Consider the following 121,265-nt stretch of genomic DNA (forward strand, 5'->3'; position numbering starts at 1 on the left):
AAGGGGTACTTTTCAATAGTGCTGCAAGCTCTGGTGGATCACAAGGGATGTTTCACCAACATCGACGTGGGATGGCCGGGAAAGGTACACGACACTTTCATCTTCAGGAACTCTGGTCTGTTTCAAAAGCTGCAGGAAGGGACTTTATTCCCAGACCAGAAAATAACTGTTGGGGATGTTGAAATGCCCATAGTTATCCTTGGGGACCCAGCCTACCCCTTAATGCCATGGCTCATGAAGCCGTACACAGGCAGCCTGGACAGTGGTCAGGAGCTGTTCAACTACAGGCTGAGCAAGTGCAGAATGGTGGTAGAATGTGCATTTGGATGTTTAAAGGCGCGCTGGCGCAGTTTACTGACTCGCTTAGACCTCAGCGAAACCAATATTCCCACTGTTATTACTGCTTGCTGTGTGCTCCACAATATCTGTGAGAGTAAGGGGGAGACGTTTATGGCGGGGTGGGAGGTTGAGGCAAATCGTCTGGCTGCTGGTTACGCGCAGCCAGACACCAGGGCAGTTAGAAGAGCACAGGAGGGTGCAGTACGCATCAGAGAAGCTTTGAAAACCAGTTTCATGACTGGCCAGGCTACGGTGTGAAAGTTCTGTTTGTTTCTCCTTGATGAAACCCCCCACCCCTTGGTTCACTCTACTTCCCTGTAAGCTAACCACCCTCCCCTCCTCCCTTTGATCACCGCTTGCAGAGGCAATAAAGTCATTGTTGCTTCACATTCATGCATTCTTTATTCATTCATCACACAAATAGGGGATGACTACCAAGGTAGCCCAGGAGGGGTGGTGGAGGAGGGAAGGAAAATGCCACACAGCACTTTAAAAGTTTACAACTTTAAAATTTATTGAATGTCAGCCTTCTGTTTTTTGGGCAATCCTCTGTGGTGGAATGGCTGGTTGGCCGGAGGCCCCCCCCCACCACCACGTTCTTGGGCGTCTGGGTGTGGAGGCTATGGAATTTGGGGAGGAGGGAAGTTGGTTACACAGGGGCTGTAGTGGCAGTCTGTGCTCCAGCTGCCTTTGCTGCAGCTCAACCATACACTGGAGCATTCTGGTTTGGTCCTGCAGCAGTCTCAGCATTGAATCCTGCCTCCTCTCATCACGCTGCTGCCACATTAGAGCTTCAGCCCTGTCTTCAGCCCGCCACTTACTCTCTTCAGCCCGCCACTTACTCTCTTCAGCCCGCCACCTCTCCTCCCGGTCATTTTGTGCTTTCCTGCACTCTGACATTGTCTGCCTCCACGCATTCGTCTGTGCTCTGTCAGTGTGGGAGGACAGCATGAGCTCGGAGAACATTTCATCTCGAGTGCGTTTTTTTTTCTTTCTAATCTTCACTAGCCTCTGGGAAGGAGAAGATCCTGTGATCATTGAAACACATGCAGCTGGTGGAGAAAAAAAAAAGGGACAGCGGTATTTAAAAAGACACATTTTATAAAACAGTGGCTACACTCTTTCAGGATAAACCTTGCTGTTAACATTACATACATAGCACATGTGCTTTCATTACAAGGTCGCATTTTGCCTCCCCCCACCGCGTGACTACCCCCTCAACCTTCCCCGCTCCCTGTGGCTAACAGCGGGGAACATTTCTGTTCAGCCACAGGCAAACAGTCCAGCAGGAACGGGCACCTCTGAGTGTCCCCTGAAGAAAAGCACCCTATTTCAACCAGGTGACCATGAATTATATCTCACTCTCCTGAGGATAACACAGAGAGATAAAGAACGGATGTTGTCTGAACGCCAGCAAACATACACTGCAATGCTTTGTTGTACAATGATTCCTGAGTACGTGTTACTGGCCTGGAGTGGTAAAGTGTCCTACCATGGAGGACGCAATAAGGCTGCCCTCCCCAGAAACCTTTTGCAAAAGCTTTGGGAGTCCATCCAGGAGAGCCGCGAATGCCAGGGCAAAGTAATCCTTTCACATGCTTGCTTTTAAACCATGTGTAGTATCTTAAAAGGTACACTCACCGGAGGTCCCTTCTCCGCCTGCTGGGTCCAGGAGGCAGCCTTGGGTGGGTTCGGGGGGTACTGGCTCCAGGTCCAGGGTGAGAAACAGATCCTGGCTGTCGGGAAAACCGGTTTCTCCGCTTGCTTGCTGTGAGCTATCTACAACCTCATCATCATCATCATCTTCTTCGTCCCCAAAACCTGCTTCCGTATTGCCTCCATCTCCATTGAAGGAGTCAAACAACACGGCTGGGGTAGTGGTGGCTGAACCCCCTAACATGGCATGCAGCTCATCATAGAAGCGGCATGTTTGGGGCTCTGACCCGGAGCGGCCGTTCGCCCCTCTGGTTTTCTGGTAGGCTTGCCTCAGCTCTTTAAGTTTCAGGCAGCACTGCTTCGGGTCCCTGTTATGGCCTCTGTCCTTCATGCCCTGGGAGATTTTGACAAAGGTTTTGGCATTTCGAAAACTGGAACGGAGTTCTGATAGCACGGATTCCTCTCCCCAAACAGCGATCAGATCCTGTACCTCCCGTTCGGTCCGTGCTGGAGCTCTTTTGCGAGTCTGCGACTCCATCATGGTCACCTGTGCTGATGAGCTCTGCACGGTCACCTGCAGCTTGCCACGCTGGCCAAACAGGAAATGAGATTCAAAAGTTTGCGGTTCTTTTCCTGTCTACCTGGACAGTGCATCTGAGTTGAGAGCGCTGTCCAGAGCGATCACAATGGAGCACTCTGGGATAGCTCCCGGAGGCCAATACCGTCGAATTGTGTCCACAGTATCCCAAATTCGACCCGGCAAGGCTGATTTAAGCGCTAATCCCCTTGTCGGGGTGGAGTAAGAAAATTGATTTTAAGAGCCATTTAAGTCAAAATAAAGGGCTTCATTGTGTGGACGGGTGCAGGTTTACATCGATTTAACGCTGCTAAATTCGACCTAAAGTCCTAGTGTAGACCAGGGCTAACTCAGCCTCTCCACATTTCGCCCACTGCCACTCGCTGCATCACTAGGAAACAGCCCAAGATAGGACAGAGAAACGGGGAGAGGCCCCTGAGACAGAGCTAACGCACTAACCTGCCGGTGCTGGAGATCGGCCTTCCAGGAAGCAATGAAGTTGGCTGGGTCTGCGGCCTGTACCGATCACCAGCTCTTCAGCCAACTGGGTGTCGCGGCCCGCAGAGCATCGCTTCTCAGGAAACTCCCAGGAGCCGGAGGAGCGTGTGTGGGTGTGCCAAGGGGCTGAGACACCTCCGCAGAGCCTGCCAGAGATGGGAAGCTCCTGCCCAGACTGTGCCACATTCATGCGGGCGCCACCATCACTCCCCAGCTCGCACGATGCTCAACCGGGGAGTTGGTTAGCCAGTGAATTCCCACGCAGTCAGCACCGCCCAGGGGCCAGCCCATTGCTCTCACTGCAGGGTCCCAGCACAGCGCAAAGGCGGACCAGCCCCTGCCCGAAGAAATCCTGCCTGGGCTCTTACAATACCCGGCTGGAGCAGGCAATTGTCGGGACTCCTGGGTTCTATTACCAGCAGGAGAGGGGAGCATGGTCTAGTGCTGAGAGCAGGAGACACCTCGGCCTCGCCAGGCTGGTTCAGACCTAGGGTCCATCCAGCCCTGTCTTGGACAGTGGCCAACATGCCCATCCCACACCTCACCCTGCCAGCTGGAGGAAGTCCACCCAGCACTATCCCACAATGCTCCTGCTCACCCTCAGAGAGCTCCAAGCACTGACTGTCACCGGTCAGGGCAGAGCGTCGTTGGGAAGGTCTTTAGCTGATCTTGGCTCTGGCTGGCCCCCAGCCCAATCCAGGGAGCCCGAGAGCAGTGTGGGCAGGACAACATGCCCTCTTCTGGCTGCGTTTCTGCCTTGGCACAATGGTACCAAGCGACAGGGTGATGGGCCAGGGGGAGGTGTAATCACAGCCGCAGTGGCCATGCCTGTGTGTGCAGGAGACATGCATCGCACGGGCACCAGGGTGGGTCCAGGAGCTGCTGAGAAAGTTCCCATTCCAAGCCACTAGGACACAATCTGTCCATATCCGATCACCACCCTGAGAGACCCAAATCGGGGACGGGGGTGGGATAGTTGGAACATCTGCTTTGAAATCAGATATAGCACCCCAGGAAATGCCCAGGGTCACATTTTCCACCCTTGGGGTGAACTCCTGGCCCTACTGAGGTCAGCAGCAGTTTGCCATTGACTTCTATGGGGCCAGGATCTCCTCCCCACTACCTACTTCATGCCCACAACATGTAAACCCGGACGTGCAAACTGGCATTTGCATGTGTAAAACACCCCCAACACGGTTTCAGGGGGTTGCACTCGGGATGAAGTGGGCCTGCTCTTGCTGGAGGCAGCATTGTCTAGTGGACGCAGCCTGGGGGCTATGACTCAGGAGACCTGGGTCCCTTTCCTGGTCCCGCCCCTGCTTTGCTGGGTGACCTGGGGCAAGTCCCTTCCCCTCTCCATGCCTCAGTTTCCCCTCCCACCCTTTGACTCTTGTCCAATGGCTCCTGGTATGTTAGCCAGGGTGAATACACTGCATCCCCAATGCCCTCTCCTCCCGCAGTGAGCCAGGAATGGACCAGGTTCTGCAGCATCGCCAGCTCTCCAGGATACCCTCTTGGGCCCACAGCCTAACACTCCCACCTTCCAGAGCCTCTGTGAGTAGCTACCCAACCAGCCACGGCTAGCCCACGCTGCGGGTCTCTGCCAGCAAGAAGGGCTGCGCCCCACCCTGGATCCATGAGCGGGGGTCACGGCCCTGCTGCAGACCCCGTAGCAAGGCCCCTGAGCGGGGGGGGGGATGGATCAGCCCGAGGAGAGAAGGGCTGGGGCTTCCCTCCCTGCCACAGAGGGCAGAGCAATTCAGCCAGCGGCAGCCAGTTCTCTTCTCAGGCCACGCGCTGGGGGCCAGAGGGTAAACCCCCTCCTGGACGTGTCAGAGGCTCTGGAGCGACCGTGTCAGGCACCCACGCCCTGAGGCTGATGGGCGACCGTGCTCCGGGCCCCTCTGCAGCGCCTGGTGTCTAGCCTCAGATAGAAGAGACACCAGGACCCAGCTCCGTGAAGGACCCGGCTCTCCCCAGACCAGGGCTGGCTGGGCACCCCGGAGTCCTCTGGCCAAGCTGGCCAACGCACCCTGTCTGGAGCTGGGGGCACCATGCCAGGGACCAGGCGGGGAGGCCAGCCGCCATCCAGTCCTCCGCCTCTGCTCATACAGCCAGGGGGCCGGGGGACCAGCTGAGAGCAGCTTGGGCTCTCCACCGCCCTCAGCTGGGAGCAACTTTCACCCGCTTTCCCCTGGGACAGAACCAAGCCCCCAGCTCCTCCCTGTCCTGTTGCTGGCTGTTAGATGCCACGGTGGGAGCTGAACAGATAATGAGAAAATGCGGGAGGGGGATCCCCTGGCTGGGGGCGTCTCTATCCTCCCCCTTTACCTGGTAAGATGCTGGCTCCATCTGCACCATCCAGCTCTGCTCTGAGGCGTGTCCATGGCCCCTGCACCCCTCATCCTGGCACCAGCCTGCCCGCCCTCTAGGCTCCTGGGGTGCAGGGTACCGGCGCCCCTCCTCCAGGGCTGACCCACACTCCCCCTCTGCTCCAGCCGGCCCACCCCTTCAGTGCTCATGGCAGAGCCCCCAAGAACAGCCGGGGAACGATTCCTCCTGGGGCGTATCGCTGGGCGACCGATTGATGTAAGGACGTGGTAACTGTTGTCCAAGCTCTGCTCCCAGGACTGCAGGCTGGGAACTGGCTGCTGCCTTGTTTCACTGAATGGGGGGGGGGGCCTTCCATTGGCCAACCAACCCTCCACCCCATAGCCCACTGGGGCACCTGGTTAACCCTCGCAGGACCACTTCACTCCAGTAATGAGCTGTGGGGCGTGAGCCTCTGCACCACTGCCCCCTGGTGGAGAGAACGGGACCTGCTGCTCTGTGTGTCAGAGGCTCCAGACTGCTGGGAACCTGAACCTCAAAACTCAGGGGAAGCTGTTTCGGAGGAAGCAAAGGAGAACCAGGGTCCCCAGCCCCACTATCCCCAAAGGGGTAGGGGGAAGGCGGGGAAGGGTGAACTTGCCCCTCCCCCACTCACACCCCCCCTAAATGGGCCCTGGGTTCCCCGCCCCACCTCTGGTATCTTCAGAGGGGTCTCAGCTGGTGTCTCTGGGCTCTTTGGGGGAGCACTGAGGCCACGGCCCCCCCGGCAGCAAACATCAGCGCGGTCTGGCTGGCTGCCCACAAATGGTCCAGCAGCAGGGGGCTGTAACTGTTCATCCCAGGTCCCCTGGGGCCAGCGTGCACCCCGGTCCCTGGGCCCCGCCCGGCCAGCACCCCGGGGAGCAGGGGCGAGCCGGCGCGGCCTGGAACCCAGACGCTGGCTAAAGACGAGCAAGGGAGGAATTCAGGCAAGGGGAAGGGCCATGGAAGCCATGCGGGAAGGGATTTTATTGAGACGCACCCATTTTATTGAGACACACAGACAGTCTATTCGGCCACGAACCCCCCATCCCCATCCTGCGTCAGCACGGAGCTCGCAGGGCAGGAAACCCCCCCACACCCAGCCATCGCCGCTGGGCTCCTGCCCCGGTGGGAGTTCACACAAGCGACGCGACACAACTGGGTCTCAGCCCAGCCCGACATGGGGCTTGCGGGTTCAAGGCAGGTCAGGGTGGGCCCGGTGTGGTGGATCAGGGCGCAGGGTGGTAGTGGGGCGAGCTGGTGCGGAACGGGGCAGCCCCAGCCTGCCTGGCTCCTGGCAGGTGTTTGGGTCGCTCCATCCGGCCAGGGACCGTACCCAGCCGGCCAGTAGGGCGGAAAGGGGAATGCCGGCAGATAGTTCAGTCTCAGGTTGCTCCTCGGCCCAGCGAGGCCTCCACTTTTCAGATCTGTCCCTGGCCACGTCCCCTCCAGAGGCCAAATCCCGCTGGGCACTGGCTGAGGGTCCCCTGGGGGATACCGGGAGGGCAGCACCGCACCACCCCGGGCCTTCTTCGCAGCGGCCGGGAGATGCTCTGCTCCTGGCGGGCTGCCCTCGGCCACGGGCCGGAGCCTCGGCCCCAGCAGGGAGCGCCCCGCTGCGCTGTCTGCCCCCCTGGGGCTCGCCGTCTCCCCCAGGTCCGGCTGCTGACGCTGGCCCTTGCGGAACTTGGCCCGGCGGTTTTTGAACCACACCTGGCAGGGGAGGGGCCAAAGGGATGATTAATGACTCAGCCGGTGTCGGCCAGCGGCCTGCACCGTGCACGTGGGACCCACCCGCGCTTGCTGGGGCGTTCTTCCCCCTCAAGGGGGGCACAGACCTGCCCAAAGGCATGACAGCACCATGGTTCCCTGCCCCACACAGTCTAGATGGAGGGGGAGATACAGGCCAGTCCCATGGGGTGGGGGAGGCAGAGGGACCCGAAAGGGTAAGTTCCTGAAAGAGCCAGACCCCCCCCCCCAGCCCAGCTCCCAAGGGAGCCACTGGCAGCCCAGATCCAGCCCGGTCTGCAGCTCCCCAGGGCGTGGGTGCGGGGCGCCCGTTGGGGTTACCTGGACCCTGGCCTCGGGCAGGTTGATGAGCACAGCCAGCCGCTCCCTGGTCACTGCGTCGGGGTAGTGGGTTTTCTCAAAGGCTGTCTCCAGTGCCTCCAGCTGGGGGCCGGTGAATGCCGTGCGGCTCCGGCGCTGCTTCCGGGGGATCCCGTAGCGTGCTTCCAGCAGGAGCTCTGGGGAGCAAGGAGAGGGACTGGAATGAAAGAACTCAAATCCTCAGGGTGGAGTCAACTCCTGGGGCCTGCCCTGCCACAGAAAAACAATCCTCAGAAAGCACCTCAACATGCTTCACTTGAGGTCATCCACCCACCACTGAAATGCAGCCACCTCTGGGGTAGGGCATGGCAGCTGTTTCACAGCCCACAGCAATGCTGCACAACCAGTTGGAAGAGAAGCTGAAGAAGACTTCTCGGGGCAGATCTGGGCAGGGCCAATGGCATCGCCCATGCTGGAATTTGGCCAGGACACCTGAGTTCAAATTCCTGATCTTGTGAAAATTAAAGTACCACAGGGACCTTTAAGGACCTGATGCCCCTTCCCGCCGCAGCGCAGTGCCCCACACACCACGATGCAGCTGGCTCAGACCCCTGTGGCCAGCAGCATGTCTTACCCTAGCGGCTTTCCTTGGAGGCTTCCCAGCTACCGAACCCGCCTGAGGCCCGACCATTTATTCCTACTGGGGAGCAGAGCGGGACCCCGTCGTCCCCGCTCAGGGAGAGATCTCCAGTACTGGACACTACCCACACGGAGAGGTGGGGGCAAGGCCCAGCTCAGGGGTCCCCATCTGGTACATTTCCTATAAGGAACGTGACTGCAATAGGCCAGGTGTGTCCGTGGGTCCTGGCCCTGCGTCCTTAGATCACAGCATCACGGGGCTTAGGCTGCTGCTCCGGCCCCCAGCACTGTCCGGGCAGCTCCCAATCTTTGCTGCAGTTTTCCGCACAACCCCGGTAAATTGGCAATGCCTCGCGCCACGCCCTGCTCCCCCCAAGCCAGACCCCCGCTCCTCGCCCACCCTACCTGCTAGCCGATCCACCACGCTCACTGCACGCAGGGAGGAGGGTTGTGGGGCCGGGGCGGGCAGCAGCTGGTTCAGGCTGTAGTTCAGGGAGAGGGGGTTCATGCTGCCGAGGGTCTGAGCACCCTCGCCGAGGTAGTACATGGAGGGGCCCAGCTGGCAGCCGGGGGTCTCACACCAAGGCCCTGGAAACAAAAGGCAGCTTTAAAATATAGTCACCGTAAAGAGAGCAAGTCAGCTGCACCCCAGCGGCCGTGTAGGGAGAGGGGGGAGCATCCGGGGTTCTGCCTGGGAGGGTTGGGGCAGCAGGGCAGTGCCTGGCAGAGAGAGGGAGGACAGAGCATGCCAGTGATCTCCTAACGCAGAGATTTGGGCCTCAAATATGTGGCCTGAATTATTGTTTATTCTTTGTATTCCAGGAACATCTAGAGGCCTTGGCCAAAGCTCGGGGTCTGGCGCGCAGGGTGCTGTACACCCAGGGAGAGGGAGACCCTGCCCTCAGGGAACTGACAGTCTAAATGGATCAGACAGGCAATGGGTGGGAAGGGAAACTGAGGCACGGAGCACGGCTGTGACTTACCCCAGGTCACCCAGCAGGTCACAGGTCACGCTTCGAGCCCTCAGCTATACACACGTCTATCCACCCTGGTGGTGGGTGTCTGTACTTACCACTTCCACAGACCCCCTTCATATGGCCCTGTACACACAAACGGACCCTCGCCGTGCCCCTCAGGGTGGGACAGAGCCCCAGATCCCCCAGGCCGGCAGCTGTGACGCCAGCCCTTGGCATAAACGGCTTCTTCCGTCACCGAGCTCCCCTTTATTTCTGATGCCAACCGTTCTGAACCAATCAGAGCAAGGGGGGCGGTCGGTGTGGAACAAGGCCAGCTAAGAGCAATGCCCCTCACCCACATCCCGTGTTTCTTCCCCTCCCCAAGCACCCCACATGCTCAGGGCATACATGGGGGTGAGGGTATGTGCACATGCCTATGGCTGGGGAGCGCTTTGTACCCAGGATTCCTAGTAATATGCCTGCGGGCTCCCCAAAACCATCCCCCCCCCATGGCATTCATACACGCAATCCCCCCTTGTCTCAGAACTGCCCTTGGGCAGCATTGATCCAGATGATGCTTTAGCCCTGCCTGATAAACCAACGATCCATCCACCAGCTCTGCTGCACTTCTCTGATCTCCAGCCAGTTCACCAATAACTTCCTGTAGGCAGGGCACCTCTGGGCAGGGGAAGTCTAGCCCAGTGGTTAGGGAATGGCACTGGGTAGGTGCCCATGTGACCCTAGGATATGTGAGCTCTGCACACCCAGTCCAGGTGCTGACTTCAGGTTTGAGCCCAAGCCCTGCTTCTGTCCACACACAAATCAGCCTGAGTCAAGTCAGCCAGGACCAGGTCCTAGAGCTCTGTTAGTGGAGTGGGTCAGAGCCCAAGGCTCCCAGAGATTTGGTCCGAGCCCTGTCATTTCGCCGTGTGGATGCAGCTTAAGCTGCAGAGCCGAGTCCAGTCTGGGTAGCGCAATATGGACGTATGTGAGACCCGGGTCCAGCAACTGAGAGCCCAGGTTCACAAAGCAGTGTGGATGCTCAAGCACAGGCTTGGAATCCCCGACACCACAGACCTGGGTTTACAGTGCAGTGCAGGGTACATCCACACTGCAGAAAACCACGGCAGCGAGTCTCAGAGGCTGGGTCAACTGATTCAGGCTTGCAGCACGGGGCTAGGAACAGCCATGTGGACGCTCACACTCGGGCTGGAGCCTGAGCTCTGGGCCCTATTTTTAGCCCCATTGCGCAAGCCCAGATCAGTTGACCCGGGCTCTGAGACGTGGCGCCGCGGGGATTTATGGCAGTGTAGACGGACCCTCAGTGTCTGAGCTCCTCTTTTGTGAAGTGGGGAGAGCAGCACGTCTGGAAATGAACCGTTTCATCCCCGTCTTGTTCGATAAGGTACCGACGTTTCCTCTCGGCTTCCTTTGGGCTAAGCGCATTTCGGCGTTTCTGTTCGTAAGATGACACTGTCTTTACAGAGCCCCTGGTCAATGTTATTTTAATATTTCCCATTACGGGAAGAGGTCCAAATCAACTGGTTTTTGGAATTTCTGTTTTGCTGAAAATTTCGACGTTTCATCCCGATTCAGGACATCAATTCCATTTTCCAGCCCACTCTAGAGCTAACCTTTCCTACAACGTTCCCCCCACCCCTCCACTTAAAGGGCCAGCTTTCCACTTCTCAGAGTCGCGGCAGCTGTCACCTGCAGGCCTGAGCAGAGGCAGGTGGAAGAGCAAAGGGGGCTGGCTGGCCATGGGGCAGCCCTACTCCGGTGTAGAACCAAAGAGAGAGGAAAGGCGGGCGTGGTCTCCCGGGGTCCCATGGGGATAATGCTGTGATACCTTTTGCCTCTCGGTACCCGGGGCCTGAGCCTCCATTGCCCTGCAGCTAGTGCAGTCGTGCACGCTAGTGCAGTGCGCATGCAAAGCATCACCGTTCTGTCTGGAAGCATTCACGCCCACCTTGCACGGCTGTGACTGCACACGGCTGCGAGGAGCACCGGGGAGTCAGGTCCCCGGCCTCTCCGCGCCCAAGGGGCTCAGGCCGAAGGGCAGCCAGCAGAGCTGTGGGCGGGCATAGCAGGGGGCTGCAGATCAGGAGTGAGGGGCATCAGCAGAGCGGTGTGTATGGGGAGAGCCCAGGGCTGGCATAGCAGGAGGACGGTGGGCAGGATCGGAGGGCAAAGCTGGGGAAAGGGAGCCTGGCACTGCATCTCCCCACTCTGTGCCTGTCTCTCACCCGCCCGATCCATCCCCCGCTTTCGGGACCACCCAGCTGACCCATGCTGATGACAAAGGGTCGTTTTTCTTGAGGCACATGGGCTGCTCCCTGTCCCCCCTCCCTCCGGCAGAGGGGAGTCCAGGCCTGTGTGATCAGCACCCACCCTAGGCACTGGGCTGGCAGCTCTCCGATCTCCCTGGCGCATCCTGCTTCCTGGGGACTCTGCTGACAGTATCACCCTGAAACACCCCAAGGATCCCCCACATCCAACCCCCCCGCCCCCCGCAGGCTCTCTCACCTCTTCTGACCTGCCCAGGAAGGACACCAGCCTCCTCTTCTCCCCACGACAGAGGGCCCCAGGGCTATGGGGAACCACGGCCAAAATTTCTCCCAGCTTCTCTGCCCTGGGCTATTTAAAAGGGATCAGCCCATACCCCCCTCTGCCTGTTGCAGCTGCCAACCAATGGGGCTGGGGGAAGCCTCCAGCCAGATTAGGGATTTGGTTTTCGTCCTCTCCAAAGGGAATCGCAATGGTTTCTAAGCTGGGCTCAGCTCATGGGGGTCCCATTATTCCCCATTCAGGCTGTGGATTAGACGCGGGCAGGGGTGGAAGAATGCAGAGGGTTGGGCTGCGGACCCCCACCCCTCTCCACCATCCCCTCCCCCCGCACCCTCTTGCTGGTTCGGTTGTTCGACAGACGGCAGGTGGCATTGCCTAGTGAACAGGGCAGCTGAGGACTCCTGGGTTCTACTCCACTGGCCTCCTGTGTGACCTCGGGCAAATCATTTCCCCTCCCGACCCCACACACCTCCGTACCTCAGTTTACCCAGCTATGGAATGGGCATGGCGAGCCTGGGGCTGGGAGTTCCTGTCTGCCGAGTGCAGCCTGTAACTGCAGAGCATTGAGATCCTTCCCTGGCGGGCTGTGGGGAGAAGGAATTTAAAAGCTGCCCCCAGACTGCAGGGCCCACGGCAGTGGTGGGGCTGGAATGGTGTGAGTCCTACCAGGTTCGCACACACAAACATGGGGGGACACAGACACAAACACAGGCCATCGCAGCTAGTGAGGATTTTCGAGTCGGCGAATCAAACAACAGCCCTTCCCCTTCGCTGCCAGCTTTCCATGCAGCCCTCGAAGCGCTGAATCAGTCTGATGTTTTGCAGTCGCACGTAACAGCCCAGCCAAGACCAGGCGCTGCTCAGGCCCAGACTGAGACTCAGCCCCCACTCCGCCCGCCCCCCCCTCCCCCCCCGGATCTTCCAGTCCACACGGACAAGACAAAGGACTCACTAACTCACTCCTCTCCTTCCAGGCTGGCAGGGGCACCCCAGGTCCCACGGCGAGTTAGCAGACAGTTCGGGAACCCAACGCCCCTGCTTCTTAGTCCAGTGCAGTCCCCCCCACACATCGAGCTCACAAAGGTCCCATAAGCCAACTTTTGGCTCATGGAATTTCATACAGAACATTTTGCTGCTTCTTTTTGCATGGTTTTGCACCCCCTGAACAACCAACCCTACAATAACAAACCAGTGTACCCAACCTAGATCCCACAAGGCACCCTACAATAACAAACCAGTGTCTGGAGGCCACGTTCTTATGAGCAACCCTACAATAACAAACCAGTGTACCCAACCTAGATCCCACAAGGCACCCTACAATAACAAACCAGTGTCTGGAGGCCATGTTCTTATGAGCAACCCTACAATAACAAACCAGTGTACCCAACCTAGATCCCACAAGGTACCCTACAATAACAAACCAGTGTCTGGAGGCCACGGTCTTATGAGCAACCCTACAATAACAAACCAGTGTACCCAACCTAGATCCCACAAGGTACCCTACAATAACAAACCAGTGTCTGGAGGCCACGGTCTTATGAGCAACCCTACAATAACAAACCAGTGTACCCAACCTAGATCCCACAAGGTATCCTACAATAATAAACCAGTGTCTGGAGGCCACGGTCTTATGAGCAACCCTACAATAACAAACCAGTGTACCCAACCTAGATCCCACAAGCCACCCTACAATAAAAAACGGTTACTCACCTTTTGTCACTGTTGTTCTTCGAGATGTGTTGCTCACGTCCATTCCAATCATGTGTGTGCGTGCCGTGTGCATGGCCGTCGGAAAGTTTTTCCCCTAGCAGCACCCGCTGGGTCGGCTGTGGAACCCCCTGGAGTGGCACCTTCATGACGCTCAATATACGACCCTGCCGACCCGGCGTCCCTCCTTTCCTTCTTGCCGGCTACTCTGACAGAGGGGAAGGGGGTTTGGAATGAACGTGAGCAACGCATCTCGAAGAACAGCAGTTACGAGAGGTGAGTAACCGGTTTTTCCTCTTTGAGTGCTTGCTCGTATCAATTCTGGTTAGGTGACTCCCAAGCCTACCTGGGCAGTGGGGTCGGAGTGAAGGAAACGCAGATTGTAACCGCTCTACCGAAGGCCACGTTGTCCCTGGCGTGCCGGATGACGGCGTAATGCGAGGTGAAGGTGTGCTCCGAGGACCACGTCGCCGCCCTGCAAATTTCCTGGGTCGGCACCTGGGCCAGAACCACCACTGATGAGGCCTGGGCCCTAGTGGAGTGCACGGTGAGAGCTGGGGTCGGCAGCCCGGCCAGCTCATAGCAAGACGTGATCCAGGAGGATATTCTCTGCGAGCAGACCGGGAGGCCTTTCATCCAGTCCGCCATGTTACGAAGAGCTGGGTCGATCTTCTGAATGGCTTAGTGCGCTCGATGTAGAAAGCCAGGGCTCTGCGGACATCAAGGGAATGCAGCCACTGTTCTCGGGGACCAGCATGAGGTTTCGGGCAAAAGACGGGCAAGAAAATGTCCTGGCTGGTGCGGAAGTTTGACATCACCTTGGGGACGAAGGCCGGGTGCGGTCCGAGTTTCACCTTATCCCTGTGGAAGGCCATGTAAGGCAGTTCCAAGGTGAGGGCCTTCAGCTCAGAGACGTGCCTCGTGGATGTAATGGCAACCAGGAAAGCTGTCTTCCAGGAAAGATACAGGAAGGAGCACGTGGCCAGTGGTTCAAGCGGGGGCCCCATGAGCCTCGAAAGGACCAGGTTACGATCCCACGCAGGGATGGGCTGACGGACCTGAGGGTATAAACGGTTTAAGCCCTTGAGAAAGCAACCGACTATCGGGTTGGCGAAGACAGAGCAGCCAGATGCGCCCGGGGGGAAGGCCGAGATTGCAGCGAGGTGAACCCTTCCGGAGGACACCGCCAGGCCTGGCTGTTTCAGGTGCAGGAGGTACTCCAAAATGAGGGGCACCGGCACCTGGAGGGGGGGTGTCACACCAACACGAGAATCTCTTCCCTCGCCAGATCGAGGGACGTGATCGTCCCCCTCTATTCGACATTGGTGAGGCCTCATCTGGAGTTCTGTGTCCAGTTTTGGGCCCCACACTACAAGAAGGATGTGGATAAATTGGAGAGAGTCCAGCGAAGGGCAACAAAAATGATTAGGGGTCTGGAACACATGAGTTATGAGGAGAGGCTGAGGGAGCTGGGATTGTTTAGCCTGCAGAAGAGAAGAATGAGGGGGGATTTGATAGCTGCTTTCAACTACCTGAAAGGGGGTTCCAAAGAGGATGGCTCTAGACTGTTCTCAATGGTAGCAGATGACAGAACGAGGAGTAATGGTCTCAAGTTGCAGTGGGGGAGGTTTAGGTTGGATATTAGGAAAAACTTTTTCACTAAGAGGGTGGTGAAACACTGGAATGCGTTACCTAGGGAGGTGGTGGAATCTCCTTCCTTAGAGGTTTTTAAGGTCAGGCTTGACAAAGCCCTGGCTGGGATGATTTAACTGGGAATTGGTCCTGCTTCGAGCAGGGGGTTGGACTAGATGACCTTCAGGGGTCCCTTCCAACCCTGATATTCTATGATTCTATGATTCTATGATACGTGGCCCTAGTGGATGGCTTCCTGCTGCCTAGTAGGACCTGTCTTACTTGGTCTGAACACAGAAGCTCCATGGGGTTCAGCCCTGCAGCTTCCAGGCCGTGAGGTGGAGGGACCGTAGGTCGGGATGGCAGAGGTGACCGTGGTCCTGAGTGAGCAGGTCGGGGAGGAGAGGCAGCGTGACCGGTATGTCCACCGACAACTCCAGCAGCGTGGGGTACCGCAGGGAGCGGGCAAGGCCACTCCGGAGCTACCAGAATCACTCTCGCCCCCTCCCTGCGGATTTTGAGCAGGACCTTATGCCCGAGAGGGAACGGAGGAAGGGCGTAGAGCAGGTGACCTGTGCAGGGCAGCAGGAACGTGTCCATGAGGGATCCCGGGCTGCGGCCCTGGAAGGAGCAGAACGCTGGGCACTTCCTGTTGCGGTGGGTGGCAAACAGGTCGATCTGGGGAAACCCCCACCGTTGGAAGATGGGGTGGATGACCTCTGGCCGGAGAGACCACTCGTGGGTGTGGAAGGACCTGCTGAGGCGGTCCGCCAGTGTGTTCTGGATCCCTGGAAGAAAGGATGCTACCAGGTGAATGGAGCGGGCTATGCAGAACTCCCACAGTCGAATGGCTTCCTGGCAGAGGGGCGAGGAACATGCCCCTCCTTGCTTGGTGATGTAAAACATGGCTGTGGTGTTGTCCGTGAGAACTGTCACGTAGCGACCTTGCAGGTGGGCCTGGAAGGCTCGGCAAGCAAGGCGCACCGCCATCAACTCCCTGACGTTGATGTGGAGGGAGAGCTCGGTCTGTGACCGCAGGCCCTGAGTCTGAAGGTTCCCCAGATGTGCCCCCCACCCCATAGCCGACGCGTCCATAACTGGGGACAAGGAAGGCTCGGGGGCTGTGGAAGGGGAGCCTCCTGCACACCGCTTGGGGGTCGAGCCACCAGCGAAGGTAGGCGAGGACCTGTCCCGGCATTGTGACCACCGAATTCAAGCCAGATCTTCAGCCTTGCAGAGACTCAGGGGTTTAGTGATCGCTTTGCAGCAGGGGGGAAGGCTGAGCGCATGGGGCGACCCTCTGCTGGGACACAGAACCTGTGGGTTTGTTGCTCTGCCATGTGCCCCCCAGGTGACCTTGGTGCAGTGACGTGGGGCCAGTTCAACTCCCGGCATGCTGAGTTCTTGTGACATTCTAGCCCTGACTGTCTTGCCTCAGTTTCCCCTCCGTGGAATGGGGATAAATGCCCTGTCTCCTGCCATTCGTCTGTCTGGGCTATTTATGCTGGAAGCTCATTGTAGCAGGAGCTGCCTCTCACTCTGTGTCTGTCCAGCACCATGGGGGCCCGATCGGCGCGGGCCGCTAGGAGCTGCTGGTCTCATACAAAGTCCAGTGCACCTGGCAGTGCCACCGACGAAAATGAAATGATCTGACGGCAGCTTTGGTTTCCATTCTCCCGACCGGCAGCTCAACCGCACATCGTCGAACACCGGCACTTCCCCGTGGGAAAGGATATCAGCCAAACCTCATGTGCCAATGGGTACCTTGTCTGGGGGCAAATATCCCTGCCCCCTCCAGGCTGCTCCCTCGGAGGGTCTAATGCCAGAGCCTGGGGCTGGGGGGTGAATACAAAGGGCTGCCCTTGCCACCCAACCAGAACCTCTTGTGGCTGCCCACAAGAACCTTTGTGGCTTGAGTCCTTCCCCTCCCACTGCCCAGCCGTGGGGTCGCAAAGCAGGGAGAAGTTGGGATGAAATCCTGCCCCCCCAACCCCTGTTTTAAACAGCAAATCTGTGCTAATCCCCCAGGGTGGCTGGCAGACAAAGGTCCCTTGGCCCCTAATCCCACCTCTCACTGAGGGCCAGGGAATTGTCAAGAAGGGGATCAGCTAATTGATTATTTAGCTCGAAGCTAATTTGCTCTGACAGCCAAAGAGCGGCCGCCAGAATGGACCGTGCGATCGCTGGCAAAAGCGACTCACTGGACAGCCACCGTGAGCCAGGTGTAGGGCAGCGCGTGTGGGTAGGCATTGAGAACTGCCAAAGGGGTCATGGCCATGCCAGACATGTGGGCAGCTCCAAAGGGCAGTTGCGGGGGGGCGGAAAGAGGGGGCTGTCAAGGTATTTGGGGTTTGTGTCTCCCCCCGGCTCTGTTGTTATTGAAAAAAGAAATAACCGTGGAGCTCAGAAACTCAAATCTATTTCCTGAGTTCAGTCCCTGCCCCGTCCCCCTGCCCCCAGATGATCAGGTGTGCATTGGTGTGTTATTGTAGGGTCACTCGTGTGTGCTGGGCTGTGCAAGTTGGTTTGCTACCATAACGTTTTCAGGAGAATTAGGCTGTGTATATTGGGTTGTTATTGTAGGGTTGCCAACAAGAAGTAGGCACACATACTCTGGTTTGTTATTGCAAGGTGGCTTGTGGGAACAATATTGTGCACGCTGGTTTGTTATTGTAGGGTTGCTCGTAAGAACTAAGCCTGTGTACACTGCTTTGTTCTTCTTCGAGTGCTCGCTCATATCGATTCCAATTAGGTGTGTGCGCCATGTGCTCGGCCGTCGGAAAGTTTTTCCCCCAGCAGCTCCCGTCGGGTTGGCTGTGGAGTCCCCTGGAGTGGCGCCTCCATGGCGCTCAATATATGACCCTGCCGACCCAGCCCTCCCTCCATTCCTTCTGACTGCCCGCGACGGTCGCTGGAAGCGTGGCATCTTGCTTAGCAAGTTCTCCACGTTTCCCTAGCTTGAGTCTAATAGTAGCTGTTCTTTCTTGTAGCCTCTTTTTTGTTTTGTTGTAGTCAGGAGCAGTTGGGTTGGGGGCTTTCCCCTCCGCCCCAACTGCTCTCCCTTGGGAGGGCCCAAGCCCCCAGGATTCAAGCCCTGCAAGTCCTGCTCTAAGCCCAGTGCAGGTGCAGTCCCAACCCCACCTGGCCAGGCTGCGTCTCCTCCTCAACGTGGAGAAGTCAACCCTAGAACCAACCCAGAGGATGGAATTCCCTGGGGCGGTGCCCGCGTCCCGTTTCTGAGCTATCGCGGGCGTCAGTCCAGTTCGGCCTTGTCTACACTAGAAGGGATCGCCCGTTTAACTAGGCTGGGCCGAATTCAGGTCCTAGTTTTTACCATTGTGACCGAGATCAACGTTCTGTTTGAAGCTTTTTTTTTTTTTTTCTGATTTAAATGTTCACACTTGTGCAAAATTATGGGTTTTAAGCATCCCCCCTACCCCCCGATTTGTATTGATTTAAATTTTCACAGTTGTGGGAAATTATGAGGGGGGGTCGGGGGGGGACAGACAATAATGATTTAATAACAGCAGATGTTGAGATCCAAAAAGTTAACACTTTGTAACCGCTAAAACGCAAACTGTTATCACATGGCAAAATATACAAAGCAAATACCCTTCAATCAAACTCCGCTAAGTTCTGAAGCAGTATGTTTCTCACTTTGTCTAGCCGTAAATTTTGACTGTTATTGATGGAAATATTTTTGTGTGTGTTTGGTGAAATCAACATTTTATCTAATCCTGCCAAGCCTACGGAGAGCTAAACCGACAAGCTGTCCTGGTGGAGATGCAGCGTTTGCCAATGTAGTTTAAAACAGTTCCCCGAACAGACTCATCTGTACCCATAGAAGGACTCATTTTGCTGGTATCGCTGCGTCTCCACTGGGCCTTCTGCTGGCGTAGCTGTGTCGGGCAGGGACATGGAGTTTTTTCCTGTTCCTAACAGACATAGTCATGCCGGGAAAACTTTTAAGTGTAGACCAGGCCTTTCTGAAAATGTGGGCGTTTCTGAGGTCATGGAGTGTCAGAACCGGGATTAGAACTCAGGACGCCCTGGCTCATGTCCCAGTGTACCCCGACACAAAGCAATTACAGCTGGTACCCGCCTGACCGAGCCCTCTGTCAGCCAGGTCCTTTCCCACTGTGCTAGCACGTGGTGTATCAGACCTTAAAGCTCACTGCCCTACTTCTCTCTGGGTCATACAATGTCAGGGTTGGAAGGGACCTCAGGAGGTCACCTAGTCCAACCCCCTGCTCAAAGCAGGACCGATCCCCAATTTTTGCCTCAGATCCCTAAATGGCCCCCTCAAGAACTCACAACCCTGGGTTTAGCAGGCCAATGCTCCAACCACTGAGCTATCCCGCCCCCTTAGGGCATAGGGACATAGGGCTCCCAGACACTCCTAACACAGGCAGTGCATAAAGTCCTAGAGGACTTTTACTATAGGAATGCGACAACCACAAGGGATTCCCATTGGTACAGTGTCTGGCAGTGGCCAGACTGGGTCAGAGCAGGGTCCATCCAGCCCAGGGGCCTGTCTCCAACAGCAGCCAGAATCAGCTGCTGGAGAGGAAGGTGCCGCGATGGGGTAACCTGCCACCCACGGACTTTCCCCCATTCCCTGGTACTTAGAGGTCAGCTTAAAAGGGACCATAGGAGTGTAAGAGCCGGCCCTTGTGCTGTTCTATCTGGCACCCTCAGCATCACAGCATGCAAATACCGCCAGGCCCTAATTTAGGCTGAGCTGCGTAACCCCACCCTGGGAGGCACGGAAGTATTACCCCCACTTTACTGAGGGAAACTGAGGCACAGGGCAGCTTGAGTGACTTGCTCCTGGTCACACTAGGAGTCGGTGACAGAGCCAGGAGTAGAAAAATGACGACGGTAAATCGATCTCAGGCTTCAAGGCTTCAGCCAGGTGTCTGCAGGGGTCAGGAAGGAATGTTTTCCCCCAGATGCACATTTGGCAAGTCGTATCCTGAGTCTTTTTTCACCTTCCTCTGAAGCATCAGAGATTGGCCTCAGCTGGAGACGGGACACCTGCGGGGTGGACCCATGCTCTGAGGTGGGACACAGAATCCTCTTTCTAGAGACCTGGGTCTAGGCTGCTGGGTCTTGCTCACATGCTCTGGGTCATACTGATGTCCAGCTCTGGGGTGGGGAAGGAATTTCCCCCAGGGTCAGACTGGCAGGGAGCTTGGAAATGCTCTGGTCTGAGTAAAGGCTTCGGGATTAATACAGAGGCTCCGGGTGAAATGCAATGGCCTGCGTTATACAGGCTGCCAGACCAGATGGGCGGATGGTCCTTTCCGGCTTAAAACTCTATGAAATGATGAACCCCGGCTCTCCCAGGGCCCAGTCCACTAAACTCATCCTTCCTCCTCTGAACTAGAAAAAATGAAGCCAGACTTTGGGGGGAACCACTGAAAACGAAGGGCCGGAGCAAGAAGCCTGCCTGGGGGCAGGGGGTGTCGATGCAGCAGCTCGTCTGGCTGTGAGGAGGGACAGCAGATGTGTTTGGGGCTCCCACTCAATGGGAGAATGGGCCATGACACACTGGTGTCACTCGGTAAAGAGCTTACCCTCTCCGCCATGCAGGGCAGAGCAGATTTCTCACCAGCCCCCCCAATTTCTGATCAATACTTTCCCGTCTCCCCCTCCCCTTCTGTCACTTTCAAGCCATGGCGTTAGCGGGGCCCCTTCCAGCCGCTCACACTTCTTAAGGGACCGGACAAAACGAGTTGAAGGCTTTTTAAAGACGGGATCGATCATCCCCGCTCACCTCTGACCCTGGGAGCCGGTTGGCTCTATGGAAAGAGGTCAGCTGCACAGACGCCCTGTGAAAGCAGCGCGGCGGGGACCCGGCTTCATGCTGAGCCGGCATTTGCCAAGAGAGCCCCAGCCAAAGCCAGCTCTTTCTTTACCAAAGGAGAAACGACCCCCACCCCCAATTAACCAACCCAGAGAGGTGACTCCCAGGGCACTGCAGTGTCCGAGTGTAACAAGGGCCCGGGAAGTGCTCCATGCTCCCTGCCAGACGAAGGCACTTTGCAAACATTCTCGGATTTATAATCCACTCATTAATCCAATGCTGCCCCCATTTCACGGAGGGGACCAAGGCACCCCGAAAGGATGTGACTCACCTAGGCTCACCTGGCTAGTCACTGGTATAACCAAGCAGGGATCTCTGAGCTCGCTGGAGTCCCCTGCTTTAAAGGTAGAATCAGTGAATCCACAGTTGTGCACATGGTCTTCGTGAGGGAGCGCACGCCCAAGGTCCAGCCCCAAAGGGGCGAGCGGCTACTGCTTGAGCTAAAGCAGCATCTAGTGGGAGGCATCCCTCTGTTAGCTGCTAGCGGTAAAGGGCCTGTGACACACGTGATCAGTTCCAATTCCAGGTAGGAGCGGGCCGTGTGTTTCTCTCTCTCACACCCACACCCAATATAGACATAAGCTTACACCCTGGGCTGCATTTGACCCCCAGCCGATGGTTGCTCTGGTGTGAACAACCACGCAAGGTGCAGGACGAAAGGAAACCAGACTCCATGTCCCGCTGGCTGGTTGCTAGACAGCATGTGCCCAGCTGTTGGGACTCGGGGGCAGCGTTCGCACTACAAAAGGGGAGCAGCACCAACCACACTGGGCACTTTAAACGAGGGGCAGAGTGGAAATCAAAAACCCTCTTCCCCTTTCCTGCGTCATTTGTATTGCACCAGTCACCACAGCATCCAGAGGCTGCAGCTGAGGAGAGCTCTGGCTGTCTGGCCACGTGTCCTCGGTGTCAGATTGTCTGTTTGTGGTATTGATCTCCCCCCGTCACTGTAATATCCAGCACCTTGGAGCCTTTGATGTGTTTATCCTCACAGCCTCCCCAGGAGGTAGACCAGGGATGTAACTGAGGCACCAAGAGGCAAAGTGACTTGGCCAAGGTTACCCAGAAATCTGTGGCAGAGCAGGGTCTCGAATCCAGCTCTCCCAAGTTCCTTGCTTTCCAGGGACACAAATAGCAGCTCGGCCACCACGGAAGTCAGTGGCCTGTGGGCTCCTGGCTTCATCCATGCTTTGGAAACTCTCCTCCCAGATGCATTTTAAAAAGATATTAATTCTCTATGCCCGGTGATTAACCAGGCAGTACATTGCAGTGAAAGCCCGGCAGACAGCACTCTGGCACCAGCGTTCCAAGGGAAAGGAGGGTTAATGACAACCCCAGATCAGATTTCCTTTGAGCAAGGGACATTGCCCCCTTGGATCATGTGCCAGCCCCCCCTCGCCCACCCGCACACACTTCACGCTGCAGAGACGAGCCCTGACAGCCCGATCAATCCCCCAGCAGGTCGCTGCATCCGTGACAACCCCGCAGACAGAGGGATCCCAGTGGCACGAATTGGCCAGTAAAGAGCTTACACTGAGAAATTAACTAAAGACAGGCTTTAAGACAGGCTCAGCCTCCCTGATCGATACTCTGCACACGGCGAGGCTCTGGGCCGCAGTGCCCCAGGGAGCACCAGCACGACAGGACAAAGGGGTGGGAGGTTAATGCCGGGGCTTCCTGATCGGCCAGATCGATCAGCTCCATCACCTCTGACCTCGAAGGGAGCCCGGATGCCACTATCAACGGGCACAGACACGGGACAAGTGGCATCGCCGCATCTAGGTTTGTTTCAGCACCTCTTGTCTGAAGAGGAGGACTTGTGGCACCTTAGAGACTAACCAATTTATTAGAGCATAAGCTTTCGTGGTCTACAGCTCACTTCATCGGATGCAGCTTATGCTCTAATAAATTGGTTAGTCTCTAAGGTGCCACAAGTCCTCCTTTTCTTTTTGCGGATACAGACTAACACGGCTGCTACTCTGAATCTTGTCTGAAGATGACACAAATTCTTTCTCCGAGACCCTGTGCTGTGTCTTCATCCTGGCAGGTGCTGTTTGGCCACGAGTTTAAAGCAAGGCAGGTTGCTCCTGTGGTTAAGCCGCAGAGCCAGGACTCAGGAGATGTGGGTCCAATTCCCAGCTCTGACACAAACTCACTGCGTGACCTTGGATACGTCTTTTAATCTCTGCAGCTCAGCTGCCCACCACCAAAATGGGAAGAAGAAGCCTTCCTTTCTCTATTCAGACAGCCAGTTCTTTGGGGCAGGGCCTAGCTGCTGCTGCAAGACACGTAATAAATTATTATAAAGGAGACTTGGGAAAGGGTGGGTAAAGAACTGCAGGGTTTAGGTGTTTTTGTCGGTGCCTTATGAAGAATACAGAACCCTGAATATTTCTGCTCCTGCTTTTTGAACTTAAGAACAGCAGGGAGGTCAGGCCTTCCCTTCCCTGGATCTGCTGGAGGACTCAGAGATATGCATCTTGGGAGCTGTCTCTGTCCTTTGCTGAGCGAGGGGGTTCTGGATGTGTAACAGAGACCCTTGCTCCCAACCCTTACTCAGGTGTTTGAGTTAGAGGGGTTCGGGTAAAAACAAACGAAAAATGACACAGGGTTTTCGACAGCGTGAGTGAGCTTCCCTCCCCTGCCCACTTAACTGGGTCTCGCTTTGCTAACAATCCAATGAGGTCTGCAGCTGATCCAGTGTTCAGTGCGAGACAGGGTGAACCAGGTGTGTGTTTCCAACCCATATCGAGAACAAGAGCCTACTGACCCTTTGTAAAGCAGGACGGGCTGTTTTTCTAGCAGATCCGCTCTAGGAGTTACGGTGGGGGCTGGGCAATGCAGGAGATCAAACTAGGTGATCCCAGGGGTCCCTTCTGGCCTTAGAATTTATCAACCTAGCAGCAAACGGAGCAACTCCAGAGGCCTGGGCAGAAGGTCCCAATCCCCGCTGATGAGCCCTGCTGACAGGACCTTCAGCATCTAAAGCACCAGCCTCTGCCTTTGAGCTAACAGCAATAGAAGGCTGTTATCCTCTATGTGGATCAGCCACAAGAGGGTGACCGGTCGCATTTGCCCAACGTCATATATAAAGCAGCTAAAAAGGGCAGAGACTGTAACCCTGACCTACCCACCCTCACCCCAGGGACACGTTTTCAGTCTCACACTTCCGTACAATCGGCTTCCTGAAGAGTCAGCCAAGAGCGACGTGCAGACCTGGCCTGGGGCTTGAAAAGCTTCTCCTTAGGGGCTAGGGGAGCTGGAGGGCTTAATGCCAGTCCATAAAGGCTGAGAAGAAGGGGTGAGATGCAGACACAGGGGAGGGCCGAGCTCGAGGTGAGCCATGGCTTTTATGGCCCCCTAAGTAACCAGTGGTATTACCAAAGCCTTAACAAGCGTGTTAAATAACCCGCATTGCCGTGAGGTCATCTAATGGCCTATCATTTTTAATTTGAACTTTTCGCCTTAACCTTTTCTCAGTGCTGAATCAGCCTCCCCCACCAGCACTTTAATTCCTCCCCCATTTGGGAGATTGATGGGGCAGGAGTAAGGGAGCGTGGTCGAGGGGCTGGAACAGGAGCAGGGGCTCTGGGGTGAAGACTCCTGGGCACTCAGCCCAGCTCTGGGGCTGGGTGGGAGCTCGTGGTGAGCACAGGGGAACTGGGAGGAGGGTGTGGACTGGCAGGCCGGACTCCTGGGTTCTATCCCCCGCACTGGGAAAGAGTGGGGCCCATAGTTTAGGGGAAGAGGCAGTGAGGCCGGACTCCTGGCTTCTGCCCCGAGATCCGGGAGAGAGACGCAGGGGGCTGGGAGGCAGAGCGCTGCATAGCGCCGCTGGCCTGGCAACCCACGCTGGTTTAATGGCCCAGCAAGTGCGTTGAGATCTTTGGCTGACAGAGGCAATTGCTTTGGCCTTGAAGCTGCAGGGCCTGGTGCGGGGCACACACTGGCTGTGTTACACAGGCACAGGTGCCTGGTGGGTGAGTCTCAAGGCCCTGGCACACCGGTCTCCCTATGGCCCAGAGTAAAATCAGGGCAGGGCCTAGGTGCAGGAACCTTAGGCTACGGCTGCACTGAGCTCCACTCTCCCTTTGTCCCTGCTGGAGGACAGCAGCACTCCCACTAATACCGGATTGGGGCCCCCAGCACAGCACCCCACCCCACACTGCCCAGGATGACGCCCTGGTGCACAGCCATGCCTTTCCTTAATGCTGGAGTGTGTCCTTAGGTTGTGGTCTCCCCTGAGGAAACAGGAGTTGGATGGTGAGGCCAAGGGCCCCCCACTGCCAAGCTCCACTGGGCCAATCACACCCTTGGTTTTCAGAGCATTGATCACCACCAATTGCAGCTCAGTCCCTCCTCTTCCCCCTTGCTCTCCTCCCCCCAACCCAAAAAATAGCAAATCCTTGCCCCTTACCGCAGAGCCAGGGCCCTTTCCAAACACTCATCTTCCTACCAGCCCTCTGTCATCACCACCTCCATTGTACAGAGCAATGGAGAGCGAAGGGGCTACCCACGGGCACACAGCCAGGTTGGGGCAGGGCTGGGAGTGGAACCCAGGAGTCCTGACTGCCAGGGCGAGGCTGGGACCAAAAGGCCCAGCGTCTCTGCAGGTGTAAGAAAGCCGCCACACTCTTCGTAACGCAGCCATGGCTGCGGCGCAGGGAAGGCAGAAGTTCCTGTTGAAACCAGCCCCCTTGCCCGTTAGGCTGGCGGCTCCCCAGAGCCTGCTGCCGCATTTCCCCTCTCGCAGTCCCACCAGCTCCAGCTGGGCTCAGAAGGTAGCAGGACCGGCCCCGAGTCAGACTTTGATGTGTGATGTAGCAGTAAAATCAAGCTGTTGGGAGAGTTAATGACTGAATGTAGCCCAGTGGCCTCAGTTACGAACTGACAGGGGTAGGGGGCGCTAGGCTGGATGGGACGAGACATGCTGACCATGCACCATGTTTAAACAGCCTACAGGGGGGTTAGGGCAATTGTCTGCTGTTCACTAAATGTCATGCCTGGAGTTTCGAATGGCCTTGGTGCTCTTCACTTCCTAGCCAAACCTGTTGTGTGCTGTGCTGAGAATGGAAGTTCCATCCCAGAGTTGGCTGCATTTCAGTCACGGGTGAAACAATCCTTCACTCCATACCATTTGCCTAGTGCATTGGGGGTGTTTGATGAAAGCGAATGTCACCTTTTATCCTCCAGGCAGTTTACGGGGTGGACAGTCTCTCTCAAAGGACCCTTGACAGCAAGTGCTCGGTACAGACACCGAGAGCCCTAGACGTACTTAGCCTCATGGTCTTGGTCAAAATTTACCCTCTTGTCCACAACAATGCATTCTGGTTACCTGCCCTCCACCCACTGCTTTGCATGGGGCTGAAAGGACACTGTTTGCAATGTACTTTGCAACCACTGTGAGATGACAGGTGCCGGGCGTGGTGTGTAAAATGCTGCACTGGTGCACTATTACAGATGCAGTGCACAGGGGTAGCAATAGGCGAGCCCTGGTCTAGCAGATAAAGCAGGGCACGGGTACAAGGAGCTCCTTGTTCTCATCCAGCTGGTGACCTGGGGCAAGTCTCTCTGTACTTCTGCTTTAGCTCTAAGCTCTTTGGGGCAGAGGAAGTTGATGACTTGGGGGGAGGGATAGCTCGGTGGCTTGAGCATTAGCTTCCTAAACCCATGGTTGTGAGTTCAATCCTTGAGGGGGCCATTTAGGGACCTGGGCCACAAATTGGGGATTGGTCCTGCTTTGAGCAGCGGGTTGGACTAGATGACCTCCTGAGGTCCCTTCCAACCCTGATATTCTATGAATATAGAGTGGTGCCAACCATCTGATCTGGATCGACTCCAGGGATGCTCCACAGGAAAAGCTCTGTGAGCAATGGGTTGGGCATCTCCCACCCATGGCACTGAACTGACACAAGAACACAGCAACGCCAGAGGAAGAGTTCCGTTTCGGGAGCACATACCATCCGTGAGCCCCAGAGCTAGCAGCCCACATGTTTATTCAACACCTTTTTATTAAAAATTATTACAAAAAAGGAACAGGTTACCATGTTTATATACAGTCCAAAAATCTACCCACTTTGCTGTTACAGTGTCTGATGGGCTTCAAAGAAAGCATTACTGAAAGGGGGCAGCCCCCCCCATGCCAGCTGGTTACCTGCAGCAGCATCTAGAGTATGCCACGTTTCCGGGCTGGGGGGGGAAGAGTAGAAAAAACAGGCGGTGAGGAGGAGACAGAATTAGTAAGAATACAGTTAACAAGAGGCCTGATTTTAATCAGCACAGTGATGACTGGCACCCCATAGCTGCTTCCTGAAATGGGACAGAGTGGGAGGAAGGAAAGAGGGACTGCAAAATATATAAAGCAACGTGGAATATTCCAAGCCCCTTTAACTAACACAGCCAGAAACCTCATTTTAGACTGTTGTCCAGTATGGGCTACTTTACAACTGAAGCCCATCATGGTGGATTGAAAATTGAAGGGGGAATGGAAGGACAGCCATCTTTTCCGCTGCTGGAAACCTGGCATTAAATGCCTCTTGCAACAGGCAAGAGGAATCCATCCTCTAGCCCTTAACGAGGGCAGCTCATCCAAGTAGATGTGCCTCCTACCCCTCCTCTCACCCCCCCACCCCACCCCCATTGCTACATAGGCCCACACAAACATTGTGCAGCAGGCCCGCTGGAGCAGAATAGCTGGGGAATCACTCCTTGTGCCATTCGCCCTCACGGGATGGCATCCACTGAGGGGTGGTGATATCCACTACCCAGGCCACTTCTGCTCTGGAACAACGGCACTTGGGCCTTTCTGGGGGAAAGCAGCCGGGGTGGGCGCGAACAAAAAGCAGAGGTGTGCCAGCCTAAAGGAAAAGCTGACTAGAAAGACGTCCTGAAGGCAAGAACCTGCCTTGAATACCGCACTGCTCTGAGCTTTATTGCTAAACAATGCGGTTCCTGGCAGTAACAGGGGGGCTGGGATGCTCGCCTCTTTCTATAGCCAGAGGAACAGAACCAGACTGGTAACAGTCCGCAGTGGCAATCCAGCAGAGAAGCTCATTAGCAGTAAAGATGGGGTAACCTCTAAGCTGTAGCTCCTACCTCCGGTGGGGAGAGGGGAGGAGCAGAGAAACCCATTTCTCCCCAGTAAACTTCCTCCACGTCCCCACCCACAGCGCAAAAGACAGTAAGAATGGGGGATTTTAATTGAGTTTTCTATTTTTATAGCCACTCATTTCCTGGAGCATTTCCTGCGCTGAGGGAGGGGCTGGGACACAGCGTGTTAGAGAGAGGGGAGATGGGCAAAGTGGACTGGCTGAGCCACTTGGGGATGGATCTTCAGAGAAAGTGGCTCAAGACCTGTTAACCCTGCTTCCAACCACAAACAGCCAGGAAGGGCAGGAAAGTGATGGAGCCTCTGGCTGATGGCTTTGCTCGTGATTGCAGGTTTCTAAGGGCAATGCTGCAAATGAAGAACCATCGTCCCCCCAACCAACCCCCAAATCCAAGCAAGCACATGGGGAAGATATGGTGAATATGGTGGTGGAGGCTGTAGTTGCAGGGAAGCAGCAAGGTTATATAGTCTGTAGTGAGGTTATAATCTATGAACGGTAACTGAAGCTAAAATAGAGAGAGAGAGACTTTACGTGGGGGGAAAATACATCTCCCAGTGGAACACAATGTATTGGTGGCAAGTTACTCCTTCAGACAGAGTTCATCTGTCGTATTCAGCCAGCCACTTTATAAAGGGAACAATGCAGCAGGATGTACTGTAGTAATGCCAGTCCCACACATCAGCCTGAGCACCCTCCCGGCCTACGCACAAGGTGCTACAGACTCCAGGGAGCAGACAATCTGCCAGGGAAGGGCCGGTATGGTCAGCACTAGGGGAAGGGGGTGTGAATTATTCACTTTAGAACATAGCGCCTGGCGCCGCAGAGGCCTGGAACAAATGGACAGCAGCTAGTGGAAGCAATTTTCAGTTCTGGTCGCTGTGTGTTTGCTGATGGAGGCGGCGTTAGCAAGGCAGCGTTCTGCCCTTCTAAAGGCCAGAGACGGCTGGGCTCAGCTGCTGCGCCGATCTCAGCTCAGACAAGATTCTGAGCCAATGACCATTTCTCTCTCTCTCTCTCTCCAAGCCCTGAATGCAAAGGGACTAGGAAAAGGGGTGCCATGAATATGGTACATTTAATGTCAAGTCATCAAAGCCCTTGCTATTCCTGTGCACTACTGGTTTAGAGTTACTATTCATAAATAGACATTTATACTGAGAGAGTATAGAAACAGATGGGGTGGGGGAGTTCTGTAAAGGAGGAGAGAGAGGAAGAGAGTGAACTGGGGGATTTTTTTTTTTAAAAAACCCCCAATTTCCATGAAAACCAGTTTAAAAAGTCCTATTTTCACCTATTGCTTTGATCTTGCTAAGTCAGCCCCCCACTAAAGGGATCAGTCTGCAGGGACCCCTGAACATTTTCCTGTCCAGTAACAGCCAGTGCTACCACCACCCAGCTCCTGTTGACAATCCTTGAGCCTTGCTTCTGACAAACACAATGGAGATGCTCTGGCAGCTGAAGGCATGACCCTAGAGAGAGCCAGCTCCTGCCACCCTGCTGTCACCCAGAGGATGCAATGAGGAGCACTTGCTGGATGCCACAACCTAGCCAGCCAGAGTGTAAATCAGGCCCTTTAACACCACCTGCCCCCTCAACAAGTTAGTAAATCTAAGTTCCTCCTGTCCTTGACAGCTGTAAGTTGCTCTATGGCTTCAGAGCCTTCCTCACAGTCCTGGCTACCTTCCTGCCCTATCACTGAAACTGACTGCAGCAGCAGGTGGTTATGGCTTCCTAGCTGTCCATGGAGCATAAGACACTTCTGGCTTCTTCACCTGTTGCCACCCAGGATCTACAGAGCCCTGCACTTGTTCAGAAGGATCTGGGCACAGCAACTGTGCGAGTCTGCTGAAAGTCATCATCATTCCTCCTCCTCCTCTTCTGCCCAGTGTGGCTGTTTCTATTCGCTGCCTTTCAGGGGCATGCCATACTCCCTTGCAGTGGGTTCTTGCTACAATCCCTTCTTGGTGACCCAATTCTCGACCCACCAGCCTTTCTGCAATTCACATGCCAGCTACCAAACGTTTCCCGTTTCACACCCTTCTTACCCAACTTTTCTGTCTGTTTCTCACTGTCCAGCCACTGGGGACAGCTGTTTGCTTCAGAAGACAGAGGCAGATGCTGTGCAACCCTTCAAATCTAAATCAGAAATAAAAAAGAGTTGTCTACCTTTAGCTTCACAGAAAAGATCATTTCAGATGTATCCAATGTGCCTCTGAACACTTCTCCTAGAGAATAAAGAGCCTCTCTCTGGCTTTACTACTCAAAGCAGCCTTGCCATGCCTACAAGGCAACTACTGCATCCCAGAGCATCTCTCTGGTGGAGCCGAGAGGATCTCAGAGCCACGTCCCGGCCACGTGACCATTGCCAGCTGAGAGCCTGTACCCTGTAGCTGCGCCAGCAGCAGACTCTACGTTCCATAGATACCAGCGAGTGCATAGGGGGATCTGGAATATGGCATGCTGCTGGGTACAGGTGAGCAGTGTTACTCGGAGTATTTATTACACTGCTTCAAAGAGGCGGAGGAGGAACAGGAGAGAGAACGAGCGCAAGTCATCGTTTCACTTTAGCATCTTCTTTGATCTTCCAGATCATCAGCTCCATGCAAGCGCTGGCGTCCTCGCTGGAGTCATGACCTTCCACTGGGGACAAGAGACACAAGTGCCACAGTTAGCCACAGCCTGACAGAAGGGACAGGCATCCTAGGCCCGGCTTCTGGGCACAGATTCTAGAGAACATGAGAGTTCCAGGTTCTGTTGGAAGGTGGGGGGACTAACTCAGACACTTAATTGGGAGCTAGTGGCCTCGAAAGCCCCTGCAGTAACATCAGGATCAGCGCTCTAGTTGCACAGGGGGTGGCCAGATTCCATGGTTCAAACAGAGAAACAATGTTGTCGAGTGACAGCTGTTCTGCACAGAGCGGAGAGGAGCAACTCTGCACTGCATGCCGTGCTGGGCACCTCATTTCAGAGGGAGACCTCAGAACGATCTCCTGGGGGAGTCTAGAGCAAAATGCAGCAGACAGTTACGCTCTTCAGGGGAAACTCTGAGCTGACAGATGCCAGCAGGAGTTTCACATACCCGAGAGCAGGGCAGAAGTACTGGGGTATGTTATGTGGCTCACGCAGCTGAATTCCCCTTACATCTCAGCACCACCATCAGCTCACTAGACCCCTCTGCACAAGGAGAAGGCAACCGCTGACACTTGCCTTACAGAAACAGACACCTCAGAGAAGGAGAGCGCCCTGGAGCCTGCGCCCTCCCCATCAGAATGACCTGACTTTGGCATCAGAACTAGGCTCAGATTAAGGCATTCTGAGCCTGACAAAAATGGAGGAGTGGGAAGGGTAGTTTAGGACCACATCTCACTCCTGGCTCCTCAATTCTCCCCTGCCTGAAAGATCAAAAGAGAACTCTGAAAAACTTCCTGCTGCTCCGCCCTGCAAGGTTATTTATGTAGAGCTGAAAATATACAGAGTGCTTAACAACAGCCAGGCCAGAGAGCAAGATCCCTGCCCAAAGGAATTTGCAGTCTAGAGGCCCAGGTGGTTCCCGTGCAGTTAGACAGAGACGCGTGAACACGACTCACTAGCAGGCTTGCAACGTGGGTTTTCAGAAGCGGTTTGGAGGAGAGGCGCTGCTGTGCTTTAGTCAGTAGGCTGTCTCAGTGTGAATGGGGACATGACTTGCAGCTTCGAGACACAGAGAACAAAGAGGAAGGGTGGCTCAGGAGACGTGGGATTGAGTCCCAGCCCTGCTATAGACTGCCACGGGCCGTGGGCAGGTCACTTACTCTCTCTCTGCCTTGGTTCCCATCTGTAATGAGGGGACAATAATGCTTCCTTTCTCCCACCCTTTATATTACCTTGTAAGAGTGAAAGGTGGCTGGGGCAAGGGCTGTCTGACTAGGAGTTTGCACAGCACCTAGTACAGTGAGGCCCCAATCTGAGCTATGCAGAGACAGCTTGGTGATGCACACGTGGTGGTAAGGGCAGACGGTGAGACAGGAGTGGAGGGACCTCACACTGTAGGTGGAATTAGATGGGAAAGCAGCGTTCCCGTTTTCCCCGTCTCTGAAGTCTCACCATTGTCCTGGATGATGCGCTTGAGGTAGTCGGCCATCAGCGTCCGGAGTGCTCGTTTGTAAGGCAAACCCAGCCGGTGGGGAAAAACGACTGCAGTATCCACCACTGTGCTATGGATAAGCTGCGGGGGGGGAGGGGGGGTGGAAAAAAAGAGGGTGGTTTCTTTTTCCCTCCTCAGAACAGTCAGTGCATTAACTGAGATTAACCACACACCCCAGGTAAGACCTTGATCACCCTCAGGTGCCACCTCCACAGCGCTCCCACCAAACCAGTTCCGTGGGCGGCTCTGGCTGAGCTGAACCGAAGCGTCCTGAGCAGCACCTTCTGCCAGCCAGAACGCCTGCCGGCCAACGCACCAACTCCCCTCCACAGGCAAAGCTGCTTATATCCACGTCTCAACTCCGCTATTAAAACTCCTCCAAGTCTTTTCACAGCTCATTACACAGTCAGAGCAGCTCCTTGAGATGGGTCCCTTTAAACAGAATGAGCTGTGCTTTGGAACATACTTGGATTTAAGCCATTACCCGCCACACCTCCGCACAAGCAGACTCTTGCCTCTTTTAGAGACAGGTCCATTGGTTTCTAAGCTCTGGCTGGGGCTTTGGAAGGGAATCACTTATGAGAGTTTCAAATTAGAGCAGGAACAGAACCATTCAAGCTATCTGCAGATGGATTTAAAGAGGGCTGGATAATCTGATCGCGTGTGTTGTTTGTAGTTAATGTAGGATGAGACAGGGCGAGCAGATCTTATGGGCAGGGCACAAGCAAATCACTGCAAAGGCCAGGAAGGAACTTCCTGCCAGTCATATACATAACAGGGGCAAAGAGTTCACTTGTCTCTAGTATCAAGCATTGATCAGAGCTGGAGTCAGGATAATGGCTAGACAGTGGGTGAGTGGTTCAATCCAGCATGACAGAGCCCATGTGCTTTTGAAACAGTACGTGCTCAAGTTTGCTCTGCACTAGAGAGCTCATACATTAATTCTCTGTGCTGGCCAGAGGAGTGTTTAACAGGGGCTATGAAGAAGCCAGGGTGAGAGAGAGGTTAAGTATCATAAGGACTGGATTTAAGAATGGGGTGCTTGAAGTACAGCCCTGAGACGGAGGTAAATTTGTACATCTGGCCAGCGAGGGCAATTCCGGGAGGGCTCTCTTCTTTAGGTTTATGATTCATGACACAGGATGACTTGAACAGCACTTTGACTCTTCAGCCGCCCATCTGCCCCTTACTTTGTCTAGGCACTTGCTAATGTTGCGTGACAACTTGCAACTTACTCGTTAATCGTTTCATAGCTGAGCTATGGAAATGCTTTAGAACAGCTGCAGTTTAATGGAAACAACCTGCCGCGCTCTTTGAAGTGTAAAACTGCCAAACATTATGGATAATCTCCTCTATAGCACAGTCAAGTTTGGCATCAGCCCAAGCAGAATAATTACTTATGTAGATCAGAGAGACTGAGGAAACGGGATAAGACAGCTTTAAATATAAAACTGAAATGCTATTGCTATTTGAAGCTTGCTGTGGCCATTATTGGGATGTCTTCTTTACTGCCAGAGCCTTTAGAGATTATGACTTTGCACTGCACTGCCTGTAAAGCTTTGCTAGATTGCTTTGGGGTTCATTCTCTTGGCAGTTTCTGTGATGCTAAGAGAAAATAATGACTTTAAGAAGCCAACACAGTCATCTTGTGCTGATGAGACTGTAAATGATTTTTTATTGTGATTACTGATACTTTGAGATCCTGGAAAGGAGGGTGCTATAGAAAGGCATGAGTGCAGGAAACTTCCCAACACCCCCATGAGTTAGTGACTGTTACCCCTTTATCAAATAGGGCTACATGGATAAAGGATGGTCTTGTGATTTGTGGGCTTGAACCAAGAGTCGATCTGCCAGACTTCCCTTGACCTTGGGGGAGTCACTTAGTTTCTCTGTGTTTCCATTTCTGTACAGTGGGGCAATGGCCCTGCCCTGCCCCACAAGAGAGTGGTGAGGATAAAAGACTGAGGAGCTCAGATGCTATGGTGATGAAGACCAGAGAAGCACCTTAGGGTTTGTCTATACACGAAATGCTACAGCAGCACTGCCTATCCGTCGGCATAGGTAACCCACCTCCCCGAGAGGCAGCAGCTCGGTCAACAGGAGAATTCTTCCGTCGACCTAGCCCTGTCTACACTGAGGGTTAGGGCAGTTTAACTACACTGCTCAGGATGTGGATTTTTCACACCCCTGAGCGACACAGTTAAGACGACTTAATTTGCTAGCACAGACCTGGCCCCAGATAGACAGAACGGTTAAAATGATTTGATCAAGGTTACACATCAAGTCAGTGGCAAACCTGGGGCTAGAATCCAGGAGTCCTAGTAGCCATCCTCTCCCTCCCACCCAAAACTCTTAAAAAATTCATGTGAACACAGTCTTGGTTTCAGGAGACAGTTTGACAGGCCAGCCCATCTCTGGGGTAGGGTCCTTTACAGGCCTCCAGGGGTAAGAGAGGGGTTCTCTTTCCACAGCTCACTCAATCCCTGACCGCACTGCTGAGCGCATCAACAAGGGAACCGTCTGGGCCGCTGGGGATGGTGTTTCTCCTAGGTACAGATCACTAGTGACTTGAAACATGGCTTGTGCCCCTGCGCAACCGATTGAGCGGCAGCCTCCAACGGCTCAGGGAAGGATCTACAATGATCTTTCGCTCTCATGAAGGTGAACTCTTACTGCATTACAAAAGGAACAGACCAGGCATGTAACAGGGACGCAGTAAACACAGATTAAAGAACAGGAAGGGAGGAGACAGGGTTTGTTACCTTTAGTGCAAATAAATCACTTTCCAAGCTGTGTCCTATCAAAATCGTGTCTGTGCTGAACATGTTTAATAGAACAGCTTGCACGTCTCGCAGGGTGATGCTCGCGTTCGCCAGGTCCTCCTCCGTCACACCTGAAAACCTGCAGTGCAACAGCAACAGGGGACTTCTTAGTGGGGCTGAACCATCCACGTCCTAGCAACCCCCACACATCTGGGGCAACAAAAACTTCCCAATCTCAAAGTTCTCAAGAATAAGCTTTCAGCCAAGTGATCCAGACCATTGAGACTTGGCGCACGACATGGTGACAGAGGCACGTTTTGGCACCCGCCCCCATTACTGTTTAAGGCTGCAGTTCTGGTGCGGAGGTCCTGGTCTTCGTGGTAATTGTGAATCACATCTGCGAAGCTCACAGTGGCAGCTCCTTTGCCCTCGGGGCCTTGCGACTTGGCCCACGTGATCACTGGGCCACTCGGGTTTGGTGTATCCGCCCCTCCATAAAAGGAGATGGGCAGGCGGATGCACCAAACCTGAGTGACGTTGCGACCTCATGGGCCAGGTGCTGCCCCGCAGGACAGCAGCCACTGCACAGGGTGAGCCCACTCTCCACACCCTTTCAGGACCCCTGCTCCTCCGCTTTCCATGACACACCCTTGGTTTTCCCACACCTCTGCCATGAAATGCAGTAAAAATTTTGTGGATAAAATCACAGCTTTACTCATGTTTTCTGGGCCATTTCAGCACAGCTGCTGGTCTGTTACAACAACGTGATCCACTGAAATCAGGGCTTCACCTGAGTGGCAGCCACAATACTCAGCATAGCAGGTAAGTGGCTGGGCTTGAGGGGAAGTCCCCATGCCCTCTGTACGAGAGGAAAAGCAGCCACAAATGAGCTTTGCAATTCCAAATTCTAATCATAAGCCACATGCTGCAGAGGCAGCGAACTCAGCTGCTGGGGAGGAACGGCTGGAGGGGACTTGAGAAATGCCTTGTCATCACTTCTCGAGCCAGCTAAAGAGTGGTGCTGCTGACAGGCTAAGGGAGGGGAGCTATGCCAAGATATCAGTGTTGGGCTGCTGAAGTCATTTATTATTAAAAACTCTCTTTCTCCAGAAAGCAGAGTTGGCTCTGGCCATACTCCAGCCAGGGGAGGGGCTGCTCTTACCTGGTGTTGTAGTCCACCACTTTGTTGTCAGGTTTGACAAAGGTGTCATAGACCACTTTCAGGTCAGAGTTGATCACCGTTACTCTTGTCAGCTCCAGTCCTTGCTTGGTGTAACACTGTCAATCGCAAACAAGCAAAGAGAGCTGGTCTTAGCATGGTGTTTGCAGTCCAGATCTCAGTATTTACGTGCCACCCCATTCACATTAGCACCAGCGTCTCCTGCATTACGACGCTGCGCGGCCGGCTAGCAGACATTGGCTAACACTGCTATTTTTCAAGAGAAATTTATCATCTTAAGTATGAACAGCAGCTGATCAATTAAAAAATACATCTCCCACTAACCCCCAGAATGTGCTATGACATCATATAGCCAGATAATCACGTGGTCTGCCAAAGGAAAAAAAGAAGGAGTCTTATTTGATGCTAAATATGGCAGGTGAAGGAGAAGAATCTAGGAGTTGTATATGTACACCACAGCATGGCCTATAGACAGGCAGGTCTACAGTACATGATCTCTGGAGCACAGCATGGGGGGGAGAATCAGTTATTCAGACAGCAAGGTAACCTTCTGGTATAAATATTAATAAGAGTTCCACAAAGAGGCTATCTACAATTTATAATCCACTTTTTAAAATAACTTGATACGCAGTGATCCTGAACAGGCTTGCTCTTAATAAACCGTATCAAAAGGATGCTCATAAGCACTGGATTAGATCGTCCTGATCAGTTACATCCTGAGCCCTGGCTCCTCTTGCAAATGGATGAGAATGTACCGTTCCCATTGCTGACGGATAAGACTCCCACTCAGAGAGTAACTGTTGAAGAGCATGCTGCATCTCAAGTGCGGCTTTTCTTCTTCTGGGAGACTGACAGGAGGAAAGAGATCTCTATAGGAGAGCGCTGCAGAAAGCTGCCCTGTTCCATCCCAAGCACTAGCCTTATTTCATGTGTATGTTCCCCTTTCAGTTAGGATTCTGCTCCCGGATACTCACCATTTCACAGTCTAAAGCATAGATTCCTGGATAGCCATCGGTAGTAGGCAGTTTCTCAAAAGTTTTCACAAAACCCTCAAGGTTCTCCTTCCGACCATCTTGGACATGTTGCTTTAAAAAGAAAACCACACAAACTTGTAAGAGAAGAGCAAGCCCCTGAAATCCCATCACAAGCCAGACAAGACTCGGAACTAACTTTCCAACAGATCAAATCTCAGACTGAAATAAGAAAATTTCTTTACGTTTCCAACAATTACAAATGAAGAATACGATTGGCTGGCAAAAGGTTCCAACCGAGCAGGTACCTTGTAGAAAGGCAACAATTACACTGCAGCCAGCGATTATATAAGCGTACAGGAAAACATTTTATAAAGCAACAATTAGTGCTGTTATACTACAATACACAAGGCTGAAGGCTTGTGGGCAGCAACAGATCGGAAAAATGCAGATATTCTGCAGTCTCACGCCACATGGTGATCCACTGCTTCCGATAACTTTACCATGGATAGCAAACCTGGCCACATACAACCAGAATCTCACCTCCACATGTTTCAGAGTAACAGCCATATTAGACTGTATTCGCAAAAAGAAAAGGAGTACTTGGGGCACCTTAGAGACTAACCAATTTATTTGAGCATGAGCTTTCGTGAGCTACAGCTCACTTCATCGGATGCATACTGTGGAAAGTGTAGAAGATCTTTTTATATACACACAAAGCATGAAAAAATACCTCCTCCCACCCCACTCTCCTGCTGGTAATAGCTTATCTAAAGTGACCACTCTCCTTACAATGTGTATGATAATCAAGGTGGGCCATTTCCAGCACAAATCCAGGGTTTAACAAGAACCTCTGGGGAGGGGGGGGAGTGTAGAAAAAAACAAGGAGAAATAGGTTACCTTGCATAATGACTTAGCCCAGTCTCTATTCAAGCCTAAGTTAATTGTATCCAATTTGCAAATGAATTCTAATTCAACAGTTTCTCGCTGGAGTCTGGATTTGAAGTTTTTTTGCTGTAATATAGCAACTTTCATGTCTGTAATCGTGTGACCAGAGAGATTGAAGTGTTCTCCGACTGGTTTATGAATGTTATAATTCTTGACATCTGATTTGTGTCCATTTATTCTTTTACGTAGAGACTGTCTAGTTTGACCAATGTACATGGCAGAGGGGCATTGCTGGCACATGATGGCATATATCACATTGGTGGATGTGCAGGTGAACGAGCCTCTGATAGTGTGGCTGATGTTATTAGGCCCTGTGATGGTGTCCCCTGAATAGATATGTGGGCACAGTTGGCAATGGGCTTTGTTGCAAGGATAGGTTCCTGGGTTAGTGGTTCTGTTGTGTGGTATGTGGTTGCTGGTGAGTATTTGCTTCAGGTTGGGGGGCTGTCTGTAGGCAAGGACTGGCCTGTCTCCCAAGATTTGTGAGAGTGTTGGGTCATCCTTCAGGATAGGTTGTAGGTCCTTAATAATGCATTGGAGGGGTTTTAGTTGGGGCTGAAGGTGACGGCTAGTGGCGTTCTGTTATTTTCTTTGTTAGATCTGTCCTGTAGTAGGTGACTTCTGGGAACTCTTCTGGCTCTATCAATCTGTTTCTTCACTTCCGCAGGTGGGTATTGTAGTTGTAAGAATGCTTGATAGAGATCTTGTAGGTGTTTGTCTCTGTCTGAGGGGTTGGAGCAAATGCGGTTGTATCGCAGAGCTTGGCGGTAGACGATGGATCGTGTGGTGTGGTCAGGGTGAAAGCTGGAGGCATGTAGGTAGGAATAGCGGTCAGTAGGTTTTCGGGGGTGGTGTTTATGTGACCATCGTTTATTAGCACTGTAGTGTCCAGGAAGTGGATCTCTTGTGTGGACTGGACCAGGCTGAGGTTGATGGTGGGATGGAAATTGTTGAAATCATGGTGGAATTCCTCAAGGGCTTCTTTTCCATGGGTGCAGATGATGAAGATGTCATCAATATAGCGCAAGTAGAGTAGGGGCGCTAGGGGACGAGAGCTGAGGAAGCGTTGTTCTAAGTCAGCAATAAAAATGTTGGCATACTGTGGGGCCATGCGGGTACCCATAGCAGTGCTGCTGATCTGAAGGTATACATTGTCCCCAAATGTAAAACAGTTATGAGTAAGGACAAAGTCACAAAGTTCAGCCACCAGGTTAGCCGTGACATTATCGGGGATAGTGTTCTTGACGGCCTGTAGTCCATCTTTGTGTGGAATGTTGGTGTAGAGGGCTTCTACATCCATAGTGGCCAGGATGGTGTTATCAGGAAGATCACCGATGGATTGTAGTTTCCTCAGGAAGTCAGTGGTGTCTCGAAGGTAGCTGGGAGTGCTGGTAGCGTAGGGCCTGAGGAGGGAGTCTACAAAGCCAGACAATCCTACGGTCAGGGTGCCAATGCCTGAGATGATGGGGCACCCAGGGTTTCCAGGTTTATGGATCTTGGGTAGTAGATAGAATATCCCAGGTCGGGGTTCCAGGGGTGTGTCTGTGCGGATTTGATCTTGTGCTTTTTCAGGAAGTTTCTTGAGCAAATGCTGTAGTTGCTTTTGGTAACTCTCAGTGGGATCAGAGGGTAATGGCTTGTAGAAAGTGGTGTTGGAGAACTGCCGAGCAGCCTCTTGTTCATATTCCGACCTATTCATGACGATAACAGCACCTCCTTTGTCAGCCTTTTCGATTATGATGTCAGAGTTGTTTCTGAGGCTGTGGATGGCATTGTGTTCCGCACAGCTGAGGTTATGGGGCAAGTGATGCTGCTTTTCCACAATTTCAGCCCGTGCATGTCGGCGGAAGCACTCTATGTAGAAGTCCAGTCTGCTGTTTCGACCTTCAGGAGGAGTCCAACTAGAATCCTTCTTTTTGTAGTGTTGGTAGGGAGGTCTTTGTGGATTAGTATGTTGTTCAGAGGCATGTTGGAAATATTCCTTGAGTCGGAGATGTCGAAAATAGGATTCTAGGTCACCACAGAACTGTATCATGTTCGTGGGGGTGGAGGGGCAGAAGGAGAGGCCCCGAGATAGGACAGCTGCTTCTGCTGGGCTGAGAGTATAGTTGGATAGGTTAACAATATTGCTGGGTGGGCTGAGGGAACCATTGCTGTGGCCCCTTGTGGCATGTAGTAGTGCCTTGCATAATGACAGGTTTCAGAGTAACAGCCGTGTTAGTCTGTATTCGCAAAAAGAAAAGGAGTACTTGGGGCACCTTAGAGACTAACCAATTTATTTGAGCATAAGCTTTCGTGAGCTACAGCTCACTTCATCGGATGCATACTGTGGAAAGCGTAGAAGATCTTTTTATATACACACAAAGCATGAAAAAATACTTCCTCCCACCCCACTCTCCGGCTGATAATAGCTTATCTAAAGTGATCACTCTCCTTACAGTGTGTATGATAATCAAGTTGGGCCACTTCCAGCACAAATCCAGGTTTTCTCACCCCCCCCCGACCCCCGACGTTCTTGTTAAACCCTGGATTTGTGTTGGAAATGGCCCACCTTGATTATCAAACACATTGTAAGGAGAGTGATCACTTTAGATAAGCTATTATCAGCCGGAGAGTGGGGTGGGAGGAGGTATTTTTTCATGCTTTGTGTGTATATAAAAAGATCTTCTACACTTTCCACAGTATGCATCCGACGAAGTGAGCTGTAGCTCACGAAAGCTTATGCTCAAATAAATTGGTTAGTCTCTAAGGTGCCACAAGTACTCCTTTTCTTTTCACCTCCACATGGATCCAGAAGTTCTGGCATCACATCCGTAGCTCATGTTTGAGAGACAACTTACACATTCTGGAACAGGTATTAAATGAGGAGGAAATGCTAATAAATAACATTCGCTCTTTCTACTTAAAGAAAAAACGTTATGCAGGGAAATTCCATAGTGAGCTTCTCATACTGAACCACTCCAGCTTCAGGCTCTTAGATCATCCCTAGAATCTGTTCTATGGCATCATATCCCTATCTTGTATGGCTACCTATTCTCTATCTTCTCGATTTAAAGCTATACATAACATATAAAGAGCCAATGAGAGCAGCATTCCAGGTATAAGGGAATGCAAAGAAATCAAGATACTGCACTCAGTCAGTGCAAAGAAGTTACCTTACTTCAAAACCAGGCCATTGCAGACAAACAGACAAAAACACTGACCACATGAAAAGCGAGGAGCTACTACCTTCCATTTATATTCTGGGCCTTATAAGTAAATTTCCAAAGTGTTAAATTATTGTCCCATTATGAAGCAACAACATTATTCTGAACTAAAGCTCTAAGATCAAGGAGTTTTAGCCCAGAATACAATTATTACTGAGCTAGCAGTAAACACCCTCAAATTATATTGACATGAACATAAGAACGGCCATACTGAGTCAGACCAACTGTCCATCTAGCCCAGTCCTGTTCTTTACTATAGTTTCAGCTAGTTTGCCTGGTACCGAAGTCAGGCTTACTGGCCTGTAATTGCCGAGATCACCTCTGGAGCCCTTTTTAAAAACTGGCGTCACATTAGCTATCCTCCAGTCATTTGGTACAGAAGAGGATTTAAATGACAGGTTACACAAAGTTACACGTTCTGCAATTTCACATTTGAGTTCCTTCAGAACTCTTGGGGGAATCCCATCTGGTCCTGGTGACTTCTTACTGTTTAGTTTATCAATTTGTTCCCAAACCTCCTCTCATCACACCTCAATCTGCAACAGTTCCTCTGATTTGTCACCTAAAAAGAATGACTCAGGTTTGGGAATCTCCCTCACATCCTCAGCCGTGAAGACCAATGCAAAGAATTCATTTAGTTTCTCCGCAACGCCCTTATCGTCCTTGAGCGCTCCTTTAGCATCTCGACCATCCAATGACCCCGCGGGTTGTTTAGCGACTTCCTGCTTCCGACGGACTTACAAAAAATGTTGCTACTACTTTGAGTCTTTGGCCGGCTGCTCTTCAAATTCTTTTTTGGTCTCCTCATTACATTTTAACACTTTGTTTGCCAGAGTTTATGCTCCTTTCTATTTTCCTCACTGGGATTTAACTTCCACTTTTTAAAGGATGCCTTTTTGTCTCTCGCTGCTTCTTTTACTTTGTTGTTTAGCCACAGTGGCACTTTTTTAGTTCTCTTATCATGTGTTTTAATTTGGGGTCTACATTTAAGTTGAGCCTCTATTATGGCGTCTTTAAAAAGTTTCCATGCAGCTTGCAGGGATTTCACTTTTGGCGCTGTACCTTTTAATTTCTGTTTAACTGACTTCCTCATTTTTGTACTGTCCCCCTTTCTAAAATTAAATGCTACAGTGTTGGGCTGCTGTGGTGTTTTCCCAGCCACAGAAATGTTAACTTTAATTATATTATGGTCACTATTACCAAGTCGTCCAGCTATATTCACCTCTTGGACCAGATCCTGTGCTGTACTTAGGACTAAATCAAGAATTGCCTTTCCTCATATGCATTCCAGGACTAGCTGCTCCAAGAAGCAGTCATTTAAGGTGTCAAGAAACTATCTCTGCATCCTGTCCTGAGGTGATCAGAAATATCAGATATGTACCCAATCAATATGGGGACAGATGAAATCCCGCATTATTATGGAGTGTTTTATTTTTATAGCCTCTCTAATCTCCCTGAGCATTTCACAGTCACTATCACCATCCTGGTCAGGTGGTCTGTAATATATCCCTATTGCTATATTCTTATTATTAGAGCATGGAATTACTATCCATAGGGATTCAATGGTACCGTTTGGTTCATTTAAGATTTTTACTTCATTTGATTCTAAGCTTTCTTTCACATATAGTGCCACTCCCCCACCAGTACGACCTGTTCTGTCCTTCCGATATATTTTGTGCCCTGGTATTACTGTGTCCCGTTGATTATCCTCTTTCCACAAGTTTCTGTAATGCCTATCATATCAATATCCTCATTTAATATGAGGCACTCTAGTTTACTCATCTTATTTAGACTTCTAGCATTTGTATATAAGCACTTTAAAAACTTGTCACTTTTTAGCTGTCTGTCATTACATGATGCAATTGAATGGGCCTCTTTCATTTGACTGTTTCTCATCAGATCCTACCTATATTTTATCATCTTCCATCCTCTCCTCCTTACTAGGACATACACAATCACCATTAATAGATCCTCCCCTAAGGGATGTCTCTGTCCAAGCCATGTGCTTTTCCTGTTGGCTTTCCCCCAGCCCTTAGCTTAAAAACTGCTCTATGACCTTTTTCAATTTTAAGTGCCAGCAATCTGGTTCCATTTTGGGTTAGGTGGAGCCCAGCCTTCCTGTAGAGGCTCCCCCTTTCCCAAAAGTTTCCCCAGTTCCTAATCAATCTAAACCCCTCCTCCCTACACTGTTGTCTCATCCACGCACTGAGACCCTGCAGTTCTGTCTGTCTAAGTGGCCCTGCGCGTGGAACTGGAAGCATTTCAGAAAATGCTACCATGGAAGTCCTGGACTTCAAACTCTGACCTAGCAGCCTAAATTTGGCCTCCAGGACCTCTCTCCTATCCTTCCCTATGTCATTAGTACCTACATGTACCCCGACCACTGGCTCCGCCCCAGCAGTACACATAAATCTAGATGTCTCAAAAGATCTGCAACCTTCGCCCCAGGCAGGCAAGTCACCGAGCGGTTCTCCCGATCATTGCAAACCCAGCTATTTATGTTTCTAATGATCAAATCCCACATAACTATTACCTGTCTCTTCCTAATAACTGGAGTTCCCTCCCCCGGAGAGGTATACTCCGTGCGAAAGGATACCATGACATCATCTGGAAGCATGGTCCCAACTATGGGATCGTTTCCCTCTGCTCCAGTTGGATGTTCTCTTTCCCTTTCATCCTCTTCAACAGCACAGAGGCTGTCAGACTGGGGGTGGGACCTTTCTACTGCGTCCCGGAAAATCTAATCTATGTTCTTTCTATTCTCAGTTGGCTTCTATAGTTCACTAGGCTCTGCCTGGCTACCACCCTCAACTCTCCAGCTACATGCCCACAACCAACATGGCTGCCTTAGTACCTCATCTCCTCCATACACCAACACACCTCACTTGTCTCCAGCTCCTCGTTGTCCCATGAGGAATTAAATTACATCTGGCACTAGGTTTGGTGACTGTGCACAGAGAGATTAGAAGTCAAGGTGGCTGCATAGATGAAGAGATCCAAAGGCAGTAGGTTAATCAAAGCAGATGTTTAAGAGGTACCCAATAAAAGCAGAGAGAGTTACATGTTTGCATAAACAGGTGATTACTGCAAATCAGATGTGCTCACATGTAGGAAACTGCACAAATGGGAATGAACTATGCAGCTGTGCATCAGTGACTGTACAGCAGCCCCACATTGCCAAAATTTCTCCTCTGTATCGGTTTCTTCAAAGCCAACACTATTCCTGTGTAGCTTGACCATTTCCATGCAGTCAACGGCCAGACCTGCCAGCACTGCATCTGTGCACACATATCAGGTTTATTTTGCTAAGAAATGGGAGGATGCAGATAATTACAAAGACTAGTCATTGGATATCAAGTGGGTTTTCTCTCCCTCAACTATGGCTGTAATATAACTGGGGTCAGTAAAATAACCTAACAGATTTGCTGGGACCACTGACAGCTAATGGCTGTCTAACTGTCTTTTCCCCACACCATCTGGGAGTTTACTGACCCATGCTCTCTTACCTGCAGTTTTTAGATGGTGAGGAGAACCAGCCCTCAGCAGTTACTGTGAAGTACAGCAGTTCCAGATGCACATTTATAGGAAAGCTAAAGTCATCTGTGCAGCTACAATCTGCCATCTGCTGTTAGGTTTGCTAATTGCAATGCAGCTCAAGGCCTGTGCATCTCAAGTATGTTTGGCAGGAAAAGATGTAGAAATTTCACTGGGAGAAGAACAGCCAAATATCCCATTCACTTATATAGCGCCTTGGCCACAGCTATTTGTTGCTTACAATGCCTGCCTTCGGAGCTGCTGAGAAGAGCTCACTTCCCTCTCCTTCCAAACACGCATATTCTACTTTCCCTCATCACACACATGCTTGGGGTTACTGATATTGGCTCTGTCGTCAAGGGATGCTGTGAAAACTCACCCACTTTGATTGGAAAACAGAAAAGAGAGGATTGTTGTGTAGCAATAGAACAGCAGCAACCAGGCGATGGCGGTTGCAGGAGGATGCCTCAACCCCAGAAAGCCCTGCAGCAGGCTTCATGGAATAAGAGGCTACTAAGGTGATTGAATATTTCTTGAAAGGCTGTGAAGTTTTATGGCTTCAGGTGGCCTCAAACAGCAGTACAGAAGCCTTCAGAGAAGTCACGTTTCTATAACGTCTTGTCAATGTCTTCTGAGTTCCCCCCACTGTATTTTTCCTTAGATCACTGTCAGATATAACTGATTATTAAAAACCATTGTTTCTTTTTTACTATTTGAGTAATAAAAAATGAGAGAGAACAAAAGCCTAGTAAATTTAGTCTGTGCCCTGAGGGCCGGGGCAGGATAATTCTGTACAGTACACACCCCTGAAGCCTTTTCTGTTTTGCAAAACCTTGAGTTTTACAGCTGCCCTCGTACTTCATGGCATCAACTATGGCTGCCTTTTGTTTGTTTCTCCTTTGCAAGCACTAGTATCAGGTTAACAGGATGCACAGAGCTCTCCAGTCATTACTTTATCATTGCTGCAGGGCCAGCCAAGGGCCTCAAAAACAGGGCGGGAGAAAATGAGGTCTATTGCTACAGATTTTTAAAGACATGGGGCATATCAGACATTTTGAAGTTGATTAAATTTGGGGCCCAACAGAACTCGATAAGCCCCTTCTGTGTTCCCTCTTGCTTTGTTCTAGACCACGTTTCTTTGTCTGGAAAGAAAATATCTAGCAACAAGAGAGTACAGAGAAGCCAGTGAAGCATGTGATTGAGAAACAGCTCAGCAGACCCAACAGGAGGAGCTGATGGGACAGGGGTGCTCGCTTTAGACAGTCATTCATTCCCAAGACTTGTCCTATGCCAGGGGTAGGATTCCAGTTATAAGTTGCACATAGAAAGAGAGGCACCTTTTACAAACTAAGCATTTGGGAGCAATGCTCTGCTCTCTGGAGCAAGAGACCAGAGCTTGATTCCTGAGCTGGTTTCTTACCCACTTGGATTTCAGGTGCTAGAATCACTTTCGGTTACTGTGCCCCCAAGATCTGAGCAGCATTTATGGGTTCCAAAAGCACTCTCCCATCCAGTATTTTCCCAGAGAGGGGGAAAGTGTTGAGCACTGGTATGGAGGAGGACAGAACAAACCAGGGTAAGGAAGGTGCCCTGTAGAGGGCAGAAACCCCATTCTCCCCACGCACAAAACAAGAGCGGCTTTTATAAGCGTGGGAGGAAGGGAACGCCAAGCGAAAAGCTGCGTGAGAGACATTAGTTCTGTCTAGGCTGCTTTGTGCCACCTAGTTGTTTCCAAGCATCAGTAATAGCAGTGACCGTACTTGTAGTTTGAGGGCACCAACCTTCTCAGCCTCCCTTTCACTAGAGCTCTAACACACCCTAAAAGCAGACCAGGTCTGGACTCCCTGAGGATGTCATGCCTGGGGTTTGCCTGGAATCATTCAGTCAAATTCCAGGCAGAAACCCCTCCCTTGCCACATGATTCTCTTAAAGAACATTTCCAACCTCTTAATCGCGGAGAGCGTGGGAATACATAATCGCGGAGAGCGTGGGAATACATAATCGCGGAGAGCGTGGGAATACATAATCGCGGAGAGCGTGGGAATACATAATCGCGGAGAGCGTGGGAATACATAATCGCGGAGAGCGTGGGAATACATAATCGCGGAGAGCGTGGAATACATAATCGCGGAGAGCGTGGAATACATAATCGCGGAGAGCGTGGAATACATAATCGCGGAGAGCGTGGAATACATAATCGCGGAGAGCGTGGAATACATAATCGCGGAGAGCGTGGAATACATAATCGCGGAGAGCGTGGAATACATAATCGCGGAGAGCGTGGAATACATAATCGCTTTCCACAAAGAAGCCGGTGAGTCTTTTGAAAGCACACACAAGACAGTAAGCGACAAATCATCAGGGTCATGGAGAGGAAAAAAAAGCACAACTTACTTTGGCCACCTGGCATCCCGGTGAACCCACAGCTCCTGAACAGCAGCTATAGTGTGTTTCCCAGCCCCCCGGCACTGAAATGGCAAGAGACAAGGGTCAGACATCAGAGACAGCAAGGAACCTTGTCTGCTAAAGGGTACATCTACTTGGCAGACATGTGCTAGATCTGCTTGAGCTAGTGCCTAAAAAGAAAGGTGTGGCCACAGGGGCACGGACGGCAGTTAAGGGTAGCCACCTAAGTACAATCCCACCTGAGTCCCTGGGCACGCGCTGGGATGTCTACCCCGAGGCGCTGCCGTGGCCACGCTGCTACTATGAGGCACGACTGGAGCCGAACTAGAGTGTTCATGTCTACCTGAGCTGGGCATTAGGCCTCCCAGCTGATGTGTAGACACAACGCAATGCTTTCAGGATCACTTGCTAAAATTTCTAGAGCAGTGAAAGGAAAAGATTGAGGAGTAAAGTCCCCAAACCTAGAGGGGTCAAATCTTCCCCTCCCAGTCAATCCGAACCAAGTTCACCAAGAGGGTGCCAGCTTTGTTGGGGATCTGGTTAGAAAACAGGCTTGAGAAACAGAGGTATGAATGATGAAGATTCTGTGTGCAAAGGTATATTTTGAAAGCTACGGCAAAGATTCAAATTAGGAAGGCCTCTCTCTGGGAAAGAAGTCAATTGAAAACACTGTGCTCTTTGGGGCAGTGACCACTACTCTGTATTGTTCACACAGCGCCTTATAAACAAGGACCGTGACTGGGGCCTCAAGAAGCTACTGTAACAATAATAAGACTAAAAGGAAAGGAGGACTTGTGGCACCTTAGAGACGAACCAATTTATTTGAGTATAAGCTTTCATGAGCTACAGCTCACTTCATCCGATGCAGCCGATGAAGTGAGCTGTAGCTCACGAAAGCTCATGTTCAAATAAATTGGTTAGTCTCTAAGGTGCCACAAGTCCTCCTTTTCTTTTTGCGAATACAGACTAACACGGCTGTTACTCTGAAACCTAACAATAAGACTGGTTCAATAGATACAATTAATCCATCGGGGACCAGCATTATTTCTTAATAGGTCTTACTTCCACCCATCGGTTCTCCTTCCGACAGTTACTCATTCTGGAGATAGTTTTATCTCTAGACCTGGCTAGTGCATCCTTCTGCCATACACTGCCCCTCACCTGCCTTCTAGAAAGGAAACTAGCTTAAAGGCAGTACCCCATGCACAATAATGATCAGCTTGTTGATAGAGCGAGTCAGCTCTGCCCCCACCAGTACAGTACATGCCTTTGCACTGACTCCAAATAAATTATAATCATGTTTAGAGTTGGCCTGACCTATTTTGAAAGCCCACAAGACATTATCCTAAAAGGACAATGGGTTTAATAAAGGAAGATATAAGATCTAGGGAGGTGGGGGAGGGGAGAGAATTACCATAGGGCAATACAAAATCATAGAAATGTAGGACTGGAAAGGACCTCGAGAGGTCATCAAGTCCAGTCCCCTGCACTGAGCCATGATTAAGTATTATCTACACCTTTCCGAACAGATGTTTGTCAACCTGGTTCTTAAAAACCTCCAATGATACCTAGGGAGTTTGTGGAAATTTGTTCTGGTGTTTAACTACCCTGACAGTTAAGAAGTTTTTCCTAATGTCCAACCTAAATCTTCCTTGCTGCAATTTAACCACACTGGTGGCGAAGAAAAACAATTCATCACCCTCCTCTTTATAACAACCTTTTACATACTTGAAGACTGTTAATCAAGTCCCTCCATAGGTTTCTCTTCTCCGGACTAATCAAACCCAATTTTTTCAATCTTTCCTCATAGGTCATGATTTCTAGACCTTTAATCACTGTTCTTGGTCTCCTCTGGACTTTCTCTAATTTGTCCACATCTTTGCCAAAGTGTGGTGCCCAGAACTGGACGCAGTACTCCAGCTGAAGCCCTATCAGTGCTGAGTGGAAGAAGTAGTTCTTTAAATTAAATCTTTGCTACAGCTGCAACGTTACATTTCATGGATCACACCACCACCTGCTAACATCGTGTTTTGCCAAGTCCACTCTTTTGTAAAGTGTCGCGCCACCAAGTGGCAAAATTACATACTGACAATTTCCAGCTACAGTGCACAACTTTGGTGAAACCCACAGGAAACAAAAAAATGACAAAGCACAAAAACAAATTGGCTTTTGGATTCAAGTTTAACAACAGGTCAGATGTTAAATGGCAAAGTACAGCTAATGTTTTGCTGATACCTTCATCAAAGAGACCTTACCTCGCTGCTTGCGTAGCCTTCCCCAGTGATGGAGACACTCCTCTTTGCGAATGCAGTTTCCAGATGCGGAGACCATGTATTCAGTACCACAGCGGCAGCAAACCCTGCATGAAGCTTTAAAACAAGGGCAGTTAGCTCACTGGAAAGTCTACATTTCAGCCAGTTTAAACAGGGCAATCAGTAAGTTAAACTTGTTACTATTTCCAATGTCAAAAAGAAACAGGAGACAGTTTTGCCTAGTGTTTAGAGCAGGGACAACTGGGAATGAGGCTGCCAGAATTCATATGCCCCATCAAAGACACAGGAGGTGACCTTGTGAAATTCAGTCTCTAGAGCTCAGTTTGCCCATTTATAAAATGGGTATAGTGCCACTTACGTACCAACTTAGAGATGTTAATGCGGCTTAATGTTTGTTAATTGTTTTGCACTCTCAGTTCTGGCCTAGTACACACACATCCTGTGTATTCTGAGATAGCTATACAACCACAATAACTTAGGAAATATCCTGAACACGGAAATACAGGGTGAGAGGGAAAATATATTTTATATATATATATATATATACACACACACACACACACACGTACAACATGGCTAAGCCAACTTTGCCGTTGAAACGTTAGCTGATTTTCCTGAATCTTGCATGCTGGAATTTTCAACCTTAACGCTGCATTAATGTTTAGGTTTTGCATTTAATTTCCCTGATTTCACAAAAAAGAAAAAATGTAAACCTGAAAAATGTCGTTTTAGTACCATGGCCTGTGTTCAGATGGCCATGAGCATTTATGGGCACTCAAAACCAAAGCATGTGCCAAACACTCCAAGCCACTTTAGAAACTCCATAGCACAAAGATGGAGAAAGGTATTAACAGCACATGTGAACATCATGATTCTGAAGTTCCTAAAACTTTATAAATATTGAACCAATTTTCTTCAAACTCAGCTTGCATTCTTTCCTCATAGCAAACTGTAAAACAAGCCTTGTTTGAATCTTCTAAGTAACAGGTGTTTGAAAGCACAAAGTCTCCAATTAGAATATACAGGGAAAAATGAGTAATTCTCCCACCCTGGTCTCATCAGTCCAGAGGGGGTCAAACTTATAAAAAAAGAAATTAATCTTGGACTGAGACTAAGTATTGTAAATTTCAGCTCAAGAGGAACTTGAAAAAGTTAAAAACAACTAAAAAGGGTGCAGAGGAGAGAAAAGGTTTAGAATCGAAACTGGAACACAGTCTTAACTGTTGCATTTCCTACTAAAAATGCGGTAACACTTTTGCAGGCATAGGGAAATGCAGCTCCCTCTGGGGTCAAACATGACACTAACAGCACACCACAAACGAACACCAGAATAGAACTTTTCAAGGTATTTAGGATAAGTACAACGTGAATTTTACCATTTGGAACTCGGCCCAAATCCCTGGAATACTACCCCTGCTCGTTCCAAAAATGTACCATAGGATCGTTAATGACCACAAGTGATAAAAAATCAGTTTTGTGCATCACCTGAAAGGAAGAATGCCCCAAAACAAAGTGCTGGGTGATTTTCTGTTGTGCTTTCTACATTGTTCACTATTAAAAGACTACAAGGGAGATTCCAAAACCAAAAAGTTGATAGCAGGACCTCTAACCTCAATACAACAATTCCTTGCACTCTAGTCTGAACAATTTTCCCAAAAGCACCATATCATTTTAGCTAACAGGTCTGTACAGCCTTTGTGTCCTTCTTATCTACTTTATATTTTCACTCAATAGGTTGTAACAACATAATGATGTATGTTTCTAATGGCTTAAGTTACTGACAGCATCAAAACCAAAGTTCCCAATACACCTGCAAGAAGCTGCAGAGACACACTAGGTACTATGAACTCTGGACTATGTGAGGGTAGGTGATTGGTTAGCTCAGAAGATAAAGCATTTAACAAATACAGTTCCTGATAGCATTAAAGCCAGATAACTTCAATGCAGGATGCAACAGTATTCACAGCACAAAAGTGGATGCAAGGTGTTAAATGGATGAACACTTAACATGCTTTAGCCAGCTATCCCTCCATAACCAAATGACTGACTCCACTGAACAAGATTCCTCAAGTCCCTTTTTTGCACTTATAAATTCTGATAATGCATTTATATTTTTCACTTTGGCCTGACATTTTACTCAATCTATAGGACTCTGGTCTCCTCTTAGTTTAAAAAGAGGAAGCTTAATTCCTCTGAATGAACACCATTTTTCAGAAAATCAGATCCACTGCTTATTAAAGGGCCTTTAAAATTATGTGTAGTGGCACCCCCAAGTGGCAGAATTGGCACTATTCTCAATCATGCTGCAGTGCTATTGGGGACCCAATCAGGCACCTCCTGCTGTTTATTAAACCACCATAGCAGTTCATGGGAGCTTCAGTCCTAGGTCTCCCTCAATTCCCTTGGACATGAACTTAGTTTTTAGTGCCCGCATGGAAACCCGTAAGGCAGCTCCATGAAAGGCTCTTTGTGAAACAATTTTGTCATTTGCCTTCCTCAGGGACGGCCTGCTAGCCCTGGGATAGTCTGAATTCCAAGCAGAGATGCTCACTATTTCTGGAGAGCGTGAAGTAGATAGGCAGTTCAGGGGACCTGCGGGACGAGAGGAAGGACAAGTGGGAACTCAGTTACAATGTGCTCCACCCTAATGCAGAGGTCTAGATACTTGTTCCCAAAAGCACAGAGCCTTTGCTGCCCTGAGGATTGACAGAACACCAGCCAAAGCTGGATGTCGAATCAGACACCTACATACGCTCGCCTCTGAGGAGCTCACACACTTTTTTTTTTTTTTTTTTTTTTTTTTGAGGTTTATAACCCAGTCGTGCTCCACGACGCAGCAGGGAACAAGCGACTGCAATCCTGGCCATTTCCTCTGCGGACGAGAGAGTCAGCTGGCTCAGGAAGGGATACCAAAAGATTCTTGCCGCTGACAACAGCTAGAACCACCATACAAGGCATAGGAGGCTGCGGTGAGGCCAAAAGACATATGCCCTGTAGTGAAAATGGTTCTCGAGGCCATGAAACCTTAGGAACCTCTGGTTCATCAGAAAGATAGTCATTTGCAGCCAGCCTCATCTTCAGTATGAAGGGGCAGCCTGCAAAAACGCTGGGTCCCAGCATTCAAAGCTCTATCCTGATGGAAGTGAATGACCACATGCTGGGATCTGCAGTGACCTCAGGCTGCACCTGCGAGGGTGGCTGCAGGCGGCATGGGGCGTACAGGCGGTACTTTGGCTAACAAGCCTTGCTGGCCACAATAGCTAGCGGAGCTTACAGTCAGTTGTTTTCTTCTCTTCCACAGTGAAAACGACAGCACGGCCGGCTTTCTCTGGATGTGGCATTGGGTAACCATTTTCCTTCAACTGCTCGTCCGTCAGGAGATACTCCTTCAGTCTTCTGTGCAAAGCAGCTCCTAGGTACCAAAGGAAATGCTGATGTCGCAACACGGAAGCAACAGGAATACCAATCATCTTCTACGCAGCCACCGTGCTACTCACCACATCTCACACAGAGAGTCCCACTGTCTCAAACTTGCTTCTACATCTTCTGTTCAGTATTTAAGCAATTCTAAGTCAAGGAAAATAGACTCCAAGGCAACACTGGGCACATACATACAGGACCTGATTTGTAGAGTTGTTCAGCAACTAATTTTAGGCACCTATGTCTCAAAATTTTGACTCAGAACTGTTAAGGCATTCCAAAATGGAATTCCTCTGAAAGGTCAGACTTCAGAACATCTCAGTGGCTAGAGCAGAGGTGGGCAAACTACGGCCCGCGGGACCGTTCTGCCTGGCCCCGGAGCTCCTGGCTGGGGAGGCTAGCCCCCGGCCCCTCCCATGCTGTTCCCCCTCCCCAGCAGCCTCAGCGCACCGCGTCACCAGCGCAGAAGGGGGCTGCACTGCGGGGCCAGGGGAGAGCAGGAAAGGAGGCTCACCTGCAGGCTCAGGGAGCAGGCGGGCGGTGCAGGTGGCGGGAGCGCAGCGAACGCAGGCGGAGGACTCAGGAGGAGTACCAGTCAGCCGCACAGCCGGCCAGAGAGAAGCGGCGCTTTGAAGGGGAAACCGCCACTTCTCTCTGGCTGCCCCTGCTCCTCTTGAGTCCTCCGCCCATGTTCCCAGGGCCGCATTCTGAAAAGGGCTTTAGAGAGGGGGATTGGATAGGGGGTGGGGTCCTGGGGGGGGGGGCAGTTAGGAGCAGGGGGTCCCAGGAGGGGGCAGTCAGGGGACAAGGAGTAGAGGGGGTTGGATGGGTCGGGGGTTCTGAGTGGGGCAGTCAGGGGGTGGGAAGTGGGAGGGGGCAGATAGGGTTAGGGTTTGGGGAGGCACAGTCTTCCCTACTCAGCCCTCCATACAGTTTTGGAACCCCAATGTGGCCCTCAAGCCAAAAAGTTTGCCCACCCCTGGGCTAGACTGTACACTTGGGAGCTTGATACATTATTTCAATCTTTAAAATGTTTTCACCATTATATGGTTAAGTGTGCCAAGCAACATGCCTTCTACCACATCCCTTGGGAGACTACCCACAGCCATCTAAGATCTTGCTCTCAGGATTTTTTCCCTTATATTCAGCTTAGGTTTTCTTTTTGTTAATTTCATTCCATTATGCCTAGTTATAATTCCTTGTACCACACTCAGTAACTCCCCTCTAGGCTTTGTGTTCATACTCTTCAAATACTTGAAGACTGGTGGGTTTCCTTTTGATGTTCATAGGATCATAGAAGATTATGGTTGGAAGAGACCTCAGGAGGTCATCTAGTCCAACCCCCTGCTCAGAGCAGGACCAACCATAATTAGTCACCCCAGCCAGGGCTTTGTGAAGCCAGGCCTTAAAAACCTCTAAGGATGGAGATTCTACCACCTTCCTAGGTAACCCATTCCAGTGCTTCACCACCCTCCTAGTGAAATAGTGTTTCCTAATAGCCAACCTAGACCTCCCCCACTGCAACTTGAGACCACTGCTCCTTGTTCTGTCATCTGCCACCACTGAGAACAGCCGAGCTCCAGTCTCTTTGGAACCCCCTTTCAGGTAGTTGAAGGCTGCTATCAAATCTCCCCTCACTCTTCTCTTCTGCAGACTAAATAATCCCAGTTCCCTCAGCCTCTCCTCATAAGTCATGTGCCCCAGCCCCCTGATCATTTTTGTTGCCCTCTGCTGGACTCTCTCCAATTTGTCCACATCCCTTCTGTAGTTGGGGGCCCAAAACTGGACGCAATACTCCAGATGTGGCCTCACCAGTGCCGAACAGAGGGGAATAATCACATCCCTCGACGTGCTGGCAATGCTCCTGCTAATGCAGCCCAGTATGCTGTTATCCTTCTTGGCAACAAGGACACTCTGTTGCTTACCTGAGCTACACAGATCCATTTAAGCTTTCCTCATATGTCAATCCCTCCAGCCCCTTAGTAGTTTTTGTGGCTCTTCTCTGATCTCCCCAACAGCCTGTCTACCGCACATCTCTGTGCACAGCCAATGCGACCCAACAATGATAATGCTGGTGGCACAATCCTTTGTATACAATTGAATCTTTTAGTACAATGTTGACAAACCATTGGAAAGAGAGTCCCTACAGAACATATGGAGACATATTAACACTGAACACAGACAATCTCCCCTTACGGTGATGGACCCAAAATAACCACACGCAAAGCACACCTTCTGGGGCAGGAAGGCAAAAGCAACCCCCAGTGCTGAAAATGGCAAGTCAGTGATATGGAGCATCCCAAAAGGCATCTGCAAATCCAAACACATCAGGCAAGTTTTCTGACCGCCTGTTAATGTTAAAATCAAAGCCCTATGGGCAGGATCAATGAACTCGCCACAAAGGTACGGCCCAGAAGAGGGAGGGCAGCTTGAGTGCACATCAGCCAGAGGTCAACTCCTTTTTCCTCAAGGGCCAGGGTGGATGCCAAACATGCCACTGGAGTGAATGAGCCTGCAGCTCTTATATAGACTTCAGCACCCAGTATAGGTTTTGCACCGTTCAGTGAGTGATAACATGCAAAGCTTTGACCTGACGATGATCACGTTGCCTCATGGATCAGCAAGATGCTGCTCTCCCCTATTCCAGCTCTGTGATACTCACACCTCTGACTTGCAAGATATGGAGCTAGACAAAAAGGGACTTACCTGTCAAGTCCTCCGCCCGCAAGTTCCCTGACTGGTTTAGCGTAAAGCTCGTCTTAGCTGCAAGTTTCCCTCCTAGCACAGCTTCGTGGGACACCACCTTCCTGTTACTGGTCTCTGCCGTGAGAGGGGAGAAGAGAAACAGGAACAATAAAGGATCAAATCCACAGCTGCCACCTTTCGACAGTAGAATCTTCATTCTGGGGGTTTGGGGCACGACACACAGTGGGAAGCTTGGGTACTGACAGGCTGGGTTGCTGGAAAAAGGATGGTTCGATTTACTCTCTTGGAATTTCTCTCTACTTCAGGAGCTAGAATTTGTTTGGTGCTTTCAGGGCTGGCCCGTTGGTTGGAGTATCTGTCACAGGAAACCTGCTGCCTGTACTGTCAGCCTACTGTGGGTTTCCCAGGGGCAGCCAGGATGTCTGTACAATTCTATAGTATAATCCCAGCAGCCGCACGCTCGCCTCTCTATACCACTCAATCCTGTGCGATAGGAGAGCACAATCTTGTTCGCATTCCGGGGACATTGCGGCCACGCTGCAGGCTTTATTTCAGCCATGGGAACCATGGCCTCTTCTGCTGCACAGCAGTCCCATTTGGCGGAAACAAGCAGTGAGTAAAAGTGGGCAATGCGGAGAAGAGAACCCACTACAGCAGCTGTGTAGCTAGGAAAGCAAGGCTGTTTCCTGGAAAAGCTCCCGAGCAGGGAGGAGGGGAAAAATTCATCTCTGCAGCATTTCTGCCAAAGACACCCCGCACCTCCTTTACTGACAAACGGCATCGCCAAGCCCCATCAAGAGGCCCAAGACACATCCCATGCCACAGCTTGCAGCTCCAACACCAAGTTCCTGCTGACCAGGCTTCCACACTGAGGGCTTGTCTACACTTACCCAGGGATCCACGAGCAGTGATCGATAGATCGACCACAGATCACTCTCCTGTCGACTCCCATACTCCACCAGACCGAGAAGAGTAGGGGGAGTTGATGGGAGAGTGTCTCCTGTCAACATTGCATAGTGTGGACCCCGCGGTAAGTAGATCTAAATGACGTCGATCTGAGTTACGCTATTCACGCAACTCAAATTGCGTAGCTTAGATCGAATTTCCCCTGTAGCGTAGACAAGACCTGAACCTTTCACCCATCTTAAAAAAGAACTCGATCGCTTGGGAATATGTGCAACACATTAGATAATGGTTCACAGGTGCTTTTTACTAATCATTAACTGGCAGCTCTCCAAAAGGACAGCCTCCCAAAGTTCAGCCTGGCTGACTAATGGCTGTGAAAGGAATGTATGTGGGGGAGGGGGCTGGGGGGGAGAAGAGAAGTGAAGGGAGGGGGCTGAGATCAGAAATTTTTTTCACAAGAAAAGCACAAATTGATTGTTTAATGTACCCTCTTGAGAGCCAATAATGAAATGTCTTAACCCTCTTCTTTTCTCTCTTGAAGCTTAATGTGTGTTACAGATTTCTGCAGTGATGGACGAGTCTCACACTTTGAAGGCACCATGTGAAAGTTACTCCATTAGCAGGATTTTTCATTTTAAGGAACTTGTGCTAAAAAACCCCATCCTTGCAGCATTATCTCCATTTAGGTATAGACAGCCAGCAAAGCATTGCAGGATTTTCCTCTTGAGGAGGTCTATTAAAGCTTGCAAGGCTATAAAGCTAACTCGAGTTGCTTGCCTTTCAAGCCTAATGTATCTGAGAAATGGCTCTGTCTTTTCAATGTGTTTCACTCCGCTGCCTCTAATCCCATCATGGTTTTGGATTTGAAAATCCACAGTGCAGTACGTACTGTTTACACAAGGCGGGGAATTGGGCACTAGACTTCTTAGCTTCTTTAACGTATTCACTGCCACGTTCAGGTAGATGTTCCGGCTGGTACTGCGTTCATAAGCCACCTTCTCCTCTGACAGAGCCTGCAAATAATGTAGTTTGTTACCACCTGCTCCTTTATCGCATTGGATTTTAGTTGTGTGAGAGCGCGTGATTCTTCTTGAACACAGCGCCCTCTTGTGATAATACAGTGATTGTCCATACAACTGGCACCAACAAAGGGTTTCAGAAGCAATGTGCCAAGATACAAGACAAGAGACACTAGTTCAGAAACGGTCTTGTGGGGTAACAGTGTTAACAGCAGGTCATGGAGTGGATTCATTTGAACTCTAGACATGGACAGCTAGATTCACAGCGCAGCCCTGGACGCTGTCTTAGTAAAAATTGATCACTAGTCCTCCTGCAGCAACATGAAAGCACAGAGGTCTGAAGCAGGCAAAAAGGAAGGTTATCCAGAATGGCTGATAAGAACCCACTCACCCTCAGAACCATCCCTTGGTTGCAATAGGAACATATCCTACTGGGAGTGGGAAAGGAGAGATGTCACAGGAAAAACCCTCACAGAGTTTGTTGTGCACCAGACACGTGTGGCATATGTTATTCTGAATTTACCCAACTGACCTCAGTGGTCAGGGTTTCCGAAAGTAAAGCACATGCTTTTCTCAAAAAAGCTTTCTTTCCTTTTTTCCTCAGGAAATACTAATGATCCGTTAGCAGGTTACTGTGAGGCTCCTTAAAATCAAGGCACCAAGACTCAATAGCGAGGTAACATGAATTATGAGCTTTACAGATCATGTCTGCACCATATGCATGTCTGTACAGACTGAATCTCCAGAAGGCCTTTACCAGCATACTCTGGGTTCAGAATAAAACTTGGGAAGGATTTTATAGAGTCTAACTCTGGTTGTTTCAAAGTCTCGTTCAGGAACCTGAAAGAGATTTCCCTGGGACCGTGCACGGATCTCCCAGCGGGGAGCAAGGTGAAATTCCACTGGAATTGTAATCTTTGCCATTTTTCTAAGGATCACATGTATTTTTCACCTACTTCACTCCTGAATAAGTAGCATTGGCTGGAGCACAGCTAGAAAACAAAACCCAAAATGATCATGACAAACAGAAAAAAATCCCCCACTCCAAACTTCATACTTAAAAGCGAATGCCAACACAGACCTTGTCAAACGCTTCCCGTGAGGAAGAGCAGAACTTCAGGCACTCGTCAATGAAGAGATTGAGATACCTTTGGCGAATGTTAGTTGGGACCTTGGCACCAAACTCAGTGGGAATAACGGGCCTCTTTAAGCTAGCGCTCTAAAGAGAAAAAGAAAGGAATGAAAGGCTGTGCAGGGCTTGAAAAAACAAATTGCTTTGGGTATCTCATGTTTCCCAGGTGTTATTAATAGTGCTGTGACTTCCTTTCTGAAAACCTTCTCAAACCCCGGTACAATGTGTGTCATTTGCAGTCGCAAAAATAACATTTGCAACTGCTCAGGTCCCCCATGATATTTTTATTATAAAGAGGAATTGACATTTTTAGGGTGTTTTGTTACAGCCAAGTGGAATCGGGCCTTAAGATTCCACAAGGCAGCCAAGTAGCCTCAGTGACGTTAGACACAAAGCTAGTACGTCTACATAGAAAAGCTTCCCAGACCATTAAAATTGTAGCACTTACATTAAAAGAGTCAAGGTTAGTGTGGTGACAAAGCATCACACTTCGTATCGGAGACATGACTGTATGAAACCAAACATAAAACCAATGGTCTGTGGTGCACATTTCCGATACTCCACCTGCAAAGAAGGGAAAATGGGAGGCTGGCAACACGCTAAGGGGCTGAGGTAAGATAGTTTGGCAACCTAACTGAATTTCCATACTCGCAATTTGGGGTTCTCGTAAGTTTAATTACGCTACTGAATTTCTTGACTTCGTAAACTTTTGTGTGTGCCAACTACAAAGTGCTTGTAAGGACTTTTACCCTGAAGTAACCGATATGCACTTTCTCTGCCCTAATGATTTTTGTCTTGGAATGCGGACTACAAATACTCTTTGCATTTGACTAGGATACAACCAACCACTGCCGTTTTCCTAAGAAGGTCTGTCTGCACTGCGGTCAGAGGTGTGACTGAAGCACCGGCAGACAGACCCAAGCCAGTTGTGAGCTAGTTATCTTGAACAACAACAACAACAACAACAGAGAAGCCACAGCAGCATGAGTAGAGACACAGCCTAGCTGCCTGGGTACAACCCCGCCCAGGATCCTGCAAGCAGCTAGTCTGTGCAGCCATTGCTTCCCTGCTATTGTTCGAGCTAGCTAGATCAAAGCTAGCTTGGGTATGCCTACATGTGCTGCAATCACACCTAATGACTGCTGTGTAGACATATTCTAAATGCCAGCTTATATCACAAGGGATATGCTTTTAGTTTCTTCCTACAAACGGTATGCCCACATCATAAAGCCACCCAACAGAAACCCAGGAACATAATAGCCCACATGCGGCAAGTTAAGACCAAGGTGCACCAGGAGAGACTGGGGGGGTGAAAGGAACCTGCAGCAACAATTGCTCCAATGAGGATGAAAGTTTGTTTTATATAGTGCCATTGGCCCTGTCTTGACAGGCAGAAAGGGTGCTTCTGTCAGTCATGTTTGTTCAATGAAGTTAACTTAACACCACTGAAAATCACTCATATTGCTAGTTAAGTGACAGCCTTATCTACGTAGGAAAGTTTTTCCAACATAACCTAAGGTGTAACTTACAACGGATGTAGTTATACAGGTATAACTTCCTGTGTGGACACTCTTTCAACATGCCTTTTCCCAATTTAGTTTGTGTCACTTGGGAAGAGTCTGAGGGTATGTCTACACAGCGCTGTGACATGGGCAGTGGAATTACGCTTTATCGCCAGGAGAGAGCTCTCCCAGCGATAAAAAAATAACCACCCTGAACGAGGAGCTCTCAGCGATAAAGCGCTGTCTATACCGGCACTTTTCAGCACTAAAACTTTAGTTGCTCAGGGGTGTGTTTTTTCACACCCCTGAATGTCTAAAATGTTAGCGCTGAAAGTGGCAGTGTAGACACAGCCTGAGCTAAACTGAAAAAAGCCACTTTTATTCTGGAATAAGAGTGTCCACAACGAGGGCTATACTGGTATAACTAGACCAGTTTAAACCCACACCTTATGTAAAACTAAAAAAAACAAAAAAAACAAAAAAAACACCAAAGCATTTCTATGTAGACCTCACTCCAGTGAGTTAACGAGATGGAAATGCACCCTTTTTGCCCAACAACAGAGTGGCACTTTTCAAACACACAGGATGACAAGGTCCGTGCCCCAAACAGGTACAAATCTACACAGACAATAAAAACAGGGTACAGCCACAAGATCAGAATTGGTATAAGGTTACAGTATATTTAAACATTAGAATTCAGTTGCATATACATCCAGGTGGCTTTCAAAGGGTTATTTTTAGGACAGAAACCACTTCTGCCCTCAATGTCACTCTGAGTCGAATGATCAGAGAAGCATTTGATCAAGGACTTGTATGTTTATATGTTGCAGCCCCACTAAATGTTACAGTTATGTAATCCTAGGTAGGGCGAACACAATAAGAGTGGGAAACTCAGTTAGAACATGGCAGCAGCTAGCTGAATCTCACTGCTCCCAGAGCCTGCTGCAGCACACAGTTACATATAATCAAACCAGTGTGGAATGAAGGGAAAAAACATACGATGGAGATGGGTTTGATATGCCAAGAGTTTGTTTTACCTGTAGACTGGGAGCATGTGCTATTCTCTTCTGTAAAGCAGTAGTAGTGGTCTTAGATGTCATGCCAGTTAGCGTACGGGCCTTCAGGGTAAGAGCAGGTGCCTCAGAGCCATTGGGGGCTGTAACGCTGCTGACTGGAATGGTTTTCTTAATGCCCACAGTGACTACAAGGTACAGAAAATACGATTTTAGACTGAAATTCCATCCACATTTTCATTTGTCAGACTGGATACACAGAGCTCAAGGACTGCACTGCACATTGGGATTCAGGAATGGTAGCAAGCTTAATTCCTTGTGCTTATCTGCCATGTCAATGGAGAAACAACTCAGTGGGTCTGTTAAATTAGGTGATGTGTCCAACCCGTGTAGTGATGACAGTAGAAGTTTCTGCTGCAATGTGCTACACAGTTAGTCTTTGACTTGAGTGTCAGAATTACAGACGTCTTGGTTCCAATGCAAAGAGCACTGGCAGAAGTTAAATCCTGCCACGCTCCTACTCACTGTGATCCATGTAAATGCTCTTGGATTTTTCTTCTTCCACACAACCTGATGTGATAAAATAGTCACTTTTATTGAATGCATGAATGTGATGTCCTCAAATGGTGTGGGAAGAGCAGTTAAGAATATCACAGTGAATATGCCCTAACAGCATCAGAAGGTGTTCTGAAGAGTCTCAGGTGGACTCATTCATCACCTGATCAGAAGAGTTCTTGGTTGCTATTGGAAGTACCTGTCCCCCTCCTGAAATAATGGCTTCTATGATTCAGCAAGAGGGAAGGGCTCAGAGAGGCTAAGCTAAGGACTCAGTCACTACCATGGACACTCAGATACCAGAAAAGTCATTACAAAAAGATCTCAGTGATGCCACAAATGTAGGAGAGGAAGGAGACAGAATACCCTGACATCTGCAACATGAAAGCAAGGTAGCAGAAACCACCTCAGGATGAGTCAATATTATGATAACAGAAAAGCAAAAGGGTGAACACACTGGGGGTGAAATCCCTGCCCCCACTGAAATCAATGGCAAAACCCCCATTTACTTCAGTGGGGCCCGAATTTCACCTTCTGTAGTCTCTTAAATACAGTTAGCAACATTCAGTTGAATATATTTCATCTGATGTCTCACTTGTGCAGTGACTTGAGTCTTGAAAAAAATATATGCCAACATCCCTCTTAACCCAAAGTTTATTCATATCCTTAGTGGACTAAGAAGATTGTCTTGTAGATCCTCTTCCGCAAAAACAGCCTTTCTAAAACACATCTGCAAGAAGAGCATCTTGCCACTAATATATTGGGGCAATTCTTCCCCCTTTAAAATTCTGTTAGAGGATGTTGCTTTCACACTGCACATGGAGAAGTGGCTGGCTCTCTTTTCACACATGGCAGGGCAGATTTTGTAAGCAGAAGGAAATACAGATGTCAGAGTTTCTGTTTCCAAGAAACAACCCAATAATTTTTAAAACATCTTTTCTCATCCAAAAAATCCTAAATAGAGGATTCTAGATTATAATCTCCAGACCTTCTTTGCCGTCAGCATGGGCTAAGGGTATCTGTAGTGCTGACAATACCCAGGATAGGAACGTAATGCTTATAGTGCTGTGAAAGCTTTTACCCAGAAAAAAAGTCAACCCAGATTTTTCTACTTTTTGAACTTGTGTCATTCTGAATTATTTATATGAACACGGAATGGACAAAGTCATTTGTGACTGGAGAGAGAAGAGTATCTAGCGGGAGGATTCAACCGTCACAATGTTGAAGAGAAGGTAGTAGGTGGAGTTATGAGTTGTTTGAAAGCTTGGTTTGCTAACTAGCTTTAGAAAGAGTCACAGTGACAGATGCCCTGTCTAGAGGAACTCTATACACCAGCATGCAATTAAAACTAGTATGTTGACATTTCCAATGAGCATGAAAACTTACCACATAAACACACATTTTATGCAGACGAGGGACCAAAAGAAAGGCACTACATTTTAAAAAGTAGACATTTCAGGGGGACTTGGGAGACTACATACCACTGTCAGAGCCTCAGTGAAAATCTGACTTGAAGAAATTTAAAAAAATGGAACTACATAGAAATAAAATCAAAAAGCCATTCAGAGAAGTTACAGAACCTTTTCATTATTTTGCCAACGTTACTGATCTCAAATACAAAGGTTAGAGGTTGAACCACTGAAGCACTTAGAGGAGAGGAAAGTGATCAGGAACAGTCAGCATGGATTCACCAAAGATTAGTCAGGCCTGACTTGCCCAATTGCCTTCTATGACGAGATAACTGGCTCTGTGGATGAGGGGAAAGCGGTGGACGTGTTGTTCCTTGACTTTAGCAAAGCTTTTGACACGGTCTCCCACAGTATTCTTGCCAGCAAGTTAAAGAAGTATGGGCTGGATTAATGGACTATAAGGTGAATAGAAAGTTGTCTAGATTGTCAGGCTTAACGGGTAGTGATCAATGGCTCCATGTCTCGTTGGCAGCCAGGATCAAGTGGAGCGACCCAAGGGTCGGTCCTCGGGCCGGTTTTGTTCAATATCTTCATTAATGATCTGGAGGATGGTGTGGATTGCACCCTCAGAAAGTTTGCAGATGACACCAAACTGGTAGGAGAGGTAGATACACTGGTGGGTAGGGATAGGATACCAGAGGGCCCTAGACATATAAGAGGATTGGGCCAAAAGAAATCTGATGAGGTTCAACAAAGACGAGTGCAGAGTCCTGCACTTAGGATGGAAGAATCCCATGCACCGCTACAGACTAGGGACCAAATGGCTAGGCAGCAGTTCTGCAGAAAAGGACCTAGGGGTTACAGTGGACGAGAAGCTGGATATGAGTCAGCAGTGTGCCCTTGTTGCCAAGAAGGCCAATGGCATTTTGGGATGTATACGTAGGGGCATTGCCAGCAGATCAAGGAACGTGATTGTTCCCCTCTATTCGACATTGGAGAGGCCTCATCTGGAGTACTGTGTCCAGTTTTGGGCCCCACACTACAAGAAGGTTGTGGAAAAATTGGAAAATGTCCAGTGGAGGACAAAAAAATGATTAGGGGATTGGAACACAAGACTTATGAGGAGAGACTGAGGGAACTGGGATTGTTTAGTCTGCAGAAGAGAAGAATGGGGGGGGGGGGTTGATAGCTGCTTTCAGCTACCTGAAAGGGGGTTCCAAAGAGGATGGATCTAGACTGTTCTCAGTGATAGCCAATGACAGAACGAGGAGTAATGGTCTCAAGTTGCAGTGGGGGAAGTTTAGGTTGGATATTATGAAAAACTTTTTCACCAGGAGGGTGGTGAAACACTGGAATGCGTTACCTAGGGAGGTGGTGGAATCTCCTTCCTTAGAAGTTTTTAAGGTCAGGCATGACAAAGCCTTGGCTGGGATGATTTAGTTGGGGATTGGTCCTGCTTTGAGCAGGGGGTTGGACTAGATGACCTCCTGAGGTCCCTTCCAACCCCGATACTCTATGATTCTATGAAACCCTGAACAGGAGAAGTGGCCAAATCATGGCTGGTGGAACATAAGTTCATTCTTTCTCTTCCAGCATTTAAAACTGAAGATCCAGATGTCTACCCTGTACCTATGTTTGTGAAGGCAGTAGTGCCTCAGGTCATTGTATTAAAATGATGGAAAACTGAGGAAGTAAAGTCACAGAAGACAGGACCAGCTGCATTCAGAATTTTGTCAATTTTAGAAGACCTGAACCCCTATCCAGCCAGCTTAGCATGAGTCCAGCATGCTTTTAGAATACTCAAATTCTCCTGAACTTTGTAATATGTTAGATATTGAAAAAGCAAATAAATTGGTAAAAATGTACCTATATCTAAGGGCAGATACAAAAGTGCGTTATGTCTAACTTGTCAAGGGAGAGGAAATTTGACGGCATTCTTGTTTTGCTAAGACAATGGCAATAAATACACTTATGACATGGATTATGCAGCATACATTTTGTGTTTCATTTCATAAAACTTGTGTGCGCTTCCTAGAGTTTCTTACTTTTCAGAAAACAAACAATGAACATAAGAACGGCCACAGTGGGTCAGACCAAAGGTCCATCTAGCCCAGTATCCTGTCTTCCCACAGTGGCCAATGTCAGGTGCCCCAGAGGGAATGAACAGAACAGGTAATCATCAAGTGATCTATCTCCTGTCGCTCATTCCCAGCTTCTGGCAAACAGAGGCTAGTGAACCATCCCTGCCCATCCTGGTGAACAGCCATTGATGGACCTAGCCTCCACAAACTTCTTTTTTGAACCATGTTATATGGGATTTTTCAGTTTGGAGGAGAAGGGAAAGAAAGGGAAAAAAATCACAACATCCCTGACTTCTGGCCCAGCACACAAAGATTTGAACTTGGCTAATGCTACCTCAAATGGAGGAATGTTTGTTTTCCCGTATTCTCGCTGCAAAACACCTCGAGCTTTTATTATCTTTAAAACATTCTTAAGGAGACAATGTCATTTTAACGGGAGAAAGTGAAAGGACAGCGGTTAATGGAGCCAGCGGTGACTTACTCTGCTTTGCTGCTGTGGAAAGTGCAACATTTGGCACGTGAGCAATCCTTTTCTTTTCTCCTGGCAAGGCAAGAGAGGCCCTTTGGACGGCCACAGCCAGCTGGGCTGCCTGCTGCTGTGCCAGCTGAATCCTCCGGTAACAGACCTCCTGGGCAGTCGGTGGGCGGTACGGCCGGATTACTGGTTTGTTCGGGACATCTGCCTGCACAGATATAAAGGATTCTATAATCAACCTGTTTGCTCGCTGAAGTCCAGACCCCTGGCCTTCATTCAGAGTAGAAAAGGGCAGAGGCTCTTTTACAACTCCAGGTCCCTCGATTTAGGCTATGGCTACTCTATGGAGCTTACACCAGTGTAGCTGCATTGCTGTAGGGCTGCTAGTGCAGACACTCTAAGCCAACAGGACAGAGCTCTTCTGTCGACTTAATTATTCCAGCTCCCACGAACGGCAGTGGCTATGTCAGCAGGAGAGATTCTCCCACCGACACAGTGCTGTCCACACTAGCGCTTAGATCGTTGTAACTTACGTTGCTCAGAGGGGTGGCTTATTTACACCTCAGAGCAACATAAATTATACCGACCTAAGCTGTAGCGTGTACATAGGCTTATTTTGTTTATAAAGATTTCCATGTGTCAGCTGATGGAAGGGGAGGCCATGCTAGTCTTCCAGAATAGTTATCATTACAGGCAGCTCCCTTCAGTTTTAGTTTGTTTAAAAACCCAATTCACTTGCGTTTACAGCATCGGAACGGAACAACTAGAATTCAGCAGTCTGTTCACACATAGGAACAGAACCCTTCTGTCAAGGGTCCTTCCCCACTCTGAACTCTAGGGTACAGATGTGGGGACCTGCATGAAAACCTCCTAAGCTTACTTTCACCAGCTTAGGTTAAAACTTCCCCAAGGTACAAATTAATTTTATCCTTTGACCCTGGATCTCCACTGCCACCACCAAACTTTAATTGGGTTTACTGGGAAACGTAGTTTGGACACGCCTTTTCCCCCAAAATAATCCCAACCCTTGCACCCCACTTCCTGGGAAAGGTTTGGTAAAAATCCTCACCAATTTGTATAGGTGACCACAGACCCAAACCCTTGGATCCGAGAACAATGAAAAAGCATTCAGTTTTCTTACAAGAAGACTTTTAATAGAAGTAAAGGAATCACCTCTGTAAAATCAGGATGGTAGATACCTTACAGGGTAATTAGATTCAAAACATAGAGAATCCCTCTAGGCAAAACCTTAAGTTACAAAAAAGACACACACAGACAGGAATGGTCATTCTATTCAGCACAGTTCCTTTCTCAGCCATTTAAAGAAATCATAATCTAACATACCTAGCTAGATTACTTACTAAAAGTTCTAAGACTCCATTCCTGTTCTATCCCCGGCAAAAGCAGCATACAGACAGACACAGACCCTTTGTTTCTCTTCCTCCTCCCAGCTTTTGAAAGTATCTTGTCTCCTCATTGGTCATTTTGGTCAGGTGCCAGCGAGGTTACCTTTAGCTTCTTAACCCTTTACAGGTGAGAGGATTTTTCCTCTGGCCAGGAGGGATTTTAAAGGGGTTTACCCTTCCCTTTATATTTATGACACCTTCTGAGAAACAATACTCATGTGCAACAAAGCTGTGTATGCATTTTCTTTGATGCGGGAATTCAGTACGCAAGAAAGGTGCCAGAATGGACAGCAGTGAAGACTGAAACCTTCTAGCAAGAGAACAAATACCAAAGAGGGAGCAGCAGTGCAAACTTCCCCACATTTCCCAGTCGATGTACCTCACACCTGACTCTTGGTGTCCACATCTAGTGTCTTTCAGAGGGGAGGGCAGTCTCTACAACCCATTAAGTATCTGTCCTTTTTGCTGAGACTGCAAACTAGGGAGCAAATTAGTGTCTACTGGAAACTGGTGTCAGAGTAAACAGAGAATAGAGGGGAACTTTAGATTACTACAGAACTGGATGTGAATGGCTTTCTACCTGCTCACCAGTCCCTTCACTCAAAACCTCAACTAAGAGACACCACCTTTTTCTTCTGTTTCTACCGAAGTTCTTGAGATGTAAGCAGCAAGGAACACAACGCATACCATACCATTTGGATGCATGCAGCAATATCGTGAATCTAACTCTACATGCATACACACAGTAAATGTTTTCTGACAAAAAGAAAAGGAGTACTTGTGGCACCTTAGAGACTAACCAATTTATTAGAGCATAAGCTTTCGTGAGCTACAGCTCACTTCATCAGATGCATATCGTGGAAACTGCAGCAGACTTTATATATACACAGAGAATATGAACCAATACCTCCTCCCACCCCACTGTCCTGCTGGTAATAGCTTATCTAAAGTGATCATCAGGTGGGCCATTTCCAGCACAAATCCAGGTTTTCTCACCCTCCACCCCCCCACACAAATTCACTCTCCTGCTGGTGATAGCCCATCCAAAGTGACAACTCTTTACACAATGTGCATGACAATCAAGTTGGGCTATTTCCTGCACAAATCCAGGTTTTCTCACATCCCCCCCCTTTTGCGAATACAGACTAACACGGCTGTTACTCTGAAACCTGTTTTCTGATAGTAACGGAAGAAGTGAAGGATCCCATGGCATGACATGAAAGCAAGAGGCATAAAACCACCTCCGAGGCAACATTCTCTTCATAGATCAGGTTCCGATGTCTAAGTCTGGGTGCAAGCCGTTGCTGAGCACACCAAGACTGCCGTTTGTCTGGACAGTGACTGCACTACGGCTTCCTCACGGTTTTGAAAAGTGCTTTGGGGTCAGAAACTGCATTAAGAAAATTTATCTAAAGACACATAAATGCCTAACGTGTACATATTTACAATGAATATTTGAGTTAATGAATTCCAACTCATTTACTTCAATCTCTTATCTCCTTAGTTTATAAAAAAGAGCCTTATCAAACAAACGAACTGGCTGAAGATATGTAATTACCTAAAATGCATTGCACTGACCTTAAGACTTAAAGGTTAAAAACACCCTTTTCCAGACTGTGTGGAAAGGAAGAACAATTCATTTTTGAACTCCTGGTTAGATCAATGCTTAAACCTTCATTCTTCTCCTGCTGCAATATAAAACTGAATAATCTGTCTTCAGCAGCTGGAGGGAAAAACTATGGCAAACAAATGAAAAAACCTGAATGAAAGAAAATGATGATGGCCTATTTTCTTGTTTTCTGAAGATACTTTAAATTCAGATGCGTAGAAAAAAGTTGAAAAACGAGATACTCAGCTGGTTAAAATGGAGCAAATACAAACAAGGAAAACAACCCCTCAGATTTGCAGTGCTTCAAACTCAGGCAAATATGCTATGTTAACCTTTTTGCTTTCGCAAGACAAACTTAATAAGCTTTCTTAAATACCCAGGGTAACCTGTGTACAGTTAACTTGATCTAATGAAGCTACATTTATACTGATGGAACATGAAAATCCTAGACTGTGTCAGTGCATCACAACATGCAGAAAGCAATTCCAGTTACAGGGCTGGTACCTGTTTTTGCTGAAGGCCAATGGGAGTTTTGCCATTAACTTTACTGGAAGTCAAACTGTATTTCAGAGTGAAGTTATTCAGTGGGGAAAAGAAAGACCTTCCATGTAACTGGGTTCCACTGCAAATATATCACAGTCAACTTCCCTATGTTTTGGTTGTTTCACCTACAGCCTGTGTGGTTTCCTAGTACATTGTGGTCATATGATGGGAAAGAAATCTCATTAACACTTTCTCCAAATTGTATTCTCATTAATGAGGTTTACACTTACGTTTCCTTGCTTGGCAAGGTGAGAGATCCTCCTCTTTTGGCCAGGAAATAGAGTGGTTAAAGCATCATCCATCTTTTCTTCACTTGCCTCTTCTTTCAGTGGCTACAAAACAAAAGAGCAAACTTCCAAAATTGAATCGACTCAAGTGTCTGCTTCATGGGGATGTTTGGAACGCCTCCCTCTGAGATAATGGAATCGTAAAGGGAAATTACTTCCAGACAGCAGGTGAGTACAAACTACTACCAGCTGCTAAACTACTGAAAGAGAACCAGCTTTCAAAATAAGAGGCAACAGTGAAGCAAATGAATAACGGTATTACTGTTCCCACCCATGCAGCCCATTCACGGACCTTACAATAGGATGCCTTGGTTTAATCTATTACCAACACTACTCTCTTGGCCGTCCTTACAGACTGAATGCTTCAGCAGTGCTGTTTACCTGCCAACCACTTATATACCTCCATGTGTTAGCAACGTTTTTAAAACCAAAGAATTTAATTAAACTCTAGATGAGTTAATTTCTTGGTCCCACATAATTCTCTCTCACAGAGCAGGCCTTGAAAAGCTGCAGGTCACTGAGCCTCCAGTGTCACTATTCTGCATTTAAGAAACAATGCACCCCTGCAGCTATATACAAGACTAATCCATCGAGGGACTGTGGTGCCAAACGCAGAGATGCTTTGTTCACAAGGCAGAAACCCCAGAATAGAACAACAGCTTTGCAGTAGAGAAGATGCTTATTAAAGCTCCTGTTTCCAGACACTTGATTTGCCAGATAAAAAGCCACTTTGGGGCTGACACCTCAGGCTTGTTCCTAGCAAACAAACAAACCTGTTTAGAAATGTTGACAAAATTCTATTTAGCTATTTGAGTTATACGGGCATGTACAGTAAGTGTTGCACATATTAACTTTTTTAGAGCCATATCCATGCTCTGATCATTCTTATTTTTAATGCTCCAAAAGAGCCACTAGCAGAATTCTCAATGGAGCAAAATTTGACATTCGCAAAGAAATTGAGTTTAGACAAAACTACAGAAGTGATCTTAGGAAAAGCTCAGTTCTCACTTAAGCAAGGGCCAGATTTTCAAAAGCACTCTGCCCCAGCAGTTCCCATTGTGACATTTATGACCAGGTTTTCAAAATTGGTCAGCTCCTAATTATTTAGGGACCGCAACAGGAGATTAATTTTTTTTTTAAATCTGACCACTTAGAGTTCCGCAGCATTTAAGGCCAGAAAGTACCTTTAAATCATCTAGTCTGACTTCCTGCATATCACAAGCCATTACATTTCACCCAGATACCCCTATATTAAGCCCAAATACTTGAGTTAGACCAAAGCATTTCAGTCCTCGAGAGACTAAACTGTATGCCACAGGCAGAGAACAGGAAAGACCTATGTCCGAGGCCCCTGCAATGGCAGGGAACGGATTAGATGAGATATATGCAGATAATCCCAGCAGGATGATCCTGTTAGACCCCTAAATAGGAGCTGGTGAGTGCTGAGCTCTTTTAAAAATCTGGCCCTATAAATACCTTCAAAATTAACAACTCACTGAGATCTGGGGCTCCAGGCTGCTTTTAGAAATGAAAATAGGTGTCATTTCAGTGTGCAATCTTACATACATACTACGTATAGATAGAATGTGTATGTATTTTTTTTTAAAGCAGAACACACCTAAATAAGCACCTACTCAGAGGGATCTCACCCTCTTAAAAGACAAATTTCTCCATAACAACTCTCTCCTCTTAATCTTCAATAGATATGGGGTGCCAGGGAAGGAATCCTTCTCCAAAAAGGGAAAATTAAAGCCTTGATGAAGGAATATAAAATGCTGTGCCTGCAAGGTCCAATTAGTGGCTGTGAGAATGTTGCCCTATGAACATTTCCATTCTGCGCCAGAACACTGCATTTGCACAGTTTCAATGAAGTGAATTAGAGCCCTCATTTCTGTACTTTTTCAGGGGAAGAAGAGTTATAAGAACTCCACCATTTTTGCACTATGCAACATTTGGAAAGCTCAAAGAAGATGATAAACATTTCCTGCTATAAGCAACTCGGCATGTTGTTAAACTCTTTTCTTTTAAAATTGGCAAGGTAGAGTTTATTGCTATTGTTGGGACCTTCTTATTAAAGCGCGAGGCTTTTGACAATGGAAGCACAGACAATTAAACAACTCTTACCTACCCTTTCCTAAATACCATAAAAAGAATGCATGTGTTTAAGCAGTAATTATTTTCTTCTGAACTATTAAACCAGCAGAATCAAGTAACAGGGAAACCTCCTTTATAATTTCTTCCACCAAGGTTCTAACATCAGTGTCACAAATGTAATTTTACCTGTCAGCAAGAGAGAACGTTAGGCTCTGATCAGTGCCATTACAGCAAGTAATATCTGGAATCAGAAGCTTTATTAGCCGATCATTCTTTCATGGGACAAAATTCTTTTCTCCATACAGCAGTTGTGGTTTCAGTCAATGACAATCAGTGAATTCTCAGTTGCTTAGGAGCATTTGTCTTTTAATATCATGCTTTGTTCAACACATGCCGAATGCATCTAGTTATCTCAACTTCATCTATGAAGCCTTACTCCGGACATAGTGAGCCCATACAATACACCTGTCTCAGATAAATGTAACTCTTTGGTACCCTTCATTGCAATCAGATGTGCCTAAAAGATAATATTGGCAATAAAGGTTTTCAGGGTTTCTTTGAATAAAGGAAGTCAGGTTTTTTCTAGAGTCTATTCCCAGTTTGATTTCCAGAAACACCTGCTATGGTGAAAATGAAGTGATCCCCAATAGAAAACTTAACAGCATTATGTTTGACATGAAATCAAGTGCTTCTGTTCATTTACAGCCAGACATGCATTTAGCTGAGGGTTTCTCCTCATTGTCTCCTTAACTTGGATGTCAAAAAGATGGAGGATAAGATTAGTTTGTTTCTACCCTATCATCCCAGAGACCACTAAAGGATTATTACTGACAGTGTGTTTTCTAGTTCTTTGCCCTACTTAGTTTTAAATGTCTCCATGGATGGAGCTTTCTACACTTAATTCGGAGACTATGCCACAACCACAGGGATCTCACTGTTAGGCAGCTTTTAAGATAAATGTTCTTTTTCTTTATTTTATCCCATTCCTCCAAATACCTTTTGTATCATGCTGAGGAATTCTTCCCTCCACTTTAAGAGTTTACACTATTGATGTATGGATGGATGGGAATCCTTATTCAGGAACTGAACTATGAGAGTTTAAAATGGCATACATGTAGGCTTTTAGAGGTTCCCTTTAAAAGTATCAACTAGATCAGCCGTTCTCAAACTGTGGATCCGGACCCCAACGTGGGTTGCAACTTCGTTTTAATGGGGTTGCCAGGGTTGGCATTAGACTTGCTGGGGCCCAGGGCTGAAGCCCAAGCCCCACCGCCCAGAGCCAAACCAGAAGCCCGACAGCTTCAGCCCTGCATGGCAGGGCTCAGGTTACAGGCCCCCAACCCAAGGCTGAAGCCCTTGGGTTTCGACTTTGGCCCATCTGCACAGAGTGGTGGGGCTCAGGCTTTGTCCCCATTCCTGAGGTGGCAGGACTCGGGTGGGCTCAGGCTTTGGTCCCACCTCCTAGGGTCATGTAGTAATTTTTGTTGTCAGAAGGGGGTCACGGTACAATGAAGTTTGAGAACCCCTGAACTAGATAATATCCCAATATCCAACTAAATATTGGTTATGGGCTAGGAAATGCTATGGGAGAGAGCAGGCTAGCTGGCTGAATTGTCTAGGTCCTGGGTTTCCTACACACCCTATCCCTACCTGCCCAGTTGCCTCCCCATTAAGGAGGGCTCTTTCTTCATTCAGTCCTCCAGGCAATTCAGTAAGCATCAGCCATACTAGCTTACTTTCACCATCAACTTATTGCCTTAGAGGTTGCCCTGCTGTTTCTGGTCACGCTGCACTCAGTGGAACCTGTTGCATGAAGGAGTGGGGGTCCCCAGGCTATCAGCAATGATGCTGGCCTGGGTTACCTCTGAAAGGCTGGGAAATTCTCTCTTAAGCTTTTGATGTATCCAGCTAGACAGCTGGGGTTGTCATTACACCTGCTGGAGACATAAACAACTGCCAATTCTGCTAGGGCGAAACTTCAAAACTGATGGATGTCAAAACTCAGATTCCAGTGCTGTGTCCATCATGTGGCAGGGAGGAACCATCCCCCAAAATTCTGATTTGGTATAGCAAAACACACAGTAATAGTAACTAGATAATACTTCCGATACCCAATTAACTACTGGTGGGATGGGAATGGAAATAGATAGCACACTCAAGCCACAACTTCTTTCAAGCATTGGTCAAAATTATAAATGGAATAGCAATTTAAACTTTGTAGGGGAATCCCCACCCTGTCCCCCACCCCCCAACTCCTTGGGAGAGGCAACAAAAATAGAATAATGACACTAAAGACAGTTGGTTTAACATCTAAATTTGGAGGCAGGGGAATGATTGACTAGTGCTGTATTCAGAATGAACATTACCTGCTTCCCTAGCCTTCCCTTGTCTTCTGTTTTCACATCCGTGGATTCGTTAAAAATTCTGAGGCACTCTTCCATGGGGTCAGAGTCATAATCCAAATCTTTCTCCAGGACGGAATAATCAATGTCATCAGAGGATGAGGAGGATGAAGATGACTTGGACAGCTTGGAGCGTTGAATGCTCTTTGTCCCTTCGTTATCACTCTGAAAACCATAGGAGCCATCATCTCCATCAGAGTCTGAGCTCATGTTTGGAAATGTAGAAGGAGGTTGGCCCACCTTCTCCTCCTCCCCGCTCTCATCTCCAAATAGGTCAATGTGGCTCAGCGTCCGTTGTTTCGGCTTACACTTGCCTTTTGAGTTCCCCACTTTCGCAGGGCTTGCCTTCCTTTTTGGACGATCAGAGGCAGAAGTCTTGCCCCCTTTATCTTTGTGTTTATCCCTTGAGGCTTGTTTGCCATTTTTCAGATCAGCTGCCTTTAGTATGGAGTCCTTCTTGCTACCTTCCAGCTTCTCTGTGCTAGCTCCCTTCCAGAGCCCCTCATTCTTGCTTTTCCCTGAGCTGGCTGCACAGCTGGTGGACTTCGACTTTTCTTTCTTAGCCACTTTTTCCAATTTCTCTTTTTCAGATTTCTTCAAATTCCCATCAGGTTTTGCTTTGATACTTTTCTCTTTACAGTTTTTTTCTCCATTTTTAATTTTCAATTTTTCTTCTTTCTTAACTGTTCTCTCTTTCTTTGTGTTTTTACTTTTCTCCTTGCCCATCTCTTTGTGGCAAGGGGGCTTACTGCTATCTGTTTTTTTCTTTTTCATTTTGTCTTTTGCAATCTCTTTGCTGTCTTTGTCTTCAACATCCTGTTCATTCTTGCCAGAAGATGCCTTTGCCAATTTCGTATTCTTCTCTGACAAGTCTTTGACAAGATTTTTCCGTGGACTTTCAATATCTTCCATGTCATACTGCACTGCCATTTCTTTCATCTCCCGGGAATTTAGGTCTTCCAGTTTGGTGCTCTTTTCTTTGACGGACAACCCATCACTTGATTCATTTTCAGAACTGACTTTAGATTGTAAACGGCTAACAGAGGTTGGCTGGTATTCCAAGTCAACATCCTCTTCAGAGTCAGAGAATTTGGCATACGTTCCATAGTTATTGGATACATTACAGTGCTTTTTCCGTGAAGGAGAATAAGATTCTCCATAACTAGAGACCTTTCTCCTTTTGGTCCCCTTCTGCTCCTTTGTGCTGGCTTTGCTCAAAAGCCTTGCTGAGTAATTTGAAAGAGGGTCATATTCCAAGTCCGTAGAAGGCTTGGAGTCATCAATCACATACTTATTGTTAGGAACAACGCTACTGTATTTTTTAGGCTGAGCTACGACCTTGGGAACGTATTCCAATGAACTACCTTTGGATTTGGCATTGTCAAATGTATCCAAGGTGTATTTACTTGAACTAGCAGCAGCCAAAGGCGTAGGGTTGTAGTCTGTGTTATTATTCAAATTATAGCTACCTGGGTTATATTCTAAAGAGTCTGTTTTTGTCACAGCAGCTGACACAGATGTTTTGGAAATAAGTGAAGAAGCCTCAGATGTGCTGTATTCCTTTGTTGTCTCCAATAACTCCTCATACTTTTTCTGCTCTCTCTCAACTTCATATCTGACCTCTTCGATGGCCTTGTTGACCAGCTCCAGCTGTAGAATGCTAGGGGCTGACACTGCAATGTCACCCAAAGCACCATTAGCTATTTGGGTTGAAGGCTTGGGAAGCTCAGGGTTATATGGATCATAACCAAGCTCTGTAAGGGGAGGAAAAAAAAAAAAGTACCTTAGATCTAGCAATTTTTCTAAAGTAAGATTATCCTTGATTTTGTATGAAATGTCTATTAAAGTCTAAAAGCGAAGCTCCACTGTCATCAGATCCCAGCATTGGAAAGACATGTAACAAGCAAACAAAAAAACAACCAAAACCATGCTCTTGCACGTGGAATGGGACACGCTAGCTGATCAACATTCTCCGGCTTGTGTGAAGCTGGAGGTCAAACTAGGTGATCACAATGGTCCCTCCTGGTCTTAAAGCCTACAAATAATACACCATTGTGAATCCAATGCCTTTATTACTTACTACAGTTTTGAAAAGCTCTCCAGGTAAAATTTTCATTTGGGAATGTAAAGTTCAATTTTCATCAAAATGTAAACTAAAACTCCATCTTTTTACTGCATATATCTGCTTCTTATATTTCTCTGTGTCCTATCTACTTAATATAATGAGTTTTTAAATTATTTTTATTACTGTAAGCACTGCAGAGCTAACATGGTTGCACAAGAACAAACTGTATTTTATTTTGACAAAAATTGCCAGCCAAGTTCTAGTTATTTTTTACTGTTGATGCCAGTGTCTGAAGCACCAAACATCTCCAATTTCACTTGCAGTCCACTGAGGTTTGTGACTGTGAGGGAGAAAACCTTACCCTGGCTGATAAACTGAGCAAATGTGACACAGAAATCACGGAAATGGAAGTACCACCATTACCGGGTCTTTTAGAAAGGTAAAACTACACTTCAATTTCATAGAGCAAGGAGATTAAGACACGTGTATTAAGTACTCTCACAAAATTTAAAAGATAACCAGAAATGTCTGACATTTGTCTCTCCACAAATCTCTTTTCAGATGTTGCAACTTCCTCAGATAATTATAACATTAGAACTGTCTGAGAATCTTGGTGAGCGCAGACTCTGAACAATCCACTTTGGCATTTAGACTAATTGTAGTGATATCCTACCACTCCATTTTATCTTTTACATAGAAATAGAGAAGAAAGATTTGCTGGGGAGATTTTTTTTGTGAATGCATTTTTACTCTTGCTGTATAAGTAGTCTGCACATCACTTGAAAATTATACATCTATTTATCCAAGTAGGAGATAGCAACTTTCAATTGAGACATTAAAGTCAAAGAAAATCAGTAAAGCACAGCCTGGTATCTAATCTGCTCACAAGGCACCTGTATTCTAACTAGTGCACACAGTTTTGTGGTAATTATGTAGTCAGCAAGCAACTTGCTCCCTCTCTAAGTAACAGGCACAGAGAAAGATAATTTTCTCCTCTGTTATTAACAGAAGTTCATGACAACAATCATGATGTAGGGCCACTAAGTGCTACTAAACTGGCCTGTTCATCCCCATACATTTCTAAAAAATGAACCAAGATCTCAATCAAAACGATTCTGCTGAACCCACGACATTAACTTAAGAAAAACTTACTACTTTATACTGAAAGCAGGATGTATTTTAAAAGTAAATCAATAAAAATAATGAGTTTGGTCTATTGTTAAGAAACCAATGGCTAAGCTTTTGTGCAAAACCTGGCTAGAGCTCAGGGCTCCGCAGAGATGAAAAACAAGATGGTTTTTCATGTTGCTTCCTGAACAAGGGCTACTCAAGGCAATACATTAAAACAAACTGCAAAAATTGAAAATGAATGAATGTGAAGACTCAGTTTAGGTTTTACTCTTGTAAACTGACTCAAAACTAGAAGAGACAGAATATTCTTTCATGGGATTTATTGTTTATGGCCAATTATAAGAATATAAAAGAGTTCCCATACTTGGTCAGACCATGATCCATGTTGCCTAGTATCCTGTCCCCGATACCATACCATACCAGAGTTTCAGGGGAGTGTACACAACAGGGCAATTATGTTTTCCACTCTCGGGATAAATGATCTTTTTTTAATTCCTATCATAGGATGGAGGCAAATCCTATGTAATGAACTCTTTGAAACATAGAATCATAGAATATCAGGGTTGGAAGGGACCTCACAAGGTCATCTAGTCCAACCCCCTGCTCAAAGCAGGACCAATCCCCAACTAAATCATCCCAGCCAGAGCTCTGTCAAGCCTGACCTTAAAAACCTCTAAGGAAGGAGATTCTACCACCTCCCTAGGTAACGCATTCCAGTGTTTCACCACCCTCTTAGTGAAAAAGTTTTTCCTAATATCCAACCTAAACCTCCCCCACTGCAACTTGAGACCATTATTCCTTGTCCTGTCCTCTTCTACCACTGAGAATAGTCTAGAACCATCCTCTTTGGAACCACCTCTCAGGTAGTTGAAAGCAGCTATCAAATCCCCCCTCATTCTTCTCTTCCGCAGACTAAACAATCCCAGTTCCCTCAGCCTCTCCTCATAAGTCATGTGTTCCAGACCCCTAATCAGTTTTGTTGCCCTTCGCTGGACTCTCTCCAATTTATCCACATCCTTCTTGTAGTGCGGGGCCCAAAACTGGACACAGTACTCCAGATGAGGCCTCCCCAATGTTGAATAGAGGGGAATGATCACATCCCTCGATCTGCTGGTTATGCCCCTACTTATACTTCCCAAAATGCCATTGGCCTTCTTGGCAACAAGGGCACACTGTTGACTCATATCCAGCTTCTCGCCCACTGTCACCCCTAGGTCCTTTTCCGCAGAACTGCTGCCTAGCCATTCGGTCCCTAGTCTGTAGCGGTGCATTGGGTTCTTCCGTCCTAAGTGCAGGACCCTGCACTTATCCTTGTTGAACCTCATCAGATTTCTTTTGGCCCAATCCTCCAATTTGTCTAGGTCCCTCTGTATCCTATCCCTGCCCTCCAGCGTATCTACCACTCCTCCTAGTTTAGTATCATCCACAAATTTGCTGAGAGTGCAATCCACACCATCCTCCAGATCATTTATGAAGATATTGAACAAAACCGGCCCCAGGACCGACCCTTGGGGCACTCCACTTGATACCGGCTGCCAACTAGACATGGAGCCATTGATCATTACCTGTTGAGCCCGACAATCTAACCAACTTTCTACCCACCTTATAGTGCATTCATCCAGCCCATACTTCCTTAACTTGCTGACAAGAATACTGTGGGAGACCGTGTCAAAAACTTTGCTAAAGTCAAGAAACAATACATCCACTGCTTTCCCTTCATCCACAGAACCAGTAATCTCATCATAGAAGGCGATTAGATTAGTCAGGCATGACCTTCCCTTGGTGAATCCATGCTGACTGTTCCTGATCACTTTCCTCTCATGTAAGTGCTTCAGGATTGATTCCTTGAGGACCTGCTCCATGATTTTCCTGGGGACTGAGGTGAGACTGACTGGCCTGTAGTTCCCAGGATCCTCCTCCTTCCCTTTTTTAAAGATTGGCACTACATTAGCCTTTTTCCAGTCATCCGGGACTTCCCCCGTTCGCTATGAGTTTTCAAAGATAATGGCCAATGGCTCTGCAATCACAGCCGCCAATTCCTTTAGCGCTCTCGGATGCAATGCGTCCGGCCCCATGGACTTGCGCACGTCCAGCTTTTCTAAATAGTCCCTAACCACTTCTTTCTCCACAGAGGGCTGGCCACCTACTCCCCATGCTGTGATACCCAGCGCAGCAGTCTGGGAGCTGACCTTGTTCATGAAGACAGAGGCAAAAAAAGCATTGAGTACATTAGCTTTTTCCACATCCTCTGTCACTAAGTTGCCTCCCTCATTCAGTAAGGGGCCCACACTTTCCTTGGCTTTCTTCTTGTTGCCAACATACCTGAAGAAACCCTTCTTGTTACTCTTAACATCTCTTGCTAGCTGCAGCTCCAGGTGTAATTTGGCCCTCCTGATTTCATTCCTACATGCCCGAGCAATATTTTTATACTCTTCCCTGGTCATTTGTCCAATCTTCCACTTCTTGGAAGCTTCTTTTTTATGTTTACGATCCGCAAGGATTTCACCGTTAAGCCAAGCTGGTCGCCTGCCATATTTACTATTCTTTCGACACATCGGATGGTTTGTCCCTGTAACCACAATAGGGATTGCTTGAAATACAGCCAGCTCTCCTGGACTCCTTTCCCCTTCATGTTATTCCCCCAGGGGATCCTACCCATCAGTTCCCTGAGGGAGTCAAAGTCTGCTTTCCTGAAGTCCAGGGTCAGTATTCTGCTGCTTACCTTTCTTCCCTGTGTCAGGATCCTGAACTCAACCAACTCATGGTCACTGCCTCCCAGATTCCCATCCACTTTTGCTTCCCCCACTAATTCTTCCCGGTTTGTGAGCAGCAGGTCAAGAAAAGCTCCCCCCAAGCTGGCTCCTCTAGCACTTGCACCAGAAAATTGTCAGCCTACTCTCATTCTATTAATCCAGGGGTGGGCAAACGTTTTGGTCTGAGGGACACATCCGGGTATAGAAATTGTATGGCGGGCCAAGAATGCTCATGAAATTGGAGGCTGGGCTGTGGGAGGGGGTGAGGGCTCTGTGGTGGGGCCAGAAATGAAGAGTTCAGTGTACAGGAGGGGGCTCCAGGCTGGGGCAGGTGGTTGGGGTGCAGGCTCTGGCTGGGGGTGCTGGCTCTGGAGTGGGGCTGGGGATGAGGATTTGGGGTGTTGGAGGGTGCTCTGGGCTGGGATCAAGGGGTTCAGAGGGCAGGAGGGGGATATAGGTTGGGGAGTGGGAGGGGGGTCAAAGGTGCAGGCTCCAGGCAGCGCTTACCTCAAGCAGCTCCCAGAAGCAGCAGCATGTCCCCCCTCCAGCTCCTACGCAGTGGTGCATCCAGGCAGCTCTGCACACTGCCGCATCCGCCGCCCCTGCAGCTCCCATTGGCAGTGGTTCCCGGCCAATGGGAGCTGTGGGGGTGGCACTTGGGGCGAGAGCAGAGTGCCAAGCCCCTTGGCTGCCCCTACGTGTAGGAGCCAGAGTGGGGTCGTGCCGCTGCTTCTGGGCTCAATGGGTAGCGATCAATGGCTCGATGTCTAGTTGACAGCTGGTAGCAAGCGGAGTGCCCCAGGGGTCGGTCCTGGGGGCGGTTTTGTTTAACATCTTTATTAATTATCTGGATGATGGATTAATTGCACCCTCAGCAAGTTCGCAGATGACACTAAACTGGGAGGAGAGACAGATACGCTGGAGGATAGGGATAGGCTACAGAGGGACCTAGACAAATTAGAGTATTGGGGCAAAAGAAATCTGATGAGGTTCAATAAGGACAAGTGCAGAATCCTGCAGTTAGGATGGAAGAATCCCATGCACCGCTACAGACTAGGGACTGAGTGGCTGGGCAGCAGTTCTGCAGAAAAGGACCTGGGGATTACAGTGGACAAGAAGCTGGATATGAGTCAGCAGTGTGCCCTTGTTGCCAAGAAGGCCAATGGAATACTGAGCTGTATTAGTAGGAGCACTGCCAGCAGATCAAGGGAAGTGATTATTCCCCTCTATTCGGCACTGGTGAGGCCACATCTGGAGTACTGCGTCCAGTTTTGGGCCCCCAACTACAGAAGGGATGTGGACAAATTGGAGAAAGTCCAGCAGAGTGCAATGAAAATGATTAGGGGGCTGGGACACATGACTTATGAGGAGAGGCTGAGGGAACTGGGGTTATTTAATCTGCAGAAGAGAAGAGTGAGGGGGGATTTGATAGCAACCTTCAACTACCTGAAGGGGGGCTTCAAAGAGGATGGAGCTCGGCTGTTCTCAGTGGTGGCAGATGACAGAACAAGGAGCAGTAGTCTCAAGTTACAGTGGGGAAGGTCTAGGGTGGCTATTAGGAAAAACTATTTCACTAGGTGGGTGGTGAAGCACCACAGTGGGTTACCTAGGGAGGTGGTGGACTCTCCATCCTTAGAGGTTTTTAAGGCCCAGCTTGACAAAGCCCTGGTTGGGATGATTTAGTTGGGGTTGGTCCTGCTTTGAGCAGGGGGTTGGACTAGATGACTTCCTGAGGTCTCTTCCAACCCTAATCTTCTATGATTCTATGACTGGAGCGCCAGAGCAGGGCAAGCCCAAGACCCTGCTCCCCGGCGGAAGCTCGAGGGCCGTATTAAAATCTCTGAAGGGCAGGATGTGGCCCCCGGGCCGTAGTTTGCCCACCCATGTATTAATCTGTTTCCAAAGTCCAGTTATAGATGTTTTCTGCTGGCTATTGCCAAGTTAGTCATATTGCGCACAGCGTGTGCAAATGTGACATTGCTTCTCAGGCAGCGTGGAAAAGGGATGGCATTTAGAAGTGGGAGTGTCCACTGTACCTCCTAGAAATGGAATGGATTTTGGGAATGTTGTATTGTTACTTCTGACTGTCCTGCCCAGCAGCATCTTTTGGAAAGTGCAGTCCCACCCTATGAAAATGTGGCAACAGGAGTAACCTTTGCAACATGACACATTTCCAAAGTGACAGGTCAGACAGTGGATAGGGCTGCTCTAGCAGAGGAAGGAGGAGCAACCCACAGGACAGAGGAAGACACAGATAGTTGGTAGTCAAAACACCTACGCCTCTCCGCACTGCCAGATCTTCAACGACAAGAACACACTTGCCTCTCCAGCCACTCCCACAGGCCTATCCCATCCCCTGTGGAAAGATGAGGTTTTATATCTTTCACATATGCAGCACTGGCAAATCCATAGGTGCTCTCCCCCCTTTCAAAACCAGGGTATCCAAATTTGGCACACTTTTCAGTGGCAGGTTTGGAATACTACACTTTGGCACACAGCTTCACAATGTTAGCTGTGATGAACTTGCTACTATAAATAAAACACAATCCATTTTACAGACTACTTGAAGCTGCAGGTAAGTCATGCAAATCAGGTGCAGCCCTCTGGCTGCTGACAAATCGCCATTATGGCTCTTGTAAAATCTGGATGCTCTTATTCTAAAGCAACCCTGTCCTGTTCTCCTTCTCCAGCGGGACAGTAACAAAGCTGGCTCTCACAGGTGGGTACATAAAGCAGGTGAAAATCAGGGCCGTAATAGTGATGCAAAGGAGTCACAGAATCAAAAAAAAAAAATCAAACAAGCTGATATGGGCAATTTACATCTCTTCCTCAAATGCTTACAAGCCTAACCATACAAGGTTGTGTGCTTCCTCTGAAAAGTGTTGAGCTCCCTTATCTCCCACTCAAAGTACGAATTGAGGGTGCTTAGCACCTTACAGAATGAGCCCGCAAGTGGGTGGAATAGAGACACTGGTTTTATGAAATGCCTTTCATGCTCCAAGTCTCTCAAAGCCTTTTACAAAATAATTAGTCGGAAAGCACAGGAACTGTGTGGGCAAAGGCGGTACGTCACTACGTTCCGAGTGACAGCTCAAACGGTCTTCAACATTAGGAACGCAGGGCATTACTTTGAAAGAATGAATGTTATTTTACATTTACATAGCATACGCCCCCCCGAAAGATCCCAAAGTGCTTTACAAATCAAATATAGACAGCGCTTCTGCAACGCAGCCATCTTTGAGTAAGGGTGGCAATCTACCAGCCGTAAAATCTGTCACATCCACACATGGTGGACAGAACTTCTGTGTTTAATACCTAACTGAAAAGACAGCTACACCACATGAACTGACCTCAATTTATCTTCCCCAGGAGGAGGAAGGGCTGAGTGAGCCCTACGGGGATTTTAAAAGGTGGTTATGGAGAGCCTCAGGCTAAGATTATACTTAAAATGCTACAGCAGCACCACTGTAGCACTTCAGTGTAGACACTCACTACAGCAATGGGAGGGGGTTCTCCCCTCCACGAGAAGCCATCGCTAGGTCAGCAAAACAAATCCTCCATTGAATTAGCGCTGCGTACACCTGATAGACGCAGCTATGCTGATGCAACTTTTCTGTGTAAATCAGGCCTCAGTGTCCCCTTCTCCAAAGGAGAAGACACCTCAGAGGGAGGTGGTACATAAAACCAAAGGTAGTCAGAGACCACATTCTCACTGTGTCCACATTACAGAGCCTATGCCAGCATAGCTATGTTGGCTTAGCTGTGTTGGTATAGCCCCCTAGTGTAGACGCAGCATACACCAACAGAAGGAGTTTTTCTGCCCTCAGAGAGCAACACTTCCCCAAACAATGTTAGCTGCGTCTACACTGGGGGTTTTGTCAGCATAGCTATGTTGCAGGGGGGCGGGGGGGAATGGCAGGGTTCATGCCCCTGATGCCAGTATAAATTTTAAGTGTAGACCAGGCCTCAGTCTAACAAGAAGAAACTGGGAAGAGATTTGGGGTGAAAACAGGAGTAAAACCAGAAACAAACTGCTTAATCTTCAGGATGAGAATTGTACTGAACTACCTACCACCATTAATGCAACTGGTAACCTCCCCCTCACCCCCACCGTAGCAAAAAAAATGCCTATTCCAACATCACAGAGAGAAAGAATGTGGTGGGGTGACCCGAGATGCTAGCAAAGCTTTTCTTTCCAGTCCTTACACTCTAGAACAAGATGAAGACCCACAGTCCAGTGTACACCATTTTAAGACAACTGGAGGAAAACTGGCAGTTTGCACTAGGGTAATATTAGATGTCTAACAAGCAGCTGTGAAAGAGGTATGGGGACAGCATCTAAACGTTTGCCAAGGGTCAGTGAATCATGGCAGTGATGCATGTCCACACGCAGAAGTTGTACTGCTTTAATGACACCGCTATTGTCAAAGCGGTACAAGGACATGTTTATACTGCTATAAAAGTGCTAATACCGGTATAGCTTATTCCTGTACGTGACAGGGAATAAGTTACACTGTTAGGGCATGGCTACACTTGCAGATGTAGAACACTGAGAGTTAAACCAGCCCTTGGAGAGCACAGCAGGGAAAGCGCTGCAGTGTGTTCACACTGTCAGCTGCAAGCGCATTGGCATGGCCACATTTGCAGCACTTGCATTGGGAGCGGTGCATTATGGGCACCTATCCCACAGAGCACCTCTTCCCATTCTGGCACTGTGGCTTGTGGGAAGGGGGCGGGGGAGTGCGGGGCATTCTGGGTCCCGTCCCAATGCCCCAATATGCATCGCTTCGCATCCAAGCAATCCCTGTGCTTCCATCCACACTTGGCGCCATCTTTCAACAGTTTTTGTACTGCACACTCTGTCTTCCCTTTCGGTCTGCAGGAATGGAGCCCGAAATGCTGAGGAATATGCTGATGGGTCTCGCCAGCGCGTCACGAATTGCAGTCGAGTTACTCCTTAAGCTACAAGCTGATAGTGAGGAGTCCGACGATGATGTTGGTTCATATACGTTATGTGAGTCAAGATTGCTTGTGGCATTCACGGACATGCTCACCACCGTGGAATGCTGCTTTTGGGCTTGGGAAACAAGCCCTGAGTGGTGGGATCACATCGTCAGGCAAGTCTGGGATGACGAGCAGTGGCTGCAGAACTTTCGGATGAGAAAAGCCACTTTCATGGGACTGTGTGCTGAGCTTGCCCCCACCCTGAGGCGCAAGGACACGAGATTGAGAGCTGCCCTGACGGTGGAGAAGCAGGTGGCTATTGCAATCTGGAAGCTGGCAACTCCAGTGAGCTACCAATCGGTCGCTAGCCAGTTTGGAGTGAGGAAGTCGACCATTGGAATCGTGTTGATGCAGGTTTGCAGGGCCATTAATCGCATCCTGCTCAGAAGAACCGTGACTCTGGGTAACGTGCATGACACCGTGGCTGGCTTTGCAAAAATGGATTTCCCTAACCGCGGTGGGGTGACAGAGGTGATGCATATTCCAATTCTGGCACCAGCCCACCTAGCCTACGAGTACATAGATCGGAAGGAGTATTTCTCTATGGTTCTCCAGGCGCTTGTGGATCACTGTGGGCGTTTCATTGACATTAACGCAGGCTGGTCCAGAAAGGTGCATGACGCAGGCATCTTTCAGAACACAGGCCTGTTCAGAAAGCTGAGACTTTCTTCCCAGACCAGATCACCATAGGGAAAGTCAAAATGCCCATTATAATCCTTGGAGACCCCGCTTACCCTTTAATGCCGTGGCTCATGAAACCCTACACAGGGAGCCTTGACAGCAGCAAGGAGCGGTTCAACAACAGGCTGAGTTGGTGCAGAATGACTGTGGAGTGTGCTTTTGGCCGTTTAAAGGGCCGCTGGCGCTGTCTGTATAGGAAGCTGGACCTGGCCAATGACAACATCCCCACGGTTATATCTGCGTGCTGTACCCTCCACAACATTTGTGAAGGGAAAGGTGAAAGATTCACTCAGGCATGGAACTCAGAGGTTCAATACCTGGAGGGGGAATTAGAACAGCCAGAGAGCAGGGCTATTAGAGGGGCCCAGCGCAGGGCTGCAAAGATTAGGGATGCCTTGAGGGAGCAATTTGAGACTGAAAGCCATCAGTAATGTTTGGTGCCCTTCATGGGACTGAAGTGCAGTGGTTCCAATGTTAGTAGGAATCTGCGCTTCGTATGATGCGCTGACCTGCAGTGCCTGTTTTCCTGGACTACGGTATCTTTTACTTAATGCAATATTAAAGACTGTTTTCAAAGCCAAAAGATTCATTTTTTGAAAATAAAATTCATTTATTGAAAAGAAACAACTGCTTGGGAAACAGAAAGGGCATGACATATCTGTGCTGTTTGGGACAAGGGAACAGGGTTGGGTGGGGAACGGTACAATCACAGATTTGCATATGTCCTATCATACTCAGCCTTCCTGTCTGGAGTGCTGTGCAATGAGTGCTGCACTTCAGGATGGCTATACTGCAAGGTGATGGGGATTGAATGCAGTGGGTAAGCGTCGTAGTTTGCAGGGCTGGGTGGTGAAGCTACAGGTGTTGGAGGCAGCTGGTGGTGATAAGAACCTGGATGTTGGGGAAAGTGAGTTGGCCGTGACATGGAGGCACAAGGGAAAGAGTTTTGTGAAAAGGGCTGCAGAGGGGGACAGGCACCAAAGTGCTCCGCCTGCATTGCTACCAGCACCTGTATCAAGTCTGCTTGGCGTTCCATGATGCTTAGCAGCCGCTCCGTACTTTGGTGCTGGCGATCCGCATTCTGCTGGTGGACCCTCCTTTCACCACTCCTGCACTTATTGATTTTCATTAAGGGAGTGCTGCATTAGTTCATGCAGCATGTCCTCTTTACTTCTACATGTCTGCTTCCTGATTCTTTGGAGTCTTTCGGCCATTGATAACAAAGATGGCTAGGATCTCAAGGTTGCATCTGTAAAGCCATAATACAACGCTTAGCAGAGTCAGCATTGTTCACACCAGACAGAGAAATGATTTGGCCGTACTTAAAGTACAGTGTACACAATAGCAGAAAGTGACCGTCCCAAAGCAAGCACACACAACCCACAGGAGCCCGAAAATGTTGAGTAAGCACAGGAGCAAGGGGGACTGTTTGGTTCATGGCCATACTGTCCTCTGGGGTTCTGTACCTTGGGGAGAGCCAACAGCTGCAGGGGGCCCCATATTGAACACTATCCCCACATTTTCCACAGGATGAGTTCGTCCCGGAAGATATCTCGCTGCTGAGGGTGACCTGGGAAGCAAGGGAGAATCTTCTACTACTATGTGGCTTCCGTCCTGGCCCACATGCAGCTTGCCTGTGTGCAGCAATGGTCCCCCCGCCCGTCACAGTGGCACGGACATGTTAGTCTCACTGGGACAAGGAGCACAGTTGCTCTGCTAAGGAACCTGCACAAGTGGATTGCCCAGCTTCTGCATGAGACCGTTGAAGAGGTCACTGAGGCCGATTACCACGATGTGATAGAGCACATCAACACCCTATTCTGCATCTAGGCGTGCATGCAGCCCTAACCCTGCAACCCTCCTCGCCCCAAGAGCCCGCACCAAACAACTTCCTTCCCAAAATAAAAGCCGCTTACCAGGCACCTCTTCTGGTGTTTGTTCTTCCCCAAGCATCATCTGTTGTGACTGGCTACCTTCCTCCTGGCTTGAAAACAGCTACTGGCTGCATGTATCTAGGGATGCCGGGCTGTCCCCCTCTTCCTCAGCACCCTCGCTCCCACTTTCCTCCTCCTCCTGTCTTGTTGAACTGGACTCTGAAGTGTCCATAGTGGTCTTCGGAGTGGAGGTGAGGTCGCCCCCAAATATCGTGTCCAGCTCTTTGTAGAAACGGCAGGTGGCGGGGGCAGCACCGGAGTGGCAGTTTGCCTCGCGAGCTCTGCAGTACGCATTCCACAGCTCCTTCGCTTTAACCCTGCACTGCAGTGCGTCTCGGTCATGGCCCCTTTCCATCATGTCCCTTGATATCTGCCCGAAGGTATTGTAATTCCTACGGCTGGAGCGCAACTGGGACCGGACAGCTTCCTCCCCCCAAACACTGATGAGGTCCAGCACCTCGCCATTGCTCCATACTAGGGCTTGCCTGGTGTGTGGCAGCATGGTCACCGGGAAAGATTCACTGAGAGCACTCCATGCCTGGCTGAGCAAATAGGAAGAGGAATTTCAAAATTCCCAGAGAATTTGAAAGGTGGGTCTGATGGTTGGTCACCTCAGGGCAGGGCAGTAGAGTTCAAAGTGATGACCAGAATGAACAGGCATCGTGGGACACTTCTGATCAGAGCGCATTAATAGACCAGGGCATCCACACTGGCATCGCGGCGCTGCAGCGGGGAACTTCTAGTGGAGGTGGATTACCAGGAGCACTCCAGCCACGGAGTCAGAGCGCTTTATGTGCCTTGCCAGTGTGGACGCGTCATGAGTTAGGGCGCCCAGGGCTGCTTTAATGCGCTCTAACTCTCAAGTGTAGCCAAACACTGATGTAAGGCAGCTTTATGTCAGGATAACTCATCCACGCCAGGACTGTATAAGTAAAAGCCACCCCCTTAACTGAAACAGTTACACCAGTACAAAAATCTACGTGTCGACCAGGTTTTAGACTAATGCAGTTTGTATTGTGATATTCTAATGTACAAATCAGTTTATTTTATTTTTTACACATTTTACTTTAGTGGAATGATCAGCTGGTCAGCTACAGAATAAACCCTGAAAATATCAAGGGTCTTGTGAGATTTCTTCTTAAAAGAGCTCTTTTGTGTGTCGGTGGATAGTTTGATTGGATTACACAGAAAATGTGGTATCTGATCAGCTTTATTCCTGTATAAGACACATGCTTAAGTGAGCTCCACTATACTACTTTGGACTGTTACCTTCAGTTGTGATGTGTTTGCATAATGCACTAGAAATACAAGCAAAGATTTTTTTAAGAGTGAATGTCTAGAGTAAGGCAAACTAAATAAGCTGCCTCAAGTCAGGCCACTTATTTAAGCACCATACTGTAGACTTCATATGGAACCTAACTTTACATGCTTAAAAATCTTGGCCATTATATAAAAAAAACCAAACACCCCTATTTGCTTTTTGCATTTGTTACTTTCAGTTCAGTACATAAAACATTTAAGAAAAATCTTTACAGTTAAGGAAGATAGCAGAAACTAGATCACTTATTTTGCAGTTATTTCAGCTATACAATAACCCTATGATAATTCTGTTAAAACAAAATGGGCAGATTAAAGGTATTACTTAATGAAATTTCTCTTTTTTGATGAGAAGTTAAAGAGAGATGTCTCCCAGGAATATCACAGGGCAACCAAACTTGAGATAGCAACTCCCTGTCTGACTGTTAGTTTAATTACGATTAAGACACTTTTTAAAAAAAATTCAAATTATTTTAAGAATAAATACATCTTAGAATGAACATATTAAAATACATCTTCCAATGCATCAAAAAAAATTCCTTTTAAAAAACATGTTATAGCTCTATATAAATGCTTATCACTAAAACCAGAAAATGTACTAAACTCAGATGTATTCCAGAAGAGACCAGTGTGCTTTGAAATGAATCCCACTTAAACAACTTTTCTGGGCAAGAAGAATAGAAAATGTGGAACAGGCTTCCACAGAAAGTTAGGGTTTTTCCCCCCTTAGTTGTAGTTATGCTGGTGGTGTTGGGTTTTTGTTTGTTTGGGTTTTTTGGGGGGAGCAGGGCACGGAGGGGGTGTCAATTCTGCAATGGCAATGTTATTCAAACAGCTTCATTTCGGCCAGGAGCAAAAGGCTGTAGCATCTTCTCCAGTATAATGGTCATTCTAGTTTTTGCAACATAGATGAAGATAGCAAACGAAGACTGACATTATTTATTAAACATGATGCAGCCAGTACAAGGTCGCCTATTTGATTTAAAAACTTATTTTCCAATGAATCATTCTGCATCAATAGATGCTTTGTTTAAAGGCAACCTAGGAGTGTGTATATAACATGCTTTTTATTTGGAATACAGAGCCCTTCTGTTTGATCAATTCCTACCACTGAAGTTTATAATTTGGGAAGAAAACAGGCTGCTTTTTGCATCTGTATTGCTCAAGAGGGAGCAAATATCTTGCTCTCAAAGGCAGCACAAACTAGAGGAGCTAAGAGGTAGCTGCAGGGGAATCAGAAATATTAAAATTTTGGGCAACTGAAGTCTCGCAATGCCAGACTTGTAAGCAAGACATTAATCTTTTGTTACAGTGACTATCAGTCTCGGGCATCTAACTGTTCAAGGTAGCGGTTTGGAAACATTTTCAGACAAAAACAGCCATTTTTGTGACAGCCAGAGCAACTGTGCTAGATTAACACCATGCTTATGTTCACAATGTTAGTGCTGACCATCCCGACAACCACTGCAATTACCAGAAAAAATTATCCCCACTGGAAGAATATTTTTGAGCTTTAGCTTTAATATTTCTAGAAAGAGAAAAGCAGTTCCCACAAGAAGATATTATTTCACAAGAGGCTTTGCTTTTCTGTGAAAATGGCAAGATTTCATCCTAGCAACAAAGGCTTGGCTCAGCAGGTTGAACTTCGTGATAAAATACCACAAGTATGTGCTGGTGGAAATGGTGACTTCTGGCAAAGACCTTATTCGCAAATACCCAAAGCAGAGTTTGACAGCTTTACATAGCTCCAATGATGAAGCTTAAATCCCATAAAGGGCGGAAAATAATTAATAGTAGAACATTTCAAATAAGTGGTTCAGATTAAGTAGGTTTGGGGGGGGTGTACATAAGAGGAACCAAAAGCAAGCTTTTTTTATTTAAAGTACAGTTGCAGTCAGAAAACTCACACTGTAACCCTTCTTATTCAATGTACCTGCTCCTCGTGTGTAAGTCTTACCTGCATGTTTATTCATTCATTGATAGTGCACCTAACACCATAGCATCTAAGCGCATTACAAAAGTATCAATTTATAAACAGAAGAATAAAAGAAGACAATGCCTTAGCAAGAGATTTGACAAAACTGCCTCACTTAAATTGTGTGATTTTTTCAACGTACTATTGCTACAAATAACACCCAATGTGTCTAAGTGAAAGATTAGAGAAATATCGCTGTATTTTTTCAAGTTTGCTTACCTAGCACATCTGACAGCACTTACTGTATTGTAAGTTCCATGCTTTCCCCTGTAGAGACAAGCAGTTTCTCCTGTTTGTGTGGACCTTTCACACAGCAACAGGGAACAGAGAAATGCGATTATTTTTTTAAAAGGCAAAGTGTAATTGTAAAATCACTGGCAGGGGAATCAGAGCAGACACATTATCTAATTAATTTAACTTATGTTTTAAACTGAGTAGATTCCAAAGTGGCAGTGCCCACTTTAAACTCAGGCTTCAAAGGGGCATCTGTGACAGGTTCCCCCAGGGTGCCACCTGGAACTGGGGTACCACTGAGCCCCCTGACCCACCAGCCTGGGCTCCCTTCTACACTGTACAGTACTGTTATTGACAAGCCCTCTGGGCTTCAGCCTGCACTTTCACCAGCACACCTACAGGTAGGGACACACCCAGCTGCAGCACATGAAGGCAGGTTCTTTAACAGGCCCCTGCATGGGATGGCTTCAGCCAGTTCCTAAGGAACACACTCCCTCTGGAGTATAAACCCAAAATTATACTGTCCTGCACTGCACAGGGAACTGTACAGAGTAAGCTCATAAAATTCGCCCCCTCCCTCAATGTGGAGAGGAACATGCAACAGCTTTCTCCCCCTGAGTTATGACTCCTACACACTGGTTTTAGATAAAGCAAAAACAAGTTTATTAACCACAAAAGATAGATTGCAAGTGATTATAAGGGATAGCAAACAGATCAAAACAGATAAACAAAACAGCAAACTAAGCTTAATATATTAAATAGACTGGATATGAAAAGCAGATCCTCATCCTAAGTGATGACACAAGCAGGCTGCAGATTCTTAAGGGGCAAGCTACACATGCTTACAGCTTGGAATCCCCAGGTGTTCCATTCATAGGCTAAAAATCCCTTTAGCCTGGGTCCAGCACTTCCCCCAGTTCAGTCTTTGTTCCTCAGGTGTTTCCAGGAGTCTTCTTGAGTGCGTAGTCAGTGAACAACCAAGATGATGTCACTCCCCTGTCTTATATAGCTTTTGCATATGGCAGGAACCCTTTGTTTCAAAGCTTGGTTCCCACACCAGTCCGTGGAAAAATACTGACATCCCAAGATGGAGTCCAGAACCAGGTGACCTGGTCACATGTCCCACAGCCATTCCTCACGGGCTGTTTGGAGCACTCACAGGAAGGCTCACCAGGTGGGAGCTAAGCTTCTCCTAAGGCCTATTGTTTCTTCCTAATGGCTCATTAACCTGAATGGGCCCTTCCCAGCCAGCCATCTAGACAGAGAGCATTTTGCCTAGTGGGCGTTGCCCAGGAATAGCTACATTTGAAATAGATACATAGTCAATATTCATAACTTCAGATACAAAAATGATACATGCATGTAAAAAGGATATATTCAGCAAACCATAACCTTTCCAATGACACCTCACGTGCCTTGCCTTGCATAAAATATATAACTATGATATAATTATATCATACTAATATCACTATGAAGAATATGGCGTGCAGTGTCACAGCATCCACACTAGGAAAAAAGGTTAGTTTGCATCTCCTCCTCCCATCTTAGCTAACTTACTGTGGACAAGGCAGGGTTTTAACATGTTAGCAGGTCAAAATGAACACTATATTTTACCACACATTCGCTAACATGTGGTAAAAAGCCACCTTTTTTCCTAATGAAGATCAGGCCTAAGAAGCCACGAGAGGGAGCAAGATCAACAGTCTCTACCAAGAACATCTTGACAGTTCTCTTTTTGCTTCCAGTTCACAAGAGGGCATCTCTACCCAAGTGCTTGCTTTACTCTCGGGGCACTTTCAGAGACAATACTGCTGTGAAAGAGGCTGCAGCGTTCTATGCTGCCTCACACAGACCTCTGCAATGTCAGCTAAATCTTTATTGCTAAAAGATGCAAGAGGCCAAAATAACAGATAAAAAAATAAATGATAGCATCCACTGTTTGTCAGGCATATACAAAAACAATAGTTTATGCGTTTTCCATTGCAACAGTTATTAATGCCCCTGTGCTGTGATAATGTGAATGATACAAAAACCACCAGATTAACGTCAAACTTTATGGCGGGAAAAAGTCATTCCAAAGGGGAGACTCTCAGTAAGAAGGAAATTTTCAAAGTTGCGATAGACCACCACAAAGAATTTAAATATAAAACTATATTTAAAGAGTGCTAGTGTACTTAACAGAAAAAGAGTGCACAAAGGGAAGACAAGTAAATACTGGGACTGTTGCCCTTAGATCAAAGTGGCCTTCCTACCCCTAATCTTTCGTACCAGACAGATTAGTAGTTGTCTGGTAACTTTTTTACACCCTGTGACAGGATCTTAAATATGTTTAAATTCTTAAAGAGGAAATCTAAAGACCTCCAATTAGTCTGGCTTAAAATAATTATTTTCCCTCCAGTATTAAAAAAATAAAGTTTAAATTAACTATTTTGAAAAAGCACAAGCTGAGAGTAATTTTCTCTGATTCAGAAAACAAAAGCACCTGTAAAGTTTTCAGAGCCCACTACAAAAATGGCATGTCAACTTAAAGCTGCTACTTCAAATAATTATTAGTAAGTTAAGTCTTGCTTACAGTTAGCGGAACCAAAATAAGGATCTTTTAAATATTCTGATATCCTCGCTTCTCATTCAAGTATCTCCTAGAAGCTCACTTTTGCCATAACGGCCACCAGAAGCAACAATTTTTTCTCTGTTTAATCTTCAAAGTCAATTCCTCCCTCTGGGTTTCTCATTAGGTCCTTTCTTCTTAGTATCTGCTTTTTATTTCTTTAAACTCTTTAGGGCATAAACAACCTTATTTTCTATGTCTTGTGCTGCACTTAATTAAAAAGATGTAGTACTTCAGTGGAAAGTCAGTTATTCAGACTTCTAGAAGAGCAAAACTGAAGTTAACTGACATATAAAAAGAGCAGTTTTGAAACTTGAGGGTGTTACAGTTTAAAAAAAATCAAGTTATCTGTTGAAAAAGTTTGACTAAAAGCAAAACTCAAACTGTATTTAAAAAAAAAAACACATTTCACTGACTCAAAGCCTATATTAGAACAAAGTAACTGATTTACAATTTTCAAACACCTGCAGCTCAATCTTTCCAGATACCACAATTAGTAAGTACAACATTCTTCAGGTGGTTTTAAGCATGGAACCTATGAGTTAGTTTCTCGGAAAAGGGTCAGATCTTTAAAAATACTGGAAATATTATATATCTATAACTTCCAGAACAGGACTGAGGTTTTGGGTAGTCTATTTATTTAGACAGAATTCTATTCTGAGGGATAGAAGTATGATGTTAATACACAAAAATACTTCAATAGACAAGTTTGCTTGTAGAAAGCATTTCTCTGTAACTGCTTCATGTACTGAAATCCACATCAAATCACAAGCCAACTCCAAATACACAATAATGAAAATTTCAAAGAATTACCTGATTTCTCCACGGTTAATAAATAATGAAGATATTTGTTCATGTTTTGCTTGAGGATTTTAATATCTATTTTGTATAGTCAAGGCATTCAAACAAATGCTTATGTCACAATGTGCTGCTGATCAGTACACTGACAGCACCTTCTGGGTCGCAAAGATAATTGTGGCAGGAGGGCAGGACATAGTAACTTGCTGAAGTCCCGCCCTCACCCTCATTTACTCTAAAGCGAAATTATCATTTCTACAACAGTTTCTCCATCCTCCTGCCCACCCCCCTGGTTTCCTTATCAGTGTTATTAATATCACCTAGGGAAATTTTTAAAAAATTTATTTTCAATATTTACTCTACTTACTTTTTATATATCATTCAGCTTAGACACTGAAAATTGACTAGTCAATTTCACTTCCTGGCTCTCATGCATTACCCCAATGTTGCAAGTTTGATCTGTGAAAATTACAGGGGAACCATTTAAATATGAAGCAAAATATTTCTAATTAGAGGGATCTATAAAAGCCTTTTTGTTAAAAAACATGCACAAAATCTAATTACTGAGCCTAAATTACCTGAGAACATGTCCATTTAACATCACACAGGCAGGTCTCAATTGACAACAAAATTATAAAACGTAAATGTAGTTCTGTTGAGTTCAATGCAATTAGTTGCCTAAGTAAAGCTATGTATGTACATACATGTTTGGAGGAATGGAGGCTAAAATACTGGACCTTTCACAATACATAAAATAAATTTAGGATAACAGCCTCTGATAGTACTGAATAAAAGCTTCCAAATGAACACTTGTCAAGGCATCCCTAGTCCTTGCAGCCCTGCACTGGGCCCCTCTAATAGACCTACTCTCTGGCTGTTCAAATTCAGCCTCCAGGTGTTGAACCTCCGAGTTCCATGCCTGAGTGAATCATTCATCCTTCCCTTCACAGATATTGTGGAGGGTACAGCACGCGGATATAGCCGTGGGGATGTGGTCATCGGCCGGGTCCAGCTTCCCATGCAGAGAGTGCCAGCGGCCCTTTGGGCGGCCAGGGGCACGCTCCACACTCATTCTGCACTGGCTCCGCCTGTTATTGAGCCGCTCCTTGCTGCTGTCAAGGCTCCCTGTGTAGGGGTTCACGAGCCATGGCATTAAAGGGTGGGCGGGGTCTACAGGGATCACAATGGGCATTTTGACTTTCCCTACAGTGATTGCAGGGTTGTGAGTTCAATCCTTGAGGGGGCCATTTAGGGATCTGGAGCAAAAATTGGGGATTGGTCCTGCTTCAAGCAGGAGTTGGACTAGATGACCTCCTGAGGTCCCTTCCAACCCTAACCTTCTATGAATCTATGAATCAAAGAAGCCTTTAGAACAATCAGAGCTGGATTGTGCCTGGTTTTATGCAAGTGTAAAAGGGAGAGGGTATGGGGGAGAAAAAAACAACACAATGAGCCTTCCTCTCCACCACAGCCCTACAGCCCTGAGAAGAAGCTACACCTAATCTGCTCCTTGCATGAATCTAAGCACAAGGACTTCATGAGGTTAGCTGTGACAGCAGGACAAATCTCTCCCAAGTGGGTGGGGAGAGCCAGGGATCTGCCTCCACCAGTGGAGACTGCCCTGGGGGAGCACATGTTGCACATTTGCAAAAGGTGGCAAAGTAGTAACGCTTCCAGGAACTACAGAAAGCATCATGTCTGTACCAGGGGAAGAAAATTTGCTTCAAGTAAGTTTCACATTCTAGCAGAGATCAAACATGGAAGATTTCCTCCCCCAAAAATAAACATTTTAGGAAGTTATGAATATGTGAAAACACAAGTTTGAACGGAAATTGTTTTGCATATTTACCAAATGAGGGCAATACATGCAGCCACTCTGAAAAGTGAGGTATTTTAAAAGCTCCATATCTTGACATTCTCCATTCACAGGGAAGTGAAAGATGTTAAAAAAGAATAAAACATTCCAAGGGGCAAGTAACATGTTGAATTCTCAACTGTTTTGCCATGTAACATTGCTACATAATTTACCATATCTGGCAATTTAATGAAATGACAAGAAATCTCTGACTACTGTAAAACCAATATTAAGATCAGTTTATTAAATGAAAAGACATGCTCTTGACCTTGCTATCAAGTGGTTTTTCCAGTCTTCATTTCACAAATCACAGCTGTAATCATTACCTATCTTAAGTTGACAGTATTTTGTTACTTTCGTCAGTGCTAACAGATACTAAGCCTTTGGAGCTACCAGCCAGCCTGACTTCCTAGAGTCTTTAGAGAGCTTTGTCAAAAGATTCTACCCAACCTTGGAATCCACTTAAAATATGGAAACCCACAATAAAAGCCTGCATTTAATTGATCTGAACTCTATTCTACAACTACATCTAAACTACGAGCTAGGGGTGTGATTCCTCTGCTCATGTCCACATGCTAGTGGGAGCACAAACAGTAGTGTAACTGCAGCAGCACGGGCAACAGAACCAAAGCTTAGCTGTGCCAAGTTCAAACCCACCTAAAACCAGTGCCCAGACCTCTGCTGCTGCTAAACATGCTACTGTGGCTACACTGCTATTTATACTCATTCTAGCTGGATGAGAGCTAGCGCAAGTTTGTGTCCACAAGCAGAGGAATCACACCCCTAGCTTGTAGTGAAAAGACAACCTACATCTGTTGCAAGAGAAGATTAATAGAATATCCAAGTTGGAAGGGACCTCAGGAGGTCATCTAGTCCAACCCCCTGCTCAAAGCAGGGCCAATCCCCAATTTTTGCTCCATTTCCCTAAATGGCCCCCTCAAGGACTGAACTCACAACCCTGGGTTTAGCAGGCCAATGCTCAAACCACTGAGCTATCCCTCCAAAGTTTACCATTTCTGTTAATTCTATTTCCCTTTCCATATAGCATTAAAAAAAAAAGTTTCCTAGGAGAAATAAAAAGGGCATTCCCAAAATTCATTACTGAATGTAATAAGACCACAGAGTATTAATTCACATGCCATTACAATATGTGATGTATTAAAAACCAGAGAGATCAGACAGATAAAACAGAGGCCTCAGTCCTGCAAACACTTATGCGTGTGGTTGGGACTACTTATACAAGTGAAGCTAAGCACCTATGCAAGTGTTTTGCAAAAATATTTTGCATTTCGCAGCATCCTTTTGTGGATTTTCTCACTATTCATGTTTTTTCCTCCACCCAGAATAAAAGTTTTGTTGTTTTAAATGTGTGCATTTCACTCATTTCTTTCCTAAAGTTAATAACAGGTTTAAAAAAAGTATTTTATTTAAATTTATAGGAAAGAAATGCAAAGCTGTGTGTCATCAAGCTTTTCCATGCAAACAGCAGCTATTTCTCAGCTCCCTGTCCTATCTAAAGATATAAGTAAAGTGTTCTTTAAACTTCTCAGTTGTGTTACTAACATGTCAGTTATTAAAACAAAGAATTTAAATTTATTTCTCCCTTCCCCAATTCTTCATTTCACTGACCTAGGTCACCAAAACCAGGTTAATTAACTTCTTGTTTTTTATTTTAGCAAAATGGTACAAAGTTTCCAATACACTCACTGCAGGAAACTGTGTAAGTATTTTCACTGACATTCTTTACATTTAGTAATAATATTTCTATTAATAGTTTTATCCCTTAATATTGTGTATATTTTGGTAATATCCTGCTTCTATCACCATAGCAACTGAGAACCTTCTTTGTAAAACTGATTGGCAATAGCAGAGTTTCTAGGTGACTTTCTGAATCCCTTTGGGTTTACTAAAATTTCTGCTTGGAGTATGGTTAGGTTTTTGGTTAGTTTATTTATTACCTTTGTGTGTCTCTGCTTGTTTTTGGGAGGGGGTTTTAGGAAGAAGGGGCAGGTAGAAGGAGGGGTTATTGTTGTGTCATTCTTGTGATGACTGAAAGACTTTGTCAAAATGGAAGGTTCTGCAGCATCTCCCAAAAGGAGACTGCCAAGTTGTTTTAATATTTAATTTATCTCCTGTATTTTATTAAGTATTACCCTGCACTTCTACAATCTAACCTTCTAGCGTTTTACAATTAACCCTCAACCTTCCTGTGAGGTAAGTATTTGTTTTATAGATAAGGAAACTGAGGAACAGAGACATGAAGTGAAAGGCACACTGCATCAGTGACAAAGTCAAGAAAAGAACTAAACAGTCCTGGTTCCTACTGTTCCCAGCTTTAATTACTAGACTATACTCCCTTCTTTAAAGGAATTCTCAAGGATGCGTATTTTACCTAAAGAATTTGCAAAATCCTTGGAAGCATTCTAAACATATAACTCACCCAGCACAAAAAACCATGACAGGGTTTTGATCTTTGTTTAGCAAAGACACTTACTCATGGCTTAGCCTGGTCCACTACCATACAGATGTTCTGCACAATGTAACTATCTGTATGTATTGTTCTAATGTAACTGTTTCCAGGCTAGGCGATAAAACTTCTGCTCTTTCAATCCTACTCTGATAGCAGAATCACATAGGTGATGAGAACCTCAGAAATCCATAGCTGGATTGTAGCTTTGTTTTCAAACCAGGACAGAGAGCACCAGTCTTTTGATAGCATCAAGCAAAGACCATGCTCAGAAGTGTCAAATAGAAATAAGGTTTGGTTTTCTTTTTTAAATGTTCACAAACAAAATATTTGTTATGCTTTATGTCTTTTCAGCTCACACAAGCTCTAGACTTTCACAAAACAGAAAAACTGAACAAATAGCTGGGGGGGGTTCCCCCCCAAACCACAGCTATAGAAAGCAACGCTTTTGGGAAAAAAGACAGTTATTTGCTTCCTACATTTTCAAAGCACTTCACAAACATTCATTAATCTTCACACCCTTCTCACGTGCCAAGTGGATATTACCATCATTTTACAGATGAAAAAATTAGGGCAAGTCATTTCATGTAAGGTCACACAGCTAGTCAGTGGCAAAGTCAGGATTAGAACTCAGGATTTCCCGATTCCCAATCCTGCACTCAATCCTTCTCACAATGCCTTCTCCCAAAAGGCATATCTGATATACTATTTCAAGTGTATTACACATCACCCCCAGGAATTTACCCACCTTTCAGGAAATATTTTAGAGATACTCCCCTCAAACCGGACACAATTTCTATTACTGCACAAATGGAACCTAATGGTTAATAAATAAAACAATATTTCTACTCTAACTATTCATATACTTCAGTATCCAGTTCAAACTTGCCCTCACTGGGCTAAATCACAGAATCATAGAAGATTAGGGTTGGAAGAGACCTCAAGAGGTCACCTAGTCCAACCCCCTGCTCAAAGCAGGACCAATCCCAACTAAATCACCCCAGCCAGGGCTTTGTCAAGCCAGGCCTTAAAAACTTCTAAGGATGGAGAGTCCACCACCTCCCTAGGTAACCCATTCTGGTGCTTTACCACCCACCTAGTGAAATAGTTTTTCCTAATAGCCACCCTAGACCTCCCCCACTGCAACTTGAGACCATTGCTTCTTGTTATGCCATCTGCCACCACTGAGAACAGCCAAGCTCCATCCTCTTTGGAGCCCCCCTTCAGGTAGTTGAAGGTTGCTATCAAATCTCCCCTCACTCTTCTCTTCTGCAGACTAAATAACCCCAGTTCCCTCAGCCTCTCCTCATAAGTCATGTGCCCCAACCCCCTAATCATTTCCATTGCCCTCCACTGGACTCTCTCCAATTTGTCCACATCCCTTCTGTTGTGTGGGGCCCAAAACTGGACACAGTACTCCAGATGTGGCCTCACCAGTGCCAAACAGAGGGGAATAATCACTTCCCTCGATCTGCTGGCAATGCTCCTGCTAATGCAGCCCAATATGCCATTAGACTTCTTGGCAACTATGGCACACTGCTGACTCATATCCAGCTTCTCGTCCACTGTAACCCCCAGGTCCTTTTCTGCAGAACTGCTGCTTAGCCAGTCGGTCCCCAGCCTGTAGCGGTGCCTGGGATTCTTCCATCCTAAGTGCAGAACTCTGCACTCGTCCTTGTTGAACCTCGTCAGATTTTTTTTGGCCCAATCCTCCAATTTGTTTAGGTCACGCTGGACCCCATCCCTACCCTCCAGGGTATCTACCTCTCCCCCTAGCTTAGTGTCATCCACCAACTTGCTTAGGGTGCAATCCATCCCATCATCGAGGTCATTTATGAAGATGTTGAACAAATCCAGCTCCAGGACCGACACTCTGCTTGATACTGGCTGCCAAACAGACATTGAGCCATTGATCACTACCCATTGAGCCCAACGACACAGCCAGCTTTCTATCCACCTTATAGTCCATTCATCCAATCCATACTTTAACTTGCTAGCAAGAATACTGTGGGAGACCATATCAAAAGCTTTGCTAAAGTCAAAGTATATCATGTCCACCGATTCCACCATATCCACAGAGCCAGTTATCTCATCATACAAGACAATCAGGTTGGTCAGGCATGACTTGCCCTTGGTGAACCCATGCTGACCGTTCCTGACCACCTTCCTTTCCTCCAAGTGCTTCAAAATGGATTCCTTGAGGACCTACTCCATAATTTTTCCAGGGACTGAGGTGAGGCTTTCCAGGGACTGAGGTGAGGATGACTGGTCTGTAGTTCCCTGGATTCTCCTTCTTCCCTTTTTTAACGATGGGCACTATATTTGCCTTTTTCCAATCTTCCAGGACCTCCCCTGAACACCACAAATTTTCAAAGATGATGGCCAATGGCTCTGCAATCACATCAGCCTATTCCCTCAACTCCCTCGGATACATTAGATCCAACCCCATGGACTTGTGCATGTCCAGCTTTTCTAAATAGTCCTCAACCTGTTCTTTCACCCCTGAGGGCTGCTCACCTCCTCCCCATACTGTGCTGCCCAGTGCAGCAGTCTGGGAGCTGACCTTGTCTGTGAAGACCGAGGCAAAAAAAGCATTGAGTACTTCAGCTTTTTCCATATCATGTCACTAGGTTACCTCCCCCATTCAGTATGGGTCCCACACTTTCCCTGACCACCTTCTTGTTGCTAACATACCTGTAGAAACCCTTCTTGTTACCCTTCACAACCCTTGCTAGCTGCAACTCCAGTTGTGCTTTGGCCTTCCTGATTTCACCCCTGCATGCTCAAGCAATATTTTTATACTCCTCCCTAGCCATCTGTCCAAGTTCCCACTTCTTGTAAGCTTCCTTTTTTTGTTTAAGCTCACTGAAGATTTCTCGGTGAGAAATCATGGGTGGGTTTTCCCTACGAGTAAGAGGACAGAAAACTCCCCAAGTTTCCATTTGCTGGGGTGCTTTCAGATCAGGGAGGGAATGATTGGCATTTGCAACCTCTGTGCAAGGCTGTAGGGGGTTCACCCTTACAACCTGCAGATATTAGGAGCTCTTCTTCTGGAGGCCAGGGCTCCTCCATTTGTCACCCTTCAGAAGACACAATTTGATGACTTCAATAGCTCAGACATAGGTGAGGTTTTTCGCAGAAGTGGTGGGTAAAATTCTGTGGCCTGCGTTGTGCAGGAGGTCAGACTAGATGATCATAATGGTCCCTTCTGACCTAAATATCTATGAATCTATGACAGGAGTTCGGCCCACTGGGAGCGTGCTATGTAAATTACAGATATTTTAATGCTATCCCCATCAACCATTCATTTGGGGGGAGGTGGGGGGGGAATAATACTACCTGTGGTTGGAGAGGGAAGGAGAATGATGTCATGAAGCAGGTATTCCCTCTTATGCCCTCCCTTCACCTAGATCTGCCTGGGGTTCATATCTTCTACTCAGAAATGGAGAAGTAGACGATTTGGCCCCTTCTTTTAAAAGCGCCATGAACTGCCTGCAGTCAGTCAATTGGACTCACTCTCCTCCTCCCTCCCCGCAGAGATCTACATTGGATAAACTCCTGAATATTTTTTGGGTGGCACAATAGTAATGGCAGACCCAATGTACTGCTTGGGCATCATGGCTGATGTCCACCTTAGAAACAAACACCCTATATACACTGGATTTGTTAGAGCTTTATTATTCTTTACCCCTGATTGCACCCTTGGGGAAAAATCCTATTTGCTTGCAGGCTGCTTTTTCACTGCTCTGGCCTCATGTGTTTTCATGATCTTTTGTAAGGCTCCTTTAGAATACAAGCAATTCAATTGACAGACAGCAACTCATCTTGAATAAGAGAAACTGTCTGATCTCAAAAAGATGGTTGCTTTCTAAAGAAAGTCAGAATACAACAGAGAAAACACCACCCTCTAGTGTAAGCTTTAAATGTAACCTCACAGATCAGGGGAGGTACAATACTGCACATGAAAGGAAATACTAAATCAAAGCATAGTCTCTTTAGTCTAAATCCATCTCAGATCAAATGAGCTAAAACAAAAGGGTTGTTCCCTCCCCCAGATTTTAAAGTATAGAGTACTTTGTTCTTAAAGACATTACACACGCTAACAGTAGCGGTGCCAGCAGCCTCCTATTAAAGGGAGTGCCTTGGAGTCGATTTATAATTACTCTCCACTTCTCAACCCAAATCCACATATATAAAAGGGTTCTACTGAAAAGAATCCCTCACAAGAAGAATGATCAAAAAAACCAAGGTTATCTTTCAGACATCATGCTATATGAATGTATAGATTCTCTATCATCCAAAAGGAACTCTAAGTGCTGTACGTACTACAGAAATTGCTTCACATACCATCACACAAATACCTGAATAAAGTTGGGTTTGGATTTTTTGGGGTTGAAAAAAAGGGTGTGGGGGGAAGAGCATAGAGTTGGTCCCGGGCACCTAAGTCAGTTAGGCTCTTTCGAAAATGCCCACAAACTGATGGAAAAATATTTCCAGCAATAATCATCAAAATGTACAGATCGGCAAAGTAAGAAAAATGCTGCTTGAGAACTTTTAAAGTCTGATTTAAGGATAATTATACTGGATTTTGTTTGCTCATTGTGATGTCGGCAATTAATTTTTTAACTGTTATAAAGCTTTAACTTTTTGAATCCCAACGTTTACGGTCATTAAATAATTACTGTCCCCCATAATTTCCCACAACTGTGAAAATTTAAATGAATAAAAAAATGCTTCAAACCCGTAATTCTGCACAACTGGGAAATTTTAAATTGATAACAATCAAAGAAGATGCTTAAAAATCAACCTCAAGCGTATCCATTGAAATTATAACAAAATTAAAATTGATTTCTGCGAAAGCCTAGGTATATAAAAAGGTCACATCAGCAGCAGGACAAACAGACTAGGTGACTTAACAGGTCGCCTCTATGTCTATCACCTATATGATGACTAATAAAGGACCCTTGGAGCATAACAGGGTGGGAGCTACCCTGAGGGGGATTGCAGTTAAGAAGTGAAAGGAAACTGTCCCCTCAGCTGACCTGTAATTAAGGACAGGGTGACAGTGAATGAGCGATACATGGAGCTCTCACTGGGGAGTGAGGGCTGGGAAGGGGGAAGAAGGCTTGTCAACAGAGCTGTCACTCTGGGGAGAGCTGCAACCTGTCCCTATGGTGGGAGGAGAGGGGGAAGAAGGAACCGGTCATATTTTGTGGCAGACAAGGAATTTGTCACTATTTGGGGGGGATGCAGCAAAAAAGGAACCTGCCACTAAATTTTGAGGGAGGATGGGAGGAGAAGGCACCAGCTGGTACATATCAGTGGAGGAAGGGAAGGCACCTGTCACTATATTGGGGGGGTGGGGAGAGGAAGACACCTGTCGCTACATTTCGGGGGGTCGGGGGAGGGGAAGGCATGGGCCGTATATTTGCGGGTAGAAAGCACCTATGACTACATTTTAGGGGGCAAAGGGAAGACACCTGTCGCTACATTTTGGGGGAGAAGGCATAGGCCATATATTTTGGGGGAGAAGGCACCTATCACTACAGTTTAGGGGGCAAAGAGAAGACACCTGTAGCTACATTTTGGGGGAGAAGGCATAGGCCATATATTTTGGGGGAGAAGGCACCTATCACTACATTTTAGGGGGCAAAGGGAAGACACCTGTCGCTACATTTTGGGGGAGAAGACATAGGCCGTATATTTTGGGGGAGAAGGCACCTATCACTACAGTTTAGGGGGCAAAGAGAAGGCACCTGTTGCTACATTTTGGGGGAGAAGGCACCGGCCATATATTTTGGGGGAGAAGGCACCGGCCATATATTTTGGGGGAGAAGGCACCGGCCATATATTTTAGGGGGCAAAGGGAAGACACCTGTCGCTACATTTTAGGGGAGAAGACATAGGCCGTATATTTTGGGGGAGAAGGCACCTATCACTACATTTTAGGGGACAAAGGGAAGACACCTGTTGCTACATTTTGGGGGAGGGGGGAAGGAAGGCGTGGGCCGTATATTTCGGGGGAGGAAAGGCACCGTCAGTATATTTCGGGGGGGGGGCAGGCACCTCTCGCTCCATTTCAGGGGAGGGGGGAAGGAAGGCCCGGGCCGTATATTTCGGGGTGGGGGGGCAAAGCACCGGTCAGTATATTTCGGGGTGGGGGGAGCACCGGTCAGTATATTTCGGGGTGGGGGGCAAAGCACCGGGGGGGGCAAGGCACCGGTCAGTATATTTCGGGGGGGGGCAAGGCACCGGTCAGTATATTTCGGGGGGGGGCAAGGCACCGGTCAGTATATTTCGGGGGGGGGGCAAGGCACCGGTCAGTATATTTCGGGGGGGGGGCAGGCGCCTCTCGCTCCATTTCCGGGGACGCGGGAGGCCCCGCCGCCCTGTTTCGGGGGGCGAGGCCCGGGCCGGGGGCTCCCGGGGGGCCGGCGGGGCGGTACCTGCGCCGGGCTTGGCCCCGGACTCCGGGGCGGCGGCGCCGCGGGCGGCCGGCGGGTGTCGGAAGTGGCAGTGCGGCCTCCGGCAGGGCGGGCCCCCCGCGCCCCGGCCGCCGGCGCCGAGGAAGGGGCAGTCGATGCCGCGGAAGTAGCCGCTGGGTCGCAGCATCCCGCCGGCTCCGCGGGGCGCCGGGCGGCTCCGTCCCCGCCTCACACGGACAGCCCCGGCCGCGGCCCCGCCAGCGCCGCCATCTTGGGGAGCCGGGCCCGGCCGGCCGAGGACCCCGGCGAGGCCGCTGCCAGGAGAGGGCTGCCCGCGCCGCGCCTGACTGGAAACCCGCCCGGCGGGGGGGGGGGAGGCTCAGTGATGGGGGGAGGGGCTCAGGTGGCGCGGGGGGAGGGAGATGGGCAGGGTTTTCCCTCCACCGCCCCCACGCTCAACTCCCCCATCCACCCCCACACCTATCAACTAGCCCCCCCCCGCCACGTAAATTCGATCACCCCCAATTCCTGGGGAAAGCTCAGACAGGGTGCAAGGGGGTGGGGAGAGAGATGGGGGAGCAAGGGGGAGGGGAAGGAAAGGAGCTGGGGTGCAAGGGGGAGGGAGATGGGGGTGCAAGGGGAAGGGAAGGAAGGGAAAGGGGGTGCAAGGGGGAGGGGAGGGAGATGGGGGTGCAAGGGGGAAGGGAAAGGGGGTGCAAGGGGGAGGGGAGGGAGATGGGGTGCAAGGGGGAAGGGAAGGAAGGAAAAAGGGGTACAAGTGGGAGGGGAGAGAGATGTGGGAGCAAGGGGGAAGGGAAGGAAGGAAAAGGGGGTACAAGGGGGAGGGGAGAGAGATGGGGAGCAAGGGGGAGGAGAAGGAAGGAGTTGGGTGCAAGGGGGAAGGAGATGGGAGTGCAAGGGGGAAGGGAAGGAAGGGAAAGGGCATTCAAGGGGGAGGGGACAGAGATGGGGTGCAAGGGGAGGGGAAGGAAGGGAAAGGGGTGAAAGGGGGAGGGAGATGGGGCAGTGGGGTTGGGAGGGGAAGGGAGACAGGGCCATGGGGGGAGGGACAGGCAGCACAAAGGGTAGGGAGGGACAGGGAGGAAGAGGAGGCAGATAAGAGGGGAGTGGGTCGAAAGGCTAAGGGGCTGGAGTCGGGGAAGGGGAGTCTCCAGCCCATAGGACCAGCAGCAGCCAAAGCAGGAAGAGGGGAAAATGAGCCGCACAGCACCCCTCTGGATCAAGGACTGCAGAGGATTCCACCAACTCTGCGGGCACTAAGAGGCAGGCAGCATCTTCTCCCTCCCATCCCACCAGCCATGGGTGTCTGGGGGATAAGCTGCACAAGAACTCACTAAAATCTCCAGCCAGTTGCACAATAATGTCCAAGTTTCACTCCAGATCGTCCGGTCCTGCCACTGGATGGGGAAGGGACATGGCTGCAGCAGCCCCGAGGTCGCTGTATATTTCCTGGTTGGAGCCCTTTACAGGGAAGTCATGCATGAGAATTATGTGACTGTGGCCTCACTGTGGCCATCCCTAAACCCAACCTGATCTCATGCATGGAGCGAGGGGAAGAGCCATGACTCCCAGATCTCTGGGGGGAGGGAGATCCTCAGAGGCACTTGTGCAGCATCTGACCGGACAGTGAACTCCCCAGCTAGGACATCCAGAGTCAGAAGAACTACCCTGGACAGTCTCGGAAAGGTACAAGGGGAACATCTGCCGGGAAGAAAGCTGCAAAAATCAGGGCAGGTTGGAGGAGCAGCGGGGCACCCACCCAGGAAGAGCGAGGATAAATCCACTCCTGTAGAGGGAAGTTTCAAGGACCTTGAAAAGCTCTTAGTCCTTAAGGAGAAGTATAGCGGAGAGATGGAAAATGCAAGCACTGAATGTGGACGGGGCTCCCAGTGATACGTCAGGGAACCCATAGGGGAGAGAGATCCTATAGATGTGGGGAAATCTTCCAAAAGACTTCAGAGCATCCCCACAGGAGAAAGAAAAGGAGGACTTGTGGCACCTTAGAGACTAACAAATTTATTTGAGCATAAGCTTTCGTGAGCTACAGCGCACTTCATCGGATGCATGTAGTGGAAAATACAGTGGGGAGATTTTATATACACAGAGAACATAAACAATGGGTGTTACCATACAGACTATAACAAGAGTGATCAGGTAAGGTGAGCTATTACCAGCAGGAGAGCGGGGTGGGGCAGAACCTTTTGTAGTGATAATCAAGGTGGGCCATTTCCAACAGTTGACAAGAACCTCTGAGGAACAGTGTGGGGGGGGAATAAATATGGGGAAATAGTTTTACTTTGTGTAAGGACCCATCCACTGCCAGTCTCTATTCAAGCCTAAGTTAATTGTATCCAGTTTGCAAATTAATTCCAATTCAGCCGTCTCTCCTTGGAGTCTGTTTTTGAAGTCTTTTTGTTGAAGAATTGCCACTTTTAGGTCTGTAATTGAGTGACCAAAGAGATTGAAGTGTTCTCCGACTGGTTTTTGAATGTTATAATTCTTGACGTCTGATTTGTGTCCATTTATTCTTTTACATAGAGACTGCCCGGTTTGGCCAATGTACATGGCAGAGGGGCATTGCTGGCACATGATAGCATATATCACATTGACCAAACTAGACAGTCTCTACCATCAAAAGTACCATCAAATTGTCCACCCAATCAGCACTCTCAAAAAAGTGACATTTTGCTACCATTTAGGGCTGCGTTGAGGAGGGCCTCCCCTATTTCAACTTCTGGGTCTTCACGTCCAAGACTGTGAGATGGGCCCACTCGAGACTGGAGCAGGTCAAAACCCACCAATTATTTTTCACAGGAACTTGCAAAAAAAACAAATTGTTTTTCAAAAATAAATCCCTGAAAAATGGTTTTGATGAAACATGTTGACTAGCTCTACTCAGCACGCAGGCAAAGTTGCTAGTTCAGTTTGCATCCAACTCAGGAGTGGCCAGACTGGTTGTTCATTAAGTGGCTTGTGTGTCAGTAGTTGGCCGCATCAGTTCAGTTTCCCAAGAGTGCATAGCACAAAAACATCCCCAAATGGGGACTAATTTGCAGTCTCGACTCCTGGGAGACAGAGGCATGTATCTTATATGGTTCTCCATTATTGCAGTGTCTGAGCACCTGACAGTCTGTGATGTATTTATCCTCACAACCCCCCTGTGTGGCAGATCAGGGCTATTGTCCCCATTGTACAGATGGGAAACTGAGGCACAGAGTGAAGCAGTGACTTGCCCAGAATTATACAGGCTTGAGTCAGCAGCACAGCAGGGAATTGAATCTGGGGCTCAGACTAGTGCCCTAACCACTGGACCATCCTTCCTCCCCTTTAGGGCTACTGCCTCCAGCTCAGATTGGAGGCACATGGATGGGGCGGCAGGGATGAACACACCCCAAGCTGCTCTTGTCTCTGGGAATGACCAAAGGACATTAGTCCTCCAGGCAGTTTCGGGGGAATGAATCAACAGATGGGGTCCTGTAGTTGGACTGTTGTATTTTTATATCATGCACCGCCGCCATCGGTGTCTGACCGGGCAGTGTTCCTAAAGCACTGGTCATGGGCCGTCTATGGGCTGGCTACAGGGTTAAAAGATGCCACCCAGTGGCCCAAATGTGCCCCCTGTTCTTAGCTCCTCCAACAACAGGGACATGCTTACCAGGCCTCTTTGTCTTCTTCGATCAGGTGAAGTCCAGAAAGGCCATCTCTTATTAATTCTTCTATCTCATCCCCTGCCACCTCACCCCCACCTGTAAAAGAAAATGAATCCCCCTACCCTGGACACAGACCGGATTTTTATCCTTCAGGAGGCTGCCTGGGTTAGGGTTGCCAGGCGTCCGGTTTTCGACCAGAACGCCTAGTTGAAAAGGGACCCTGGCAGCTCCAGTCAGCACTGCTGACCGGGCCATTAAAAGTCTGGTCAGCCCCAGGCAGGCTGGGGTGTGGGAGGTGGGGTTCGGGGTGTGGGCAGCACTCACCTCAGGCACCTCCTGGGAAGCAACGACATGTCCCTGTGGCTTCTAGGGCAGGGATGGCCAGGGAGACTCTGACTTTCCCCCAGCTCTGTCCCCACAGCTCCCATTGGTCGCAGGTCCCATTGGCTGCGGTTCCGGGCCAATGGGAGCTGCAGAGGCGGCGCTTGGGACTCCACACCCTCCCCCTGGCTCCGTCCCCACAGCTCCCATTGGCCACGGTTCCGGGCCAATGGGAGCTGTGGAGTTGGCACTTGGGACTCCACATCCTCCCCCCAGCTCCACCCCCGCAGCTCCCTTTGGCTGCGGTTCCCTGCCAGTGGGAGCTGCAGAACGGGTGCTCGGGGGCAGCGCACGGAGCCTCCCTAGTCGTCCCTGCGCCTATAAGCTAGAGGGACACATCACTGCTTGTGGGAGGTGCCTCAGGTAAGCGCTGACCGGAGCCCGCACCCCTCCCTGCCCCAGTCCTGCGCTCCCTACCGCACCCAAACTCCCTCCCGGAGCCCACACTCAACCCCTTCCCCTGCCCGTAGCCCCCTCCTTTTCCCCAAACCCCTCATTTCTGGCCCTATCCTGGAGCCTGCACCCCCAGCTGGATCCCTTGCCCGCTCCTGCACCCCAACCCCCTGCCCCAGCCCAGAGCCCCCTCCTGCACCCTGAACCCCTTATTTCTGGCCCCACTCTGGAGCCCACACCCTCAGCCCTCACCCCACACCTCCCCGCACCATAATCCCCAACCCCAGCTCGGCCACCCAGAGCCCACACCCTGAACCTCCTCCAGCATTCCAACCCCCTGCCCCAGCCTGGTGAAAATGCACAAGTGAGTGAGGGTGGGGGACAGCAAGCAACAGGGGGGGGGGGATGGAGTGAGTGGGGGGAGGGGCCTTGGGAAGGGGCAGGGCAAGGGTGTTCCGTTTTCTGCAAATAAAAAGGTGGCAACCCTAGTTACCGCAGGACATCTTGCTACCAAGCAGTGGAAACCGAGACTCGCCGCTTGGTATTCTTCAGCTGCAGCAGCCGGCAATCCTCTGCGAGGTGGGAGATGTCAAGAAGTAGCTGGAGATTTCAGAGCCGCTCTCTGAAGTGGTGCTGAATACACAGTGCATGTGTAGGTGGACCTGACAGTTCCTTTATCGTCTGGAGCCACCAGATAAAAATAGATACACCCTGCTTGTATAACAGACATTTCCTGCAGACAGTGGAACCATTATTCATTCTCCTTTGGGCTGTGTGGCACGTACGAAATAGGTAATCTCAATCAATACACTGATTAGAGAGTTCTCTAATGTTTTCTCACTGGCAGGGTGGGCTTTCCCTCTTTGTTTATGTGCCCTCTGATCCAGAGGAAAGTTGGGGATAGTTACTGCTTTTGCAGAGCACATACCTGCAAAGGCACATACAGATCCCAGATATTTAGGTCTTCAAACTGTGGCCAGCCATGCTTCACACCCAGAATAACACAATCATACATCTCTGGGCACCTACTAACTTTTTGGTTGTCGCTGTGCTGTGTACCTGAACAACACAACAGTCGTGGCACCCGAATCCAGATCCCCCTGGCTTGAAAACAGGGGCCTCAAGAGCCGAAGGAGAATCACCATTAGCATTTAGCAGAGTAGAACCTGTGACACCTCGTTGAGTGGTTCAGACACTATCCAGTAGGGGGCAGGGCTGTACACTAGGAAGGGGCTGTTACGTATTGCCCTTGGTAGGCAAGGAATGACCAACTGGGGTCCGGAGGAGTTTTTTACATGGCCACCAAGTTGTGTCCATGCTACCCCCTGTGGCCATTCATGGGAACAGCTTAAATTGTTCTCGCCGGCATTTACAGTTTCGGACGCCCATTACCTCGGTGTCTGGGCAGAATTCACATGGTTTAAAACTGAGTCAATTAATTGGATCCCAAATGAGAGAAACAGAACCCCAGGCTCCCCTGCTGCACCTGGCATTGAATCACAGAACTGGAAGGGACCTCAAGTCCCTCTGATCTAGACCATCCCTGACAGGGGTTTGTCTAACCTGCTCTTAGAAATCCCCAGTAATGGAGATTCCACAACCTCCCTAGGCAATTTATTCCAGTGCTTCACCGCCCTGACTGTTAGGAACTTTTTCCTAATGTCCAACCTAAGCCACCCTTGCTGCAACTTAAGCCCATTGCTTCTTGTCTTATCCTCAGAGGTTAACAAGAGCAATTTACCTCTCTCCTCCTTGTGACAACCTTTTGTGTACTTGAAGACTATCATGTCCCTCCCTACCCCCAAGTCTTCTCTTCTCCAGACTAAACAAACCCAACTTTTTCAATCTTCCCTTCACAGGCCATGTTTTCTAGAGCTTTAATCATTTTTGTTGCTCTTCTCTAGACTTTCTCCAGTTTGTCCACCTCTTTCCTGAAATGTGGCCCCCAGAACTGGACACAATATTCCAGTTGAGGCCTAATCAGTGCAGAGAATCTGGGAACCTAGCTGGGAGCCTAGATGAACGGTTCGGATACTCCTGCTGCAACGGCCCTGGCCCTAGTCACTCAGGCTGGTGGTAGACACTCCCATAAACGGTGAGTAGCATGGTAACCCATCACACGCAGCCCATCAGTTCTGATTCCATCCAGGAGGGGGCAGTGGTGCTAGGCAGTGCACTGAGAGAGCTTTATTTTGGGGGCAGCTCTGAGGAGCGCTATAGGGCGTTTCTGTTGGATCGTGGACAAAGGAAGCCAGCGGTGAGTGGGATTAAACTGCACTCTTCACTCAAGCAAGCACACACAATAACACAGCTCCCACCTGCCGGTCTGCTCCTCTACCTTTCCATCGACGCTCTCTAGCGTTCTCAGTTCTGTCCTGCATTTTTCCCCGTCCCTAGGCTGTTCTAATGGGCACACAGGCATTGTCAGACTGGATCCAGTCCTGTACGCTGTCCCCAACTGAGACCAGCACCGGATGCACCAGGAAAGGTGCAAAAAACCCTGTAGTGGCACTTATGGGGCAACCTGCCCCCAGAGAAAGAATCTTCCTGACATCCCTTAATTGGAAGTCAGTTTATGCCCTGAGGCAGGAGGGATTAATCTCCCTGCCAAACTCTTATTTTTAATATTTATAATTCTAGCTCTGTTTGTCCTCATTAGCCATATCAACCCCTTTTTTGGCATCCTGGTAGGCTCCTGGCTTCAGTGAGATTTTTTGGCAAGGAGTTCCTCAAGCTAACTGGGCATTGTGCTAACCTAAGCCACAACCATTTACCCTACACTGGTTCCAGTTCAGAAAGTTTGTCTGAAATTTAACCATCTAGAATGCCTGATCTTCTATTGCTTCTTTTCCAAGGATCAAAGAAACATGAGGATTTGCCATTCTGGGTTAGATCATTGGACCATTCAGTCCAGTATCCTGCCTCCAGCAGGGGCCTCTAACAGATGTTCTGAAGAAAGGAAAAAACCATCCCATCTCTGGTGCCCAGAATCAGTGACCAGTGCATCAGTTTCTTGATCACATGTGGCCATTTTGTGTCCCTGCCCTTCCAGGCCAGATCAGCTAAGTGTGCAGCATACTCAGGTCCTAGATTTTCAAGAGGGACTAATGCTTTTGGGCGCTGCTCCAGAGCAAATCAGGTCCTTTAAAGTGTCTCTTTGGCCAAGAAAAGCTCTAGAAAGAGCCAAACTACCATTCAATCTTACACTCAAACAGTGGTAAATCAACTTCCTAGCAACAATGCTTAAATTCCTCTTTGGGTTTTCATTTCCCCTTCTTTCCCTTTTCTCTTCCCATTCTCCACTTTTCCTTCTAATCATTTTTCTCAGACCAAAATCCCAGGAAAAGCATAACTTTCTGGCAGACATTTTGGCTTTGACTTAAGTATGGTCTGAACACACTGCCAGGAACCTGTCTCTATCTGTGACCTTGCAAAAGTCATAGGAATGAGTAATTGCCTCGTAGAATTGGACCCAGGGTCCATCTAGCCAGGTGTACTGTCTCTGACCACATGCTTCAGAGGAAGGTGCAAGAACCCCACAGTAGCAGATGTGGAGAATCTGCCTCCCACCCACCTCATCCTGCTCTCTAATGGAGCTTGGGTTAAGCCCTGACGCATGAGGCTCAATATCCCTTCCAAATTGTCTGTTGCCATTAATTATGATATCTTATGATGTTCTTGGCTTCAAAATATTCCTGCAGCAAGGAGTTTCACAGTTTAATCAGGCTGAGTCAAAAAGTCACACATACACACACCTTGCCATGCCTCAGTTTTCCCATCCGTAAATAAGGGGTAATATCACTTACATTAATTAATGTTTGGGAAGTAATTAGGACATACTTCCTAATAGTAATAAAATGAAAACTTGGTGATGAGGCCACTGGTTATATTCATTAATTTTTATCTGTATAGCACCATCTTTGAGCCAGGCATTTTACAGACAGGTTTGAAGCCCTGATTCCTGCCCTGGATAGCTTGCAATGTGTTTAGGGAGAATAGCTCTGAGAGAAGGAGGATGGAATAATTTGTACACAATTAATTTCCACAGAGTCATAGTTAGTAAAAAATATGAATGGTTTATTTTTTGCAGAGAGTCAGACCCATTACACCCATTGTCCAGTTGGGGAAACTGAGATACAATACAGTCTGACTCCAAAAAGTGACTATGGAAAAAATGGCATTGTGAGATTGCATGCTTATTGTCCCTTGGTGACTGACAGAGACAAAGTGACTTGCCTAGGGTCACACAGTGACAGAGTTGGGAATAAAACCCAGACCTCCTGACACCCCCAGTATCACTCTAGCTATGAGGTGGAGAGGCCCAGCCTTTGATTTGGCAGACTTAGGTACTATTCCCAGCTCAACTACTGGGTGACCTCAGGCAAACCATTCTCTCGGTTTACCCTCTAATCCTGGCTCTGTTTTCTTTGGCTCATAAGCCTTTGTGGCAGGGATTGTCTCTGACTGTGCATATGTACAGCACCTAGCACTATGGGGCTCTAAGTGCCCCTGTCATGCAAACACCAGCTCATGTCCCTACATGGTTGGTTTAAACATTTCATGCTAATATCGAAGTAGGGGGAAGTCAGAATGCACCAGCTGTGGAGAAAGATTTAGGTTGCAGGCCCCAAGGAACCCGCTCCTCCTCCAAACCGAATTCCACGCTCGGCTCCAGCTGGCTTTGCCTGGAGACGCACAGGAGCAGAATCTGCCCCCCTGAGTCCTGTCGAGAGGGGAGGGGTCCAGGAGGAAACCCCCTTAAAGCCTCTTCCTTGGAATCCCCTGCAATGGGATGAAATGCAGCAATTCTCTGCTGCCCGTTTCCTGCACACGGTGGCTGGCGTGAACAGGGGTGGGGGGGCAACAGTGCTTGCCCTCTGCACAGAGCATTCTGTGAGCCCACCCCCTCCCCCAGCCAGCCCCGTCTCCCCCAATCCCCACTACACTTCAGCCAAACCTTGGTCACTCAGCCTAGCCATCAGTGGTTTAATTGGCACCTGTGAGCCCTGGCCTAGCTCCAGTGTCTGTCTGTATCGCTGTTTCAGGGAGCGGTGGGATTTTCTGCTGCCCCAGTAAAATGGATGCCACCTCCCTGGTACTGCAACAGTTACATCCAGTCCGCTGGAGAGAGGCGCTTTGTAGCAGCATTATTGTCCTTCGCGGAATAACAACACCAGGAGGAGCGCCTGGCCCGAGGCAGAACTGCACCCACGCTCGGGGGGGGGGGGATTGTAATGTGTTAGCTACACTGTCTCCTCAAAGCAGTACCTTTGGGGGTGTAGATCAACTGGCACAAGCTAAATCAGTCTCACCAGGAGAGTCCACACACAAAAGCTGCTCTGGCTGAACTAAACCAATTTTAAAGGTAACAGGTGCAACCTGCGCGTCTAGACAAGCCCGAGGAAAGAAACGGGGCAGTGCTCAACCCATCCCACCTCTGCAACAGGCGAAGGCTGCTTTCAGTTGCCTAGCGATCGGTGAGGGAAGCCTGCCCGTTGCCTAGCAGAGAAGCGTGGGTGGCACTTTCATGCAGGAAGGAGAGATGCTCAGGCTATGTCTACACTACGGTCACCACGGCGGGCCAGCTACCATGCTGCACCTTTGCCGCGGGAGTGCCGCAGAGCAGAGGTTTCCAGCGTGGACGGAAGGGGGGGGGTTTCCGCCGGCACAGGTAATCCCTCTCTGCGAGAGGCGGCAGCTGGGTCCATGGAAGGATGGGTGCTCAGGGCGCACAACCGGTCCCAGCTGCGAGCGCCGTTGCTCGGTCAAGCCAATCTTGAAGCACAGACCAGGCCTCGCTCGTGTGCCGCTGCGCACTCCGGGCTCGCTGGCAGCGGTGGGATTTTCCTGCTTCTGGCATCACTCAAGGGTGGCACCAGTTTTCAGACCCCACCGGCTGTAACCTGGGGCCGACGCAGCCCGGAAAGGTTCAGGAGCAGCAGCGAAGGCCCGCTGCCATGCAGAGCTTTTACAGGGAGCCAGGCAAACCCTGTTACTTGCTAACAGTGTCTTGTGTGGGACTGAAAGACACTGGCCCGCCAGGCTTGCTGAGTGAGGTCCTGTTTCTCCCCAGGACAGGCACACCCCGGCCGGCCACAGCTGTGCTGAGACTTACCTGGGGTGAGGGGGCCATTCTGGGCCATTTGGTCCCTGGCCTCCCTGCACCATCTCCTGGGTGCCAAGTCGTGCCATTGGAGGGGGCAGTTTGCACGTGGTGACACCTCTCAACTGGGAGCTGCCTGAGACCAACAGACTCATTGTATGCAGGGCACTGAAGGCCACTCCTTGCAATTGCTCCTGAATTCGATCTGGTGACCTAGAGTTCTTTATCCAGGAGCCATTCTCCAAAGCAGCCAGGCCCCAAGCTCTCCCCCCGCCCCCCCGGGTTGCAGTAGGATGTGGTCTCCTTCTAGAGTCTTTGCTCTGCACTTGGAAGTGCAGCAGACTAGTGTAAATGTGGTCAGCTTTTGAGCTGCATTTGCCAACCTTAACTACGGTCACAAAGTTTTCTGTGGGGCAGTTCCCAAGTTCTCCTTTTTAAATGAAGAGGATTCTTTCACATGCTGCAGGAAATTTTCTTCCACTGCCCCCTGGGACACAGCTGGGCTCAGGTATCTGTGTGTAGATCAGACCCACCCCTAGATACAAATCCCAGCCACTTCGCAGCAGCATGCACGGGATAACCACAGGGTGGGCTCCGCTGGCGGGTACTAAAGTACTGATATGGCCCCCAGTAACCGTACTGTATTTCTCCTCAATGCCCCAGAAAGGAGCTGCAGGCTCTGGGGTCTATCCGCCAGCCAAGTTCTACCTTGGCGATTGGTTACTATCATTATCATGTTCTCTGTGTATATAAATCTCCCCACTGTATTTTCCACTGAATGCATCTGATGAAGTGAGCTGTAGCTCATGAAAGCTTATGCTCAAATAAATTTGTTAGTCTCTAAGGTGTCACAAGTCCTCCTTTTCTTTTATCATTAAGAAGGGGTTGCCAATGTCTTAGTTTCTGTAGACAGAGCTTATTATCCACAGCAGGGCTCCTTACGGTCCTCCATTTACCCCCCTCTATTTCAGGGACTCCCTGCACTTCCCTAATCTCTCCCTGGCTAGGGGTTTGTGTGGTTTTTTTTCATACCTCCTCCCATCCCCTGTGAGCAGCGGTGTGCATCCCCATTCCCCCAATGGCAGGGTCCCCCAGTCCTCCCCCATGGTTCTGTGTGGCCCCCATTCCTGCCTGCACCCTACAGCCACATCCCCCATTTCTCCCTCCATGTCAGGGGCTACATACACTTTCCCCTCTTCTCTTCCCCCCCACTGTGGTGTTCAAAAGTTATTGCATTGCAGACACATGCCATCCCTCTGAGGGTCAGGCCTCATGAGCTCAGTCAATTACAAGCTCCGTCAGCAAGGTGGGCAAGCACCCAAAAGAGAGCAGAGCTGGGTCTGATCAATATCCTTTGGGTTGGGGCTAGAAGCAGGTTGGGGCACTGCCCGGGGGGAAGGAGGATGTGGGAAGCGGGGACAGATGAGCTCAAAAGAAGCATTCCAAACCCCAGAGGAAGAATTAAATGTGGCCACGAGTCAAAATATTTCACTGACTTATTTAATTTAAAAAAATTTATTTTAAAATACAGCACCAAGACTGTGCAACGCTTTCAACCCATCCTTCCACGCGCAGCTCCCGGGCCAGCGAACTGAAGAACAGACACCTGGTTAAAAAAGGGACCGACTGACCAACCCCACGTTTTGCAAAAGGAAGTTCCCTAAGAGGTCTGCTCCCGCCCAGAACCCCGCTCCCGCCTGAGAAGGCGACACCGGCTTACACCGGCCCAGGATCGTTGCCATCCAAGAACTGGCAGGCCGGTGACTGACACGTTCCTACAATGCTTTGGCTGGACCGGCCCAAGTTCCACCCGTCATCCCAGCAACTGCGATTCTCTTCCCAGACCTGTGCCCACAGCAGCGGCCTCGGTTTAAAAGCTGCATTGGTGTGTGTTATTGGGAGCACGACACCCGCTATGCCAGGGAGGGGGCGGCCCAGGGTCCACTCCCCCTCCTCCACTCAAACAGCAGAACGGCCAGTCAAGCTGTACGGTTTGACCCACAAACTGCGTATTAGACAAAATCTCGAGCTTCCTGCTGGCAGCGTCCCTTTGCGAGCAGAGAACCCATCTCCTTCCGAAGGGGCAGGGATCCTCCCCGCTCCCAGCTTGATCCTGAACAGGGAACTCGCGGCTCCTGCCGAGAAGAGAATTGGCCACTGGGTGGGGAGCGGGAGGTCTGGCGGCACAGGGAAGAGGCTCCTAGCTCAGCGTCCACCAGCTTCCCCTGCAGCCAGAGACACCGAGAAATAGGAGACATCTTGTGCTAAGGGTAAGCCAGCGCTCCAGGCCCGGGAGAGTGGGACGCCTAGCTAAAGCCACGCTGCCATGGGCTGGGATCTGTGCTGGGGGCATCATGGGAACCCAGACGCAGTTAGCACCAGGGAGGAGCAGGAGAACACACCATGCATCACCAATTCTTCCCTTTAACAGGGGGACAGACTGATCGGGAAGGACATCCACATCAACCTTATTACTAGCTGGTGAATTTGGCCTAGCAAGGAGAGAGGAGGGGACCCATCAGTGACAGACAGATAGCCTTTTTGACTTCATTTCTTCCCCCACCTCGTTTCAACCCACGATCCTTCACCAGCCCTGACAAGACAGGCAGGCCCATGTAAAACACAAAGCCTCCAGCATTAGGGATTGAACCACCCCACCTAAGCTGGGTTCAGCAAACAGGAGAAAGGCCGCGTTTGCCCTTCCATGAGGATTTCTTTCGGCCTCTAAGCAAACTCAGAGCCAGTCACACTGGAGCGTTAAAGGAACTTCTGAACCTACACTGGTCAAGTGGGCTTGAAATTTGCCAAACCAAGGTCATTCTTCCCTAGCTCGGGCGTAGACATCAGAGATCGCAGCCTCATGGCAGGGTCGTCTCCAAGGGCTTGGGGAAGCAGCTGGCGAGGCACCCCCAGTGCGTCTTAAAAATAATCAGTTGCTAGAAACGGAGGCGGAAAGGTACTTTTACCCTTTCCTAAAAAGGAAGTGATTTAGCAACAATAAACCACTCCCCAAAAGCTCTATCTGCTAAGATCCAGCATCCGCCCCCACCACGCACGCCCTTGGCTTTGTGGCTCTTTAAATAAACACACACACAGAGAGAATGAAGAGACCAGTTAACAAGGAGATTTCTCTTTGGGGAAAGTGGCTTCCGTAACATTAAACCTCCTTGACCTCTCCAGCTATTCCTGCTCCCCAAGGAAACGTTCAGACAGGATCCATTTCTCCCCCTGAGCTCCTCGTCCCTCGTGTGCTCCATCGCTGACCGGAGCTTTGATCGCACAGCGCCTGTCGTTTTGCAGCCTGGGCGAGTGGGGTGCAAACTGAGCTCAGGGATCCCTTCACCCTCCTCCTCTACCGAGGAATGGGGCAGCAGCTCACCAGCCTTATGCAGCCGATTAGGAAGGGAAGTGAAAACTACCTCTCCCTGACAGTGCTGTCTGGGGAGCTTCAAGGAGGCCGAATGCAATGACTCCAGTGGGAATTGAGCCAGGACGCCAAGATTAAACCTCGGACTCTCGCCAAGCAGCGTGATCCATTCTAATGGGGAGAGTAGCCACTAGGAGGTGGGGTCCCTGGGTTCTATTCCCAGCTCTGACCTTGTACAAGTCACTGCCCCTCTGTGCCTCAGTTTCCCCCCACCCCAGCTATAAAATGGTCATAACAATACTGACCCTCCTTGCTTTGAGATCTATGAGGATAAGAACTAGGGGACTATTCTCACAAGGGCCACAGGCTCTCTGCTGAGCACAAGGCGCCAGGCCTGGGCTTTAAGTCTTGTCCCAAAAGAGGGTTCCTCCTGCAGCATAGTTCTCCTTAACGGCCCTGCAATGCCCATTGCATCGGCACTCCCTACAGATCTGCTGGCCTCAAATGGCCCCAGGCCAATGCTGCTTAGCTTGTTGGCCGAGCGGCTCATGGGAACGGCTCCCTTAGGTCTGGGCCATTCTAACCCCTCAGTCCTCCAGGCCAGTCGACATTAGTACTCAGCCCCGTTATGGCCCTTTGCATCTGAGGATCCCAAAGCACTTAACCCCAGTTTCCGGGGTAGGGACAACACGTTCATTTGTGGCCTGGGGTTCTGGAATGATTTTCCTCTTCCACACCCCGCGGCTCAGGGCAGATGGGGAAGGGCCACGTCCTGAAAACAAAGAGGTGCGTCAGGCCAGGAGATTGGGCAGAGGATAGGACGGGACGCAGAGAACCCCTGCGTTCAGGAAGTGGGCCAGGATCTGCTGTGCTGTACGAAGCGGGGTATAAGCTGTATGGCATTTCTGCAGTTAACTAGAGATGGGAGGTCATTTTATCTCAGTCTTTGGCACCGGTGTGACCGCTGCTAGAATAGCGCATTCAGGCCTGGGGTGCACACTTCAAGGAGGATGTTGATAAACTGGAGAGGGGTCAGAGAAGAGCCACGAGACTGACCGGAGGATTAGAAAGCCTGTCTTACAGTGACCGAGCCCTGACTCTGTCAAGCTTAACAAAGGGAAAGCTAAGGGGGGACCTGATCACAGTCTGTATGTATCTCCACACGGAACAAATATTTAATAACGGGCTCTTCACTCTCGCAGAGGAAAGTCAAACACTGGAAGTTGAAGCGAGGGAAATTCCGACTGGAAATAAGGCACACATTTTTAACGGTGAGAGTAATTAACTATTCAAACCACTCCCCAGGGGTCGTGGTGGCTTCTCTGCCACTGGCCATTTAAAATCAGGATTGGCTCTTTTTCTATAGGATCTGCTCTAGGAATCATTTTGGAGCAGGTCTCTGGCCTGTGCGATGCAGGAGCTCAGACCAGATGATGCCAGTGGTTCCTTCTGGCCTTCACATCAGCAGAACATAAGAGCGGCCAGACTGGGTCAGACCAAAGGGCCATCTAGCCCAGTGGTCCTGTCTTCTGACAGTGGCCCATGCCAGGTGCCCCAGAGGGAATGAACAGAACAGGGAATCATCAAGTGATCCATCCCCTGTCGCCCATTCCCAGTTTCTGGCAAACAGGGGTTAGGGACACCATCCCTGCCCAATCGCCATTGATGGACCTATCCTCAAGGAACTTATCTAGTTCTTTTTTGAACATCGCTATAGTCTTGGCCTTCGCAACATCCTCTGGCAAGGAGTTCCCCAGGTCAACTGTGCATTCGGTGAAAACATACTTCCTTTTGTTTTAAACCTGCTGCCTATTTATTGACTCCTAGTTCTTGTGTGAGAAGGAGTAAATAACACTTCCTTATTTACTTTCTCCACACCAGTCATGATTTTATAGACCTCTATCACATCCCCCCCCTCAGTCACCTCTTTTCCAAGCTGAAAAGTCCCAATCTTATTAATCTCTCCTCATAGGGCAGCCATTCCATACCCCTCATCATTTTTGTTGCCCTTTTCTGAACCTTTTCCAATTCCAATATATCTTTTTTGAGATGGGGCGACCACATCTGCACGCAGTAAGTAGAAGCATTTGAAAGGTCAGGCCCAAGGACACAAGAGGCCACCTGGTGCTTCTCTGCCACCACAGGAGGTCAGGAAGCATTGCTTAACCTCATGCCAGGGCTATGAGGTTTCTG

The 121,265-nt window shown here is 48.6% G+C and overlaps 2 protein-coding genes across 2 annotated transcripts; both read right to left on the reverse strand.

Moving 5' to 3' along the window:
• Window positions 1–6,448: 6,448 nt before the first annotated feature.
• Window positions 6,449–13,417, reverse strand: LOC311513217 (uncharacterized protein; the record flags this gene model as incomplete). The annotated part of the gene is made up of 4 exons (XM_084614898.1): window positions 6,449–7,135; window positions 7,493–7,668; window positions 8,516–8,698; window positions 13,345–13,417. 4 exons carry the CDS (start codon window positions 13,415–13,417, stop codon window positions 6,449–6,451), a joined length of 1,119 nt encoding a protein of 372 aa, XP_084471024.1.
• A 13,384-nt stretch (window positions 13,418–26,801) lies between these two features.
• On the reverse strand, window positions 26,802–105,440 carry REXO1 (RNA exonuclease 1 homolog). The gene is made up of 16 exons (XM_084614790.1): window positions 105,179–105,440; window positions 73,875–75,664; window positions 69,358–69,459; window positions 65,576–65,777; window positions 61,074–61,237; window positions 58,484–58,621; window positions 57,273–57,396; window positions 55,478–55,591; window positions 52,626–52,763; window positions 49,334–49,447; window positions 47,067–47,140; window positions 36,988–37,098; window positions 35,996–36,111; window positions 34,834–34,972; window positions 32,032–32,152; window positions 26,802–30,588 (listed from the first exon to the last, which is right to left on the reverse strand). The coding sequence occupies exons 1-16, from the start codon at window positions 105,342–105,344 to the stop codon at window positions 30,500–30,502; spliced, it is 3,702 nt and encodes a 1,233-aa protein (XP_084470916.1). The 5' UTR covers window positions 105,345–105,440; the 3' UTR covers window positions 26,802–30,499.
• Between the last annotated feature and the right edge of the window lie 15,825 nt (window positions 105,441–121,265).

The sequence above is a fragment of the Lepidochelys olivacea genome (assembly GCF_965140295.1).
Source record: "Lepidochelys olivacea isolate rLepOli2 genome assembly, chromosome: 25".
Classification (NCBI taxonomy): domain Eukaryota; kingdom Metazoa; phylum Chordata; order Testudines; family Cheloniidae; genus Lepidochelys; species Lepidochelys olivacea.

Excerpts from the sequence above, each read along its gene's own strand:
- REXO1 (XM_084614790.1), bottom strand. The coding sequence starts at position 105,344 with ATGCTGCGACCCAGCGGCTACTTCCGCGGCATCGACTGCCCCTTCCTC. Across the intron at positions 55,592-57,272 it reads TTCCCCGCCTTGTGTAAACA|AGACCAGTAACAGGAAGGTG; the intron begins GTACGTACTGCA and ends CTCTCACGGCAG. Across the intron at positions 52,764-55,477 it reads GCGGGCGGAGGACTTGACAG|GAGCTGCTTTGCACAGAAGA; the intron begins GTAAGTCCCTTT and ends TTTGGTACCTAG.